At 39.0% G+C, this 121896-nt stretch overlaps 3 protein-coding genes across 10 annotated transcripts; 2 read left to right on the top strand and 1 right to left on the bottom strand.

Moving 5' to 3' along the window:
- The first annotated feature begins 1215 nt into the window (after nt 1–1215).
- TIAM2 (TIAM Rac1 associated GEF 2) lies at nt 1216–89981 on the top strand. 5 transcript variants are annotated; one of them, XM_054514355.1, is made up of 26 exons: nt 1216–1303; nt 2345–3547; nt 9286–9721; nt 13577–13749; nt 14770–14994; nt 24396–24581; nt 25542–25688; nt 29151–29213; nt 33453–33620; nt 36336–36446; nt 36859–36937; nt 37890–37982; nt 39022–39282; nt 58442–58545; nt 76533–76712; nt 78162–78230; nt 78606–78731; nt 79916–80024; nt 80628–80807; nt 82205–82323; nt 83460–83568; nt 84582–84640; nt 85475–85580; nt 86350–86437; nt 87061–87215; nt 88068–89981. In XM_054514355.1, exons 2-26 carry the CDS (start codon nt 2351–2353, stop codon nt 88709–88711), a joined length of 5187 nt encoding a protein of 1728 aa, XP_054370330.1. In that variant the 5' UTR covers nt 1216–1303; nt 2345–2350; the 3' UTR covers nt 88712–89981. The 5 variants fall into 5 exon arrangements, with proteins under 5 accessions (XP_054370330.1, XP_036236321.1, XP_036236320.1 ...); XM_036380428.2 differs by lacking the exons at nt 1216–1303; nt 2345–3547; nt 9286–9721; ... (8 more) ...; nt 37890–37982; nt 39022–39282 and adding an exon at nt 52856–52920 and having other exon boundaries at nt 88068–89307; XM_036380427.2 differs by lacking the exons at nt 1216–1303; nt 2345–3547; nt 9286–9721; ... (8 more) ...; nt 37890–37982; nt 39022–39282 and adding an exon at nt 58119–58368 and having other exon boundaries at nt 88068–89307.
- TFB1M (transcription factor B1, mitochondrial) lies at nt 89236–115836 on the bottom strand. Of its 4 annotated transcripts, none has more exons than XM_036380434.1 (8): nt 115745–115836; nt 115120–115277; nt 113650–113801; nt 109975–110083; nt 108071–108222; nt 103770–103889; nt 92823–92950; nt 89236–90169 (listed from the first exon to the last, which is right to left on the bottom strand). In XM_036380434.1, the coding sequence occupies exons 2-8, from the start codon at nt 115250–115252 to the stop codon at nt 89908–89910; spliced, it is 1056 nt and encodes a 351-aa protein (XP_036236327.1). In that variant the 5' UTR covers nt 115253–115277; nt 115745–115836; the 3' UTR covers nt 89236–89907. The 4 variants fall into 4 exon arrangements, with proteins under 4 accessions (XP_036236327.1, XP_036236330.1, XP_036236331.1 ...); XM_036380437.2 differs by lacking the exon at nt 115745–115836 and adding an exon at nt 115571–115658; XM_036380438.2 differs by lacking the exon at nt 115745–115836 and adding an exon at nt 115544–115560.
- On the top strand, nt 99041–102069 carry CLDN20 (claudin 20). The gene has a single exon (XM_036380439.2). The coding sequence runs from the start codon at nt 99048–99050 to the stop codon at nt 99705–99707; it is 660 nt and encodes a 219-aa protein (XP_036236332.1). The 5' UTR covers nt 99041–99047; the 3' UTR covers nt 99708–102069.
- Nucleotides 115837–121896: the final 6060 nt, after the last annotated feature.

Genomic DNA, 121896 nt, shown 5'->3' with positions numbered 1-121896 from the left:
CAAATTGTTAGAGAGAGTAAGAAAATTACAGATTTTTTTTTTCTTTTTTGAGTATAAGATGAAATTTCTGTGGCTTATCTGTTTTATCAGATATCTTTGTGATAAGAGGCATTAATTCATGTTTATAGGTCTGGAGCATCTCTATCATGATCTGTCTCTTCCAAGTGATTTATTTGCTAACATTTTTCTAGGCTTGCTGTTAAGACTGTTTCTAGTTCTAGTTGGCAACATTTACCTTTGTTTTTGGTAATGTTAGCTACATACCAATGAATTAATGTAAACTCTTTCAAGGTTCTTATACAGTAAATAGCCACAAAAAGAGTCAATGAGAACAAAATCCAGCATGTTCAAATCAAGTAGCTATTCAATTGAAAATTATGAACAGTAGCAATGGAATTTAGGCAGAAAGGAAAAGTTTTGGTGGTGTTAAAAATGGTTTGTAACTTAACTGTGTATTCCAAAACTTAGTCTAACATTTTGTACTACTTCTTTTATATAAAGTGTTTCAATTCCTAAGCTGCTGGTGTGATCTATGAGATCCAGATTTGGTCCTTTAGCTTTGAGTTGTAGTCTTTGTGTGCTAAGTGAAAAGCCAATACTTTCAGAGGGTTAGGAAGAGTTTGGGTCTTGTTACCTTGGGGTCTGTGCAATGCTTGGTGCAGCCTTTTACTTATTTACTGGCAGATTAACTTAAAATCAGAACAAACCTAAAGAGGGAGGTTACTCAGTAGCTGCTGGAGTGAATTTCATGGTGGCCTTTCACTGCAAAGGTCATGGTCGGAATCTAGGCATGGGGAGAGATAAACAGATGCTGTGGGACATTGCTCTGATCAGTCTGGTCCACATTGTAATGGACCATTGCACAATACTGTGAACTGTAATTGGTCTCCCAAAAGGAAAACTGGAGAGGGATGAAAGTTTGTCCTGACTTGTCAGTGAGAGGAGAGAAAGACAAACAAAGAGGAGAGAAAATGAAACATTTACTCGATGACTTATTTCGACTAATTCAATATCAATTGTTAAAGAATGCGTGTAAAAATACATCTAAATTCCAGGAATCCCCTTCATAGAATTTCTCTTAATTTGTAACTTTTGATTTTTTTTCTTTTTTATTCATTTTACCTACAGTTGGAGTAAAGTGTAAGTTGTATTTGACTGAAAGCCCTTTTTTGTCATTTTGGTGTTTTCTAGGAAGGCTGTGTGCAGCTCCATTCTGGTTTTGGCAAGCATAGTGGCTGGCCACGAAGACAATGCAGAACATACTGACTGCTAACCGTGCCCGTGTTTGAGAGTGTTCCTACAGGTTTGCTCTTTCTTTCTGTGCTTTTAATCAAAAAGTGCTAAGGGCTTGAAGTAGGGATGTTAAAACATAGAAACTCCAGAAGATAAGATTATGCTTTTGCTGTGGCTTGCTTTGACAATTTTTTTAATGAGGCAGCAGTGTATCCTCCTCCGGGTGATAGTCTGAGATTCCACATGTAAAGAAGCATAGTCCTGATGGAAAAAGCATTTTGGTGTTGTTTCTGTACGTTACAAACACTGGAGATTCATTTTCTGAGTTACAAAAAGAACAGAACTGTCTTTTTTACTTTGGGGTACACTTTATGTAGGTTTGGAATCTTCAGTCACCTCAGTGGGGCAATTTAACTGCTCCAATGTGTGCTGTTCACTGCAGACACTGTGAAAAACTGAAGAGCATTTCACCAAGCAAACTATCAAACTGTGCTGAATGAACATAATGCAGTTTCATGCTGTAGTGGAAGATAAGGCTGTTTGCTAACCAAATTATTTTTTGTCTGATTTTTGGCATGCTTTTTTTTTTTTTCCTTTCTCCTAGATTAGCTTCATTTAAACACATAGCTGGGGTTTACTGAACATTTTATTGAGGCAACACTTGGTTGCACAGAAATCAGTCAAGCTGAAACTGCAGTGGGCTTGTCTGCTGCCAGAAGGGATTTCTCTGAAAGTACAGTTCACTTTACATCTAAGTTATGATTATCTTGCTGTCTCCCTTTCATTATGCCATTGTTCTTGGGAGCCAGAGATTTTGTAAGTTATAAGAAAAGGATGTTGCCAAGGGTGTGGGTAGAGGAAGGTGTTGACATGATTTCAATGGAGTTAGATTCCAGCTTTATAACAGAAGGGTAATGAACCACAGAGAAAATAGGCTTTTCTAGCTTGCCCCTAAAATAAGTTCAGTTATGAATTTAATATTGTACATGGCTATTTAATGGCTTTTTTGAAACAATTGTTTCATATAATTTTTAAATAGGCATTTTCCTGTGTAGAGGAAAACTTTTTGCTCTTTTAGCCATTGTTTCTAATGAAACTCTTCTTAATTTAGTGGAAAATGGGGAATTCAGAAAGCCAATACAGTCTTCAGGGATCAAAAAATCATGCTGCTACTACAGCTGGTGCCAAGCAAAAGCCTTGCTCTCTGAAAATTCGCAGCATTCATGCTAAAGATGAAAAGTCTTGCTCTATGCATGGATGGGGACATACCAGCAGCGGCTCAAACTACAAATCAAGGTCTCTTGCCAGAAGCTGCCTTTCACAGTTCAAGAGTAGTCAGCCTTACTCCTCTAGACTTGGTGACACTGTGATGAAGGTCTCCAAAAGCAATGTCCATGCCAAACACAGGACAAATGCCTCAGGGGACTACTGCCAAGGGAATAACGTGATGTTTTTGCCAGAGAATGGTTTCCACTATATTGGCCTCCAAGCTGGAAGTAATCATGCTGCCTCTCGAGAATGCAATGGACACATTTTAAATTGCTATGGAAAGAATGAGAGTCTTGCATCAACCTCTCCATCAGAGGACAGGAGGAGTCCTAAAGTTCTCATTAAAACTCTGGGGAAGCTGGACGGTTGCTTGAGGGTAGAGTTCCACAACAGCAACAACAGCAAGGTACCAACCGAGGAGTCCAGTGGGCCAGTGCAGTTGCTGAGGTATTCCCCTGCCTTGGAATCTAAGCCAAATAACCTGCTTGATGTCAGGAGGAACTCCAGTGCAGACTGTTCTTCAAGCCATCGTCTGTCACCTACTGACTCAAGGCTTCGGTCTAGTAAAGGGAGCTCCCTGAGCTCTGAGTCTTCATGGTATGACTCTCTCTGGGGAAATGCTGGGGATATCAATGAGCTGGATGGCTCATATTTGACCAGGAGCACTCCAGATACAAGCATTCATGCCAGTTTCCCAGCAAGCGACAACAAGAAGTCCTTCAACCAAAGTTCATCTCTTTCCTCACTCCGAGATCTCTATAAGGATACAGATTTGGAAAGCACTCCTCCACCTGGGATCAGGCTGTCTGATGAGTATATTGACACTCCTGGTAGCCTAAGCAACCGTGTCTCCTTTGCCTCAGACATTGATGTTCCCTCCAGGGTAGAGCAGGGAAGTCCTGCACATTACAGCTCCTACACCCTCCCGTGCAGAAAGTCTAAGCCCCTCGGTGAGGATGCATCCAAGAAGGATACATTAAAGAACCGAATGCGGCGCATCAGTGACTGGACAGGAAGTCTTTCAAGGAAGAAAAGGAAGCTGCAGGTATGTACAAACCAGCCTAAGTGCGTGAAAGTTGGTTTTTATAGTCCTCTTATAAGCATAGTGATTGCATGATGTTTGTGTTTTTTGCAGGTTAATTATGTGCCTTTCTCATTTAGTAATTTGTGGAATTTTGAGAAGTATTGCATCCCTGGTGCTGTCTGAAATGTCAGCAGCAAAAAAAGATACACATTATTTTGTGCAAATTTTCCCTTTCTATTTTCATATTTTGTCACCTCCTAAGTTAACTCCAGTCTTTGAAGCTTAATATCTCTGTGAATTTGCTTTTGAAATTGTTGCTTTACTTAAAAGGTGACTTGGGGTTTAAACCTTCTTTTTATTTCAAGTATGGAAATACAACCTCTCTCTATATATGTGCTATGGATTAGCATACATTATCACAAGAGTGTGGAAGGAGCAGTAGAAGGAGGACATTGTATCCATCTTTTCAGATGCTCCCTATCTGTCTTACTGGCTTCACCACTCAGTTTTTGCTTGTTGGTCCATTTCTAGTAAGGCAAGCAACAGTATTGACCAGAGGTGCTGGTTCTGCCTCCACATGCTCTGAAGGCATTACACGGAGCAAACTCCTCCTTCCTGTGTGTCAGCTTAGTTCACCAGATGGAAAAACTTGAGTTGCCATCTGGCTCACTGGGAGATGGTGGTGTGAAGGAGATGGGAGGGGAGAGCAAGAGGGAGGGAAAGGATGTTTCTTTAGAAGAATTCAAGACTAAACCCATTAATAGGAATTTAGGATGCCTGTGGTCAGGAATGAAATTCTCATCTCTAGCTGCAGGCCTCAGAATTGGCTCTTTAAATACCAGACTGTGCCTGGTCTCTGTGTCTGAGTTTGCAAGCTGAGATGAGACCGTTTTTGGATTTGGTTTGGATTTTTGGTTTTTTCCCTTCCTTTTTTCCTCTGAATCTTCCCTGGTGTTTTTCTTAGAGGAACAGTCACTGTGCTTCTCTAAATGAAGGATGCTCTCTTTCAGCAACATTGATGTGCTGGCCACTTCAGAAGTTTCTTGTCTCCTGTGCTGGAAATTCAGACAGGTCTTGTGCTTAACTATGTATATCTGTCAATGTAATGTAAAACTCTGACAGACCCTTAGGCTCAGAAATGAGCTCAGCGTAAGTTTTGCTGGTGTGCGTCCTGGCTGGGGGCTACAGAACTGGGAAATGAAAATGAAAGCTGTTTATTTGCATCACTTCTTTTGTGAGTTGGTGCTCATGTACTTTATCAGATACTGTCTTTTCACCTTCTTACTCAGCTGTGAAAGAGAGGGCAAAAAACCTGGAATCACTGAGGAGCCTCAGTGCTGTGTTCTGGGATTCTTCACTGATTTCAACATCTGTAGCTGCTCTGGATTTTACTGCCAGGCTTTACATATGATTTCTGCATCCCAGACCTTTAGTATGTATTACTTAGTTATGACATTTTCAGAATGGCATTTGTGGTGTGCAGTTCATAGCTATTTTGAATTCACTGTGCAGTGCACTGACTTCAGACGCAGCAAGGAAATTTGGCTGGTGAGATTGCATCAAGCTTGAATCAGATTGTGGTAGAAGGAAAACAGCCCTAACTCCAAAAACGGTGGTTTCTTAGAAAAAGGCATAGGAAATGGTTAGTCACTGATTTTAATCAGACAAATATCCAGCAACAGGAAGGGTTAGAGGGAGGTAGTGAATGCTTTGTAGTTTTGCAGTTCCTTGTGTAGCTTTATTGGTTCATTTCCATCTTTCACTTTGAGTAACCTGCCATCTCTTCTGGGGGTTGCTGGGTTGTAGTTTGGTAGTGCTTATACTCTTAACAGGTCCTTTAGCATAAAAAGACAGAAGTGTTGTGCATGGTTCTGAACTGTCACGTGGTTGGTCCCTGTTTGTGCGACTTCATCTCGTCATGGCAGCATCTGTGCTCTGCTCTGAACAACGCGTCCCTTCCTCCGTACATTAGTAATGACTGGCTGTGAGTCACTGGGGCTGAACGTAGGTGAAAGCTGGAATATTTCCCTGTAAGTGGGCCTAAATGCCAGTGGTGGCTGGGTAGTCCCTCCAGCTCCCCAGTGGAAGCAAACCAACCAAGCCCCCTGCTTCATGGGAGCACAGGCCTAGGAGACACAGGCTTGGGATATTGAGGCCAGACTCCTGACACTAGAGAGGCAGTGGAGTTTAATCCCCTTTGTGAACAAATTGCAGCTTAAACACAGGTAGGATTTTCTCCATCTTAAAGGCTCCTTCCAGACCGTTTTATTCATGATTGCTAATAGGCAGAGTAAATGTAGTTCCAGACAGTTTGTTCTGATGTCAGTATTGCCTTCTACATTAGTTATTCTTTCCTATTTTTTAATCTGTTATGATTTATTTAAAGGGAGAAGTGGTGTCTTTTCTTGGCCTGCATTTGTGGGGCTATACAGACTTTCCTTGGTCTCCTGTGTTAAGATTGGAAATCTATTTCCTTTTCATTCTGGCACCCCTCCTCCTCATCTGTTTTAAATCATCCACAAACACATTTGCATATGGGATATTCCAGAGGATTTGTTGGTTATGCCCTGTCCAGTTACTTGGATGTTTCCTTATGTCTGCTTGATCTGATGTATCCTGGAATTGAATTTACCTTTCTAATTAAGATCTTGCATCAAGACTTGCAATAATCTTTTCCAAGACCTAGTTTTCCTTGCATGAGGGTGTGCTGAAGTGTTCCCTCAATGCATCACTGGTACTGTACTGCAGCACACATCTTCATTTAGTTTAATCTGTGCTGAAATGGCATTGGGGTGATGCTGAGTTGCAATTCAATGTGTGTGAGCTGAAAGGTGTGTGTGATGTAGGTGAGACCTGTGGACAGAATTTAGGCAGACTTGCTGCACAGCCAGATATGGCTAAAGATGGTGGTGTAAACTCTGTGCAGCTCTTTAACATGGAGAACATTGGCAATTTCTGTGTAAAATGAAAATCCATCCACCAGAAACAGCTCCTGAAGAAAGGTTCTTGAATTAAATAAAATAGCCTCACTTCAGGAATCGTATCTGAAATTTTATGGATTTATAAGCCAGAGCCCTGATGTGGGCTGTAAAGAGAATTTAAAAGAAAAGTATGTTGAATGAACATTTTTATTTGACTTGAAGACTGGTATTAGATTCTTCTTTTAGCATGGCTCCTAATGAATGCAGCAGGCTGCATTTTTCCTGTGCTGTTCTTTGGACCTAATTATTACGTGTGTCACTTTGTCTAATTGGTATCTTAGCCACTTTATCTTTTGCCTTGTTTTTAGCTATTCCAGAGTATATCTCAAACATTGAGAGATCTCCTTGAAGGCAGCTGAGCAGAAACAGAGATCTATCATCACTAGATTCAACAGAGCAAAAACCAGCAAAAGCCAGCCTGGCAGGGAAGCCACCTGGCCAACTTAGGTCAAACCTTTTCAGTAGTGGCAGATATTGCTACAATGACAGCCTTCTCAAGGACCAACAGACACTGGCAGACTCTGACAATTCAGTTCTTTAGGAAAAGAAAAATACAATTGATGGTGTCCTGGTGAAGTGTATATATTCATTTTGGATTCATTATCCATTTTCTCTATTCTGGTACTTCCTCATTCCTACCCTTTCTATGTGTGAGGAGAAAACATAGGATTTGGTTAGTGGCTGATCATTGACAAGTTGCATCCCACACTTTTCCTTAATGTTTGCTGTTCCAGTGGTGGGTTTTCACAACAGACCCCTTCTATGTATTTGCCTTGTGTTGTGTCTCTTATTAGCGCTTTGGGACTAAAAGAAATACATATTATTAATGTTTTCCAGTGGACACTAGCAATTCCTGGAGAATAGTCAAACAATTAAAATCCTGGATTTTGGCACACAAGTACAGTGGCAGTAATTAAAACAAGGGTGGAGAAAACTTTCAGTTTCCCCCTGAAATAGAGATCGCCAGCACAGTTGTACAATCCATGTTCTGCAGTTGCTTTGTGGCATAACTGCATTACATGTGGGATTTTATCCTGGCTTGCCACCCCATATGCCTTTTACCATATAAAAACCAGTTAAGCTGTTGATGTTTAGGGAGTTACTCTTGGGCAACACTGATTAACACTTTGCAACAAGATTTGAGGAAGGTGCTCCTTTACCATGAGAATTGGATCACCAGACAGTGATCTGAAAAGCCAGACTTGAAGTTCAATGTACTATAGGAGAGTGTGGGTCTCAGGTCAAACTGGCTTTTGTGAGGCCACAAGCAGCAGTGTCCTGCTGCTAGAAAAGTGGTTTGTCTGGCATTGCCTGGGAGGGTGTACAATCCCAGTCTTGGCTGCACACCGGAGGTCCTGATGCTACCAAAACATAGCACAGCTTTTCTACTGCAGTTTTGAAGAGCATCAAGTAAGAAGCAAAGAAAAAGTAGCTGTTTTCAAAGCTGCTGGGGAGAACAGCTCCCAGGAGACCAATGTTTATTTACTTTGTTCTTAGTACAGTAGTCTGTGAGAAAATAAATGCTTTTAGAGAGGCAGTCTAAACCTGAAAGTATAATGGCTTTATTATTACCGAGGGTAATAGCTTCACTTCTCAAATAGTTTATTGCAATATCTTTTTTTTCTTCCCTTGCACTTTTACTGCAAAAGGCAACATGTCTTTTGTGTTTTAGGTTCTTAAACCTTGGTTGCTTTTAAATAGCACTGACAATGCTTGAGTTCGGAAGACAATAAATGTCTTCTGAGGATGGATGGTGTGGTTCTCAGCAGTGAAGTTAGTCCAAGGAGCTCTCTTTTGGGTAGTAGGAAAATCCCTGTCCATCCCTGGAGCTTGGGAGAGTTGGGATCAGAGAGCATATTACTTGGAAAGGCTTAAAAGAGAAAAGGTCCAAACTGCCAACAAAGTCCCACGTTGACAAGCAGTGGCAAGAAATAGGCCTACTCTAGCATCCATATCAAAGGCAAAGTTGAAGTCATACCATCAGGCCTGATTATTTCAAATAAAATTAGCCAGCCCTCTCAATCCAAGGGATGAAGTTGCACAGTGCAATTAGGAGAAAGGCCTGCCAGTGCTTGATGGGATGATCAAACTCTCAGGGTGTTCCCAGCAGCTCAGAAAATACACAGCTCTGCAGTCTGGAGACTGGATTTAAGCCAGTCAGCAAGCATGTCTTTCTTTTTTTAAATTCCATATTGTTTTAGATTAGATTTTAGTCAACTGATCAGTTCTAACAAGCTTAAAATATTCTTTACTTTTGACCATTTTTTTGTTGGTTAAGCACCATTTGTACGGCAAATAGAAACTGGAGGTTAAAATCAGCCTTGTTGTGTTGAAGCTAAACCTGGCCACCTTGCACCAATGTGATAGCACCAAAGTATCGAAAACCCTGTAATAATAAAAAAAACCTGTTGTGACACTATTCCTGCTTGCACTCAGACAGATGCCAAACATGGTGCCTGCATTTCAGATGGAGGATGTAGTTGTCTCTTGGAGTACTTCAGGTTTCAGACAGTAGTTTCTAGTGAAATTTGAGATTACTCAAAGCATGCTGGAATTACCAAAGTGCTCACATTAGTAGATAGGGTTTAATGGGGTTCTGCTGAAAAAACTGAATGGTAACAGTGGTGGTGTGAGTGGCTGAGGCAAAGGCTGTGATATAAGGGTGAAAAGATGAAGGTACTGGAAGTGGCTAAACATGAAACAAATTTAATTGAATGAGGTGTGTCTTTTGATCATAGCTCTGGTGACTGATGGCAGATAAATTCCTTTTATGCTCAGGAGCCAAAGTGTAAAGATGGGAGTGACTACTTTGACAGCAGAATGGACAACTTCACTACAGACACACTGGCACCATCACAGCTCTCCACTTTACTGTGGTCTCCTGGCTCCAGCCATGCCCTGTCCCAGAGAAGCGAGTCCACCAATGCTGTCAGCAGTGATGCCTTGAGGCAGAACATTTATGAGAACTTCATGCGGGAGCTGGAGATGAGCAGGATGAACTTGGAGAACACGGAGACCTCGTCGGAAACAGAAGACTCCAGTGGCGAGTCCCTTAGCTCCCTGGAGCAGCTGGATTTGTTGTATGAGAAAGAGCAAGGAGTGGTGCGCAAGGCAGGGTGGCTGTTCTTCAAACCCTTGGTGACCCTGCAGAAGGAGAAGAAGCTGGAGCTGGTCACACGACGGAAGTGGAAGCAGTACTGGGTTACACTCAAAGGTAAAACCACCACGCTGATCCTTCATCTTGGCAGCAGCAGTTCTTTCTGTTGTGTCTCAGCAGCATTTCATGCATGCTGGCTTCTGTTAGCAGATTTAGGGGGATCACAAAATCACACCTAACTTTGCAAGGCCTACCCACCAGCTAAAGCGGAGCTTGTGCCTAGGCAGCCCACTGAACTGAGGTGCTGCTCAATGTCTTTGGGATTGTGTGCAGCCTTGTGTGTCATATCATAGTGGGAATTGTTTTATCTGACTTCCTAATTTGTGTGTTCACATCAGACTGGGGAGTTAGAAGATGCTTTTGGATGTTTGGAGATCAAAGACCAAACTGAACCAAAATGTAAGGGTCAGGAGAAGTTGCTGGTGCCCAATTCCTTGTTAGAGACACACAGTTCCTTAGGCTCTGCTATGAAATTTACTGAAGGATGGGGTAGTTTATTGTAAAAATGTTTTGTTCATTTCTAGCACATTAGGTGGCAGTATAATGGGAGAGGTGAACTCCCAGTGCCAGAGCCTTTACACAGAGAAGTGTGTGTGGTTCAGAGCAGGGGAAGTTGAAGTGGTGCCCAAGGCAACTATTCCCAGGAGTTGAAGGTCTCCCTCCTTTTCCCTGTGAAAGCAGGTCTTTCACATTCTCCACTCCCAGCAATACCAACCCTTTCTGGCTTTTGGCATGCCCAGCTTCCCATTTCCTGCAGCTGCTCCTGTTGTGAAAACAGCCCCATGGGAGGGGAATCCACTCAAGGGGGCTGCTGCAGGTGTGATTGTTGTGCTCCATTTGTGCTCAGAGGGTGCTGTGAGAAATGTACAGGTGTCAGGAAGTGTGAGAAGGAAAATAATATCTATTGTGGGGAGGAAGGGAAATTTAATGGGTAAGTTAATATGCCTTTTTTAAATCTTGAATTGCACCCAAAGGATTTGTCTTTCAGTAAATATGATACTAAGTTAATGAGCAAGGAAATGATCAAGCTTGATGATTTCCTATCATATCTGGGACTAGAGAAGAGAAAATGGCAACTTTCCCACAGGTTGCCCTTTTAAAAATTGTGCATGGGTGTAGACCTGAAGAAAAATGAACAGCAAGTCCTGGTAATGTTCTGCTTGATAGTGCTGATTGAAAAGAAGCAAACCTACTAGAATGAGGCAATTCTGCCTAAAAATTCAGAGACTTGTTATCAAGTGATCAAAATGTAGGCAGGCTTAGCAGTTGAAATCACTTGTCCTGATAGCATCATCAGATAGCATGATTCATGCTTACAAGCAGTGTATACAAAGGGAAAAACAGTCCCTGAATTCCACCCTCTTATTGTGTGTGTTTGTGCTATGGAGTGTGAATATAGTTTAATCTGCTTCTTCTAAAATACACTTTCTAAACAATTCTATCAAATTGTTATTTCTAAACTGAAATATCTTATATACTAGTAGTTTGTGCATTTCTGGGATAATGAAGCTCTGGCAAGCAATATAGGTGCTTCCTGTTCATTTTCTTGGCTATAAAATTGGCTTATTGGTGACCTTGAAAAAATTCTGTCTCTTCTTACTACCTGAATTTCTACAGCTACAAAAAAAGGAACAATAAAGTTCTTTGTAAAAAGCTTTAACTTCTAACATTATAACTGTTAGATACAATGCTTTTTACTTCAGTGGTTGATCTGGCTGCATTCATGGTACAGAGTCTTTTGCACTTTGCTAGCTGTTTTAAATATACATTCCTAATTTCCTTGATCTCTTACCTTTATTGTCCTGTGGAGACTTCTGATTCCAAAATAAACTTGCCTGTCTGGATATCAAGGCATAACTCTGTTTTCATAATCGCTATATCAAGATCAAGGCACTTGCTTTAGTTCTCTTTATACAGCTTTTTGAATGAATCAATGTTTACTTTGTTCTTGAAGTTTAAATATCCAAGGTATTTTAAAGCATTAATCTAAATATGTAAATGGAGAACAGCATGTTTATTTGCACTCTGTTGAGATGTGTTTAATTATAAGTATGCAGAAGGCTTATAACCATCTAGTTACCTGCCAGACTTAAAAGTATACATGTCCTGAGGCCTCTGCTCCACTTTCAGGGCCACCAAGACCTAAGCCTGAATAGTAACTGTGTACCAAGAGAAACTCTCTTTTCCATCTGTCTTGTCCAATTAGTTTCCTTTAACGAGGGAAATTGCTTTCCCTTTGCTCTCTCTCTTCAGCTCAAGTTTTAATTAAAGTATTTGGACAATAATCAGTCCCTGTGGGTCTGACAGAGCTTATGAAACTAGCTGCTTCCAGGGATCACTGGACTTGACCTAAAGATATACCTGGGGTTCCATACACCCAAGCATACATACATGCCCTTCAAAATTTTTAATTTGTGTACATATAAACTCTCAGGATAAAATATGACTTATCTTGAGTTAAAGCAAATAGGGGAAATACGGGAATATGGAAATATTTTAAAATAAATCTTAAAAACTTTAAACTTCTGCACTTTCCTAAAATGCAGAATATAAGAGAAGACTTGGTTTTGTTTGTTTAGTTTGCCCTGTTATGTTCAAATGACATTTCTGATATGCAGAGTGTTATAAACCATGTCCTTTTCTCCAACTGCAGAGATCTCCCAAGTGTTTCAGTGGCATAAAGAAGATAAAGTGAGGGCTGCCCAATGGAATAGATAGGACCAACTCTGTAGGATTTGTTCTTACCCAAAATATTCTGCCAGTCACTTTGACATTAACAGGAAAAGGTGCAGTTATGTAGTATAGAGGTATTTCTATGTATTAGATTCCTTACTCTAGAAACTTTTCAGTTAACAGATGATTTGATCAGAAATCTCTGATATGGGTTTCCCTTTGTAATGGTATTTTAGAAGTGCACTTCAGTCCATGACCCCTTGAACAGGCAGATTGGTGCGTCTCGGAGGACAGTGGCTTATACTGAGGCAGGAAGGAAAGGCTGTCAGGGATGGAGGGCACAGGCCCTTCTTGAGCCAGCATCGCTGCCAAAGGCAACATGGCACTGTAGTCATACTGCTGTGGGCTAGGATCAAGTGTCCTCTGCTGGGATCAAGTCTCCTCCACTCTCCTCCAGAAGTAATTCCACTTGTTATACTCGGGATTGCCGTCATCAAGGATGAAGTTTGTTTTCTGGATGCAAGCTTCATACCTTAGATATTACGCTATTTACAAGACTGAACATGCTCAAACTCAGCCCTTTTAAACTGTTTTAAATTACTCAGAATTGTCTGAGTCTCCAATTTTCAGCTAGATTCAAGGAAATCTGGTTTAAATTTGAGAAGTTTATTCACTAAGCATGTTGTATGAAGACAAAGGGTTCTGCAAATCTTTTCAACAAATACGAAGATTTCTTAAGTGGCTGTTATGAGAGAGTTGGTTCAATTTAATAAAGAAACACAAAAGCTGATTTAACTAAGCAGGAGTTAATCTCTTCTACATGCCTTAACATTTTAATAGACTGAGTTTATTGATAGAATATTGTGGCTTAGAAGGGACCTTTAGTCCAGCTCCCCTGCCATTGGCATGGACATCTTTCACTACAGCAGATTGCTCAAACCCCATCCGACCCTAACCCTTGGATGCTTCCATATTGAGGTGTCCTGATTTATTTATTAAGTCCATAAATGTTTGTTGTGGCCCTATTAGATGTTTATTTCAACTTTTCATTGGCAAATTGATCATTAACTGTTTTTCTGTGTAGAAGATCTTCCTTTTTTATCTGTTTCGAAAGAGGAGTGGAACTGATGTTCTCTGTCTCTGAAGGGTATCTTAATTCACAAAAACATCATATAATGTTGGGAGATCCGTGACTTATTTTCTCCTTATGTCTCATGTTTTTTTGTCCCTCTGCAAAAGGTTGTACTCTACTGTTTTATGAGACCTATGGGAGGAACTCAATGGAGCAGAGCAGTTTGCCTCGATATGCGCTGTTTGCAGAAGACAGTATAGTTCAGTCTGTTCCAGAACATCCCAAGAAAGAAAATGTATTCTGTCTCAGCAATTCTTTTGGAGATGTCTACCTATTTCAGGTAACAGGATGCATGCATAACTTGGTGGCTGTTCCCATTTTAGGATGTGTTTGTGAGTCTACACATGTATCTATATGATGGTATGTACACGTGCACACACACATCATGTTTCTGCCTTTATTTTTATTTTAAAAATAAAAGCACGACTGCACTGTTGCATTACACTATTATAATATTAAATATATGATATGACTGCAGATATTACACCAGTTGGCTCAGTCAAATATGGTTCAGAAACAAAAAGAACAAGGACCACAAATCTGCAAGAAGCTCTGGGTACCTGGTTGATCACAAGCTTCTAAAAAATCAACTTTTTATCAAATTTTTTCACATCTATTAGCATTCCGCCCTTACAGAATGGTGTGCTCAACCCTGAATTTGCTGGCCACAGAGAGTTTGCTTGAGCAAGATACTCAAGAAAGAGAGCTAAAAATAATCAAAATACCTGGGTTGCTCAAGGGCACCACTGGAAATGTCAATAAAGAGCAGGGTTATGTGGAACTGCCTGCATAGAAACATGTTGATTCATAGGCACACTTGTACATATCTCCAGAGATACTTCATGCAGATTGCATTCTTTTTACCTTGATGTTGCATCTCCACTAACTTGGCACTTTTTAAGTAAGCAAATACCTTACATATAAAATCTTCTCTGTTATCACAGCAGTGAAGAAGGTTTGTCTTTGATATCTGGTAGGGTTTACTTTAGTTATCTGGAGGGATGAAAGATGCCAGTCACATCTTTCCCACAGCTTATGTGGCTCTTGTCCTTCTGGGGCTTTTAGACTTTGCAGGTCTAAGAAGCAGAAGCTGGAGTTTGGAGACAAGTCAGGATAGTGTAGGAAAATCTCAGACTACCATTATTTGCTCAGTTCTAAAGAAAACTTTATTTCACTTGATTAAGATAAAGTGCCTAAGGCAACAGTGAGCCCATTAAACACTTCATGCCCTAGAGCTGTTGATTTTATTTAATTTTTCTCTTATCTGCTCATAACATTGCACCATTGATTGGTTTCACAGGCAACAAGTCAGACGGATCTGGAAAACTGGGTTACTGCCATACATTCAGCCTGTGCTTCCCTCTTTGCAAAGAAGCTTGGTAAAGAGGACACTGTCAGGCTGCTGAAAAATCAGATCAAGAGTCTCTTCCAGAAGATTGACATGGATGGCAAAATGAAAAAGATGGCAGAGTTGCAGCTCTCAATTGTTAACGATCCAAAAAACAGAAAGGCCATAGAAAATCAGGTACTGGAAATAATTTTTTTATGAGAGCATATTTATCATAATTATTGCTTTGGTCTCTATTTGTGATTTCTAGGCCTGAGAGTAATTGTCTTAGCATAGCTGGACAGTGGTTATAATTATTGCCAGGTTTCTACAGCAATCCAGAGCAGTGCAGGAGGCAAGTTCCTGAAGCTCCACATCAGACTGTTCTGTTTCAAGAGCACAAAGCTTTTTCTTGTCTCTTCTGTGAAAATGTAATTAATTTTTACTGTTTTATGTTAATAAGACCTAGCTGTTACATCACATATCACAGAATATACAGTATATTCTGTGAATAATTTATTATTATATTGCAAAAGAGATTGAAGAGTAGGTGCTTGGCAGTATTGTTCTGCACCTTAAGACAGCACATGAGGAATACTTAGTCCTTCCTCCGACTTTATTTGTGTAGTGGCAGACAGAACCATGTGCTTCCAGTTGAAATTTAGCCACGACTAATGATCACCTGATTGTCTGTGTGGTGGTGAACAAACATGAAGCCTTACTCTGCTCTCAGTTCTAGCATGCAAACCAGGAATGACTCCAGGGATACCTTATGGAAGTACATCGTGCAGTGTTGATGTCTTGCCCATGCCCCCAGTTTTGCAGATAGTAACAGGCAAAAAGATGCTTTAATTATTTAGACAGATTAATGTTCAGTCAATGAGCTTGCTACGCACGGCTTCTTCTGCACTAAACTTGTCTAGTAGTTTAGCCTACATAAGTCTGAGGACTGAGGCTGCTGTATCTTTGGTTTTATTAGGCCATTTACAGAAGACTTCTAATAATTTGAACTGATTGACTGGTCTTTGAGAGCCTTTCCAGTCAAAAAAACTATTCCTCTGTCAATACATGCTGCATATTATGGCCCCTTGAGTAGCGAATGAGGTTTACTTCCTTCAAACCAATACAGCATAATTATTTTTCTTTTGTTAACGAAACAGTTGTAGTTTCAGCGATTTGATGCTTATAATATTTAAAATTCTTACTTTACTGGCCTGGACTTGATGAAGAGCAGACTGAGTAGTACTGACGTCACTGCCAAGCTCTTGTGGCACACTTGAGTCTGAAGCTCTATGAGCAGAGTTCAAATAACATGCAGGTTTGTGTATGGATTTGCAGTGCAGATGTTCATAAGCCCTTTGAGCGCTCAGATGTTTTATAATTTATTTCCAGGTCACTTTATTTCATGGTCCAGAGCTGAGTGAGGTGAATGGAGGAGGAAAAATGTTAAGCATCCTTTTATTGCAGTAGGCTTTGAGACCTAGGAGGATATACAGACCTCTATAGATGTCTAGTGCTTGTAACATGTGATGCACTGAGGAAAAATCCTGATGTATATTAAGTTAATTTATCCCTCCCTCATCAGATAGTCCTGTCAGTAGTTAATTTAGAGTCAGCTGAAGAGTATTAATGATCTATATTAATATCTGCTAATTAAGTGTTCTATCCTTGAAGAACTAGTCATTGTTTTCCAGCTCTGTTAGAAGTTGGCTTCATCTGTAGAACTGAAATCCATCTTCTGGGCTGCAGATTTATTCCTGTTAATTTTCTGTCTATGTGTGTCTCAGAACATTGAATGGGGGTAGACCATTGGCACAAAGAATGAAATGGATCACTGCAAGCATCCGGTAGTTGGCAAAGAATAAATTTATAGCAAGAATTTTCTCCATTCTTGATACCTTTGATCTCTTTAAAATCTCTCCTTACAATTGCCTAAGGTTTGCTGGCGAAGTCACTTCAGAGAAAAATCGATAGATAACTCAGTTGCCTAATCTTCTAATTTGTTGCATCAGATTGGCTTTTGCAAAGAAAAAAGAAAATCTTGATGCAATTAGTTACTGAGAATTCTTAATATACTTAGTAAGGTAATGATTTTGAGAAAATGTTATTCCTGAGGGAATAGTTTGCATATATGTAGCTATAGTTGTTTAGTAACTGTGGGTGTTTTGTTGTCTTTTGCCTATTTTGAGAAACAAGAAAATATAAATTCTGGTTTTGGTTTTGTGTAAATTTGATGATGTGTCAATCATGGGGCAGATATTATTCCTCCATGCTGAATTACATAGTATTGCCAATACTGTATTTCTTAAGAATGCATTCTGTGCTGGAAATCGTCACTGGTGATTTATTTTGGGAAGCCAGCGGAAACAGTGTGATTGACTTCAGAAGGACTGTGGTGGTTTTTTTACATAAAAACAATTTATTTTCACTGGGGAATTATCTTGGAAACTCTGATTTCTATAGCCTTTCTCCTTTTCCTTCCTCAGAAAACTAACCACCAAATGTCAACTTACTCTTTCGCTTCTGTATTGACTTAACATCCATACTTCTATGCTGAAGACTTAATAATTCTCAGGGGTTTAAAAGCAAGCAAAACCTTTTTTTATTTCACAATTTCTACCACCTGAAAGACAGTTGTACTAACGAAACTTGCACTTCTAAAGTTGCTATGGGTATTTTGATTTACTTTGACACGCTTTTTTTTGGTATCCAGCAATTAGACTAGAGAAGCTCATCCAGTACTCTCTGGTAACTTTTGTGAATTTGAAGGCAATCAATTGATAAAACCAGTGCTAAACAGAAGTGCAAACAAACAAACAACAACAAAGACAAAGAAAACATTGTTTTTCTAGAGAAATTGTTGTTTTACATGCTATCAAATCTGTTTTATATGGTATCAAATGTTGTTTATATGCTATCGAACTGGTTGGGAAATGTTTTCAGTCTTGTGGCTTACATGAGGGGTTCTCTCTAGCTGGGTTTACTGGCATAATAATAATAATAATAACAATAATAATAATAATAATAGACTTTTTAAGTGTTTAAGAGAAAATTGTAGCCCTTCACAAAGCTATTGGTAATGCTGGTCAGTTTAGACGAGATCAGTGAAGCATCTACAAGATGGCAATGTGGCTGGAAATCTGGAGTCTGCACATGCTACCTACAGCCACGTATGTTTATTATTACTATGTGAAATAAATAGGTTGTGTGTGATGGTCTTCTCCCAACATGTAACTTCTCCCCTCAAGTGAAGGCCATTAGGGCAAAAGGTGGCAAGTTTGAAAATCTCCTGGTGCCGAGATGAATTTCAAAGCCTTTCTTTAAAAATTTTTTAGTTTTCCTAGATATTTAACCTGCTAGAGAAACCACAGTGTTTGCTGTGAATATGGAGCCCTGTTACTGAAAGGGATTATTAGCATTTATTTAGATAATAATCTCTCTCTTAGCAAAGAGAGCTCTTTTAACAAAATATTGCACATTAAAGTCAGAAGTGAAGCTGCCTCTGCCTGCAGAACTGGTTTTAATGGGGTGGAAAATCTGTCTTGCAAGAGAGACCACTGCAGCTCTTGTGTAATTGTTTATGTACTTGGTACATAAGTCTATCCTGATGTCTCATTTTAGAACAATAGCATGATTAATAGTTGCTTGAAAGCATTACGGAGTTTTGTCTTCAAATTTTAATATGTTGGCATAATCATGTTTTCCAAGCTATTCAGAGGTTTCTGATGTAATTCATATTTTCTCTGCATATACTTCTTAACTTTTCAGAGGGTTAGGAACATGTGTATTTACTTGCAGGCACTGAAATGGTGAAGCATTATTGAGAAGAACAGAACATGCTTTTTTTGGAGATAGTTTTTTTTGTAAGTTTTCATATGTGTCCTCCACCTAAAAGTAGTTTGTCTGTTGCCATAAAAAAAAAAAAAAAAAAAGATCAGTAGGATGATGATCTGCTTATTCTGGGTAGTCATTTAATCCATTAGTACCTTTCTTTCTTTCTTCCTTTCCCTGTAGTGGTCTCCAGCTTTTTACAAAGAGCATAACTTCACTGCTTTGTTTTTAAAATTTACTTGACTCTTTCTCTTTTCTCTCACATTTGAAGAAGGATGATTGGAATAGATCTGAAAATTTATTCTTCAGCCTTCCCAAAGCTCAAATTTCCTATCTTAACTTTCTATAAAACATCTGATGAAATATTTTCTGACATTGAGGTCCAAATTCTCAACAACACTCAAAGACAGTCTTTTCAGGGAACTTCGCTAACACATGCCATCATTGCTGCAGACAAATTCAGCTGGAATCTCAGTACATAGTAACTTTTCATTCTTCCATATCCTCTTAAACTAAAAAAAAAAAATAAATTAAATGTCCAAGCTTGTTAGAACAGACCTGCAGTTTGTGTGGTCTTTGAACTGGCTAAAGCAGATCTCTGCTTCCTGAGAGGTTGGTTCAATATCTTTCCAGATGTTACTCTTCAGTAACATTTTACTTCATCATACCTTCCCTGCATTATTAGCAAAGTACTTCTCTTTAGCAGTAGTAGACTGGAAGTGAAGTGAGTAGGCAGACAGAAGGTTAGGGAAGTTCATCTCCATTCTCTCTGCACTGTTGTTGCTGTTTTACAGATTAATGATCTTCCCTCTTTTGCAAAGATTTAGCAAGAGGTAATGAAAAATGAGTGTGGAGTTGCATTGCACTATCTCATACAATGGAGCTGGTGGGGCAGCCTGTTCAGGAAGGGATGGTGATCTGGATTTTGGAGAGGGCAGCTGGATAATAAAATTCAGTGGCTTCATTACTTACATCTCTAGCTGTAGACCTATATATGGTACCACCAATTTCCATTGGATTTTCAACAAGATGTAACACACGTGTCCACTTTCGTACTGTCAGTGGTATTGGGAATAAGACTAGCTCTGTCTGTTTTGGTTAAAAATTATGAAAAATTCTGTTCTTCCAATGCATCCAAAAAGATGACATTTACTGAAAAAAACCCCTCCATTGTCTTGTTATTTCAGGAAGATTTCTTAACCTTTTTAAAGTCACCATGCAGATGAAGAATAAAGTGTTGCTAATTTCATGAGTGTTGTTGTACTCTGTTACAATGCCTTCTTTATTTCTTTAAACTAAAAGTTAGGATAGCATCTCAGTAGTGTTTTTTAAAGTAATGGAATTTCTGGAAGAGTGATGGTTTTGCTTCTTCGAGTTCTCTTTAGGAAGTAATGACAATAAAAATCTGTTCCCTGTCCCCAGAAACGAAGTGACTCATTTTTCCAGATGGATACAATATGAATTTTGTCTGAGAACCAGGGACTGGAATGCAAAGAGTTTGGTGTTGTTTGTAATGTGGTTGAAAAGCTGTACATATAAAACAGCAGCAGAAGTTTCCTCTCAGTCCACAGAGTTCCCTACATCAGCCTGCAGAGACACTTTCCATCTGGAAATAAGATATTGTGTAGGGAAGAATTGAGAATTTTTATTGCTATAGATAGTGAATTGTGTCAGCAAGGCCCTCATGCTTCTGTATGGTATAAGAACTACTACTCAGTAAAATCAATTTTGAAGGCTGAAGTACTGAGAGAAGGCCGTCCTTCCTGTGCATCTTTTCTTTCGTGCTCCTTTGAATAGGTGCCAGGTGAAAAGCTGGTGTTATCAGGTGAGCTGTCCAGGAAGTTTTTTCCATCCTCCTTCTAGGTCCTTGAGGTATTGTTACATTGAATTGATATGGAGTAATTTCTGGCCCAGCTTTACACCATTCACAGGCTGGTTTGGGTTTTATTATACTGAAGTCTTTTTACTTCGTACCAAACACGTGCTTGCAAATGAGACAGTTCTTCCTCAGCCCCCCAAAAGATACTGTTTGCACTGTAGTGTATGAAGGATGAGGGGCCAGGGGCCATCCCTGAGCCACCCTGCCTTCGCTGGGACTCTTTCCCAGCCTGCAAACCTAAACCTGTTCCAGCTGAGGTGCTGGTGCCACTGCAAATGTCACCTGCAGAGAGCTGTAGAGCATGTTGGAACTATGGATCCTCAAATCACATGCCGGAAACTATTAGCATGTATATATTTACCCCTTGTTTTCCCAAGCTCCCACTTTAAAGTTTAGCTATAGAGAACTTAGCAGGTTTATTAGTCTGAGAGAGACCTGTTTTCAAACAACTTGCTTTAGCTCCTGTTTGTCTGACTTAAAATGTAACTAATTTGCAATTTTTTCTTAGTGTCTGAACTAATTTTTCACTAACCTGGAGGAGATTTGACTATTTATGTTCTGAAAGTGATCATTACTGCTGAAGTACTGCCAAAAGTACCATGCTGATCTTCCTTTGTGTGTTAACTCTTAATAACTCATTCCTGCTCTAAGTCTTTGATGCAAAAACTTATCCCTCACATAATTACTGTCTTGTCCTTGCACCAGGCTTCCTTGCATGAGTTCTCTTGGTGGCCCAGGCTAAATAATTCTCAAGGCTTTCCACATATTTACTCCTTTTTATCTGTCTACGTTGGAAGGAAGCTTCCTTTTCCACCCTATCTTATAGGATCCTACTAGGTTCAATACATGTATTTGAGTGGCCCTTTTTTGCCTTTCTTCCAAGCACTTTCATGCTGCCATTAAACCGAGAAATCCTTGCTTAAAATTTCCCTGGACTGACAATTACATCCTCCTTTCTTCTGGAAAAACCCTTTAATGCTTTCATGTTTCATGTGTGCTCACTTGTCTTGGTATGCCTCATTTCTGGCTGTATCTCTTATCTCTTTTTGGACTCACTTCATGCTGGTGTTAGCCTTTGTTGCCCATTCCTGCTTTCACAGCTGTCTGCTGCATCCATGTTTTCCTGTTTGCTTTCGAGCAGATTTCAAAGGGCTGTCTTTTCTGTGCATGATGAAGTTAAATCCTTGAGCCTTTTTTCGGGTAGTCCTCCCACGTGGGCCAGAGATTTGCCTCACACAATAGCAGAATAGGGATTGCAGCAGCGAGTCTGCAGGCCGTAAATTAACTTCATGGACCAGGTCATACTGTGCTTTGAAGTTGTTGCTTTATTACTTGTGTGCTTCTCCCGTTTATTCTTCAAGAATATAAATCTCTAGGAAGAATTATCATAGTTTAAAAGCCCTAGACAAATAGCAGCTGGTATTGGTTCATGGTCTGCAATTGGTTCCAGACATCCCTGGTTTTGATAAGACTACAAGACAATCCCAGAAATTCCTTGCCTACAGCTTTTGCTAATGCCATTAAATGTAACATTGTGATTACCAATGCTTTTGGAGCTGATTAGCCAGTATCCTGTGTGACTGATAAACACTGTAATTTAATTATTTCTTCAGAATGCCCCCATGTCGTATCCCACTTCCCCTTCTTAGATTTTTTAATTTTAAAATACAACTTCATACAAATGTTTAATGGGGATTTTGAAGAAGGCCTAAGACACACAAGGGTGCTTGTTCTCAGCCTGTGTTCAGTGAGGACAGGATGCTCCACTCCAGCAGTGCCCAGAACAAAGCTTGCTCTGTTCTTGAGCTATTAAAAGTTGACTTGGCTCTGTACCCACAGAGGTGTCATCTCGAAGGGAAAGACATTACCTGAGCTTGTAGCTTTTGGCTTTGTGAAGAGCTGACAACCATGTTTTCATTCTAGTTGGATGTTGACACAGAGAAAGAGCCCATCTCGCAATCTCCTTTTGGAGTCGTCCCATGGGTAAAGTACTGGAAGCAGAAAAAGGCTCTGAGAAGCACCTGAGAGCACAAAGAAAGCAAAAGAAAAATAAAAGGGAAATTATCAAATAAACCCAGGGAAAAGAAAGATTATTCTTTCTGGAGTGCAGAGGATGCGTGTTTCAAATGTTTGTGATGAGAGATTAGACAAGGCATCTTTGTCATGTGTATGTCTCTGTCCATTTTCACTAGACTTCTGAGAATTGATCTCATTATAAGCTTTTGTAAATTCTCTCTTTTGCTTTTTTTAGCCATTCTTTGAAAGATTTTTCAAGTGTAATGTGAATTACAATTTTGCATTCATACCTGTACAAAATGGTATATTGTCTTCTATTTCTCACCCTACTCACCAAATAAGATTTACCTCTTACTTCCAAAAGTAACTGATGCAACAATTTGTGAGCACACGTGTAAGGAAGGTGGACTGAGTGGGATCTCTATCAGTTGTAGCACAAACCTTAGCACCAGGTTGTTAACAGGCCCTATTTTGCCATTTCTCTGCTTACATCTTAATACTTGAAAGTAAAGTGGCAAAATACTTGTTTAATTCTTGAAATATTTGGCAGCATTATAAGGAAAGTGAACTGATTTTGCTTCTAAACAAGCCTAAAGGACATAGTCCACCTGAGGTTTTTATATTTGTCAGCTTGTTTCCTGAGCTGCAAAGGTGCTTGTCCCAGCCTTGGCTAATCCCAGTGTGAGGTGATAATGTCCAGTGCACGTGGGGACAGGCAGGTGTGCCAGGAAAAGGTATGAAGCCAAGGCTTATTAGAGAAAACGTGATGAACTTTCTCCACAGACCTAAACACCTGTTGAACAGGCAGCCTGCAGTGATTGGAGCTGACATTGGAAGCTCAGTGTTGTCAGGGGCTCAATAGTCGTCAGTACCCAATCTCAGTGTTCCTTGCCTTTTCTACCTTCTCATTTATCAGTGTGCTTGCTGCCTTTTTTATTTGCACTACCTATAGGTATTACTGTGTGATGTACATTAGTTGTACAATCTCCAGGGCAGATTTTTTGCTGCTACTACCAGTATGTAAGTTGGGGAAATGAAGAGCAAAATTTGACTTCGGTGCAGTGCATAAGAATATGTGTTTAAATAAGTGTGTATGTTTTAAATGCATGTGAATACGTTTCAATGAGTGTGTATTAACACAAATACTTAAAGTCTGTAATCTAAACCTTGATTCAGAGCTATCAGTCTAGTAAATATTTGAGTCTTCACTTTCCAATTTTACATTGAAACTGGGTTAAATTGTTACATCTTCATGTACCTGTGCTAGATATATTGTAAGAATTGCATATTTACATTCCTTCTTTGGGTACAGTGGTTTGTATTGGGTCTATAAAGCTGATTTTTTGCAGTTTGCAGTATTGTCTCCTGTTTACTACCATAGGATGGTAGTAAAGAATGAAGAGAACCTACCACTGTAGCTACTTTGCTTTTCACAGTGTGTTAGAGTATCTGTTTTCTACTTTGCTTTCAGCCAGCCAGCTACACAATCTAAGCTAAAAAAAAACCAAAACTAATTTCCAAAAAGAAGGGGGTGGTGGGAGGGAAGGGGAAAAAAAAAAAGCAAGCTTTTGTGAACCACAGGGTTGTGTTTTTATGTAACTGTTTTTGTGGCTATCAAACTACCCAAAGTTCATGTTATGTTCATCTTGTCAGTATGTGTTTAAGACCACCAGCTTTGTTTTATTTCAAGTCGTCTTTTGGGTTGATGTAACACAATATGACTGAATGTGTTTTGGCAGGGAATAACTAATCTAATCCATATACTACCAGATGAAAGCAATTTACTCAGGGTTTGGGGAAGCGCTCGAATTTTCAGTGCAGCCCACAAAGGCATTTTCCCCCCATTTAATTGTCCCTTTTTATATCCAAACAGATCCAGCAATGGGAACAAAACCTGGAAAAATTTAACATGGACCTTTTCCGAATGCGATGTTACCTATCCAGTTTGCAGGGTGGGGAGCTCCCAAACCCCAAGAGCCTTTTGGCTGCTGCCAGTCGTCCTTCAAAATTGGCACTGGGGAGGCTCGGCATTTTCTCTGTCTCATCCTTCCATGCACTGGTAAGTCCAAATGCACTTCCATGGGTGTGTTACACAAAAAAAACCCCATGTGCTTAGACGTGGAATTGTGCTGGGATAATGCATGGCTGCACCCACATGCATTGCTCAGGCAGCCCTGTACACTTCTCACCCTCTCTGCCTGCTCCTTGTGACTGTAAATACATTTTCTTCTACAGGATATGGCCATGGCTTTTTTTTTTTTTGCCCCAGAGTACTCCAGACTTGGAGTCCCTCCTAAAAAGGAAGTATTCTTAGAACAGGCTAAAGCTAGAAACAATTCAAAATTAAATGTCACTTTTTTTGAAAACTGTGGGGTGTGTTTCTAAAGAAGAATGAGTGAGATCCTTAGCTGTAACCTGTTGCCACCCTGTCAGCTTCAAGGGAAGTACAACAGTAGCAGGTTTGCCTCTGCTCTTCAACCTTGGCAGGGCTGAAAGGCTGATCTTGGCAGAGAGGGCTGGACCACATTTGCTGCATGAAAAGTCTGAAGAGTAGTACCGAAAGAAAGACCTATCAGGGAATGTGTTCCTCTCCACCACTGTTTTTATCTGTGTGCTTTGTGCCATTCCTTGTTAATAACTCAAAGCCATAGCATTTATCTCCTATGTTTGGCAATTTGGAGAGTCTGTCTTCCTCTAGAAATTTCATATCTGAATGATAGGTTATCATTCTTATTCAGAGCCTTTTCATTAGCTTTTGTTTTACAGAGCAATAATTTCTCAGATTTGCCCTTCCTATGACTTCTAATTTTGCCCCATGACAAAAAAGTTATGCTGCCATGCCACTGGAATACTGAAACAAGCATCACTGCCGAAAGCTTAAAACATCGTCCTTGCACTTTGTCATGTTACACTGAGATGAACTGAAGTAACCCCCATTTGATGCCTCAGGTTGAAATAACTGTCAATATTTTGCTGTTATGAAAGTGATACAAGAGGGTCTGTCTCTGTGTTTAAATAGATCTGCTCCAGGGATGAAGCTGCTCTCAGGAAACGTACCCTGTCTCTGTCCCAAAGGGTTCGAAATAAGAAGGGTTTATTTTCTTCTCTAAAAGGACTGGACACATTGGCAAGAAAAGGAAAAGAAAAGCGACCTTCCATAACTCAGGTAGATCTTACTTGCTGGGAATGGCATAGAATGGTTTGTTTCTCCTGGAGTTCATCCTGCAAGGTGCTGTTGGTGCACAGGGTAGAAGACATTTGTCCATCAAACCTACATCCAAGGTTTCAGTAGGTTTAGCAAACTTGCAATGGGATCATCACCTGTGAAGAGTATATGTCTAATTTGGGGGTTTTTTTGTGATGAATAAGATTGGTGAATGACAGGTTTTGACCCAGTAATTTAATTATTGTCAGCATAAGAACATCAGGCTGGAATTTGTAACAAAACTTCTCCTCTGGCACATTGCAAACTGTTTGGATGTAGGGTTTCTTTCAATATAGCCTCTCTGCACAGTCCTTAATACAGTGTGTGCTTGTTTGTGACTGGGACTCTGAAGCACTGTTGCAATTCAATATAGTGACATAGGTGAGTCTTCAAGGGAAAAAGAGTCTGTGCAAAGACAGACATCTTTGGCATGGCCTGTTAAAGCAACACACACTGCCTGGAAGTACATTTTAGCCACCAGGAGAAGACTGCTGTCATGCAGGTAGTCAGCTCTCAGTACAGACAGCTGACAAATAATGCCAAACCAGTTTACTGAAGACTTGGCACAGGTTTGGTGTGCAGGGTCAGGCTGGCTCTAGGGAGAGGGACTATGCTGATGTGTGCCCCCACTGAAGGGCTGCACTGCTGGTGAAACCACAGTATCTTTTTCTCTTTCTGGAACTAATGGCCCATGCTTACATTTAGTGCAAGCTCCACACTTCAGGAGTCTGTGTTTTCTCAATAAAAGCTCAGTTATATGCAAAACAAAAGTTTGCTGCCTTTCCCCTGAAAAAAAAGGTAAATAAGAGCAGAGACGCTTCTTGACAGTGAGGCTGAAGTTACAGATGTGCATTCTGACTCAGAACACTACTGTTTTCACTAGCCTCTGCCACGTCTTTGTGTTGCTCCTGCAAAGCAGTATTTTGTGCATTGTTCATTAGGTAATTTTGCTCCTGGCCCTTGATTTTATTAGTCACAAAATCTCTGATCAGCACTTGAAAATTGGCTGTTCTTGCACGTGTGGTAGTGTGTTGCGGAATATTTAAACAAGCCTATCTGTACATGTCCTGCTCGAGATACAGAGCTGATTCAACAGATTTAATGTTGCAAAATAACACATCAGGATTTTCTGGTCTAGTGGTTTGTATTTTTAATAGGTAAATATCTGTGTATTACCCTGGCATTAAACTTCTGCCTGTTACACATTTTAGCATATCGATCGAGGTGTGTTAGCATGGTGAAATTGATTAATGAAACTCTGCCTTACAATAGAAAGAACCAAAGGAGAAATTTTCCCTAGGTCATCCATTTCACATAACTTCCCCCTGTGTTCCCCAGCAGCAGAGTCTGGTCTGGGAGTCCTGCACCTCTATTTCTTTATTACTATGAGCACCGAGGGAAGGAATGTTATACCCTTTAGTTCTGTTCCCAGCAGAGCTGATACCTTGCCCTGTTTTTAACTGGGTAATATGTCTTCTCTTATGCTTTATAGCCCATGAAGGGGATTCTGTGGAGCTCAGGGACAGGGAATATTATAGCTCTGGCAAGGAGAGGAGGCTTCTGCTACCCTCCCAGTGCTTTCCTGAGCAAAGAGAAGGGAGGCCTGTCACAGGCAGAGGTGCCCCCAGTGGGTGTTTGCCCTTGTTATTACAAACCTCGCAACCAGCTGGTCCAAAAATATTTTCATTTTCATAGACAAGCTGGAGTTCTTGATTTTTTTTTCTTTTTGTAATTAAACATCCTGCAATATAAGTAAGGAAATTTAAATGCTGAGTGTTGCCTATAAAAGTGAGGAATTTTTATGGGCATGGCTTGAAAACTGACCCAAGAACCTAGAAGATGGCTGAATAGAGAGCCACATCCTTGCTCAGACTTGTGTATATGCACATAATTCTGTATCAAAATCAGAATAGGCCTGAGGATAACTTTCTTGTCTCTTTCAGCCAACTGGGTTAAGCAGAGAAGTCGAGGTTCCTTCTCTGCTCATTCTGTTGAGGTGTTTCTGTCAAACAATAGATTAAAAAAAGTCTTGCTTTCTTAGATTTAAGTTCATTTGACTGTAGCTGGTATCTTTTAATCTTCAGTACCCTAGCTTCAAAATCCAATGGTATATTCTTGAAGATCATTGTGTCAAGGAAGCTTTTAATTTTATCTTGTTTATTTTTATGACATTAATAAAACTGTTCAGAGTTTCTGTGCTGGGAAGCTTTCGTAAACATTAATGAAGTGGCTAAGTCTTCTACAAATCAGTTAATAAAACTGCACTGTAGCAGATGGGGGATGTCTAGGCTCACATTATCCTCAGTTTCTTAAATGCTTATCTGCTTTCTTATGTCTAAATGGTGAACTGTTTTGACAAATCATAAGCAATAAAATACTTTGATTATATCTGTGGGTGAGACAAGGAAGTTCAGAAGTGGTACCTTTTATTTGCATTGACAGAAACAGGATTTTGTATGAAATCTAGAGAGTTTGTTGTCTTGGATTATCTGAAAGGCTTTTGCTAATACCAGAACCCCCCAAAAGTTCATCTGTAAGTCTGATATTGTCCTAATTTGTTGACTGCAGAAGGAGTTGGAAAATGGTTTTTAAATTTGCAGTTTAGGAGGGCAATGTTATTACTTGAAAATCTCAATGTCATTTATAAAGTATATAGGTCTATCCTTGTGTTTGCACCAGCCTTATCACTGAAATATTCGTATCCATAGCCATATACTTTGTTTAAAAATAAATAAAAATCTTAGCAACTTTGTGAGATACCAGTAGTTAAATTTCCAGAGCATGTGGGCAATGTACATCTGAGGTCCTGCCTTCATCACTTCCAAAGCAGACACAGTAGTCAGCTACTTTTGTTGCTTAATAGTGTGGGGTTTTGGTCAACTATGCCTTTAAAGCTAAGCTAAAAGTTTTGATTAATAGTGCCAAGAAAATTGGTTAAAAAGATGCAAAACTGTAGGGTAGGAGATTTAGAGACACCAGCAACAATGATTTGAAATAGTCCCTTGAAGTCATGATGAGATTTGTAGCTCTCCCAAACAGTATCCTGAAGGGTGAAATTTATAATTCCAGTATAGTGTATGGTTTTGAAGGTAAATGACTTTAATCTTATTACTTTAATCTTAAATAGTGGATAGGAATAAACAAGAACATATTTTATACGTATTTGAATCTGAGTGTGCATGTAGCTTAAAAGAGAAAATCAGCTTAAATTTTCTTTGTATGGAGAGAGTTGTATTTCTTTATGACTTCCAGTCAGAATAAAGCAATAAAAGGTACAAAAGATCCCTGGTGCTTAGCAGGTTGATATATATTCCTTAATTTAGTTTTATTTTTTGTTTTTTTCAATGGATTTACCCAACACATGTCAGAAGCAAAGGTGTTTATTTGTTCAACCTACTTATTTATCTGTGATGTTTTCAATAGGTTTTTGATTCAGCAGGAGGACAGGGATTTGGTGGCGTGCAGAATTCAGCCAACTCTGCTGAGGTATGATATGCCTGTTCTCATTCTGCATCATCATGTTTTTGAATTCCTGAATGCATTTCTCTATGGCAGGGCTGGTTCAGAGACCCTAAAGAGGTTCATAAAATGTATTTATTGTCAGATGAGAGGATTATAACTCTGCTAATGAAACCACTTCAACATAAGTTTCTGAGCATTCATGGTAAGCTTTAAAAAACCAAACCAAACCGCTAGAAGCTTCTTCACACACTAATGCATACAGTCTGAACACTGTGAGAGAGACTTGGGGCCATGCTTGTTTGAAAGCATCTTTCACAGTACGGCAAATCATAGGATGGGTTGGACTGGAAGAGCCCTTTATAGGTCATCCAGTCCAACCCCCTGCAATAAACATGAAAATCTTCAACTAGATCAGGCTGCTCAGAATCCCATCCAATCTGACCTTAATGGTTTCCAGGGATGAGATGAAACCCAGGATATATTTTTCCCCTTTGTCTGTTTCAACAGAAGCTTTGTATTTTGAGTTTTAAGGCAATAAAATCTGTGTAAAGTCTATGGACCATCCCATCAGAGAAGTGAGATTTAATATAAAGCTGGAGATTGCCCAAATAAAGGAGAATAATAGAGCATCCCTCAGCTGCATTACCCAGTAAATAGCTGTGATCTTCTCTGATACCCAGGAGGAGGAGATGTGCTGCTTTTGCCTGCCTGGCCTCAGTCATGATCCTTCTCCATTCCTTCAGCCTCCCTGGGGCACAGTGTTGCCATCCCCTAGTCTGGAAGGACATCTCCCACTGACAGCAGCTATCCTGTAATCCTGTAGCACTGTTTTGCCTTCTGAAAGTATCTTCACATTTTGTCTGTTTTTTGAAAAAATGGATTGAAATACCAGAATTCCCTTTATTACTTGGCCACTTGCCTGTTATTTCCTGGAGTGGAAAAGTATTTAAACCAAATCACTCCTCTGTTTTCAAAATAAATTGTAATTATGGGGTTGAAATCAAGTCCTGTAGAGAACACTTAAAAATTTCCTCCAGAATGTCCCATTGTGTGTGGTGTGAGATGGCATCCATCTCCCATCTCAGAGACAGCAAGCACAATTCATTCCTGTTCAAACATGCTGAAACGTGGAGAAGTTTGCCACATGAGAAGTGACCAAATCTCTTGGGCACAGCCCCTGAAGGTTTCTCCTGAAGGGCTGTGACTCCAGTCCCTTGGTTGGATGCCAGCCCCCTCGGGGCTGGGAGGCTGATGCAGCTGCCTTATACAACAGGGTCTGCCATGGTTCTCCCATCCTCTGGCTAACAGGAGCATTTACTCCTCTGAACCTTCCTGAGGAGGCAGAGGAATGTTTTGAACTCGGGAGCAGGCAGAATGAAATGCTCTCCCTTTGGTGAAGTGTCAGCAAAGGGACAAGGTCTGTCTTCTTGTCCCAGCTCTAGGTAAAGCAGCCTTCTCCAAATTCAGGTAGGGGTGCACAGCCCTGTTTCCCAGGTACAGGAGGACCATCAGAGGTCAATATGGCTGCAGGTTTTGGGCCAGGATTTAAAAATTTAGCAGGGTTGTTCAAGACTAGAAAAACACACACAATTTAGGGTGCTGAGCAGACCTCTGGAGCTAGAAAAACATTTTTTTTTCCTTATTATTTCAACCCTATTTCTGAAACCTTTTTTCAATGGGTATTAAATACAGCGTGGGCATTTTTAAGATCCTGACATTTTGGTGAATCATACAACAACTCAGAAATGATTCATCATAACTTTGAAAACCGTTACTCTGGCATCAGCCTGGTTTCACTGATTTAAAATGAAAAAAAAAAACCCAAAAACAGCATCAAAACTTTTATAAAATGCTGCCTGGGTATGACAAATAGCGAAGTCTGCCAGGGAAGCTGTATTTTCCCTGAAAAGGATGATAAAACTAGAGGCAAATAGTGGGAGGAAATTATGAAGTAACCTATTGGTCCTGCAGCAGCCCTGTGGCACAACATGTGACAGTCCTGGCGCCTCTTTCTGGAAAATTGGATGGGTTGTTATAACTTCATGTGGCAATGAATGAATGAACTATTGTGGAATTGGTCACTGCAGGCATAACAGGAAAAAAAAACCCTTTTCATGTCAGATTTTCTGAGACGGAAAATGTGGATGAAGCAACGGTTCCTTGACTGCAGTTAAGGAACAGTCATGTTTAATAACAGAGGGAAGTTTATCTCAAATTGTATGCTTGAGCATCAGTGTACATGGCAAGGAAAGGACGTAGTTCACATTGGCTGCAAAGCTTTCTGTCCCGTTATAAAAGCTTACATCAAAATGTGGCTTTGGACCTATTCCTCATCACCTTAATCCTCTATGATATTTGGTGATGGGGTTTTTTTTTTCTTTGTTAATAGTGAGATTTATTCCAGTTGCACAGATTTGGAGTGCTAGTGTTGCAGGGCAATAAACCGTTGTAGTAGTTGCAAACCTCCCTTGCTGAGGCAGGCATAGCATTGGTTTTCCCCAGAGAAAGCCACCAGGGAAATTCAGCCTGACTCATGTGTGCTAATCTCTCACAGCCTCCCTGCCTTGCCCCCTTTCTCCTTACTGTTATTTACACTGTGGAGGTAGGTCAGGCTTCATTCTCAGGCAGTTGATTTAGTGCTGAGAGGACTAGAGTTCCACAGGAATCATCTTCTTCAACATCACCAGCATTACGAGCAGGCTGCACCTACAGCCGCCAAGGTCAAACTTCTCCTGGTGTGGATTTCAACACTGTGTTAATTGCAGTAGCAGAACATGACTCCTGTTATGTATAAATTGATGGATTTCAGTAGGATTTCCATCACCTGTGTTAATTGAAATTTCATGTTCAACTAGTTAAAAGGGATGGTTGAGCAAGACAGACAAGATTAATGAAAAGACTTAGTTCATTAATATTATTTCACCAAACCACTATTCTGGCATCACATTATTATTGTGCCACAATCTCGTTTGTCTGTAACCTGAATTTCTGCATTGTTTGGTAATTACCTGGAAAGGATTGCTTGCTTCACTGTTTTTACAGCCATAGTTGTTATTTGCAAAAAGAAAAGAATATTGTCTCTCTGTTGCTACTGACAGATTGTTGTCAATAACTTTGCTGCCTGCAGCAAGGAAAAGAGGCTCTGTGCAGCTTTTACAGCAGCTTTTAATTGTGGTGAACCCTTGGGCTTGTGTCCCGGTTGAGAGGGGGCAGAACTGTGTAATCAAGGGTCTTTATGTAGGCAGCAAAGTCCCCCAGCACAAAAAACAAGCAAAAAATACTAACAAAAAGCACAAAGGAAGTAGGGATGCCTGGGAACAGCTCAGGATATCTTAAGATATGCCTTGGGTGGAAGTCTTGCCACTCTATTGAGTTATTGTCCATTTTCAGTGGCTGCATGGGGAATCAAGGGACCCATCTGCATAAACTTAAATGCCTTGATATAGGTAATTAAGTGGTGTGCTGAATGGGCTGACCCAAATAATATGTGAGACTCCGAATTCTGAACAGCTCTTGGTGTTTGTCTTCTCCCGTGTGGCTTCCTTTGAACCATGCAGCCTGAAGTGCAGTACAGGAGAAAGCGTGAAAGTGAAGAGTGAGAAAGTGACAGGGAATTTATTTAGGACTGATGTTATTTGATCAAGCAGAGTGGCATTGGAAAGAGGGAGAATGTGGAGCAAAATGGTAAACAGGCAAAATACCCTCTGCTGTCAATGAAACACAGTGTTCTCAAACTGTAAATAAAATAGGAGCACTTTATTCCTACTTTAAGCCTTTATTTTTTTATGGCTAGCCTTGCTCCACAGTGCTCTCTGCTGGAATTTTGTTGTCATTGTCTGTCAAAATGACACCAATTCAATTTATTTATTTATCTATTTATTTACTGAGTTATTTTACATGTATTGGTTAGGTAAAGTTGTAGTTGCAGTTCTTCTTAAAAATTTATTTCCACTGTGATATAAAACCAGGTAGATACATATTTCCACAGTCAGTTAAATCAATGATTAGTATGAGACAAAGGCATGAAACTCCATCATGGGAAAGCACAGCAAGTTCAATCTGAGCTCTAGAAAATCAGGCCTTCAGTAGTGAATGAGAGCAGGTAACAGAACTCTGCCTGGATTGCCATGGGGAAATACACAGCACTGTTTTTGAATCATAGCCAAATCAGCAAACTGCTAATGTAATTGAAATGCTTTGTTTTGGTTTTTTTTGTTTTGTTTTTTAACATTCATATATGTTGTACTTTTGTCTCGTTTCCAGCAGCAAGTTGATGATTTTTTGAATGTCTACAGCTCAGTGCCAGAGAGCATCCAGAAGGAGAATGCTTGGGAAACACAGACATACGTTCATTTCTGTGATGGCCAAGCTGTGGCGCTGACACTCAAGCCAGAGCACAGGGTGGAGGATGTTTTGTCTTTGGCATGCAAGGTACTTATTTTTCATGCTCAATTGCTCCATGTAAATAGCTGTGGACTTGAGAAAGAACATAGTATATCAGTGGATGCATGAATAGGGAAAACTGTGGTAAGATTATCATTATATATAATAATACAGTAATGAGATAATATATAATACTAATAATGCATAATGAGACAGCAACAGGGAGATGCTTAAGGCACATTGCTCTCTTTCCTCAGTTGTGGTTTTTATATGCTGTAGCTAAGGCAGCAGGGTTGTGGCAAGGTTTTCAAGATCGTTGCTGGAGATAGCACACAGGGAGTGCTTCAAGAGCAGTGACAGTGCACCAGGCAGCCAGCCCTGGGCAGTCTCAGCACGTGTCCACTCTGTGTTGTCCTTGCAGCAAACCCAGTTGTTCTGTGCAAATTAATCACAGAGGAGCAACAGGGACTGGTTGAGCTAGAGTAGGAGATTAAGACATTCAAGACTGCTGTGACAAAGGCTATCATATAGGTTTGCTTCTGAAATGACCTTTATAAGCTTTTAATGAAATACAAGCTCTATTTGTGAATTTCAAAGAGTGAGTTTGCTTGTGAAAGTCAGTGCTGGCAAATTGAGAGGGATTGCTGTAGACCAGGAACAGAAAACTGAGTCACAGGTTGAAGGTAAAATAGAAATACCAGTTTTAGCTACAGGCAAAACACTAGCACCTCTGGAACGTTGTAATATACCTAGCATTTCTGCCTCCATATGTGTCAGTGCTTGAACTCTATAACTTCATGTTTCAAGACACTTAAATGATGCTAAACAGCTTTTTGGAAAAAATTACCCCTTTACCCCCAAGTTCTCTTTTCTGGCCAACTGGTAAATATATTTTATTTACTTCACAAGGGGAAAAACAGGGAAAAAAGAAGTCCTGTGCCGGACAAGATCCAGCTGTAGCTTTTGGCATACGTTACGGTGAATTTCCATGTTAACTCATTGAACTGCCTTGACGTTAATGAAGTTTGAGGCTTTAATGGAGGAAAGGACCCAATTTAATGGCTCTTTTCACGTGCTAATATTGAGTGAGGAAAAAAAAGAGAAAAGCTTTTAACAATCCAGAGTAAACTATAGTTTTAAAAATCAAAATAAATCAAAATAAGCGCTCTGATTTAGGCAAGTCCCAATGCATCTCCAGGGCATCATTAAGAAGAAATTATCTTCTTGTTGCTTCTCCTGGTGGAGACTGAATCCTTGAGAAAATGTTTAAGATTAGGCTTTACTTTTAAAAACTTGTCTGTGCCCGGTCAGGCTGAAGGGATTGTGTGATACACGGGTTGGCCACCAGGTGGCACGGGAGAGCCAGAACATTCTGAAGTCCTTGGGGCACCATGCGAGACCCCTAAAGGAGGAAATAAAATTTATAAAAGTAAAATTAAGTTGGAAAAGGAAATTCCTTACCTCTCTTATTCTATAATTCCAAAATATTTGTAATTGTAAAGCTGACTTTTAATTGTCATTGTCTGTATCTCATGAAAATTTAGTTTTAAATTCCTTGATTTTTTTTCTTAAATGTTTTTCTGTTTTATTTTGTCTTTCTATTCTGTGTGTAAAGCTTTTCATAAGCATTCTCTAATGCTGAATACTTTCTGCTCATCTGTCCTGGTTCTTTTCCTTCTTACATTTTCATTCTGCTCTGGTGAGTGTAAGGAATCTTTCTTCTTAACAGAAAATGTTTGAATGCTATGTGGATAAGGCTAAAGTTCAGAAGAGTTGTTAGGGTTTTATTTTACCCCTTCATCAGTGCTTTATGAGGTTTATACTTTTCTCATTTCTGTTTTCCATCTGAGGTTTTTGGATAGCACGTATAAAACAACTTGTGCATTTGAATTCAATTTTTCAGGATTCAGAACACAAGTAACTTGTAAACTGCTTAAGTTAATTACCAGTTACTCAGTAGAGTTAGATTTGTAAGCTGCTGAGTTGCATTAAAGGGGTTAAATAACCCTCAGGGAGGGTGTCAGTCCTCTTCTTTTGGAAATGTTGCTTCCTCCTGTTTTAGAACTGTTGGTCTATTAATATGCTAAAATGAAGTGTTTTGTGCCTTGGTCTCACCCGTATCTTGATTTTTTCAGAGCCTCCCATCAGGGGCTCAGCACTTTCAGGCTAATATCCTTTGGGAATATCCCTATTTCCCTTTGGCTTCCTGTTGAGACAGGATCTTTGCTTTGACCTCATGTGGTAAAAAAAAAATAGGGGAAACTCTCTGATCATAGATGAAATCCAGCAATAAAAATAGAATCTAATAAAGGCAAACCCTTAGGGAACCTGCTTGCCATCCCATCTCCTCTCCTAACTGCCCATACATGCACACACATTTTCTACATCAGAAGCAAAAGCTGCTAAGCAGAACTAAATCATCAGAAGTAGTCATAGAAAAAGGTGCTTGTGAGTGCTAAGTTCAAAAGGACAGAAGACTGTTGAGATATCTTTGGAAACATATATTAGTGCTCAGTTAACCTAATAGCCAAGACAGAGTGTTCATTAAAGGATTTGGGAGGATCATAAGGCAAAATGGAAATAGCACTGTAATCTTATATTTTAAGCATCTAGTTTTGTTTATACTACAAAAATAGGCAGAAAATTACTTTTTGAGATTGCTTTTGCGTGATTTTAGAAGCTTGTTGTGTGTGTCATTTCTCTGTCTTCTAGGATTCGGGAAATAAATAATGAATTCCAAACTCCATTCTTTTTCTTCTTTAGATGAAACAGCTGGAGCCAAGACACTATGGCCTACAACTCAGAAGACTGGTTGATGAAAATACTGAGTATTGTGCTCCTGAGCCATATGAATACATAGTAGACCAGGAAAGTGTAACTCCTTTTAGATAAAGTTTTGTGATGTTGGTTGAGCTGCAGTTGAGTTATCACCTACAAATATGTGAAATTTAGGTGTAAAATGAGGTTTTAAAGCTGTTCTGGGACTGCATTTTAGTTCACAGTTTTGAGTAGCTAGGCACTGCAAGCACTTTCTTCAAGAAATGTTTGAAGATTTGAATGAGGCTTTTAGTACAAAAGTAAAGTGTCAGCTTGTACTGCAGAGTGGGTTTTTGGTCTTTAACTTTAGTCCCACTAATAGCAGTGATGCTTACAAAGTAACACAGTTCTCTATGTAAAGACAGCAAGTCTTGATGCAAAGAATTTTGTACTTGTTTCTCATGCTGTATCTGGGGTTTGACTTTCATTTTCATTTTTGATGACTTCTGCTACTGTTCTTTTCTAACAGGTGTATGATGAAATAGAAATTTGTCCATTAAATGTTTATCATGTTCATCTGACAAAAACTGAAAACATAAGTGATTATGGTAAGCTCCCAGGAATTCTTCTTTTTATTCTTCTCATTGCTTACTTTCTCTCTTTGGGACTTTTGAGTTTCTGAAAGCAGACAGAGCCATCCTTGATAGCTCAAAGTATGAGTCTGCAAAAAACTCAAGGCATTATAACAAAGACCCAAACTGATTGTTTTACTGGCAAGTGCATTTTTTATGTTTTGGAAGGGTCCACTTTCTAATTTTCCTACAGTGGCTAAATAATTGAAGCATGGGCTTGTCAGAAATATGAATGTCCTTTACCAGGACTAATATGAGTGCTCTCAGTCAGACACTGGTCAAGGTCTGCTATTTTTTTTTTTTTTTTCTAGTGAGATCCTCTGTTGGCACAGTATCAAAAATATCCTTTGGAACTAATTCTGACAGGCTTTTTGTCTAGGGGAGGTAGTTATGCATATAGGAATAATTGCATATCTTGCAAAGGAATAATTGCATATCTTGCAAAGATACCTTTGTAAGGCAGCTTTATGCTGTGCTTTAGCTGCAAGTCAGTTTTAAGTTATTATTTTCTGGCCTTTCCCACTAATTAGTCTAGTATAGTTTATTGCTTTATAGTTTGGGGGGTTTCCACTTTTTGGAGTTGTTTATGCACCTCTGTGTCTGATGGAGACTCTATAGAGTTCTTACTGTAAAGATGGACTGTGCTGTGTTATGGAAATGTCATGGAGCTGAGGTAGAAAATACTTTTTTTGAAACCTTTTTTTTTTTTTTTTTGCATCAGATCGTGGCATTTTCTGGGAGTTGAAAAGTCTTACTAATTTTAACAGGTTTTACAATGACTGGGTCACCATGTGATAATTTCTATATGCTCTGTGGGTGTGTTCTCATGAGAAGTATCTTCCTTCTCATGTAAAGTCTGCTAAATACAGGAAATAAAAGGGAAATGTTCCCAAGAAAGTTTATTTGATTTAAACCTCTTTTACTTCAGGCTTTGCTGTCACAGCCCAAGTTGCTGAGAATGAACATCTCACCCATATCTTTGTAAGTGATGTTCTCCCTGATGGATTGGCATACAAGGAAGGTATTGTATCCTGTTTGTGTTTAAAACTATTCATTATCTTTTTTGAGTCCGAAAACTTGAAGGAGCTTTAGTAACGCTGTCTCAAATATTTCTCAGCTTTTACTATTCACAGTTTTCTTTCCTGAAGACCGTGGAAAGTATGTAATAGAAGGAAAAACAGTGTCTACAGAGTAACTGAATTATCCTTTCAGTGTAGTGGGGACAGTTCTTATTCACCCTTGGAGACAGTCTGTGTTCAGCCATCCAACTGAGTGCTTTTGCACAGAGGAACAGACTGGAGAAAGAGTTCATCTCACACCAGGGAACTTCATGGGCTTGATCAGTTTCTATGAGCCATTGCTTCCACTTTTGCTGGCAAAAAGCCTTCCTCCCCAGAGCAGTTTTCTGCATACATTTCTGTGAGCACCTTCCCACTGCACTGCTCAGAAAATGTGCCTCTCTTCATTGGCACGTGTGAGCATCATGTAGGTTCTGCTAGCTGAAAAATAGCCCCAGAGAAATGGAGATAGATCTGAATTTGCTACCTGATGGTAATATCTCCTTGGTTTTGCTGACTTAGAAAGACAGCACTTGCTACTGTTTAGATTTATATAAAAGCTGATAAAAACCTCCATCTTTAGTTGTTGCAGCTTTGCATGAATAATTTGATCTCTGTGACTAGTGCCTTGTTCTTCACAGCTGATGAAATATGTGTTATGGTGCTGTATAGTGATGGTATCTGGTTGTGAGAGGTGCCTCTATTCTAATCTTCTTGAAAGCTGTGCTGCTCTCCCACCCACCCAATTCTGAAGCATCTTTAAACAAAACCAACTTGATTGCTGTACTGTGGGTAGCACCTATCAAAGTAAGCAAGCATGAGGTCAATCTGTATAATTATAGCACAAATAAAGCTCCCATTGGTTTAATGGACTTGTGGTAGGATTTGGGTATTTGAATTCAAACAAAAAAGATAAAAAGCAAGTCAGCACAAGGTTTGAGTTGTTACCCTTTTTATATTATCTTACCTTTTTTTTTTTCCTTTGCTTTCACATGCTGCCAGGGCTCCGAGTAGGCAATGAAATCCTGAGCATAAATGGAGAGGCTGTGTCTGATCTTGATCTCAGGCAGATGGAGTTACTGTTTTCAGACAGAAGTGTAATGCTTACAGTGAGAACGAGCCATTGTGGTACCCAGCAACCCTTATGTGTGTCCTGGTCAGATGGTGACATTTCCAGAGACCCAAAGAGTTTGTTGCCCCCTCCAAACCAGTCACAGCTCCTGGAAGAGTTTCTAGATAACTTCAAAAAGAACACAGCAAATGGTAAGAAATTGACAATAATTCTATTACTTCCAACTCACTTCAAATATAACTGTTTTTTAAAACTCAGTCATGATCAAAAGTGTGTGCTTGCCTTAAAAACACAAGTACAAACTGTTTAAGTTCCATTTGTGCTCAATATCTGTCTGTTATTAATTTTTTAGGGAGTAGAAATGGAACAGAATATGATTATGTCTGCAGGGAAATGATAATATTTTAATCTGTTTGTCTTTACCATCCAGTATTATCAAGTGTTCTCTTAACTGTTCTGTGTCATCTCGAGTATCTCCAGCACATCCATTTCCCAGGCATCAATGGTTGAACTGATGTGATGGCTTTCAGAAGCAGAGTATTGTTCTGTGTTTGCCGTGCTTTCTGTGTGGCAAAGTACCACTTACATTCAGGGTTTCTTCAATGCAGTAGTCATCATCACCTCAGAAAGGAGTCATTGAGCTCTGCTCCCATCCGGTGACATGGTGTTCCTGTTGGGTACAGAGGCCATTGTGTAGAATAAAGCCTATGGAAAGAGCTTTTGTGGGGATTGTTCTGCTTCTGCCTGCTCACATTCCTTACCACTATTTTAAGCACTGGGTGGAGGATGTATCCTAACAGTGCTTATGTCAGGGTGAGATCCTGGTGGGATGTGAGGAGCACCAGGCAGAGAAGGAGCCTATGTGGTAAGGAGTGCTCCTGGATGACATGACAGCCCCCCAGCTCCAAGGAGGTGCCAATGCCCACTGCTGGGTTGCCTTTTCAGCTGGAAATAGGAGGTGCACATAGAGGGGCTCTGCCCCTGGGGGTGGAGGCAAGCCATGGACTCCCTTCCCTTCCTTTATCTGATGTTACGTCACTGGAGAACCACATCTTGTCATACCAGAACACTTGTGAATGTCTGTCTGAAATAGAAAGTACGTGGGGCTTTGCTCGCCTTTCGTCCCACACCTTGACTATTTTTCAAACAAGGCAGAAGGAAATGTAACGAGATTTTCAGGGTAGAAGGTGCAGTTTCGTCACTATGACTCTGGAGGGTGCTAGTAAAATTCTGCAGGAAAGCTAGCCAGGATGCAGTGCTGTGTGAAGGGAGCAGCAAGAGATACAAAAAGAGATCGCTGATTTTTGCATATAATTACGATGGCGAGTGTTTTCTGATTGGAATTCTTTTCGTAATTAAAAATGGGAGAAGAGAAAGAATCACATAGGAGAAGTTAGAGTGGATTTAATTATAAAGCAATTTTATTAGGTCATCTTTTGAAATTAAAAGAAATCTGAATACAAGATTTGTGATTCAGTAAGTAGCATCTCTCTCAGGGGCCTTATTTCAATTTAAAATGCCATTAAATTGACTAGTGGCACATAAAAGTTAGTGTCATAAACCAAAAATTATGATAGAGCTAATTAATTACATAATTATATCAGGGCTATCATCAAGCTTGTTGGCTTGATATTATAGGCCAGCATTACCTCGAGTATTCAGTGTAATAAATGTATGTGTCCATTCACTAGATTCCTCATTCCTCAGGGATAAATTTGCAACCTGTGCAAATATTCCATTATAATAGGAAATTACTGTAGTATGTATTATACTTTAAGCACTAGTGGATAAAGGGACATAGTGTATTTGCTTTTCTGCTTAAAAGCAGTTAAGGAAGATTTATTTTATTCTGAAAGGGAACAAATAGTTCTAAATTAAGCTTCGTGAGAAGAACTTTTATGTTAATTGAATTCAGTGCTTAGTGTCTGATTACCTGATCAGTTCAAATGGAAACAGAAGAAAATGGCATTACTTTGAATTAATAGATAATCATAAAGGGTTTAACTGTTCTGTGTCCTGTTACTCAGGAATTGAATAAGATTTTAGATTAATGGAGGGGATATTTAACGATCCAAGCAGGGATTTGGAGGTCAAGGACTCTTAAATTCATACCCAATCTTTAGGAAATTCATAGAATCATTAAGGTTGAAAACAACTTAAAAGTCATTGAGTCCAATGTTTGACCAAATGCTGCCATGTCAACCAAACCACAGCACTCAGTGCCACATCCAGCTGCTCGTTGAACACTACTGGGAAAGGTGACTCCACCACATCCATGTGCATCCCGTTCCGATGCTTAACCTTTCCAGTGGAGAAATACTTCCTGATGTCTGACCTCAACATTCCCTCATGCAGCTTGAGGCCATTTCCTCTTGTCCTGTTACTAGCTCTCTGGGACAAGAGGACAACCCCCACCTGGCTACACCCTCCTTTCAGGGAGTTGTAGAGAATAACAAAGTCTCCTCTGGGCCTTCTTTTCTCCAGGCTAAACACCCTCAGCTCCCTCAGCCATTCCTCATATGACTCACTCTCCAGACCCTTCCCCAGCTCTGTTGCCCTTTCCTGGACACACTCCAGCACCTCAGAGTCCTCTCTGCAGTGATGGGCCCAGAACTGATCACAGGATTTGAGGTGAGGCCTCACCAGTGCTGAGTACAGGGGGACAATCCCTGCCCTGCTCCTGCTGGCCACACCATTGCTGAGCCAGGCCAGGATGCCATCGGCCTTCTTGGCCACCTGGGCACAGCTGGGTCATGCTCAGCTGTTTTCTTTAGCACCCCCAGGTCCTTTTTCCCTGGGCCACTTTCCAGCCACTCTTCCCCAGCCTGTAGCCCTGCCTGTGGCTGTTGTGACCCAAGGGCAGGACCTGGCCCTTGGCCTTACTGAACCTTGTACCACTGGCCTCAGCCCACGGGTCCAGAGATGTCCCTGCAGAGCCTTCCTGCCCTCCAGCAGATCAACACTCCCACCCAGCTTGGTGTCACCTAAAAACTGACTGAGGGGGCATTTCATCCCTTGTGCAGATCATTGATAATACATTAAACAGGACTGAGCCCAGAGTAGCACCACCCATGACTGGCCTACAACTGGGTGTAACTCCACTCACCACCCCTCTCTGGACCCAGCCATCCAGCCAGTTTTTAACCCAGTGAAGAGTGCACTTGTCCAAGCTATGGGCTGGCAGTTCCTCCAGGAGAATTCTGTGGGAGGCCGAATCAAAGGCTTTACTGAAAGCCAGGTTGGCTGTGTCCACAGCCTTTCCCTCATCCATTGGTTGGGTCACCTTGTCATTAAAGGAGGTCAGGTTGTTCAAGCAGGACATAGCTTTCCTAAACATGTGTTAGCTTTCCTAAACCATGCTTTTCCTAAACCTGTCCCCTGGTTGTCCTGTTTAATACTGTTCTGCTTGAGTAGAGTTGAGTGAGTCACTGTTAAGACTACAGTTTTCAAAAATAATTTCTAACATTTGCTTGTCCATATTGAGTCTGTTCTTCTGAAGCACCACCTTGAAAGTCAGTGCTGGAAGAGGGGACCTTTTTAAAAAATCAAGCTCAATTCGGCTGAAGGTACATAGCAGGAGTTAAAAAAACTTCAATGCTCCTGCTGTTGCTTCCCTGTTTTTAGAAATTAACCCTGTCTTTCTAGAGTGCTATGAGATTAATGAGCTAAAATTAACAAAGTGCTTAGAAAATGGAAATTTTTAGCACTGAGTCATACAGTAATGCCCTGCCTAGTGGTTGGTGATGACCACCATGTGAAAGCAAAACAGAACTTACTTAAAAGTAAGTTATGAATGACTGGCTTCATATAACTTGGACAGTAATAGTTTGTGCACATTTGTTTACAGTTTTGTAATTGTTTGTAGTAACTTTGATGAATGCCTTTTCCTACGTATTCTGCTGTGTTGAGGATACCCAATTATACCTCGTGGCAAACCATGGCAGCTTTTACTGTATGGAAGGGAAGTGATTGACTTTCTCCAAAGCCACTAATTCTGCCACTCCTGAAAATTATTCCCAGGGAATTTTTGGTGAGAGTGATTCATTTTCTCTAAGAGGTTGTTATACCCTTGTAGCTGTATTTTGGACCTGCTGTGGTTGTATCATTTGATCTCCCACGTGGCACCACTATGTTCCTGCTGCTTAGCTGCTTGGTGAGTAATAAGCTTATCCTGGAAAAGAAATGAGATGAAATGCTTTTAAAAAATGCACTCATAAATGTGGAGCAACTAAATTTTTTCCAAGCCCCAGTGCCAAGAAACTTAAAGAAATATTTATGTAGAATTAAAAAATGAGGAAATTGCAATGAAGTTCTTATAGCTGTGGAGCAAAAAAAAAAAAAGAGGAAAAAGTGCCTCATTTTAGGATGGCATGGATATTTGAGGAAAAACAACAGAGGAGGCACAAAAATTGAAAGCTATATTTAGGGCAATGCTGTGTGGGTTTATGGTATATCTATAGATATACCATATCTATGGTATGAGGCAGGAGGTAGAAGCATTAGTAGGTGTGAAAATTGGTTGCAGAATGTTAGTTACTGTCAGAGTTGAGCAGAATTTTCTTTTTCCTCAGAAAGTGTGGTTTTGCCAAAAAAAGCTGTTGTTTTTGGTTAGCTGACACTGTTAAAATCAACACTCATTTGTAAATAGAATTCTGTGATTAAAAAGAAAAAAAAAAGTGGGGATGGAAGGTTGGAAATGCTTTAACGAGTTTCCTTGATGAAACACTTTCATCTCTGAGGGCTAGAAAGTTAAATGGGAGCTAAGTGGGAAAGAAACCACTTAAAAAAAAAGGAAAGAAGAAAATTCAAAAGTAAAAAATAAATGGTCATATTGTTCCTGTGCTCCGTGTTGTACTCCTCACCTGGGGGGTGGGGTGCTTACCTTCTGAGCAGGGTCTGGGTTCCTGTCTGGCCCTTCTTTCTGGAGGCACAGTCCCAGGAGCAGTGAAGAAGCCCTGGGTGCTGCTGTCAAGGAGGAGGTTTGCTCCTCCTCCTCTTCCTCTAGCCCCATAGCACTCCTCCCACCCCTGTGCTGGCAGCAGCACTTGCTGCAGCCCCTGCAGCTAATCAAGGAGAAATCTTCCTCCCCTGCCCCCACACTCAGGCAGTTGAACTGATGGGTGCAGAGTTCTGACAAGGGCCAGAGCCAGGTAAGGAGGAGGAGCGGGGAGCAGGCAGGAGCCAGGGGAGAGCTGGTTGCAAAGAGTGCTACTCTCAGAGGCAGCAAGTTCTCTTTCAGTTGAGCTGCACACAGAACACTGCTCTAGCTACTTTGGAGCAAGGGTTTTGCCCTCTGCTTTCCCTCCTCTTGCACTAATGTCTGGCCAGCAGTGTAGTCTGGGACGTGCTGGTTTGAGTCACTCATGTTGAAGCTATTTTGTGCTGTAAAAGGCATGGCTGGAGTCAGGGAGGGAGAGAGAGTCAGGCTTCATGCTTTTTGACAAGTGGCTGGGCTGTGTGCTGGAGAGGAGCAATTACATTTTAGTTCCTGATCTGCTAAACATTGAGATATTTTTGCAAAGTGTCAGTGCTTCAGGAGGAGGATCAGTGGTTTGAATCCTCACATGGAAAGTGGCTCTTCTGTTCACCAAGACATGTGCAGCATCTGATTTTAATCTTAGTAAGCACCCACAAAAGCAAAGCACATCAGTCGGCCACAAGTTTAATTTTTATATGACTAGATTATTAAAAAAATTACTTTAATAATAACAACTGATTTGGATTCAATTCCAAGGTACTTCCTGTTTCAAATGCACTTTGCTAGGTGTTCTAGATGCCTCTGTAAAGTGTGATTACAACTCACTGCTTCTCCAGAAAACTTTGCTCCATTCAGCTTTGTCAGATACCGCTGATTTGAGGGAGGAAAAGGAAGGCAGATGTTGGTTCTGTTGCCAGCTGTCTCTCTGCATGTTGCTGTGCACACCTTTCCACACAGCACCCTGTACATCCTTTTTCAGCCCCAACCTACCCTGAATATCAGAAAGACCTGTGTGTCCTTCTTAACAGAAGAGATAAAGTTAGGAAGATGTTGACACTAAGGTGGCCTCTAGCTCCGACAGCTGGGGGCTGTGCCTGGACCACTGGCTCAGAACACTCTGCTTCTTGCTGTCTGCCCATAGCTTTTTGTAAATGTCTTTAATGTATTGCTGAAAGCATTTTGTAAACTAAAGTAGAACTAAAACTTAACTGAAAAACATTCCTAAAATGACTTCTACTCTTAGTTCTGCCTAAATCAGGTCCTGTTTGTTTGCCTAGATGCTGTTTCAACATATAAATTCTCTATGTTGTGCTGTAGGGCATCTCCTTCCTTGTGCTTTGTGTGTGAGATCTCAAAGAAATCTGGTTTTATTCTTTCACAGAAAATTCCTTGAGCTCAGAAGAGCTGAATATTGCTTCTTAGCTTCTCAAGTCCCAAGGACACCCACAGTCCTGTTAGATAATGGGCCCTGATATCTGTTAGTTGTGCAGATTTGCACACGTTGCTCCCTCTTGCCTAGTGGATCTAATATCAGGTATTAAATGGTTTTGTGTGGTGTAGGGCAACATACTGGGAAAGCCTCTCTGTAACACAGACATGTATCTGTCTGTGCAGCATGATTGCTTATCTGCCTGAAGATAGATGACTCTTCTGGGCTTTCTTTTCCTTACTTGTTACCCAATTCAGTGGGAAACCACAAAGATGTGAGAGGACATGCTCGTCAGAGCAAGTGCAAGGGGCGGGCTGTGTGTTGACAGTAGTCTTGGACAGCTGTGGAAGGTTGGCTCCTGCTCCAAGCTGTTTGTGCACTGGGGACACCAGTGTCTTTGTCCTGCACTCTTGTGAATCGCTGGGAAAAGACTATGTCTGACCTGTGACAATTCCTGGGACTGTAGCAGTGTAGGGATCAATTCAGAGAAAGCATTTTTCTCTTCAGAAGATGGATCCATTGGAGCACTTGTTGCCCTACTGTGTATTTTGCAATCCAAGTGTTTCCCAAGAGTGGCAGTTTAATGAGCTCTTGCTGACACTTGACAAACTGTCCTGTTGGCTTTCTGCTAGATGTGTGTGCACCAAATTAAAAAATTGCTTATGCTATAAAATGCTCTTCGTTGTGCTTTCTTACTGGAAGAGCATTCTGTTCTGCTTTGCTAAATGCTGCTATGATTTAATCCCTGTGAAGTCAGTGGGCCAAATTGTTGGGTTATTTTTTTTCCTGGTGTAAAATTCATTAAACCCTGTATAGCTGCACCTTCTGGCTCAGTGATATGTAGGCATAAATCATCATATTGCCCTTCCTACTAAATTCTGTAGAGTGACAATATGGATAGCAAGGAGGTTTATTAATTATGATAAAGTTAGAGACATCCACATATAGACTAGTGTCATAGGCATGATTTAAAACACATCAAACAGCAGATGTTCTGTGTTTCACAGAGGTAAGGTAGGTTGAGTAATCATAAAAACTGTCTAAGCTAGCCACAAACTCTTGCTAAACTATTAAGTAGGTAACTTTTCCTCTCCTTTTTTCTTTCTGTTTTCATTACTTTTGTGCTTATAAATCTGAGATGGAGAAGAAAATGTGCCGCTGAGGTGATATACTTAAAACCTGGGCAGGGCTAGCTCCATTTGCTTTCCAGCTCTCCCCAGTGCAAGTGACCTCTGAGGGCAGCCAAAGATTCCCATGTGAGCAATCCTGCAGAAGCAGCAAAAACAAGGAGAGGGAACCCCAACAGCACCCCTGCATGTCCAGCAGCTGTAGCCTGGAAGACCTAATGGCAGCAGTGGGTTGCAACCTTTGCAGCCTTAGAGAGGACGGTGGCATTGAGGAGCCAGTTTGGGCTCTGCTGCGTCTTCCTCCTCCGTGCTGCAGGCACACATCTCCAGCTGTTGAACTGGAATTGCAGGGTGATGCATTAGCTGGCCTCCAGTGAGAGTGTATGGAAGGAGGCATTTGTTACACACTTAGGAAACAAAAGCATTTAGATAATAGTCTGAGAAGCTGGTGTGAATTGTTAAACTTCAAACTGAAAAGGCTGAACAGCTGCCCAACCATAGAAAGTTTAGAATGTTAAATAACCGTATAGAAACAAACCACTGAGATGCAGGGGCTAATCAGGCATTGCTACAGAAGTGCAGGCAGCTATTTCCTATTGTGTCGCTAATTTGTATCTCCTATTGATGGTTGAATTAGCTAATGAGTCAAATGACTTAGCCTCACCGTGAGCTGTTAATGGACAAAGGAATCTAAAGGACTCTGCTCCAGCATCAAAATGGATGTTGCTGTAGATATTTAGGAAAAAAAAAAAGAATTATAAGAGCATAAAGCAGCCTATAGAGAAGTCAAACTTGTACAAGTAGGTGGTTGATTGCAGTGAAGCCACTGTTCAGCATGTCGCCCAAAATGTCTTAAGAAAGCTGTATGATACAAGAATATTTGTGTGAACATACTGCCTTTTTCTATACTTGAAAATGTGGAATGTTTAAAGGAGAAGTGTCACTTTCTCACTGAAGGGTGAGAACAAAGGAGAAAGACTTGTCCAGCTTGATCATTTCAGATCATAGCCAGAAGTAGGAATTTCTCTTTGTCTAGGCAGTATCACATATGCAAATAGAAGCAGCTGGGTTGCATTGTACATTGGGAAGCATGTAGAGCACCTTCTGATGTTTCATAGTTTGCTCCCTGAAGCCAAAACATATGGGTGAAAGGGGCCATGAAGGGAATCTTCTTGGCTGGTCTGTAATTGCATGTCTTGTTTGGTAACAATTACTCTAGTTAGTGACAGGTCTCTAGTAATTCCGTATTTAAGAATCCTGTCTAGGAAGTCTGATGTTATGACAGCTGTATGCTAATTTTCTTTCCAGATTTTAACATATGGAAAGGATTCCTGAATGAGTTTCCAGCTACGCCAAGGAGTCATTTGTTACAGCCTAACCTGAGAGTATACCTTCTCGCCAGTCTCAAAATAGGTTACAAAATATCCAGACCACCAAAAAGTGATAAAAGCCAAAATATCTTACAGAGACTTAATAATTTCTGAATTACTAAATTCAGTTAATTTTATTTGTGTTTTTCTAACATTCAGTTTTCTAGAGACTGAAGTTACTAGTGGTAGTAGATTCAGGTCATGATAATATAGCAATAAGAACTTGAGCTAATTGTTGTTATCTGAAGTTAGTTCAAAGGCTTTCAGAAGAACTTGAAAATTTCCTAGGCAAAAAGAGGAAGGTGGTTTTGAATTGATAATAAATTTAGTGTTTCAGTGTCTTTTAAACTTTTGGTTAAAGCAGCATGAAAGCTGTACAGTTAGTAACCAGAATTACTGCCTGCAAATACATTTGGGCTTACTCCAGCATTAGAGTGAACACTGTGAGTACCAGCTGTGGGGAAAAAAATGGACTGGCACTGTGTAATAGTTAAAAACGTACACAGATTCCATTAATTGAGCTAACATGAACACTCAATTAATCGGAGGTGAATAAGAATCTGCACTTGGGGTCCATCGTACCTCAGTCTCTTGCCCAAATCCATAGAGAACCTCAATGAAGATAAAAAAGTGAACCAAATTTCTGTGGCTTTCAGCTTGAAGTGGTAGAGAGACTATGGTGGGTTTCAATGGGCATTCTCATCTGTGGCTGCAATCTACCCACCTTCCCTTAAAAATCTGTTTTCTTAATGCAGAAGTTACCTAGAGACAGTTTTCAGCCTAGAAATCAAATGTGACCATAAAAACTCCTCATGAATAAGCTCAGTGTATAGCAGCCATTTTTCATATATTGAGGTTTGTACTAGTAGGATGTAAGAATGCAAAAAACTGATTTGTTTATTTATTTGCTACAATGACATGCAGAGGATATAGATGAATAATGAAGTAAAGTAGGACCTTTCAGTCCACTTTTCCTAGGTGGAAATTAGATCTCCACTTGTTACTTGAGCTGGACAATTCTTGTGTCATGGTCTTTGAATTTTTCTTCAGCTGACTTATCAGCAAATTTCTGATAATCTTTCTCTGGCCAAAGATTGTTTAGAGTAAAAAAACTGCTTTTATTTGAATGTCTCCAAACACCTCTTGATGTTTACCCAGACATGGACCTTCATGACAGAAACCCTGGAGCAGAAACTCCCATGTCCTCTTGTACCACAACTTCACTAAACTAGGTGTATCCCCAAAACTTCATCTTCTAGACCCTCCTCGCTTTTACTTGCAATTTTTCCTATGCAAATGGCCATTGTGGGACAGTTAATGAATCTTCCATGGAGTCTTCTATTGCTTTTCTTTGTTCAGAGCATAGTTATTGTGTTCTTTGCAACCTAGAGAAAAATCTAAAGGGCTGTAGAGATTGTGTGGGCTCTGTCATGTATACTAACTGGTGGGTGCCCCTTCCATGCTGATCCCAGGGGATAACATGAGCCAAAGAACTGAAAAGACTTTTTCTCTCATAAGAAGACATATGAGTTATTCATAGCTGAACTAGTGAACCCAGAACCCTTCATCTCTCTGGTGAAACTTGGATGTCTTCTCTAACAGAGACTGTGAGAATGTCTTTTGAAAGCCATTCAATAAATTCTTTTGGATCAACTGTTACTTTTTGAAAGATATTTCTTGAAGTTTTTCAGAAAGGAAAAGGATACAGAAGGAATGCTTACAGACCTATTTTTCAACTTCATTACAAAGGAGTAAATATACTGTTGAAAACCTGAAATGTATTAGGTTGTATAAAACCAAAAGAAATAAGCACGTGCATGCTACCTGCCAGGCTGAACTGTTTAACTGAAGTTATGAGTGGTGGTCTCTGAGGGAGCATTTTTAGAGCTCATTATGCTGATATTTATCTTCTCCAGGCTCTGCTGGAATCGTTCACCTACCACTCCCTGTTTTTCAGTAAGTCTGAAGGCATGAAGACCACCAAAACTTTGTTCCTTTCTGAGAGTTGGCTCAGACTTTGGTATTATTTGCACCAGGGATTTTGGAAATATTTGTTATCTTCTCTTGGAAGTTTACTTTTCTCTTGATAGTAACATTGGCTAGAAAATGATAACTGTAAGCTTATCATAATTAACTGCTCAGTCTGGGGAATTTGCAGAACAATGAAAAATGCAGCTTTCCATACACTTGGCTTAAATTTATTACCCAAATGTAATATCTCATTTCCAGATAAACCATACAGGGGATTATGGAAACTCTCTGTAACAGGGAGTGGAATATCCTACATGCTGAAGATCAGCTGAGTTGTGTTTTATTGGTGGTTTCTAGAACATTTGGGAATTACTGAAAATATTGAATACATTCTTTCCTAGTGGACATTCTGGACCTCCTGCAATCTTTTACAGTTGTGGATCCTATTTTTCTTTCAAGCTAAAATTCATATTACTATTCTCAGAAATAAGTTGATGCCCACTTTATTGCTGTTTTGCATAATCTGTCTGAAATCACTGGACAATACTAGTGTTTAAAAAAGGCTGTCAGTTGCTCTGATCTGATGTCAGGATATCAGTCTTTTACAGACTAGGCCAAGCCCATCATAACTGTTTGAATGCCACTGTATCTACAGCATCTATCTACTGCAGATTAAAAACTGCAGCAGAGAGGACAGGAAGTGAGAATCCTCTTTCCCTTTCAAGTGCCAGAGAACTACAAACAATAATATTATCATTTTGTTGCAGTGGAGTTGTTAATGAATATCAGAGCTGGAGTGAGCAAGAAACTGGGGTAGGACAACTGTCAGGGCTCATAACCCACATGCACTTGTGAAATAAATGTTCTCTTAGTCCTAAACATTCTTTGCCAGTATCTTTAAGCACCAGTATTAATGAAACTTAAAGTATTTCTTGTGCTCTACTGAAGAGACAGAGGCTTCTGGCTATTTTAACCTGTGTAGCTAAATTATGTATGTATGTATTTGTGTAATATTTGTACTATGCTGGTGATAGATAAACGCAGGATGGGAAGGAATTTCCAGACTCAGCATGCCCAATCCAAGCTTGTTATGGCTTTGGACAACCCTATTGATACATTTATCCTATTCCATTTTAAAATAGATTGTTTGTAATCTTTGTGCCTAGGTAAGTCTGTTGTAGAAATTTATTTGTGTGATGGTTGAAACCAGTCTTCTAATTGCCAGCATAGACAGATTCCTGGCCAGTGGAATGACTGGTCAGTATCTGCTGGCCTTTGCCATTGCTTAAGTAGCTCTAGCTCACAACTACATGTTGTCAAGCCCTTCTCCACACTTCCACATTTTTCTTTCATGTTTCCAACTCAGGAGTCCCAGCTTATAGAAGCAATGGTTCTTACAGGTCCCTGAAACTGTCTTCCATGTGATTTCATTCTACGACTGTGCCTTCATCTTCAAGGTTATCCACATCTCGTTTATGCATCTCCAGCTGTGCTCCTAATTAATGCTCTGTAGTAACTTTGAATGATTTGAGTATTTAATTGGAGTACTTACTATTGTACTTTCTTTGCTGAGACAAATAATGAAAATATCAAATAAAATTAGTCCCCCAAACCCACCTTGAACAAAATCTACGATCTAGCCTTTCCTAGGCCTAGGAGTTAATTCAGACAAATCTATTCTCATCTTACCTGCTAGCCAGTTCTGTCTTGTTTTAATTCCTGTCCTTTTCATTTTGGCTAAAAATTTCCCCAGGGATATTATAAAAGTTTCCTATTTCTTTTTTTTCTTTTTAAACTAAGTTTCCAAAAGGTTATTTTTATCCTTTATTTTTGTCTTTAAAAAAATACCTTATTGAAGGTGGATGTCAGATTAGTTTGACACCATCTGCTTACCCATAATGTATATATGTTATAGTCCATTTATCTTCACATTTCTGATTTTTCTTTCCTTGAATTTATTGTGAAAGCCTAAGGTTACTACATAGGTATTTTCCAAAATTAGATTACCCCAGAATTCTTGTTCTTTCTTTAAGCATAGCTATTGGATGTTATTCACCAGCTGTATAGCCTCATCCTCTTTTCCCCATCATCTGTTGAATAATTCATTGATATCTTTGCTCCTGAGTTTCAATTTCATATGGCAGGTTTTATATGTTGAGAGCTAAAGTTTAGTCCTCTGCTCAGCTGCTTGAGTGCAGCCTGGCTCACACCCACCTCAGACATGGCCATTTTCTGATCATTAATTCCTGTCCTGCCTTACTCATCCCTGTTGATTACAGACATATTTCAGCCTGGTTCAGCCAAGCCCTGTGGGACTGGTTTTACCATGGCCTTTAGAGTCAGACTCTGTTTTAGTGAATGTTTGGTGATGTGGCAAGTGGATCAGGTGAAGTCAGGGGTACCAGGAAAGACTCACAGCTTCTAACTGTTAATGAAGTATCTCCACTCACCTGGGTGCAGTTCCCTTGCCTGATTCTGACAAAACATGAGACTTTATCTCTCTTGCCCTCTCTCTCCTACAGCTGAGGATAGTTATCAAGTAGTGCCTAGAGCTGCTGCTCCTCACAGATCTGAAAATGATGCCCTGCAGTGGTCTTAGTTTGTCTTGGAGTGAGAGACTGAGTACATTTAATTTATCTGTGTTGTCTTCTCATGTAGATGTAGAGGAATTTTTATTCAATTTATCATTGTCTTTGGAGTGGCAGGTGGAAACACTCCTCCTTGCCATAGTTTGAAAAAAGAGGTGGTTACACCACCTACACAGTGCTTGACATTTGATAACAGTTGACGTGTTTGTGATGGTTATTTGGCATTTTTTAAAATCAGTGAGAGCAGTCTGAAATGGAACAAGTTCTGATGCATTATGAAAAGAGAACTATGAATAAAGAAACAGGATCCTCAGTTCCTACTCTCTCCTCATGATGATTGTGGCTTTGCAGTGAGCAGCTGAACTGGTAAGAACATCTATGACTTGAAAGTAATTAAGGCTTCTTTGTTAATTAAACAGAAGAAGAAAGATAAATGACATTTGCAATTGCTGATGGCTTCTTTATGGTGAATGAATTGCCGGATGGTCGGTGTTGATGTTTTCCAGTTGATTTCCTTTGGATTCTTGGCTGGGATTGCAGCAGAGATTATTATTGTCTCACACATCTGCTAGACGATGAGTTTCCATTGTACCTCACTGCTCACAAACACATGAATAACTTCCACATTCACCACTTGTACGTGTATCACTGCATCAACATGGGAAGAAACATTCCCGTAGGCATAGAGCTCTTGGATATGCTGCATGTGTTTGTTTTTCAAACCAACTGTCCCATCTGTGTGCTCTGTGCCTGTTTTTAATTGAATGTTGAGAAGTGAGGAACATTACTTAAGAAGTATGTTTTCTCTCCATCTTTAGTGCTTAGACTGTAACTTCTCTTGAATGATTGAGTCACTTACCTGCCTGCCAGCAAGACATAACATTGCAGGAGTAATGGCATTCTTTGGTGATGCTGTTGGTAACTAAAGGTGCTGAGTGTGTTCTTAGTACTTGGTGGTTCTTTGCTAGACACCAAGAAAAATGTTTAGTATGCATTTCATGTGATGTAGTTTAAGCTTGTCACATAGAGGCACTCTTTTCCCCCCTGTGCTTTTCTGGGAATCCTAGCATTTATCTGCTGTTGCTACTCTTGTTTGCTACAAGCTGATTGTATTGGGTTTGTGTTGCAAAGTCTTCGTAGCAGGGGCCTACAGGGGTGGCTTCTGTGAGAAGATTTTAGATGCTTCCCAGTGCCAGTTAGCTCCAGTATGGACTCACCACTGGCCAAGGCTGAGCCCACAGCAGTGGTGGTAGCTCGTCTGGGATAAGTTATTTAAGAAGGGATAAGTTAGTTAAGAAGGGGGAAAAAAACCTGCATGATCACAGCTGGAGGGAGGACTGAGAATATCTGAGAAAAACAGACACCAAGGTCAGTGAAGAACTTACTGGGATGTGAATTACTGGGATGTGCTCTGGGTGCTGGAGCAGACCTTGCAGCCCTTGGTGCAGACCATGGTGAGGCGGCTGTTCCACTGCAGCCCACAGAGAGAGATCCACCTGCAGCCTGTGGAAAACCCACACCAGAGCAGATGGATGCAGGAAAGAGGCTGTGACCCCATGGGAAGCCCATGTTGGAGCAGGTTTGCTGGCCAGATTTTTGACCCTGTGGGCGATCCACGCTGGAACAGTTTGTGAAGAACTGCAGCCCATGGGATGGAGTCATGCTGGAGAAGTTCAAGCAGGACTGTCTTCCATGGGAGGGTCTCCATGCTGGAGCAGAGGAAGAGTGTGAGGAGTCCTCCCCATGAGGAGGAAAGAGCAGCAGAGCCAATGTGTGGTGAACTGACCACAACCCCCCATTCCCTGATGCCCTGTGCTGCTCAGGGGAAGGAGGGAGAGAAAATCAGGAATAAAGTTAAGTCTGGGAAGAAGAGAGGGATGGGGAGAAGGTGTTTTTAAGATTTGGGTTTATTTCTCATTATCCTACTCTGATTTGATTAGTAATAAATTAAACTAATTTTTCCAATTTGCCTTGGTTTTGCCTGTGACTGGTGAATCATCTCTCCCTGTGCTTATCTCAACCCATGACCCTTTCATAACATTTCTCTCCCCTGCTCAGCTGAGGAGGGCAGTGATGGAGCTGCTTTGGTGAACATTTGGGGTCCAGCTAGGGTCAATCTACCACACTGACTTAGTATTTTCTTTTCTGGAAACACTCCTGTTTACTAGACTGGAAAAAAGTATCTGCTTCAGAGGTTCCTGTATCCCAGCTGAAAGTGATAAACATTTCAGCTCAGCAAGCGTGAGTGCATGTGTAAACAGGACAGAGGTGTACTGCAGCAGAGAAAAATTATGTTAAAAGATTTAAACCATATTTTGTTTAACTCATTATTATCAGTCCCATTTTTCTTCCAGACAGCTTTATAACAAGTAAGTCAGTAGAATAAATCAAATGTACTACTGTAATGGAGCTGTAGGGGCAGATTTAGCCATGATACACTCACCATTTACTATGCTGGAAAGCCTCTCAAGCAATGTTTTCAGTGAAGTATTCCATGTTTTCTTTAAGTAGAGAGCAACATAATCCTAGTAACATCAGAGTTTTGGTTTGTTTTTTTTTTTTTTTAAATAATGATTAAAAAAAGCCTGGAAGTGCTGGTTTGACCTTGAATTTCAATGATTTTTAGGAACATATATCTCCCTGCATACTTTTCCATCCTCCTGGCCAGCAAAGAACCAGAATAATATATACTGGAACAAATTTGTACTTGTACAGTGATAGCATCTTTCTTGATCTTGTGCAAATTCTATACAGTTTTGTTGCTAGTTTTACCTGAAAGAATAGTGGTTAAACAGCCTGTAAGAGAACACTTTCACATTATTATTGGTGAACATCTTTGATAATGTGAATTCTGTTGTAGAGCTAAATCCAAATTTTAATGTTTAAATAAAATACATTTTGTGCGGTTTGGCTTTCCTAGGCCCCTTGCACTTATCACTGGAAGTAGAAGGAATTTCAGTGTTGAACTTTTTGCTGTGTTTATGTCCTTAAGCTTTGCATTTGTAATTACCCATTCTCTAATACTACCTCTTTTTTTTTTGGGGGGGGGGGCGGGGGGTTGAGCTATGCAGCTGATATTGGTGCTTCTGTGCTTTTTGGGAATAATCTGTAGGAGCAGATCCAAAGGAAGTCCCCTTCCACAGCAAAAGAAGGAAGGGGAGACAGGATATGGAACGCTAAACTGATCAACAACCCATACATCCTTCCTTCCTTTCTTACTTCCCTCCCCATGTTAGTTCTGCATACAATGTGAGATGCAGTAGGATGTCTTTTTTCACCTTGGATTCTTTCCGTGTAACTTTTTTTAGGTTTTGCTATTTAAAATAACATTTACTGCTGCTTCTCCATCGTCAGCAACTCATTCTGCCAACAGCAAATGCTATAAAAATGGGCAAGGCTATATAGCCCTAGCTCTGACAGTCCTGTACACTACAAAGGAAAAACAAAATGAGGGTAAAGGCAGAAAAAGATGGGTCATCTGGAAAAAGCAATACAATATTCTATTTGCCTGCTTTGGGTGTTGTTATCCTGATTGCTTCTGTTAATGTTGTTTGCTGATTCTTTTACCCTATTTTCCTCTTCCTACATTTATGCTCTCTCTTCATTGCTTGTGTAAGTTAGTTTTACTGCTTCATGAAGGACAAATATGTTTAATGATCACTTGTAAAATGATTTGTAAAATCAGGGAAATAGGTTTTTTTTTTTTTTTTTCTCTTTAGCTAACTACCTAAGATCCAACTCTACATCCTTTATGCCATTGCAAAATATAGCTCAGGTACATGCTTTTTGGAGGGGAGAAGGGCATTAAAACCCAGAGGGCAAGTAAAAAGATCTCATCTGGGAAGCAATAGGAAATAATATCTTTGGCATCACCTTACCCTAAAGAAAATGTTGTTTAAAAGTCAATTTAAGTTTTAGGGCTTGGCTTATGCAGGAGTTGACAATGGTGGAAGTCAATAGGCATTCATGTGTACTCACAGACAGAAGAGAGCCTCAAAATTACTTTAAAAGTCCAGAGGGAAGGAGAAAATTATTCAGGCTTGGTGGAAGAAGAGAGGTAAAAGCATAATAAAGTAAATAGACAAGACAGACTCTTTCTTAAGGTCTTAAAGATGATGGATGGCTTGAGTGGAGTTATATAAAATGTGTTTTTTCTGCAAAAGTGATAACTCTTGGGGTATTGCATGTTACACAGGCTCTTATATATCAGGAGGTGCACCTGACTGGGAGCAGAAGGTAAAAAAGCCTGAGGGGAGAAAAATGATGAGACCTTGTTTCTGTAAGGATAGGGAAATGAGAAAGTGGTCAAGTATTTGGCATGTGGGTGGAAAATGTCAGCCTCGATGCTAAGCTTGACCTGAGCACCTTAATAACAGATAGAAAAACCCAAGTTGATATTGTGCTGAATTATTTGCATGCCTTTCTCTGAATTGCCTTTGGAGTCTGTCAGCCATATTTTGTCTTACCAGGAAGGCTCTTTGTGGGTTGCAAGGTGGTCTTTTGGGCCTAAAATTCCCATTTTCCTCTCTGCTTCAATCCATGTTGTTCAATTCTCTCTGAGAGGAACTGGTCCTGCTCTGCATTGACAGGAGAACAGCAACACCCAGGCAGCTAAATTCTGTTGTCCTTCCCAATTTCTTTATTGCAAGCTGTCATGATATTACTGCAAGATGGGTGGTATTTGTTTTAATTACCATTTCAGTTGCTGGTGTTAGCGATTAAATAAGACTCTTACCTTTCACTTAAAAATAAATCTTTAGAATTTGTAGGTGTTGAGAAAGAGTTTGAAAATGTGGTAATGTGGTGTGAATTATACTCTGGAGGTTTAAAGGCTAGGAAACAAAGCAGCAAACTTTACCCTCCCCTTTATTTTATTGCTGTTTTAGCATCTGAGGTTGCTGAAAATCCTTTTTCCTTTATCTTTTCTGTTCTTTTTTTTTTTTAATTTGTTGGTTGCTTTATAATTTTCAGCTACATGGATTGATAATACTGCAGATAAAAAATCACTTCTTCACTTCTAGAATTTTTAATTAGAATTTCCACGTGAACATCTCTGCAGATTTTCAGCAGCCAGTTGAGGAAATATAAAGAGAAAGAACATGATTTTTAAATGAATGCTCAGCATTGTTGGATAGCTCTTGAGTTTAAATGTAAATGTTACCGAAAGCTACAGTCTATCAGTAAGTGGAGCAGGGCAATGCTCTGGTTTTTGCATTGTGCCAGCTACTATGTAGATGGACTCCAAACTTGAGAAAATTGGTAAAGTATTTGCAAGAAGAAGGGATTGTGTCTGTATTATGAATTATGGTGTTTGTTCCAGGGCAAAATTCTCTTTTCTTCTTAAATCTTTAAAGGATTTAGGACTAAGTCATGTTGAACAATGGTGTGTTCATCCAAGGAGAACTGCTGAGTGCATTTAATAATCTTCACTGGTTGTCTCAGCACAGAATGTGCTGATTATAGATAGTGCTGCCTTCAAAAGCATGCTGCTAGCAAGAGCCTTACGTTTATTTTGGTAGATCAGATATGCACATTGCTTCAGACACTCTCCCATGTCCAGCTGCTGTTTGGAAAGCAGAGTTTCAAGGCATCGTTGCTCCTTGCTTTAAATCTCCCATTGTTTTTTGAGGGGTGAAGATGATTGCAAATTTTGTATTTTTTCTGGATATGGCACTTAGTGTCCTCGTCTAGTTGACATGGTGGTGTTAGGTCATAGGTTGGACTCAATGGTCTCAGAGGTTTTTTCCAGCCTAATTGATTCTGTGATCCTCTCCTGCTGTTGTAATTGTACTAGACACTGAACGTGTTCACCAGGTAAGAGCAAATACTTTTCCTTTTTCTGTCCTATAACCGTCTAATTTGTTTATGTGTTTTATTTCAAATGCAGACTTTAGTAACGTGCCTGACATCACATCCAGTTTGAAAAGGAGCAGTACTGATGGCACTCTGGACCAAGTGCCACACAGGAAGAAGACTGATCCACCCTTCAGGGTAAGAAAATGCTCGACACAACGATCCTTATGAACCAAAAGGCAATGTTGTGGCGTTAATGCTCTGCATTTTGCTGGAAAGAATTTACCATATGGCATTAGCGTGAAAAAAATTGTATGCATATTAGCTGTACTTGGTGTTTTATTATCTTGAGGTCACCCTGACAGCATCTACAGCACAGCTGCTGCATCTGCAGGAGCAGTGTGATGGGGGCAAATGGCAAGCAGGTGGAGACTTGTCAAATTCATTCTTCTGTGTGGCTTGAACCCAGTTCCTGCATAGAACAGTAAAGCTGCTACATCTTTCTAATTGATTCAGTTTGTTTCGTCTTTTCTTTTGGCTGATCTTTCCAGGGCTTACTGATAATATTGCAGTGACCATAGCAATACTATGTCAGTTGTTTTAAACTGGGCTACAGGCTTGGAGAGGTGCAGTGTTCAAGAGACAGTCTTTGCCACCCACTAATTTGGAGACCCTTTATGTGCCTGCAGTTTCTATCTGACATGGCTGGACTAATGGTTTTCCTTCCCTCAGCAAGGACTTTGGGGGCTGAGGCAGGAATGCCCAGAATTAGTGCCCACCTTCATGCAATGGTCTCCAAAGAGCAGCTTTTTGTCCATTTTGCCCTGAATCAGGCAAATTGCAACCTGTGTCCAATTGAAGTGCATATTGTTTTGAACCTCCCAACTGCAGGTGTGGGTAGTGTTTTTGAGTTGGTGGCCATGATTTTACCTGGCATTGCCATTCTGACAACAGAAGTGTGTTTTTAAATTCTGTTGATGAGTTGGTTGTATCTTCAAGCAAATTTGGGAGAACACTTGTGTTAGCACTCTTGCATAACAGGAATGACGTTAGAGTTTTTGTGGTTCTGGAATACATTACTGTCTTGTGCTGGGTTGTATGAAAAATTGGTAGAGATCAGACAGAATGTTAAAACTCAGAAGACTGGAATAGGAAGATACATTGTGCCTTTAACCATACTTACTAAGAGGAGCTGTTAATCTTATTTTATTAGTTACTTCATAACCCACTTCAGTCTTGTACAGGTGAATTTATGCCCTTTCCCTAGAGAATAAGGAGAAACCTGGTGATTGTGGGTCCTCAGCCCATCTCCTGCTGCACAAGGGGATTCCCACGGAGATGGGAAGGAGATTCTGGGGCATCAGCTTTGCTCTAGCAGAAGAACAAAGCCAGTCCTGATTGCCTGTGTCAAATACACCAGGTGCCAGAAAATTAGGGAGAGTTCTGCGGATTTAAATACACAGAGAACAATTGATGTACACTAGTTGCTGCTTTTAATGCACTAAATTTGCTCCAATGCTCTAAATTGCATGCTGCAATTAAAGCTCAAAAAAAGAGGGGAAAATGGACAGGTCTGCTCCCTGTCCTCCCTCCAGCCTCAAATTTGTCAGATTCAGCAGTTATTAGGGCTTTTGCATGATTTGCTGAAGTAATTGCCTATTCTGTATTGCAGTGCACTTCTTGAGCTGACATGCAGGTCTGCTAGTGTAATTTTAAAAATTATCTGAGGTTGTCCTGGTTTTGTAGGTACAAGGGTGGAAAACAGCCTGGCAATCAGAGGCAGTCAGACTGCAGCTGTAAACGAGTCTGTGACAGGTCTATAATTTCTGCAAATGGTTTGTAATTGATTGCTGTCTTTCTGTTGGAGGGTGCCTATTACCGTCAGAGCTTTTTGTCTGACCCTTTTGATATCCCCAATAGATGTAGAAGTAAAGAAAACCCAAACCTAACAGTTAAGTTCAGGTGGTGTACATTCTATGTGCTTTTGTGGTTATGTATGACAGGAATTGAAATTATTTCTGTTTTTATATCTGTGATTTGGGACTGCTCACAAGATGAACAATAACTATTGCTAATAAAAGCTAGTTTGAGGAAATTGTGCAGCCTTGAAAAGTGTAGCATCTGGATTTGGGGTTGTAGATTTTTTTTTTCCTCTGCCTTCTGTTTCCTGCATGTGCTGACTTGACCTCCCACGCCTGTGGACACCATTAGTGCAGTAGGCAAGTAGGCGATGCTGCAGAAGTATGGGGGAGAGGAACTCTGTAAGCACAGCTCTGTGGAGGAGAGGCTGGTGGTGCTGAGAGGTTCTGAGCACAGCCTGGAACAACAGGCAGTTTGGGATTATTTCAGAGGAGACACAGCTAGAGATGCTCACTTTCCAGTTGACAGCAACTGTAGATGTGATTGTTTGGCTCTGAGGGAGCAGGCTCCTTTGAAGTTTGGTTGATTTTTGTCCCGTAACATGTAAGTAAATAAAAAAACAGTCTTAAAGCTTTGGATTTAATAGCTGCATGTCTGATTTCTGGGCTTTATGTATCTTGTTTTGAGCATTTTCATTTGTCTGTTTTTCACTATTTTCTTGATCTCATACCAAGCTAAGTTTAGGCATCATCTTAACTGAAAGTACAGTGAGGCATTATAAGTCTTTATAAGTCTTTTATTGCATGTGTACTACATTCAAACATGCCTTCATTTAGTCAGTCATTCTTGGATTTTTTTTTTTGGTAGACTGGGAAGTGAATGCATTTAGGAGGGCAAGAGAGGCTAGTATCGTTCTGGAAATGGAAGCTGTTCCTTAAATTATAAAATATTATTAAAAATACATGGATATCAAGAACCATCCATTCCAGATGCACATTTGTTCTGACAACTCTCTATTATCTGGGATACCCCATTTGTACTTTAATAGCTTTAACCTTATCTTCAATTTTATTTATCAGGGGTAGATATTATGCTTGTAACACATTGTGCCGCAGTACATTTCCAAACTCTGTTAAAATACTTTTATGTGGCAACAGCATGTTGTTCTTGCTCTTGTTTCTGGAGCATATAGATGTTCTGTTGACAGAAGAATATGTGACCTCAGAAAATCTGTGAATTGAGCATGCCTGTCAATGTAATTAAGTTTAGTTATGTTTAATCATTTTGAGAAGTAATTGTCTGTGCTCCTGGTGCTCATTAAATCCTGGTATGTTGGCAGTTGCCAAGAATCAAGCTCTCTTTACATCGAAGTAGCATGAAGTCGAATGAACAAAAATTGCAACTCTTCCTTTAGCTAGTTGTGATTTCTAATTACAAACTATATTGGCTAGAAATGTTTTCTCTAGCCCACTGTTTAAGATTAGGTTTAGTAGTCTTTTACTAACTCACTTATCTTTACTTTGTATTTTCAGTGTATTAAAAATAACCTTTTATGAAACATAGTTAGAAGGGGAAATTTTACCATATAATTACCTATTATTTTCAGGTCCCTAAAAAGAAACCTGCTGTGATCTGACTCTTGGTTGTTCTGAATCTTTTGAGTGTCATCAGAGAGACACATTTCTGAAATCATATTAAATCTAACAGACATAAAAAAGTAACTTCATATAAATGCATGTCTGAGAAGGGGAAGATGTATTTTCACTTTAAGTATTTTGCAGATCATAAGAAAAAACCTTAGGGTATACTCTCTGCAAATATTTCACATAACTTCATTATATCCTCAGCTGTATCTTAGAAGTCTTTAAGAAACTCAAGAAACCCAGTAAAAATAGCTAGTGTGATGGCTTTTAATCATTAAAGAAACAGTCAATGAATACTGAATGGTTTTATGGTGGCATCTTCAAAAATTAACATTGCAGGTGCAGAAATGAAAGCTGCTGTGTGAGAAACTTTGAATGTTAACAAGAATTGGCTTTTTAAAGAATGGCCAACTGGTTTCACTTTGTAAGGCTTTGAAATGCTTCCATATTTCTTTCAAACAATGAAGGAAAATTGGTCCTGGGAATAAGTTGAATATAGAAACTTGGGGAAATTACCTTTGCTGTTGCCTCTTGAAATAGTCACTTTACTCTCAGCACGGGTTATTGATCATACATGAATGTGTGTATATGAGGACAAATCTATCCCCATCATCTCTTATTAAAAAAGAAATCTATACACTGCAGAGACAAACTCCATTTTTTTCCCTTGAGAATACCATTCTTAATGCAATGAACAGAAGTTACAGTTAAAAATCCTAGAACACCTTTCCCAAGCTTGAGCCTATTTAGATTATCTCAACTAATTAATCTTTCCCTCCTGTTGATGACCATGTTCCCTTTTCCTTCATCTGATAAGGAAATGATGGCAAGTCTGATCAGCGGAGTTCATGACACTTTTGGCAAACGCAAACTTGCATCTCCTACAGGATGGAGCATTTTCATCCAATGGTTTCAGATTTTCATGGGGATGAGGTCTAGGTCAATATGATGGCCCTACTTGAAATGCCCATTTTTACAGATATAGCGAACAAAAAGGAGGTACAAAAATATGTCCTTGTGTGTTTCAGAAGTCTTGTTCTTGGATGCTTGAGTTTCCTATGTAATATCAAATCATCCTTGCAGTGTTTTTGAAGCTTGTGTGTTCTGTTTATTGTGATGCCAATTGTGGCCCGTAAAGTGAGAAGTACATTTCCAGGAAGTCGGCATGTCTGGGACCATGGTGCGAATTCTGGTTTTTGGTTTCCCTGCATGCAGCGCCGCTTTTTGTGTTCGAGGAGCCAACGTGCACACATGCCTGACTTGGGCAACTGTTCAGATTTTTTTGTAGCCCTTCCAATCAAAGGTATATGTGCAATTGAGCAGCTCATTTGCTCTCATATCTGATGGTGGCCAGGAGGTGTGAAAGCAGAGAGAGACTGGGTAAGAAAGCAAACTCATCTTCCAAGTTCTACATCATGCAGCTACCTTAGGAAGATTCCCAAAACAGTGCTTTGAACAGATGCAAAATACATGTGTTGGGATTTCAAAAAGGAAATCACTCTGTTATCTATTAGCTGATTTCACACAGCTATTTTTGTAATGAAAATCAGTGAGCATTGTAAAGATCTTGCTGCTTTTTGCAATTTTTGCCTCTTGTACATATGTATGTATACAACATAGCCACCACTGGAAGGGTGGTTTTCATAAGCTGAAGAAATTAGCATTTTGTCTTCAAAATCTCTAAAGCTGATTTCAAAACCCCTCCATTAGTAGTATGACCACAGTCATCAACTTCTGATGCAGAATAATTCAAGGATAAAAATCCCCTAGGTACAATATATATTGAGGCCTAAGTTCAAACCAGGATGAGAGAAAATGTATCCGATTGCTTGTCTCCCCAAATGCTCAGTTTTTAAAGAAAAAAAGCATGGTTTGATTTTTGGGGAGAGGAAGGGGGCAACTGTGGCAGTTGCCATGGAATGGCAGGAGTGGAAGGTAGTTGGTAATCATTACTCATACTTTCAGTCCAATCCCAACAGAAAATTCATGCAATTGTTCAATGTTTGTGGAAGATTTGAATGGTATTTTTTCTTCCAGAAGAATGCAAGTGGATGCTAGTAATCATGTATTCCTATGATTTATCACCTAGAAAACATTGTACATTGTGATCTCTAGCAGATGGGCTTTGGAGTAGTTCAGGGCACTGTTATTCAAAACACACTCAACTCAAAGCAACAACTGCTTCTTACTGCTGCTGTCAGTAAATGTAATCCTATTTTTTATATGGAATATATGTATTATATATATGACGTGGTTCATTTATTTATTTTGATCTGGTGATGACATTCATCACTCTCAGAGATGAGTATGGGATCACCAGTCTGACTGTGTGTATATAAGCAGCGTATGCGAAATAATTTTGTTAAGCAGCCTGTAAAAATTAAAAATCTTGGAAAGGGAATGTTAGTATTAACCAAGTTGTTGAGCTCCACTGAAAGAAAACCAAGCAGAAATGACCAGAAGCTCAACAGAGCCCCATACCCACTTCTTGCATGGAGGCAATTCCAGCTGAATGTCGTGATAGCTTCTCATTAGCTCTGATTTGCATTGCCCAGGCAGTTCCCACTTGCACAGCATGTCATTAATTGCAGGAGAGCTGCCTGCCTCAAGGTTTACTCAGCATCCATAGGACATGAAGGATTTTTCCTTTATTTTAATCATGAAAACTTCTTTTTAGCAGTTGATGATATCCAAAAGCCTGGGGAGTAGTCTACAATTAACATCTTTTTTTTTTTTTTTTTTTTTTTTTTTTTACTTTGTAGGAGGGGGATTAAAAACACGGTACTCTCAAAATCATGTATAGCCTCTGCAGTCCAAGTGTCATTTTCTTCCAGATGTGACATGCATTTAGGGAATCTCAGAGCTGACATGGGAAAATAGCATGTTTCTCAGCAGTGATTTCCTTGATTCATTTGTGCCTGGAGGGGACTGTTCTGCATTGAAAGCATGACAAGCCTGTGGGGAGTTCTGCTAATTATTGTGCTTCCCTTGCAGATAGCCCAGCCTATGGTGACCCTACCAGAGCTGGTGGCTCCAGCAGTGTGGACCTGTTTCTGGACCCCTGCTCTCTTCCTGTGCCTTTTGAGAAGGGTATCAGTGAAACTGTAGCCCTTCAGAAGTTCATAAGAATTTTGCAAATTAATCTAATTAATTAGATTAATTATTCAGTGTATTAATCTATCACTCAGAGAAGGCACCAGAACTGGTAGACTACAGGTTACAGAAAGCCTAAACCTACCAGTGAGCGCTACTGCCCAGTCCTGGATTTCACTTTATTGTGTTGATTCTGGAGTTCTGCATCCCCTATGGATGGCCCAAAATTCAAGTGTAAGAGCTGTGAGTCTTGGCTAACACAGCAAAGGAGCTGCAAAACCACAAGGCTTAAAGCATGTAAAGTGCTGAACCTAGTATGAACCTGTAACCAGGTCAGGCTGTGGATGGAGACCTGCTTGCATAGTTACTGGTAGGGAGGCACAAGAAAGGAGGAAAGACCAAAGGGTCTGCACAGTATGTGCAGTTCCTGCATGCAGAGGTGTGACCTTGTGCAGCTTTGTTTTGTGCTATTACACTGAGGCCCTGGGGCTTAGGGGGAGGGGGTATTTGTTGTCTTTCCTCCAACTGAAGGAAACATCCTCTCAAAAGTACTGAGACAGCTTTTGGTGTAAAACATACAGATGGTTTTGATCAGGAAAAGAAATTGTGTTGTGTTGATGCTTGCAAATGAAGGAAGCCAGTGGGAGAGGACTTACAACACAATTTTCTTTGTAGTCATCTGGGAAAAATCTATAAGGCTTACCTGCAGATGAAAAGGGAAGCATATGACAAGGGCCCTGAATATTTGCAACAGGATATGGTTAGCAGTGTCTCTGGAGACAACTGTGACTTCACTGATGAAGGGCAGGAAGCTGCCTCAAGCCCACCACCCTGTGCCTCCAGAAGCAACCCCGGTCACCTGCAGTGCAGGATATGACGCCAGTGTTTCACTTTGCAATGAAAGGCAGAGATATCTAATCACACTTCTGATAGACACAGGGAACTGTGTCTCTGCCAGCTGCAGAGTATTTGGTGGGTTTTTTTTTTTAAAAATTAAAGTACTGTTCAGTTGCAGTAACGTGTTTTTTCCTTGTGATGCAAAAGCATCTAAACCCAATTTTAGTCTGTGCCAAGGTATGTGATGTGCCCAGCTGTCACCCATAGCACACAAAGTCACTTTAAATTTGCACAAAGTTTCAGTATAGGATTTCAGATAAATACTGCATCCTGGATACCATCATAACTTCAATAAAGCTTTGATTCCTATTTTGCTCTGTCAGGAACATGTAATAACAAAGGTAGACCTGAAATACCAAAACTGAAAAATATCTGCTACCTGCAGCAAATTCTGCAAAATAAAAGGTAACAAAAAGGTACATGAAAGAATGAAAGAGGCAGAGGAATTAAAAAAAAAAAAAAGGTAAGGGGTCAGTTGAGTCAGATGCATAGGGAAGTTCCACCAGACTTTCATGTTTTGTTACCTGTTGTCTCTTGTTAACATATTGTGAGCAGATAAAGACATCCTCTCACATGGTGATTATTTCCTTCTGGGACAGAGGAATTCTCCTGTAGTTCCTAAACAAAGCCTTGCCAAAACCAGGGGAGAGGTTGGTGTAGAGTTCAGAGAATCTATATTTGTCTTTACAGGGGAGTTACTGCATCTTTTAACATTTGGAGTGCAAAATGCTGGCTACTAACAAGAACAGATAGGCGTTGCCTTCTCTGCCTCCAAAGGTGTCACACTGCAAAACTATGTTGTGAAACATGAGTGCAACTGCAAAGATAATGTCTCAGTGGTTGCTACAGTTTCTAATGCAATACTTGAGAAAAGTTTTTGCATTCAGCAGAAAACACTTTGAGTGAGAATGTTACAAATGATATTTAAGATGCTTGAAATTAAAAATAAAACAAGAATTCACTTTAAACATTTGGAATGCTAACTGATTTTTTAATCACTGGAATTAAAGCAAGTGTCTTCACTGTGGTCAATTGTGCTTTGAAAATACATTTTGACGGCATTTAAAAACCATGTTATTAGTATAATAAGCATGACAGGAAAATATGCAGAAAAATGATCCACCCACAGTTATAAAAAGTAAAAAAACAGACTCCCTCTACATCAGTGCAGAGGTTTGGAGACAAGCTGCATTAATCCTGAGCTTATAATGCTTAGAGACCACTAACATTGCAGAGCTCCTGTTAGTGCAGGGTATGTAAGTACATGTATATTTTAAAATATATGTGTCTGTGTGTTTGTGTGTCTACATATGTATGTTGTGTATAAGAATTCTGCTTCTGTGTCACCAGGGGTCCAGACTGATGTTACAAAGTAGCCCACAAGTGCTTGGGATTGTCCTGCAGGCAAGCCACTGTTTCCTTTCATTCAAAGTATACACTGATGGAGCAAAATTAGCCTTTTACCTTGATGCATTAAGGGCAAAAGCAGGATGGGAAATGAACTGGAGGCAGATAAGCACACCTACACATATGGGGACAATAGAGGGAAGCACATATTATGAAGGATGTCACTGTTATGGTAACTATCAAGGCTGGTGCCACTGAAATGGAAAGATGAAAACCAGATGTTGGTAAAGGGAATGTGCGTTATTCAAAGTACACAGGAACAAACAACAGGGCTGTGTCATTTTTCCAGTGATCTTAAAAATATTTCACAGTGATGGATTATTTCACTTGTTTTTGAAAAGTGCTTCAGTACTGCTTGTGTGCTTCTAGAGAAAAAAGAAAGGCCAAATGAAAAGCATTCATTCATTTGCTTTGCTTTAGTTTGTGTTGTTCCCCTTTTTGATTTGTCCAAGTCCCTCAATAGGAGATGGAAAGATTACTGAAACATAATTGTCTTTTTTCTAATGAATACACATTAAAAAAAAAGCTGTTAATTGGTAACATCTTTTAGCTGGCATATGGCTAGCTAATAATGCAGGCTTAATTAGCAAATCTGGGGAAGAATAACTTCCTAATATGGAATTAAAAAGGCCTGTCATTGTTTTTCATCAAGATTGACGATATTGCTTGGACCTGAAATTTAGCAACCTTCTTTTTTTTTTCCCAGTCCCAGTGGATGAGCTGTGTTTTTAGATGTATTTATTAGAAAAAAATTGAGCTTGAAAGTGCCACAACTAATGCAGATAGAAAACAAAGAAACAGTAGCTCTCTAGAAAGTGTAGTTATACTCTTAATACACTGTATTAATCTTAATCTGGTGACCTGGCCTGTGTTATTTTAAAAATGCTATATGCAGCACTTGAAACTTTTAATTTCCACAAACTACTTATTTGTTTCTTATCTTCAGACTTGCTCTGTGGATCCCTACAATCTGTGGACTACTGCAGAGGCACCCACTAATGGTGGATAAGAACAGTAGCCAAGTACATGCTGCACAGCAATCTATGAATTTGGGTTTTTAAACCAGACTGTACATCCACTGATAAATGGAATGTTTAGGGAGCAGGCAAAACCTCTCTTGCTCCTTCAAGACCATTCCCTCAATTTTCTGTTTAGTTTTCTCCCCCAGTGACCCTGATATGTCTCCAAGAGGAAGAAAGGGCACAGTCCATCCGCTAAGCAAGAGGTTCCTGCTGCTGTGATGTGTTCTGTATGTCTTATCAGCAGCATGTTATTTCAGGGCTCCAGCATCATTTTTCCTCTGATAGGCAGCCTCTCAGTGACTGAGCTGTACAGTTTGGCAAATGCTGAGCTGTCAAGTTGTGCTAATGATTTGGAAAGAGATGGATGTAAGTTTAATTGCAGTAATTAAAGGAGAAAGCTGTGTTATTCCCTTGCTTGTATGAAGGTGATCATCCTTGAAACCTTGGAAGTAGCGCACTCATAACCAAGGATATAGATACCCAGGCTTGTGTACCATTGGGGTTCAAGAAGAGGGTTTCCTAGGGAGCAGTAGGTGCTGCCAAGGGCAGTGTTGAATGAAGCCTTACAGCTCAACTTCATTGCTCTCTAGGAGTGCTGTGATAGGGGCAACATGAGAGTTGCTGAGTTTTATTATGCCACTGGTGTAGTTCTCCTTTTATTAATGAATTGCTTGTCAGTCTTTTATCTCTTCAGTTCAGTGTTGTCATGTCCTATAATGTTTTATTTAAAGCTGCATTGTTCTTAGAGTAATCTATCTGTAGACCCAAATAGTTTTGTATAAATATGTCATCATCAGAACTCTTACTTTCAAGCCTGAGTTTATTACTGAGCTCATTTTAAATTTCTTTTTATTGATGTAATTATGGCTAAAAAGTTCAAACAAAGGACAAGCATGATTATATAAAGAAATCATCCAGAGAGCTGCCTATTTGTTTTTCATTTTATCATTGTAAGAGCATTTGTATGCCTCAACATTTAGCAGCATATACCCTTGACAGAACATCAGTGCTATTGACAAATTATGCTGACCTTCAGGGCAGTCAGCACCCTCTAGATATTTTTAGGTATTTGGCTAACTTTCTCAAAGCACCTGATGTTTTGTTTATGCAGTAAATTTCACAGGCAGGGAGGCAGGTATATTTCTGGGAAGATCAAACCCATTTTCCCTTGTCATAACTGAACTCCTGCACTCACCACATCAAGCTATTTATAAAAAAAACCTTCTCATCTAGCATGTTTTTCCTTCATTTGTAGCAATAAAGGGAGGCATGGCAGGTCTGTCTGTACTCTCATACGCTGCTTAGCCTCCTCGCACTGGGATGTTGTCAGCATCTCTGATTTTTGGGTAATTGGCACAAAAGAGAAACTTGTGCAGCTGAGCTCAGAGGGAAGGTGTGTTTGTGGGGGATCACAACATCCGCGGCTTCCTTCCGAGGGCTCTTTCCTTTGGCAAAGTTTGCACTCACGAGCCGCAATGCCCGCCTTCAGGAGGAGTAAAGCCAGAGCTAAGAGTTTAGCGCTGGCTCGCAAGACCCAGCAGCAGGCAGCAGCAGCTTACGGCTCCCTGCACAGGATGCTCTCTGTGGTGAGTTCTGCAGCTTCTGCCGTGGCTTCAGCCGGGGGTGCTGCCTAATTAGGCTGGGGTTGGGGTTAGGATGGGGCTGCAGGAGCATCCAAGCTGCCTGTACCTAATAAATAATGACTGTCCCAGCATTAGTCATCAAATAATGGATTCTCACAGTGTGTAGTTGGGGGCTGAGTTTGTACCAGTGCTCTGCATGGGAAAAGGTTTGGGGTTTCTGAAGTTTGGGGGAGGGAAGGGTGGGTTGGTTGCCTGCACTGTTTGCTGCTGGGCTCGAGCAAATTGTTATTTCTTGCATCTCTCAGAGAAAGGACTAAGATCCATATTTTGACAAGAAGTGGGAAGGTTTTAAAAAGATTCCTCATGGAAATTTGGAAATAACTACAGCATGAATATTTTAACTGTTTCTCTGTTTTTTCACAATTGAGTTAGTATTGTGGAAATAAGGAGGGGAAAAATATTATTTATAATCAAGGTAAAGCTGGCAAAATATATGTATTACACAGATGGCTGTATATATGTGTATATATAATATATACACATGGATGTATGTATATATGTGTTACACAGGTTGCAGAAAAATAGCATGAGCCTCCTGCATTAAAATTGACAACATCAGGATAAGGACCTGGGGTAGGAAGAACTGACAGCTTTTTACAAAACCAGGGTTTGGGAAAATTTTTATTGTGTGCTTTGATGTTGCCTCATAAGACTCTCCTTTTTGTGACCTGGGCTGTCAGGGTTCCTCTTTTTGTTTTCTTGATGCTCTCATCTTTACATTTTGTACAGTCAGGATTTAGTGTCCTGTGATGGAAATCACTTCTGCTTTGCTTTTGACTTTGGTATGAGTTGGGTCAGATGACTTTGGAGACGGATTCTAGAGAAGCTGAGCACTGCATCCATGAACTCCGTGGTTGCTGCTTGTCTTGGGGACAGGGTCAATGCAGGCTCTTGGGCCCAGATCCCTACTGCATGACTTGGTTTGTATCTAACAAGAGTTTTAGTTAAGTACCTCAGTCACCACTGATGGTTCTTCTGTGCTCAAAGAGAAAGATGGGCATCTCTCTGCGTGGCAGGTGAAAGGGAAGATTTGCCTCCATGCAAATATCAATATCTCAGGTACCACATAGGAGGGTTACATCTTGGCTGTTTCACACAGCTGTATGTTCAGCCTTCTTTCAGGCCTTACCCTGTGCTCTTTGGAAAGACTTACTGGGTCAGCAGCCCCTCCCTCCTCTTACAGTATTTGTGATAATTCTAAATGAGGTTGGTGACATCCAATTCTGTTAACAGGGTGATTTGCTAATGTTAATCTCTCTAAAATTGGGAAATTCTAACTCAAGGACAAAAGTTCCTTGTTAATGAACCTTTTGTATCATCTAGTAGTGTCTAGCAGGGCACCTTCTCATCCTGTGGTGCAGAGGATTTGCTTTTCCCTCCTTAAAACATAACTCCAACTATGATTTACGTATTTCTATGAAGCAACTGAGTAGACACCAAAAAATTGCCCTTCTTTTAGCAAAGTTTTAAATATTTTCATTAAAAGACATGCAAGAGACAGAGTGAAACAAAGCAGACCCCTATAATTTTATTGTCAGTCAGGAACAAGTTCATACTGAGTGGCCTTGGAGTTGGGAAAAGAAGGAGAAGAAGCAGAAGATAACTAATGGCTGAGGCTACTGCTTTGGTTTAACTTCTATTGCTGAAAGCTGAGCAGCACTTTTGCCCAGACTTTTGTGGTGAAAATGCCACAAAGTATTTTTCAGTAAAGATCTGCTGTCATTTTTTCAGTTTCAATGAACAAATTACAGGAGTGAGGTACTATATTGATCTCTAACATAAAGCAACTTTTTTTCTGTGGTCTTTAAGGAAGCTAGAGCCTTCAACTTTCTAGCCTTTTATATTGCTTGGTTACAAAGTACTTCCCAGTCTGAAGAGATGCCAGAGATGCCCACAGAGTTATGCACACAAAGTAAAAGGGATGGACATCTCCAAGAGCTTTCCTTTTGCACAGAGAGAGGGATGGAAAGGTGTCTCAGACTAGTTGATCGTTGCTCAAAATTCCATGTAATTGTACTTCTTCTGCTGACTGGTGCATTCAGTCTTCCTGGAAATACAGCCATCAGACAGAGCTGATGTGTTAGCTGTTCATTTTTGGAGGGCACAAGTCTAATCTATTTCTGCAGGATGTTTCTGAGCATGTTTCCTTTTAGGGTAGAGAGTTCAAAGGATTGGTGATCCAGCCCATAGTGTGTGTCCTGCACAAGGATACTGAATCCTGAATGCTTTTCAAAGGACAGGCATAGCTTTCACTTCACCAAGGAGTCTTTCTTAAGTTGTGTAGAGTTTTCTAAGTCTACTAAAATATTCCTTTCCATCACTGTTTCAAACAAACCCTGACAGACTGGGGTAAATGAGGGTAAAGTAAACAGCAGCATGCAGAGACCCTGTAACACTAATTGACCTTGTGCAGCATTTATGCTCAATCAGTATAATTCAGTAGAAAGTCACAGGATAACCATGAAATCATTGTGCTAGTTCTTAACCACTGCTGATTAATGTCTTCTGCTCTCTCACTGATTAATTTTATGGGGTTTTGTTACTCTGGTGGGGATAGCACAACCTCAAATGATGACATGCTTGTCTGCAAGGAGCAAAGAAAATCTGTAAGACATCCTTGTAAGAGTATCTTTTTGCTCACTTTAGGGGAATAATCTGTAATATTTCTTATTGCAACTATTATTGAAAATGGAATGTGCTGCATCTCCATCTGAGCACCTCTGTGGTTGCTGGCTGCCGTGGGTCAAGGTGACATCTCTGTGGGCTGGAAATTTCCATTCAAAGGTTACTTTGAGCAGTTCACATTCACAGAGATTACTCCTTGCAGAAGGACATGGAGCCTTAAGTCTGAGTCTCAAACATGCAGGGAAGAAAGAAATGTTTCTCTAGACTACTTATATACATCCTTCTGTTTTCTAAGAGGCCAGGAGATGTTGGTCAGGAGGTTGCTTCCCCTGACTGGTAGATCTGTAAAACAGTTTATACAACTTTGTTGGAAAATCTTGAATATGGCAAATAAACCATAAGGTTTATTAAGCACAGTGCTCCTTAGCTTCCTTCTCCTTGAAATATATGTGGGGTTTTTTTTCCATTTAAGCCCTGCATAAACTCCATTTTTCTTTCCCACCTCTAGCACTGTTAGTCTAAATTTCTTGATATTTAGCCTTATCTGTCTGCTGTTCAGTGCCAAAGGTAAGCTGACACTGCTTGTAGTCCCCTGTACATGTTGCTGAAAGTGGCATACATAAGCTCAAGTAATGGATTTTGGAGGAAGTTTGCTGCTTCTATTGTAGTTTCTCCTCAGCTTTTATCTGTTCCCAGCTATGCTGCAGCCTTGTCTGCAGTCACTTATCTGGACTTTTCTTTTTTACTGATTTAACTGTTTTTATTCTGATAAGCTGCACACTATAAAGGTTGGCATAAATATTTTTCTTACCATTTACAAAGTACAAACAGTCTTGGTCCTGCGCAAATAAAATCAGCTCTGTGCTTGAGGAATTGATGAGTTTTATCTGAGAGTCATAGCTGCCTGGTATTAACCATTGCAATGTCAAGGGTTAATTCCCTCAGAGCAAATTCAGGGTTAATTCCTTCCTTAATTCAAGATAGATGTGGATGTGTGTAGTATCAAGAGGGAGTTCCTTTTGAGATTTCTGGGCTTAAGGGTGCTGGACTACCAAGTTTTGATTTGACATCCAGAACGTCCAGATGGCTTTGAAATCCCAGCTGCAGGGCAATCCCAGATCAAGGACAGAGGCTGAGCCTCTCCTGCCCACAGCAGATGTAAGAGCTGGTCCTAGGGGCTGTCACTTGAGACTTTCTGGAGAGGATCTGTTTTAAACAGTTTAAAAGAGCAGGAAATTGTTTCATGTCAAAGGCAGAAAGTAGCATCCAGAACACTTGGGAAAAAGGGTAGAGATCCTGACCTGGGTGGTAAGAAAGTTTTGGGAAGAAACATGGAGGAAGAATTGTTTTATGCTTCTCTACTTATTTGTTGCTATGTTCTCATTTATACTAGGCTCCTTGTCAAGAACCAGTGGTTCCACTGGCAAAATGGGTTCCTTCATCTTCCATGGTCTATGCAATGCATATGAGTGAATGTGAATCACTTTTGTCCTGTGATCAAGTAGCATTTCATGCTTGCTTTGACCCACGTGTAAATACCACAGTGGGTACAAAGAGTGAGGTCTGGATATTGCGTGGTCTGAAGACTCTTCCCTCTTGTAAAGGGAAGGACACAGAGCAGCAAGACTTAAGGAAAAGACAAGATCCTGTGAGCAGGGAGGTCAAGGACAATATTTTTAATGCCAAATTTGCAAACATATCCAGGAATGTATTAAAGTTTATAAGAATCAGTGCTTGTCGGCAGTACAGAGAGGTAATCCTTGGGCTTAGGCCAGCTATGCAGAACAATTTCTGACAGCAAAATTATATTGCTTAGGTGATCAAAAAGTATTTATATGGAGGAGTATAATCTATTTCCATATGCTTTCCCATACAGTGATTCTCGGTGACAGATGCAGCACTGACCCCAGAACTTAAGGGGATGTAGAAATAGCACATTCCCCAATGTCTGCCTGCTCTATATGCAAAGGTGGTTGAGGAGGAATAGAGGACTTCTAACTCTTCCTTGTAAAACTGTGTCTGATGATGATGCTTGTGACTTGGTTTAAACAGGCTGCCTTGCATCCTTGATCCCTGTGTCCTTGATCAGTCATCAGGCTGATGTAAATCAAGCTGCCCATGTGCCTCTTGAGCTGTAGAGAGTGTAAAATCTGAAACATTCTGATATAAATACAAACCTTTCTGACATCAGAAACAAAGAAAACAAAGTGAAGTGCTTTGGCATTCAGTTGTTTAGAAACTGCTTTAAAATAACCCACATACACACAAACACCCACACACCACTTCCTAAAGGATTTGTTTGCAAGCCACTAATTAATTTCAGTGTCACAAACTGACTACAATTTTTAAATTTATTCCATCAGTGTAGAGCTGTAATTCTAACAAACACCATTCAATTCATATAGCAAGTTTTGGGGTCCTAATAAGTGTTGGAAATACTAAATGTATCTAAATTTCATAGTTCTGCAAACTGTCATTATACTGGATTATGAAGAGGGTTCCACATATCAGTGAGGGAAGTAACTTCATTTTTTTTAGAGTGGTGGCATTTTTCAAAACTGGGAGCTGGGAAGCTACTGAGTAATATGGACTACATGGCAAATATCTGACATTTTAACATTTATTTTCATCATATAGGTGTTTAGTTACAGGAATGGTTGAGATTAAATATTGCTAGTCCATTTAGCCTCCAATTTACTGAAAGACTTTGTATAGCTCAGTTCATTTTCAGATTAACTTTTGCATTTGTTCATTTGATGGCCTAATATGTTGGTGAACCAAGCTACACAGGTAATCAGTGGTGAATCAGGACACCCAAAAAGGATGACTTGAAACAGCTTGTGGAATAAATAAAGTACAAATTAAGACAACTCTGAAATGCACTCATGTTCTGATATCACTATAAAAGGACTTACATGTGAAATAAGGCAGCCTTCATGTAGTCCTCATTTGAATGCACTTGCTAAATACAAGGTGATAAATGTCACAGCTTATGCAACTGTCCAGTTTGTGCAAGTGTCTGAATGACAGAAGGACTGACGAATTGTAAAGATGTGGATACTCAATGCTGTTAACATAGAATTGGGTAATGGTAGTGATGTTTTATCTTCCAGGGAAACACTATTTAAGAAAGAGACCAGTGCAATAATTTCAAATTGAGCATTCAAGATTACAGCCTGCAAAAGTTGCTCTTGGATATTAGTTGTGGTCATCTGAGAGCAAATGACATAACTATTTCATAGTGTCAGAAATATCTCCTTGTCTTCCATCTTTGCATCACAAGATTAACTGTTGTCATTGTATATTCAGTTCCTATCTTGTTTGAAAATTTTCTCAGTTTTATTTATTCTGTTTTTAATAATTCTTCTAAAGAATATAAAATATTTAGTTTTCCAGTTACCTTTTTTTAAAGCAAAAGATGTATGTTTTTAAAACAAAAGATATGTAGTTGTATCCTTGGAAAGAAAACATCTGACCATCTTTTGACATCCCCAGAAATTGGAATCTGAACCCTCAGCTTCATGTCTCATTGTTTAGAAAGCAACAAGACAACACACAATGCAATATATGTTGCAGATGAAATACAAAAGAATTATTCTGGATGCTTATAAGATATTTATCTGTTAATTCCTTGAATTTTGATGCAGTGAGTGTTGCAAAGTAAGAGAGGTGGAAAACAGTGTCATCAGAATCAAAGTATGTGATATATCTGAGTGCTCTGTCATCTTTTGCACTCTATGAACTTGTATCTGAAGACTGAAAATAATTTGTGCTGGAAATCCCTAGCAATTTTAAATTCCTTTTACTGCTCTGATCTGGTTTTGCTAGAAATTAAAGCTGTTCAAAGCTGTCAAGATACACCTCTGACAAAAATCGATGGCATGCTCTGGCCCCTGAATTTGAAACAGGAGCAAAATTGGGGGAATTTAGAAATAATTGTGGTACAACTTGTATTCTAAAACATCATCTCTTGTCTGTTTCTTCTCACTCAACAGAGTGCAGAGCAGATCAGTGCATTGTGCCGAAACTTCCAAGAAGTCCAAGCAAGCAATATGGAAGGACAGAAGGACAACCAGGATCCACCTCCACGACCACTGGCTCGCCACCTTTCTGATGCAGATAGACTGAGGAAAGTCATCCAAGAACTTATGGACACTGAGAAATCTTATGTCAAGGTACAAAAAACAAACCATGGCTTACTTGTTTTTGAGGCTGGACAGTGTTAACATATTTTGATCTTATCTTTACACAACCAGCCTTCCACAAGGGCCATAACCTACAAAGTCTCCTTATCTAATTGTTCCTGTTGCTTCTGGCAGACTTGCTCCTGCAGCTGAGGCTGTAGGATCTGACGTAGTAGCATTAATTGCAGTCGATTTGTAGTTGTATTGGAGAGCAGCCTTCTGTGGGGAGAAGATACCTGCAAACAAAAAGGGTTTCTCCAGGGGATGTCTCCCCAGTTTTCAAGATGAAGATAAATCTGGTTGAAGAACAGAATAGTCTCATACAAATGAGTATGTGGAAAAGAGTGCATGATTATTTTTGAACCAAGAAAGCTAAAAGGCACAATTCCAGTGGGTTGTAGCATGACAGGGAAGTTATTCTGACTGATAAACCTGCAAATTGTTTGATGTTCTTCTTTTTATGAACTCTAAAATCACGTGACTGGCTGCCAAAGGAAACATAAAAACATGGATTTCATTGACCTCCAGCAAGAAGGCATCATCTCCTTTTCTGTATCTCAAAACCTGTATTTACACATGTCAGTACTTGCTGCAGTAATGTTTGTGGAAGAGAAAACACTTCATCCACTTCATCCACTGATATAGCCATATGCTGGACCCTCATTTATGCCCACCTGATATATCTTTTAGAGGAATCACTTGAACAAAGCATGACCATGGAGGCCACTGATATATATGAAATTTTGCATCAGGAAAAAATCGTGGCACGTTGCAATACTTGTTATGGCATTTTCAGGGAGCTGCTCGTTATTCCTTCTACATAGAATTTCTGGTGTGTCTCTTCCCAGGGTTGGAGAGCCCTATAGTGGGCCCCAGCCCTGCTGTCATGCTTTGGTGTGGGACAGTAAGTCTTCAAAAATGGCATTAGTTTTTTTTGAGAAGTGACCGACAAAGCCCTTGATCATACCTACCCGACAAAATAACTGAACAATTTAATAACTTGTAGGGTTAATTAGGTAATTTAATAACTTGTAGGGTTTTAAAATGCTACGTGTCCTTCTGAATATTACTACAGATGTTTAAATAAGTAGCTATTTATATAGTTTATGTAACATAAATAATTAAAACATTTATGCTGTTCATATGGATGGACTAGTTCAAAAATAACCATTTGTAACAATTCTTTCTCATGCTAAGCTAAAATATAATTTGTTATAATCAAGTTGTAAAGCCTTAAGGATGAAAAATAACATTACGCTGAAATCACTTTGCCTCTAATTTAGCAGTAACTTCAGTGGTAACAGTATGTAGGCTATTTTGTTACTGAAAAGGAATTGTATCTTTAGTTCATTCCCCAAACTTACCCCTATCTCAGGGTTGCCACATAAAGAACAGTTTCCAAATGGTACAGAAAAAGTGAACAAATATTCTTTTTTGCAGGACTTGAGCTGCCTCTTCGAGCTATACTTGGAGCCCCTTCAAAAAGAAACCTTCCTTACTCAGGATGAGGTGAGGGAATATCTGAAAAAGGTCCTAGTCATTCTTTTATGGGCTAAGACCTTGACACTTGGATTTTTTATGGCTGAGAGTGGTTCAGAAAAAGCAAACAACAAAGATGTCAACAGGAATGACACCTGTCAGTGCCTTTCTTTCTGGTGTGCGCATCACTTCTTTTTTTTAAAGAGTAATTGTTTTTCTGAATTAACTGTTGAGAAACCTCAATTTTTTGCATGGATTTTTAATAAAACCTATTTGAAAAGTATTAACAATGACATTACTAGCCTTTGCAATCTCTTTGTGTGTTACATCTCCTTAGTCCACTGTTTTCAAAAGACCTTTTAGGTCCATGGAGTGCTGTACTTCATGGCCTGATGTTTTCCACAGATGGAGTCCTTGTTTGGCAGCCTGCCAGAAATGCTGGATTTCCAGAAGGTGTTTTTGGAGACCCTTGAAGATGGAATATCTTCTTCCTCAGATTTTAATACATTGGAAACACCATCTCAGTTCCGGGTAAATATTTCATCATTTCGTACTTTGTAGTGTGCCTGCAAATGTTTGTGAAAATCTGGCTTTAAGAAGTTTCTGGCTCTTAGAAGTTTTGTAGGGTTGCTTTGAAGTTTTACTTTGGATTACAGAGTTCTGTTCAGCAATGAAAGGTTAGTGCTATTTTTCATGGTCTTATCTTCCTCCCCATGGCAAAATTTGCAACATGGGAAAAGACAGAGTAGAGTTGGAGTATACGATGTTTGGCAATGTTTGTGAGGCAGAACTCCTTTGTAGAGAGTTTATTGTCACTGCACTGAATTCTGCCCTGCCTGTGCTTTTCTGTGTTGTGCCCAACTAACCCCCAAGAGACTGGGAGCTTTTCTTGTTTAATGCCACATGAGTTTCCTATGTTGTGAGGTCCAAGGAGCAGGAAGTGAATTGTAAATGGCTGCAGCACTACCCAGTACCTGCCCTGACTGGAAGAAGTGGATTCCCTGGCAATGGAGTCACTGGCTCAGGACTGAGCTGGCAGGCCTCCTGAACACTTGCTGCATTTTGTGGAGCAAACATTGATTGAAAGAGGGGAGAGGGCTGCTTTCCTCCTCCCTCACTACTCCTCTTTCTTATATTTGCTTTGGGAGGCATTTTTCTAAAAACCTCTTTTGTGATTCAGTCCCTCCCACATCTTCCAAACCTCCTCTTCATGCAAGAACATCAGAGGTGTCCTGTAATTACCACCTGCCTGAAAAAAGGAAAACAGCTGGAAAGCAATCCTGTATTTGTTTTACTCTGTCCCTTTTGGCTTTGGCACTTTTATGCCTTGCTTCCTATGGCTCCCATTTTTTTCCCAGAACAACATAGTTATGTCTGCTGATTTTTGTTCCTGTGCTGCCTGAAATATAAAGTAAAACAGAATACCTGCTCAGGAAGAAAGGAGAAAATTGCAGGCTGACCTCTACACTCAGCAAAATACAAAAATATTATCAAGTTACTACCAGTAAAAATCATCAAAAATCTACACTCAGCGAAATACAAAAAAATCATCAAGTTACTACCAGTAGTATATTCATGTTATATATATATGTGTATATGTATGTATATGTATAGAAAGATAGCCAATAATTCACCATTGAGTCTGTTTGTTGTATGCCTGAATATATATTTAGGATTCTAGTAGTGAACTAATATTTTGATTGTGTTGATTTCAGAAACTGCTGTTTTCCCTTGGTGGCTCCTTTCTGTATTATGCTGACCACTTCAAACTGTACAGTGGCTTCTGTGCAAACCACATCAAAGTTCAGAAAGTTCTTGAGAGAGGTAATTTATTGTCTTCATTATTGTAATTTACTTGCATGAATTCAAACCACAGTGAGCTACTGTTACAAATCTTGTCAACTTGCAGAGAATATTGGATAAAATCAAGGAATAAATATTGGTATCAAACAAGGACTAATCAGGTATCTTTCAATAGGAAGATCTAAGATCACAGGTTCTGCTGAAGTATAGTATAGACCTGAAGAGGAAGATTCCTTTTATAACCTCCAGGCAGTAGCCTGGAGAGCTGTAGAAACACCTTCCACAACTTTGTGCTGTCTGCAGGCCCAGTCTCCAGAAAAGCAGCAGCAAATGGTAGAATAAATCAGGAATTACTTCCTCTGCCATTCACTGCAAGGCAATGGAAAAATTAGAGGAATAATCTCACCTTCATAAACTTGCTCTCTCAGCCCTTTTGAATGTTATTGGATGCAGGAAATTATAATGAAATTGACAGTATATTCTACTCTGTAAATCATCCATTGAAGAGGGCAAGAGTTTTGGTGCTGGGTTCAAATTGCCATTCCATATTTTTCAATGATTGTAGCTTCCATGACTTTCATATTCAACTGACAAAATTTTTTTTTAAATTTTTTTTTAATCTAGCCAAAACAGATAGTGCCTTTAAGACCTTTCTGGATGCTCGAAATCCCACAAAGCAACATTCTTCTACACTGGAGTCATATCTCATAAAGCCTGTTCAGAGAGTGCTGAAATATCCTCTGCTTTTAAAAGAGCTGGTGTCTCTGACAGACAATGAGAGTGAGGAGCATTATCATTTGACAGGTAACTTCTTTTCTTCTACAGGAATGAATGAGTTAAGTTTTATTTCCTGCCCTTTCTGAAGATACAGGTAGGCATTCTGGTAGATAGCACAGAACTTGTCAAAACCTAGAGAGAATTCCCTCACTCTCCTTAAAAGTATTAAGTAATTTTTTTTTGTTCCTTTAGCTAAAAGTCATACTTGGTATGTCCAAGTCCCTTGGAGAAGTAGGTAGGCCAGGATTTGCCACGGCAAGTAGGACTGGGATCTTTATCCTCATGCACAGGAGCAAGTCAGGTCACAGTGTTGCTTTTTTTTTTTTTTTTTAATCCACTTGAGAAATACTGACCAAGGCTCCATCTTGTGGTTATTATTTAGTTCTTGAAATATGTCAAAAAGTTTAAGAGTACCACAGAAGGAAATATTTGTTGTTTGAGGTCCTTCTGTGACTCTTGTTTGTGTAGAAGAGATCTTTGTCAAATGTTTGCACTGTCTCCCATGTGGAGAGACTTATCTGACATGCATTAGAGTTGATTGCTTTTCTAGGCTCACATGCCTGGGACTTCACCCTGGCAAATTCCAGTTCAGGTCTGTCAGCACCTGGTGGATGAAAATCAAGAGATGTATTTTATGGATTGACTGTCATTTTCACAAAATGGATGTAGACAAAATACACTGTCAGTAAAACTCATGAGGATCTTACTGACTTCAAAAGGAGCTTCCAATATTGTTCCCTTTCCCAAACAAGCTGGGGCTGGGGACTTATTTGCAGGTCAGGATAGATGCCACACTGCTAAAATTAACAATTGATGAAACAACTGTGCCATTAAGAATTGATGAAACAAAGGATCCCTGTCCAATTCCATTCTGAATTAATACAAAAATCTAATGGAAACTAGTGACATTCTTGTTTGGAAAACATAATTTAAACAAAACCTGGCCACCAGCATTTAATATGTACAGCCTGTGAGGAACTTGTACAGCCTAACGCTGTATTTCTTTGTCCATTCTGGGATGAGACAAATGCAATTTGTTTCTCCTGAAGATCATTAGATAACTTATTCTAGGATGAGTGTAGATTACTCCAGAGGACTTAGTGGCCCTATTCTACAAGATGCAAAATTTAACCATGGTACTATCAAACACCCCCCCAACTTTGGGGTCTTGTCACTGGAATGCTTATTGCAGCCTTTTCAGCCACTTAAGACACTACATGAGCATTTTTCACTTACTCTGACCAGGAAGTTTTTCTTCTACTGTTGCTATGAGAAAGTATTGATACAGAGCTAGAATTCAGTTCGCCAAACTTTCGGAAGGCAACATCATTTTACATGCCTCAAGGGGAATTGAATTTAAAATTACCATGTTTAGAAATAAAAATTAATTACATAGCTGTGTATGAAATTTTTACACCTTACAGAAGCACTGAAGGCAATGGAAAAAGTAGCAAGTCACATAAATGAGATGCAGAAGATATATGAAGATTATGGCACTGTATTTGACCAATTGGTTGCAGAACAAAGTGGAACCGAGAAAGAGGTAAGAGAAGAAACAACATGTCACATTGACTCTTAAAGCATTATCCAGCTTGCCCTAGGGGCTTCCTCTCTTCCTGAGGTAATTTGGGGAACTTACTTCCACTGGGCTTGCTCCATTCTCCTTTAATATTTTCACTTCTGTTTTGCATCTGCCTGTCAAATTTCTTTCTGTCAGTAGGTTATGGTAAAGTTTGCAGACAGCTGCCAGAGCTGCATTCTGGACTGACAGGAATTGCAAGCAGGAGTAGATATAGTTCTCAGTAGGAAAAACCCTCTTGTCAAAACATTGCAGAGATTATCCATGCCCCAAGGCATTCAGATTTTATGCTATTGAGTTCTTAACATATTTTTTTCACCCGTATAAATGAAAATGGCAATTTGAAGGATTTCACATTAAGGTCTGTTATTCTCATTCTCTGCACTTCCAGTGCTGAGGCATGCATGGGTACTTGTCAGAGCAAAACCCATTAGTTATACAGACTGTGTGCAGTCATCTCCCAGAACTGGGGCAGCAAGGCCTCAACTCAGCCATTTACATCAAACAATTACTAAGCAGAACAAATCTGTAAAGTTGGATATCAGATATGAGAGATGTCATCTCAGTTGTTTCATTTCCTGCTAGTAAAAAGTCAAATTGTCCCTGTTGACTACCTGGTTTCTCATCATTTATGAGGAAACAAAACTTGACAGCCTTTGATATTCTTCAGCATTATGTTGTGTCCCACAGAAGAAAGGAGCCTCAGAGCACAAGACCTCCATTAATTCTGCCATTGGTAGTGTCATTAATACTAATTACTCTATAGAAATTAAAGATATTTACAGCTAATAATCAGGCAGTTCATAACTGACTATACAGAAGTGTAAGATAATCAGATCAGCTTAGTATTCTTCTAAGTTATTAATAGTAAGAACTACCCAGCTTTTGTAACTTAGGGGCTATTACTTTGTATATTTGTAACCTGTTTTAAAAAAAGGGATTACTCACACTTTTCCTGCTGTAGTGAAGATCTCTTTCTATACATAGAGTAAATACAGAAAACATAGATTCTTAAAGTTATCAATGTATACTAAAATGCAGCACTGATGTAGATATTTATACTGTTTATTTATTTTACTTACTATTATAATTTAATCCAGGTGACAGAGCTTTCAATGGGAGAACTTCTGATGCACTCTACAGTTACCTGGCTGAATCCTTTCCCATCGCTGGGCAAAGCAAGGAAAGACCTTGAACTTACAGTGTTTGGTAAGTGTCTTCCTTAAGGACTCAGTGCTTTCAAATCTGAAAATGGCCACATTAGATCTCCTCCCAGGATAAAAGCCCCAAACTCCATTCCCTGCAGTCACGTGATATGTAGGGTGGATTTATATGTGAAAAAATGCATAGTTGTGTTTTCCTAACATGAAAAAACTTTCTGTTTATTTGCTTGCTTGTACAGTTTGCTCTGTGAGCCACCCTCAGCTGCTGTCTTGCCTATATTTAAAGTATGGAAGATTTTCAAGAGGCAATATTAGAGTCTTTAGAACAATCTGTTAAATGAGGCTTTCAAAGGAGGCTTGTGGGAAAATCACGATTTATTCCACTCTTGTGAATTCAGACTAACTTCTGCTTTACAGCTACAGCACTGACATCCCCATCCAGATTATTTTAACCTGAAACTTGATGTGGAAATGAGAGCATACAAATAAGAGTCCATTTCTTAAAAAAAAAAGATTATTTTAATACTTCAGTGGATAAACACCTTCAGAAGAACTCCAGGTTAATGTCAGACAGGTTTCTCTTTCTCAGGGTACTCCTTTTCTGGGAAGCATGGTTAGGGAAGGGGATGCTCCAAACAGAAGAACAACCTGTTGAACTGCATGAAGAACAGACTGTGTCCTCTCCTGCTACAGGCCCTTCGCTCCACTTGAAAATGTCCACTGTCTACAGAAAGAATATTTTTACATCTAACCTACATCTTCTGTATTTGTTTATGTGAGGAGTTACACAGATAGGTGGTTACTATCTAAATGTACAGAATGGCTTCATCCTAGACATTCAGAACAAAATCCGAGGGAAAAATACTGCCATTGCATGAAAGTGCAGAATGAAAAACCCAATTGTCATCTCAGCACATGGCAAATGCTTTTCCATGCTTGCTTATCTCATCCTTCACATTCCCATGACTATACTTCTCCAAGACAGTATTTTCACTGAATATTGTAATATTATGCCTATAATCAACAGTTTTCCTTTTATTTTCTTCTTTCTCTTTCCAGTTTTTAAGAGGGCTGTAATACTGGTCTATAAGGAGAACTACAAACTGAAAAAGAAAATGGTAAGTCTGGTATCAGTGGAGATGGTGGATGTTCAGGATATTAATGCAATGTGAGATGGACTATAACAGTGTTAGAGGGGGAGTGACTGACGCGAAACACCACTTTCACTTGCTAGGCTGGAGTTCTGGCTATCCTGCTAAAACAAATGCTCAGTATCTGTGTAGCAATAAGTACTTTTTGTTATTTAGTAAGCAGCACCATCATCTTCTGTGTGAGCCCTGTGTTAATTTTATCAAGTGGAAAATGAAACATTGCTATGCAGAAATAACTAATTCTTCCTGATAGCATTTATGACAGCCTACCTTACCACAGGGTGCAGGTGAAAGACCTTTCTTTTATGGACCCTTGATAATCCTGGAAGGAAAGGAAAAGGGCATTATAGACGTAACCTTCTCTGCACCCACTTACAGACCTGAAATGTGGAAGCCAGGTAGCAAATTGTATGTTCCAAGAAGTACCAGTGGTGATATACTGCACCATGCTCATTGTAACAGATGGAGGAGCTCTAAAAGTAGCAGCAGCAGCTACATGATTAATGTATTCTGCTAATCGACAGTCTGTATGTTCTTTCGCAGGAAACTTCTTCCCTGGTAGTACTTATAGGCAAAGTTTTATTTTTATCAGTTAAAATCAAATGGCTTTAAAAGTTGAAGCAATTATGAATTCCAAAGGTTGTGTCTATTACCATTTCAACTGCATTTACAAGTTCATTTTAAGGTAGTGAAGGAAAGTTCAATCAATTTAGTTTTTCTTCAAAGGTAGATCTTTAAGAGTAGTACAAAACACCACCACTTCTCTACTTCTTAGAAATATCCTTTGTTTTCTTTTTACAGCCTACTAATGTTCGTGCTGCACATAATTATGGTGACTTGGATCCATTTAAATTTCGTTGGCTGATTCCTTTATCTGCTCTTCAAGTTCGACTAGGGAACACAGCAGGTAACTCTCTTGCAGTAAATACTTTAGGACTGAATGCTTTCCTGGAATTTTGTAATACTGCTTCTTCCAGATGTCTTTCTGAGCCTCTGGAAGCAAGCAGGTGTAGAGAAAGTATTATCTGTCCACTGTTGTCTCTGCACTCAGGGGGTACAGGCTTGATACATTTACAGACTTCTTCATTTGGTATGCTGACTTCTGTGCATTAAGGGAGATGTAACATGATGTGAAGGAATGACAGAATGGAAATTCCCAATAAAAGGCAGGTGGTTTACTGTAGTTGACATCCTGATGACATGCTGGTGCTGTGTGTGTGCTGATCCTCATGTTTTTTTCAAAGAGCAGAAAGGTGACTGTAATTTATGGTAGTAAAGGGCCGCCGTGGGTTTATTTTCAAGCTGATCTTTATAGTCCTATCCACTTCTGTATGTTCTGTAAAGTGTCACAAGGTTTTTAGAGCACACCTGGGTGAAGGCCTGTTAAGGCTGGAAAACATAGAGAAGCAGCAAGAATGGGGGTAAGCAACTCTCCTAGAGAAAAGTTATCAAAGACAGTGCTGGGCTGCTGCAGCAAGAGAGCTCAGGGGAGCTCTCTTGGGTTCCTTGGCTTCCCAAGCTTTCTCTTGGGTTCCACCTTGGGTGAGATCTTCTGTAGTTCCACGCTTGGCTGAGTTAACACTGCCTTCTGGAGAGTCAGGAACTCTACCCTGGTCTTTCTAATGCCAAAGGTTTTGGGAAGTGTATGCAAAAGTAATGTTTCCTTCCATGCACAGGAACAGAGAACAGCTGTATCTGGGAACTGATTCACACCAAGTCAGAACTAGAAGGCAGGCCAGAAACAGTTTTTCAGTTGTGCAGCAGGTAAGCTTTACATGGAGGTTGTATTTTACAAATCACATTCATGGCATTTAAAATAAAAAGAAAATATTTTCTCTCCTGTGACCTTTACATCAGCAGTTTCAAAGTGGGACTCTTTACTTCAAGCTAGGAACTATGCCAATCTTTAACTGCATAAAGTATAACAAATTCAAATGGGTGAATTAAGTGTAGTGATCCAATGTCAGAAATCTGCAGCTATATGAACATAAGCTCCAGTATGGGCAAAGTAACTGATTTTATCACTCTCAGCTGGTTAACAGAGAAAAGACCACTTAAGGTTGTGATTCCCTCATACAGAAGCTACCTTTCAAGTAATTTTCTAAGAGGAAGCAACTAAGATCTCAAAACACAAGGTGTGTGAAATGTCTAGCACTGTTAAGATGTCCCTGCCCATGGTGCAGGGGTTGGAACTTGATGATCTTTAATGTCCCTTCCCACCCAGAACATTCTATGAGTTTATGATAGCTGTAAACCCACTACTAAAGCAAGCTTTTGAAATAAAACACTGCACTAAAGCCCATCAGCAGAAAGGCAGTGGGAACATTTTATCCTAGTGTCTTACTTCAGCGAGGAAAATTAAGTGTTGTGTTTTCTTAAACTTGCAGTGATTCTGAGAACAAGACTAACATTGTGAAGATCATCCGTTCTATTCTGCGGGAGAATTTCAGACGTCACATAAAATGTGAGCTACCACTGGAGAAAAAATGTAAAGATCGCCTCGTTCCACTTAAGAATCGTGTACCTGCAACGGCCAAACTGGGTAAGAAACACCTGCTCAAGTGAAAACTAAAGCATCCAGACTCTGGTGCTGGTAGGGCATTCACAATTATTACCATAGAGTGATCATAGGAGTGACATGTGTCAGACCCACAAATCCCATTTCTTCTTTTTTTGGACTGGAGCAGTAGTTTCTCTACCACTCAGTATGTGACAAGGGCTACAGGAGATAAGCAGACTTCCCCACACTGCAATGTGTCATTAGCTGTCTTCAGAGAAGACTTAATAAGGCTCAAATTAATTTTGCTGGGAAGGAATAGGCACCCTTTGCCACACAATATTAGCATTCTTTCCTCTCGGCTCCCTTTAGTAACTCAGCCCTAATAGCATTTATAGCTGGAACAACAGGGAAAAGGCAGGGGGTCTTGGTTCTTTCAATGCACTAAATCTGCATCCCAGCTGATAGTGTAATTAAGTACAGGACTCAGACATTTTAGTTTAATGAGTAGTTACTAGTATTTCTAAGTTCTCTATCAGATCAGTCCTCTGTAAAATCCCCTTAATGTCAGAGGATCTGGAAGAGTTCAGCTGCTGCCTACACCTGGGCCCTTCAGTGTTTGATGTGCCCAAGTCAATCTTTCTTTATGCGAAAGTGTGTGTATGACTACACTTTTTTGGAGGATTTGATATATATTACACATGAAGGAAAGCACAGAACCCTAGGATAGGTGTAATGAAAACTGTGACATGAGGAACACACTGTCGGTATCAGAGTGCTGACACATTTGACTTGGAATGACTATATCCACCATAATTGTAAGTGGGATATTAAGATAAAAGGTATAACCAATTTTTTTTTCTGAAAAAAATAAACCTGCGTTTTTACTCTGCACAGCTTCCACAAGATCCTTGAAGTTACTGAAGAAGTCATCCAGCAGTGAGTGGAACGGTGACCAGGGGAAAGGCAACTTCCAGGACTCTGATGAGTGCAGCCTAAGCAGCAGCACTCAGAGCAGCAGCTGCCACACTTCTGAGAGCATCCAGGAGCCCAAAAATTCATCTCCCGATAAACATGCAGAGAGCACTGCATCTGACTTTTCTAATGCTCTTGTCAAAGAATCTGACATTCTCAGTGATGATGATGATGATGAGGACTATCAGAGCCTAAAGAAAGGCAGCCCTACAAAAGACATTGAAATACAGTTCCAGCGGCTGAAGATTTCAGAGGAACCCAGTGCAGACTCTGAACAGGATCAGGCTGCTGAAAATGAGGCAGAAGATGGCTTTCAGATAGCAGAGCATCCAAAGCTCGTGCGGGGCCATTTCTGCCCAGTGAAGAGAAAAGTAAACAGCACAAAGCGTAGCAGAGGAACTCTAATGGCAATGCAAGAACGTCACCAATCCCTTGACAGTCACTCTGATGCTGCAAACCTGGATCTGAACTCTATTTTAGAGAGAGAATTTAGTGTCCAGAGTTTAACATCTGTAGTTAATGAGGACTGTTTTTATGAAGCTGTGGAGAGGCATGGAAAATCCTAGCTTAATATTAAAACATTCATTTGAAGTCCACATAAAATTCAACAAACATTTTGCTTTAAAACTAATAATTCATGGAAGCTGCAGGAAAACTACTATCTGATTTTGTGCACTAATACATTTTTGCTCAAAAACAGCTGTAAAGGATTCTTAACTTATTTTAATTTATTGTGGATTAAAAATAGATTAAGTTGGCCCCGGGTTGTAAATTAGTTCATCCCTTTCAAGCATTTATTAAGACAATGTAGTGTTCTTGGGGATGGCCTCATTAATATATTAAATAAGGTGGAAAAGGTGCTAGTGAGTGGCAGAAGGGTTTACAATGGAAAGTAGCATGCCAAATTGAAATTTTTAGTACCTTGGGCATTTTATTTCTTTGGTTTTCATGTTTGCTTTATTTAAAGCACAATTAAGTTATTTTAATGTGTTTTAGTGCACAACAGTGCAGAAGTTTCATTTTTGTATGTTTCAATGCTGTTTATACTTTATACATATGTGTAAATACAAAAACAAAGCTTGGCCTGTAATCTTTTATTTGACTGTATTTTTTATTTTCTCTATGAGCCTGTACAGTAAAAGACAAACAAGTATTGTACTTAGCCATGTTTTCTACTTTTTATTGTGCTGCTTTTCTGTAGTTGGAGCTTTAAATCCCAAATTCTTTGCTTCTGCATAAATGAGAGGAGTATTAGCAGACCTTGAGGCAATTGGTGCACTTTATCCTCCCGTAAGCCAGTCACTTGAGCCTATTTATAAGAGTCTTGGCTTCTGTTTTTTAAATTCCTCTGCACAGGAGGATGTTCCAGGATAAAAAAGCACAAAAACCCAAACACCATCTTATGTGGTGATGTCTGAAAAATATTTTTCTTCAATATTCATTCATACAAAATTCAATTATATTTTGATTGCAATTATAAATTGCAATTATAAATTGCAGCTTAATTACCTTTCTCGCAACGTACCTTGTTTCTTCGTATGTGTTCTAGCCACTCCCCTGAAGTAAAAAGGACCTGGATTGCCTTTTCCCTTTTGTCTGCTGCTGTTTGGAACAGAGAGATGCCCTCTCTCTCTACCACTTTCTCAAAAGTAGGTCTTTCATATCTGCATAGATGTAGGACCATCTAGACTTTCGTTTACTGAGTTTACACCTGTAGATCAAGGAGCTAAAACTAATAAAAAAAAAAATCAGACTTGTGCTGTTACAGCTGATTTTCCTCTTCAGTCTGTTCAGGTTGACCAGTGCTTCCAAGTAAACTTCTTGTCTTCTTCTTTTGCCGTAGTTCTTCTCTGTAGTTGAACACAAAAAGGCTTGGGTCTTCATCACACATTTTCCTGTATACATTGCACAAGTTTCTAAACTGTGACATAGAGAGCTGAAAAGGACGCAGAGTTGGATCAACATCTGCTGTCATCATCAACTGTTCTGTTCTTTTCAAGCGCCCATTTTCAGGAAACAAGGTCCTAAAAGATATGGGGTGAAGAAAAATTTCAGCAGTTCAGACAGACAATTACATTTCTCTTAAGAGTAAAGTGGAATTTAATAATAAACCTACATTAATTATGTCACTATTTTAGCTCTGGCACTCTTAACACATCTCACAATCTGAGCAATGGAAACAATATAAAGGGCCTTTTTCTGCTTATGAAACCATAGAAAAGCACATACATACATTATAGACTAAACACATGTGTGTATGTTCATGTTCGTTAACATGAAATAGAGCTTTGGGTATGGATACAAGCACAAAGCCTTCTTAGAATTAGCCTCATATTTAGAAAGCAACAACAGATTAAACTGCACAACACAGATCAGATTCAAAAAATATGACATTTTTCAGACTGTTTCATTCCATTAGGAAAGACAGTTATCACTTGTCATTAATACCCCAATTCTAATATCAGAAAAAAAAGTCAAGAAAGAGGAAAGGAGCATTTAATTGTCATTCACTTTTTAATATTCAGAATGTGGGAGAATGTGGCAGGAGTCCTTGATTTTGTTTACAGCTTTGTCATTGTTCACAGATAGGCGTAGCAGTACATTTACTCTAGGGCTAGATGCATTAGCACCTTCCTCTCAGAGGTTGCCCAAATTTGAATGAGGAGTACTAGGTAAGTGATTTTTAATGTTACACAGAAAAATACATACTCCACAGTGCGAACTATTGAAAGGATCAGCTCTTAATGCCAGTACTTCTCAGTCTAAAATAAGCCAGAAATGCAAAAAAGCTGCACATGACTCATGGGCACCTCTCAATTTTCTAGTTCTATCTGTGTTATATACATAATACCTAAAAAATATTGTGCATCTAATACAATAACACATGCCTTCCACCCCCCTACCCAGATGTGTCTGGCAGTTTGGCTGGATAAACTACTCAAAAGGCTTTGTAGAAGAAATGATAGTTGGTTCCTGGTAGGTACATAGAACACGAAGTTAAGAAGGGGTTTAAAATCATAAGTGAAAAATGAAACTTCTGGGAAACCTGTTTGTAGTATATGTTACTTCAGGCCTTTGTCAAAAGTTCCCATTAGTTCAGCATCTAGGTCAGCAATGGGTTATTTCAATAACTCTCTTTCCTTTGATTCTGTAGTTAAAAAACATATCTGGAGCAAAGTCTACCTAGTCTTTTTTTACAGACTATGAACCATCATATAAATGTTGTGAATCAGAACTCAAACTACAATATGGACTTCATAGTGCACTCTTATATTTCACATCTCAAGGACCAGAATCCATCCACAAATTTGAAGTGATTCTATTGCCTTGTTTTTATATAGTCTGTGTGATAGAGAGCCTTATAACAGCTTTTTTATACACCAGAATTCGCTATTTTTTTCAGGTCAGCTAAAGAATAAGAGGATTGTGTTTTTTAGCTGCACATTAGGGCTAAGGTATGATAAGCTGCTAGGGGAATATGTGATGTCCAAAAGTTCAGTTTCCCCCTCCTTGCCTCAAAAGAATGTAAAGCAGTTATTAGCAATTTGAGATTACACAGAAGCTGGGAGGGTTTTTTGAAACTTTGGTAACAATATTGTACACAACACAGATATGCTGACTGCGTGTGCCTTTTGCTTACATTGTCAAGAGAAACCATTCTTTCACAGTAGAAAAAAAGGAAAAATAAAAAAAAGAAAAGCACCACCACCCTGTGTAAGTCAAAAACAAACCAGTCTAGAGTTTGGACACCTCATTTTCTAAACACTTTGAAATGCATACTCTAACACAAAGAAATCTGTACTCATTTTAGATCCAATGTCTGCACCCCACATATCAATGGCATTTACGGCCTCAAGGAAAGAGAACCCAACAACCCAAAACTAGATGCAAAATTCTTTGTTCACCTTTAAAACAGTGACATAGAAGGCTTGAAGTACAGTAGGTAGCCACCCTAATTCTAGACTGCATCAGGGCCAAAACTATGCCCAGCAACATTCAGGGAGCCCAGGCTGCATGAGATGCCTCTAGTCATAACAGCATTTCTGTCACACATTCTACAGTGCTGAATGCTGGGGGTTGCCCACAGTAAGTCAGACACATGGCAGTGCTGGAGTTTAAACAGGATCCTTGGCAAACAGACTGCAGGTTTCTCACATCAGAGTACCTAATAAATTCCCTCAGTAAGATACTGAGATTTTTAAAAAGCCAGTAAGAGCTCCATAAAAGGGCAAGCACAGAAACAAAAATTTAACCTTTTGACACTATCCCCAAATAAGTAAAATTTCCAACAGATGATGCTCTCCTCACACTGCCATCTTTGGTTCTGGATTTTGATACTTTCATTTTTTAACTCAATCATTCTGTAGTTTTTGTGGTTGGGCTGGGATTTTTTCATTTCTGAGACAGACAAACTATTGAAAAGATGACCACTTTATCCTAGGGATTTTTAACAACTTCAACTGCACCAACAAAAATGCACAAGTAATTATTACATAATTACTTTAGATATTAGTCTCATACTTTCGTGTCCAGAAATCACCACTCTGAAATAGAAAGATCTGATGAACTATGATGACAAATTTAAAATTGGAAGAATAAAATCAAATGCATAGCTGATTTAGTAGCTGGTGCATTTACAAAAACATTACCTGATAAGTTTTCATTAAAAATACTTACTCAATTCCACGGAAGCAATATTTTCTTCTAAACTGAAAAACACTTTGAACCACCTTTTCTACCAGCTCAAATGGCTGCTGTATCTTTGGTTGCACCAATGGAGTGAAATGCACCACAGCCACGTCCACCTATATGGAAAGGAAGAAAAATTCGAGTAGACATCTTCCTCTGAGACACATTACTTCTAAGTTACCTGGCTAGACATCAGCAAACAGGCACACTATAGGAAGGCATTCTTGCAGCAGATAAGCCAGCTGTGCAGTGACTAATGGCATGGTATGGAATAGAAAGATTTGCCTTAGCTTTCAAGACCCTACAGAATTTTAGTCTTCGTTATCTGCATATTTCCAATTAGTTCACATGCCATCAGTACTTAGTACTTTTTACCCCCATGGCACTTCGTCCATTTAGAGGAACTTTCACATAATCTGTAAAGTAATTAGCACTTCTGTCTTCAGATCCTTCCACAAGATAATTCTGACATAATACACAAATTAGATAATATTTGATATATAGGCTGAAGGGCAGCTGGCGAAAATTGGTATTATAATTAGAAATCAAACTCATTCCCTATATGTTTTCTGTTGCTCCAGGGCTTTTCTAAAATGTAAGCTAAGGAATTGCTTTTTAATGTATTAAGATTGCTAGTCTATTTAAAGGAATGGTAGATAGAAATAAGTGCACTCAGTTTAAGTGACCACACAACTCTGTATTTACACTGTGTATCACAGTTCATCCAAAATTATGTTTGAACAGTTCCACGAAGATAAGTTTGTACATATTCTTTTGTAGTTCTCAAATCAGACTGGTTCCCAGCGTAGTCACTTGCCCTGTGTCTGAGAACAGAATGAAATAACATGTACACACTTTATGTTTTTTATATGTGTATGTGTATATATATGTGTATGTCAAGCAATTATAGAGACACTGTATTATACAGAAACTTTCTGAATTCAGACTTCTGTACTAAAAATTAGGAGCTGGAATAAAACTCCAGTTCTGCACAACAATGAATAATGCAGATCATCTTCCAAACTAGATATTAACAACAATAAAAAGGAAAAATTTCTGTGTAGGAGCACATTGAAAATTTGTAAAATGTGTACAAGTACTGTACAAATTTTTAAGTGCCAGATTTTAAAAAGTATTTAGTCTCATTAAAAAGTCTGCTAAAATGATGCGCAATCACTGAATTTTTTAAAACAATCTGACAGTCAATACTGGTACTCACAGAACATGAATTTATGATTACATGTGCTAGTTCTGACAGAAAAGAGAGGCACAATCAGACCAAAGACCAGCTGCTGCTTGAACCACAGTCTCAGTGTACCAATTGTTCAAGATAACCCAGAGCACAAGAGTACTTCAAAAAAGAAAGTGTTCCTCCCACTGCTTCAACCAAAACTGCTCATAGGCAACCTCTGATGTGACATCATCTTACACAAAGGTACCATCCATCCATTTTGTTCTTTCTGTGAGAACAGCTCAGCTGTTAAGTACATCTATCCAGTACAAATGCTTCTACAACACAAATTTCAAAGGAATTGTAAAATCCAAACAATATGAGTTTTTCATGCAGACAGAACTTACAAAGCTGAGCAAAAATACTGGCTAGAGAAAGGAAAGAAAATACCAATGAATGGTGCTGATGAAGAAAAAACCCACAGCAAGTTTCCATTGTTAGCACTGCTGATCCCAAGTATATACTACTGGAATATTTTTCTTTAGTTGTCCACCTTCTCTGAAAGCTAGAGTTAAAAATACAACAGAAAAAATGCTTAAAATTACTGAAATGTGAAGCACAAGAACTTATTTAAAAATCAGGTGACAAAAAACTTGACATATGGAATCTGCTGGGAAACACACATAAATTATTTCCCAAAGCAGATTTTAAATTTTTCAAGTGTTCAGAGCATCTGCCTTTGCCATGGGTTGCTCCTATCAGGAAGATCACAGGGATATAGAAAAAAAACTCGTGTTCACATTGAGTAGAAGAAAAGTTAATTTTTTGAACAGAGCAAATACATAGTTCACATGTTCAATCAGCTCCTTGAACAGAAATACTAACGGCACATGCATATGTTTATCTACATTTTGGCCAGGAAATATAACAAGGTATTACCCCCACAAAATTAGGGGTAAGAAAACAACCATGTGGCATCACTTAGTCACCTCAATTCTGCAGAAATGCTCATAAGTAAGAAATGAGGGCTCTTTGGGAGTTAGAGCCACATCTTGAACAAAAATTTATGAAGGAAAAAAGCACATAATCTAGATACGGTGTACAGCTTCAGAGCCAAACAGCTCAATTTGCAATCTCAAGGCCAGTAGGCAATAATTTCTGCTTCTGAAACAAAACACAGCACTTCTCAGTTCCATTATAGACACTGTTTTCTTTGGACCCCAGGAAAGCTGCTTGGTTACTATAGCAACAGATACAGGGGAAAGCTTTTCATTTGTAAATGGCCACTCCTTTAAAATCACACATGCTATTTTCCCCATACCTTTTAATATGCATCAAATAGAGAGTAGAATTATGAAAGCCAATAGAGTACATAAGAGCACTTAAAATATACATGTTATTTGATAATTTTACTAGTAACACTTTTCACCCAACCAAGTATTTTAGAAATATTTACAAAATAACACTCAAGTCTTACAAAATAATGAATACCAAAATCATTGAACTGATACATCCCAAATTGTCAATAGTACAGCAATTACTCACCCCTTACTGTTTTAGTGTAACTGTATAATGAAGGTTTATGTCCTGGTAGGGCAGGAGGAACACATAACAGAGTACAATTTAATTCACACAAGTCTGCTGCCTTGCTAATGAAATCAACACACTAAATCAGAATAAGCTTAAATGAGACAATTTTTACTAATTGTTGACAACAAAGGTCTCATAATGGGCAATACATGTACCTTGCAACAGGGCTGTATTAAAAGCAAACCCACACAACCTTTCCTCAAGATGTAATTTGCTCATAGGGAACTAAAACCAAAGCAGAATATATTACAATTTCATTAAAACAGACTGCTTGAGATCCTACTGAGATAGTTCTAAGCAGCACTTTCACAATCCAAGTATTCAGATAAAATATCTGTCTACTACAAACAAATGTTAGGTCTAACACCAAATATGCGGAACCCATAGTGCAGTCTTGTTCTGAGAAGAGTACTTTTGGCTCGCTTCCAGCAGAAAGCAACTATGCCCCTACACTAATAGAAATTATTTCTGTGTAAGAAGAGCTCTGCAGTAACTCCATTCACACCAGGCTCACAAACAGAATCACAAGACACCCAAAGTTAGGTACAGAACCTGTGAGTACATCGCTGCTGCAATGAGCAAAATCTTTCTCCCAACTGCTAGATTTCTCAGACCAGCTTGTTAAGGCCACTTCTCTGATGTGCTGCACTTATCATGGAAGCCTTACCAGCAGCTTTATCCCCTTATTCTTTTATACAGCCTTATACAAAGATAACAAGTTAGAAGATAACCTATGACAGGCTAAAGCTATCAGGAACAGACAAGCAAAGCCTGCAGTTGAATAGAAGTGTCCTGCTGTTCCAATTACAAATTAAAATAAATTGCACAGTTCTTTTCTAGGAAATTTAAACTCTTAATAAGATTATCTGTGATAAAAAAACAACAACTGACAAATAAGAAAACTCTCTGGCTCTCAGTACAACTTGAATGATTCTCCCCCCAGTCTGTAAGTCTACAGTTTCTGGATTCACAAGATTTTACTCAATTTAATCACTGCTCACACTTTCCATCACAGAACCTGGACATCATTATGTATTTAGGACTAAGGGCCGCCGTCTGTTTTATTCCATAATCTCTTTGCTTTCCCTTACTGAGTGTTTTTCAAACAAAACTCATTAAACAAAGTACTCCTTTATTCTCGGGTAGATGGAACTAAGAGAGGGAACAAACAGCAGTAATGCACTTGCTGTGGAGAACAGAAAAAAAACAACATTCCAAGAAATTTTGTTAATACATGCCAATGCAGTTTTATATGAGAAGGGATAGCTGCATTCAAGAGAAACTGCATTTACCAGGACATCTACAGTGAAGAAAACATCTCAGACCTCACGATCAGCAGTAAGTCTTACACAAACAGACAGAAACATAACTGCATGTTTAATTACAACTGTAGTGCTTATACTTGAATTTATCATGCCTTTAACTTGGTTCACCCCATTAAATGTAATGTATGGCTACCATTTGCAGTGTTTTGTGTTTATGCTTGCGTGTTTTTATATACTGATTTTAAAAAAGGAAGCAATGAAAAAGGTTGATTCAGAGTACTAATTATCTTTTTTCAGAATATGAATGAGAATATGAATGAGTTTTTGAATGAGTTTTGAGCTACCCAGACCTGTCAGTTCCTTCTGTAAAAGGAAGTTAAGCCATCTTTCCCATGGGCCTGTACAGCAAGTGATATGTATTTGCCAGAACAGCTCTTCCCAGCCTGAACAAACTGAAGGGATTTGGAAATAGGCAGGTCTTTGAAACAAGGTTTTAACAATGAATAGCTGTTAATATTTGCACCTTAAATTTAAGCATTTTAATATATATATGCTGGATAGAGTTAGCACATCCTTGAACAATTACCTGAAATAAATATAATATAAAAAGATTAGAGTATAAATATATAAATTATATATAGAGAGAGAGAATATAGAGAATTATACTATAGATTATAATAGAGGATAACAGTATTATACTTATAAAGGATATACTTATACTTATAAAGGATATACTTATAATATTAATTAGTTCAGAAATGCCATTAAAGACTGATAGAATACATACTGATGTCTTATGTATAATGAACTGAAACAAGAGTACAATGCCACAGATATTTTGTATTCCCCCTATTTTAATTTTATCCCTTACGGCTTTTCAAAAAAGTTCTAATGCTGCAGACCAATTTTAATATCATGGTACATATTTAGATAAAAAACCTGGATCATGCTTTCTAAGACAGAAGCCTGTCCTTTGTCTACCACTGATAAAAGGCAAAACCTGCCAATTATACAGCTCCATGCAAAAGGCAAAGCAGGGTACCACCTTCTAATCCTCCTCTCAGAGGTTTCAATCCACTGTTCTGCATCTGCAATCCCAACAGTCCAGCTGAGGTGACAGCAACAGTTCTGTCTTCCCAGCTGCACAGTTATCATTCTGCCCAAAATGTTCTCATCTGTCAAATGAAATTGGACACTGCATAAAAGAATAGCAAGGAGCTTATTCAATGGATTTTTTAAAACTACCACTTCATGGCAGATTTGCAAATTATTTCAGACAGGTGACTGACTCAAAAAAAGGCACTTCCACAAATGAGCTGTTTCATACGAGCATTAAAAACATTTTAGAAGCAGAAGAAGATCACATTCACTCTTATGACTTCCAAAGTACTACTTCTCTAAGTCAAGGAACGGAAATAACTGAAAATAAAAAACTGGTAAGTTTAAATAAAAAGAAATAAAATAAAATATTGATTTAGAAAAGTCATGTGACTAATTGTGAAAATGCAAAAACTAAATTCCATTTCATTCTCCTCCAAAGCCAAGATATTTGTAGCACTTATTAAAAAGATTAACAAGTAATATTTAAGAAATAAGGGGTTACCTTTAATCATAATTTAAGTAAGAGTTAGTAGAACAGTGCTGATTATTATAAAAAAGTCAACAGGAGCTGACTACAGCTATCAACACACTTAAAGAAGGTACCTGAAGAGTACAGTATCTTTTCTACCAGTGTGTTTTCCTACCACAATGGCTTCTAATCTGCAAGTTTCTAGTGCTCCATTTACAATGTGTATTGTAGTAGTAAGCCTGCAATTTGTATGCTATTACCAAAACCAACTGGAGTAAATAAGTTTTGCTTGATGGCTTGCAATCCTGTATGAAAGGGCAGCAGCTCCTTTTTACAAGCAATTCTAAAGCACTGTCCATTTGCCATCATCTCTGTTCAAGTACCTTGTGTACAGCAGCTCTGCTGCTGCAGGGTCATATTCAGATATTCATTCAGATAGCTCTAATTTTAAATGCAAGCTTTTTTTGTTTGCTGATTTCTTTTCCTTTCCCCCTCGAACTTCTCCTCCCTCCCCTTTCCTCCCTGTTGCACAGACGGCCACAGCTTGGCTACGAAGCTCCCAGTTACTCATTTCCACGAGAGAAAAAGCAGACAAAAGGTGACAGAAGAGAACCATCATGGTATCAGCAAGCCTGCAGTTCTTTGCTTTTATTCTGGCTTTGTCTGGCGTTTTTGGAGATATCGCAGCCACCTTGCTACCAAACTGGAAGGTAAATGCAGACGTTGGCTCAAACATCATAACAGCTATAACACAGATGCAAGGACTTTGGATGGACTGCACATGGTACAGCACTGGGATGTTCAGCTGTACCCTGAAATACTCCATTCTCTCCCTCCCTGTCTACATCCAGGCTGCACGGAGCACCATGGTACTGTCGTGTATCCTGTCAGCCTTTGGGATCTGCATCACTACAGTCGGAATGAAATGCACAAGGCTGGGAGGGGACACTGACAGCAAAAACAACGCTTGTTTTGCTGGAGGAATCTGCTTCATTCTCGCAGGAATCTTTGGATTAGTACCAACGTGCTGGTACACGAGAGAAATTATTTCAAATTTCCTGGACCAGACCATTCCAGAGAGTAGTAAACATGAACCTGGAGGAGCAGTTTATACTGGATTCATATCAGCAGGGTTTCTGCTTATCGCAGGTGCGATCTTCTGCTCTTCCTGTTTTAAAAGGCAGCAAGGAGCATGGATTTACCCTCCAAAGCAGCACCATTTCCCATCCACAGAGCAGGAGAGCAATGCAGGTTACAGCCTGAAGGACTACGTATAAATAGTTATTTCTATCCATTGAAGTATTTCTATTCATTCAAGGGGGTTTTTTTTGTGTGTTAAGTGTAGTTTGGTTATTTCAACGAATGCGTAACATAGCACTTAATCTTTCCTGTATCTGGGTTGCAGTTATGCTTATGCAAGGTATTTAATTTACAGGGGCATCCACAAAAAGAAAAGATTAGAAAAAGATACTTGTCTGCTACAAGGGTACTTTATTTTGTTGATTTTTCAAACCCTTCTTTCTGACTTCACAAGTTACACTTATTGAAGAACAAGGAACTATTTTAAAAACATAATTGACTGTACAATTTATGCATCAATATCTTGTTACAGCAAAGATGATTAAAAACTAAATGCTTTCTGCTTAGTCAATCAGACTTTCAATAACATATGACATTTTTTAGTGTATTTTACATTTTTATCTTGATTTTATTTATGATGCAAGGAAAAAACCCAGAAACTATTTATCCAAGAAGCCAAATTCAAAGGTTTTAAAAAATGGAAACATTTGCCTTTCATTTTCAATTCTAAATTGCCTTGGTAACCAGATTTTGTTAAAAAAAATAAAAAATACAAAAAAATCAACCAACCAAAACAAATCCACAACAAAAGCTCAAGGCTCCAAACTTAGCTGCACTGTATACTCTGCATATCAGGCTGAAGGATCAGCAGTACCATTCAGCTCTTGCCAAACCCAGCTCTCCTGCCCCAAACTGCCACCTGCTGTGGGTTTCATTTATTATTGTTAAAGGAAAGTATGTGGACAGTTACCAACTGCTACTAATCTATCACTACACAGTGAATGTTAGAGATGAGGAGCAATACAACATGAAAAATGTAACCATAACTGTGAAAACACCTGCAAACTGTAATGAACAGGATAGAAACCTATTCTATGTTCAAGAAACCTTATCTATGTTCAAGAAACATCTGTAAACATTCTGGCTTACACTTGCTAAAGGCAGTTATTAACAGCTCAAATAACACAGTAACCACTTACTGCCTTCTACATTTCTGACCTTCTGAAAGAACCTTCTAAGAAATTTTAATTATTCCTGTAGGATCTGTTCCAGGTCCACTCCGAGGTATTCTATTGCTGTAAAATGCATTATACAACAGTGATCAAGAGACAGCTTCTTTATTTTTTTAACTGCCTTATTTTGAATAATTACCTTAAATCCTTTAACTTTTTCTTTTACCACACAGATTTTGTTTCATATTGGTCATTGGCAAAGTATGTTCTACCTAAATACTTCCATAAGTGAGAACCAAATCAAGAATGAAAACAGGTATGACACAGGCCTTTAAATTTAGGAAGACTATGATGCTGGATGAGTCTCTCAATAAAAACAACTGCTATTTATTCTGAGTATTTATACACAACTTTCATTTCCTGCAGTACTAGTCTGAAATTTGCTAAAAGACTGTGAAGGAGACTAAACATAAAATGTTTGGTATGTTGGAAAAAGATGTTTTACTACAGCATTTGGTAAAGTGGACTGTTTTACGGACTTAGTATGTAAGTAGTCTTTATTTATAGAGAGTCTTCATTTTTCACACACAGAATGGCATTACATCTTGTTTTTATTCTACTGTTACATACCTATTTTGAGTCTCCTATGTTTTAATCAAGGAGCTTGATTTGTCCTATGTCTAATGCAACTATCAGCAGTTATTATGTATTGCAGAGACTTCATTGTAACCAAAAAGTCAATTTCTTTTTACCTAGACACAATGTTGTGCAGCACCACTCCATTAACCAAGAATCTTTTATGTCTCAACACTCATAGAAATGTTGAAATAATATTCATGCATTGAGCAAATGAGGTAAACAACTCCTTCTCATAAACAAGCATCTCCACCTTTAGAAAGGGGTTTGACATGACTCTCAGCTGTGATCACTACCATGTAAATCTGTTTGCAAAAAATTATAATCAAGAGGCATTTTTACAGGAGGGTGTAAGAAAAAGGTAATAATGGCATACCATGAACACAAAAAGTTCACTGGTTACACATACTGCAAATTTTTCTTCCTGAAACTTTATATGAAGTAGCTGTACTTCATATAGCTATGAAACAAAAATCAAGGACGGAGCCATTTCATTCACACTATGCTGCAAGAGCTTTCCAATAAAACAGATTCTATGAGAAAAGGTAACATCTAAAACCATGTCAGTCTACAGCTAATAGAACAAGGACAAAACACAGGATCAGTCTACAACAGGTGTGTGAAGCAACAAAAATAATAGTGAAAACAGGTGCCAGTTCTGTCTGAAAGAATTCTACTTTCTGCTTTCGCAATATAAGCAATACTTGTTTTAACTCAAAAAATACATTAAATAAAAATATGTCTGCCTTTAGTTGTACTGCCTTTTTTATTCAACAGAACATCAACTGACTCTAAGATGTGTTTATACTAAGATATTTGTCATAACTCTGTGTGTTACCTCTCTTGGTCAACTACAGCCTTTTCAGTACAGGAAAATGGAAATAACAGTTACAGCTTCCCAATTCTGCGACACAGTCTGCACAAGACTTCACTACATTAGCTTTATTACTATTCAAGTTGTACCCACCACTGAAAAATCCCCACCATAAAACTTGAATTTTAGCCTTACTCAAAACTATTTCACATATTTTACAGTGAGAGGGCATCCTGAAATTATTTTCCATTCAGCTAGGAAACAGGGGAAAAAAAACCTAAGCCAAAACCTCAAAGCAAAAAATAAGATCTCTTAAGCACATTTTCTTTCACAACAGATTTCTGTAATTTAACATGTCTGAACAGTTATTTGCTCAAAAAATGCTAACAGAATTTTAAGAATTTTAACAGAATTATACCCAGATAGAGGCCTTAAAATTCATTGTGATAAACGAGAAAATAACCTTCCAAAGGTTCTCAAGAGATATGCCAGAAAAGTAAAAAGGACCAAGAGAGACTGATAAAGGGGAAGGGAGATGTATTGAAGAGCTGAACCAACCAATTTAAAAGGAGCTTTCAGAAGCTGCAAGTTCACTTCTGAAACAGAACAACAGTTTGATAGGACAAGTAGTAATGGTTTTAAACTCCCAGAGGGTTGATTTAAATTAGATATAAGGAAGAAGCTTTTTACAATGAGGCTGGTAAAACATGGACACGTTGCCCAGAGAGATGGTGGATGCCCCATCCCTGGAAACATTCAAGATCACATTGGACAGAGCTCTAAGCAATCTCATGTAGATGTTCCTGCTCATTGCATGGGAATAGTACTAAATGACCATATTTCCAACCCAAATACTTCTATAAGCCTATGATTTCCACATGCATTCAGGAACACAGATATCACTTGAAGTCAGGCACAAATTTTTACCAAAAAATCCAAGCCAAACCAAAACAAGCTTCTTGTCCAAAATACTGAATTATTTCTTAATTTTTGATTCCTGGACAGACCTGGATTCTGTCATAATGGCTATTAATAAAAACTAGTGGCAGTAGATAAGAGGACAACAAAGAGATTGTTTTTTACTCACTCAAGAATACATAAGAGGGAGAAAAGATTGTTACTTTTTTAAACAATCAGTGGGATACAGCTGACAAAGTGCTGTAGCAAATAGGAGAGAATAAAATATGCTAAAGATGACTGGGGTGAAACAAAGATTATAGACATGATAAAATTAGAGATGTTTGACAAAGTTGACTAAAGAAAATCTTTTCTTATCACACTCTTTCAAAAGACCTATCAAATTCTCAAGGCACAATTCCCAAACTGTTTATAAATGCATATGGTAAAATATCAGGCTTTTGAAAAATACTCCAATCCTAGCAGACTATCCTGACATTAAATCCTAATCTCAAGTATGCTGACCTTGCAGATAGGTTTGAAGGTCAAAGCCAAGTTCTGAGGAACAAAAAAAAAAAAAAAAAAAAGCATGCTTTTCATTTACAGGAATTTCACATCATTCCACTTCGTAATATGGAGATGTTCAAATAGAGCAGTCAGCAATGTTCCTTGGTGAAAATAAGATACATTGCTTGACTGACATATTAACAAAAACTACAAATAAATACAGGAAAACCTACCTCTGGCTTTGGAACAAAGGCTTGACCTGGAATTATGAAACAGTTTTCCACCGTGCAGAGATGCTGAGCCATGATGGACAGTCTGCTGCGTTGGTTACTTCCTGGATTAGCTGTGAGTCTCTAGGGGAAAATCAAAACATGTACATCAGTGATATTGAACTGGCCAAGTGACCAGTTGTATTAAAGCTTGATTTTCAGTATAATCAAATTTAAGAAAAACACACCAGTTAATCATTAGAAACTTGTATCAAATCATATGCCCAGTTAATCTAAAATTTTCTTCTCCAATATAGCAGCATTTCACTAAGATACTACGCTGATTTACAGCCTCAGTCCTGCAATCACATGCACATGAAAAGGAACTCCTAGAAATTCTGCAGATCTAAATGAATATCAAAAGAATTTTGTATGGATACAAGAGAAAACTAAAACTATTCTGACTGCAGGATTCAAATCAAACCTTACACCAGCTGACAGTACTCTCACAATTCTTTCCTTCCACTGTTTCTGTATAAAATATTACTAGTTATTTTCTTCTTCAAGATGAAACAAAACTCCAAAAACTCAAGATTGGCTAGAAACCAAAAGTTCTTTGTAATTAACTGATCTACTCTTACAATATTTGTCAGGAAGCTGGGTCTACTTTACATAAAGTTAGAATGCCTAACAGTGAGAGCATTTAATACTTAAAACTCAATTTAAGTATCCTCTGATTTTCCCATTATTTTTTTTACAAAATAGTAGCCTGGACACAGGTTTCCCATGCTTTTACGACCTGGCAAGAAACACATTTTATTGTGTTTTGCTTGCACAAACATAATTGAAACATATAAAGCATCTAGTAAAACAAGTCTCAAATTACAAAAGTAATTTCATTAACACACACAAAAACAGAATCATGATGATTCATGTTCTTATTTACCACCACCTCAACAAAAAATAAATACTGAACCCCAATTAGCATATCTGGTAATATTGTACAGCATGTAGCTCCATATGAAAATCCTACTCATAAAATGCTGCCATGCTTTTAAATTTATGCCTGAAAACTAAAAGTGAAACCAGTTGCTGAAGTTTCACATTTTTTCAAACAACTCTTCCTAAAGGCAGTTCAGCATGGAGCAAATAAAACACTTTTCAATGACTTTTTGGAAAGAATGGTCAGAGATCCTTTTTGCCTATGCCAGCATTTGAAGCTACCTTCATTGTTGTGTCAGAGGAAATTATTATTCTCTAAAAAAAACCTAGACTGCAAAGTCTAACAATGCAATCTGACACGCACTTCCTTAACCTCTGCAGTGGAAACGAAACTGACCTAATGGCAACACTTGTAGCGATACTTCCAGTGCCAATTCACACAAACATATCTTCACTTCTCCCAGAAACCAACTAGCAAGTCTCAGGCAGTAAGCTCCTGCTTCTCAATTACAGAAGGGATAACTGAACATCTGGATAGTAACATCTTAAACCACTTCAACCACAGCAGCAGGAGCATACTTGTGTACAGCAGCCATGCACGTATCAGCCACACAAACCCCCAGCCACGGGCAGGGACATGCACAGCTAGGTCAGCTTGCTCAGAGACCTGCCCTGCCTGACCTTGAAGGTTTTCAGGGATAGGGCATCTACCCCATCTCTTGGCAGCCTGCTGTAGTGTTTCACTACCCACACTGTAAAAAATTCCTTCCTTGTATCTAAATCTCCCTACTTTAGGTTTAAAACCATTACTCCTCGCTCTATAGCAACAGGCTCTGTTAGAGGATCAATTTTAGAGTAAGTGGGCTGGAAGAACCTGGCCTAGAGTGACAGATTTGAGATGAAGCACTAAAGAATTTAGGACAAAGCAAAAGTTCTTACCCACAAAGTGAACAGCAATTTTACAAAGTTAAACTACAAAGTTAAAAAAATATCTGCTTGACACTCAGAAGTGCTATTTTTACTGATGTGGGTATTTGGCCTTATCCTCCTCAACAGGCCTCAGATTCAGCATATAACTGCTGGCTCTCATCAGCTTTAATCAATTTATTTATATCAGAACACAGTGGGCTGCAGTTGTAGGTGTCTAGTGACATAACTCACACCAACATTGCTGTGCTACAAGGAAACAGAAAAGCAAGAATATATAACCAGCAAGAAAGGCAAAAGTATCTACTTCTCTATTATACTGCAAAACAAAGTCTGACCATAAATAAAAGAGCACATTGCTTCACTTTCCTACCGTTAACATCAAGTTATCCTAACTAATTATAAAGCACATCACTCCATTCCATGATACATCTTATGCTTTTGCTGAGCTTATGACATACACATAGACTTTGATATTCAGGCTCTTAGCTTAGAAATATCCAGGGATGACATCAAATTCCCCTATCAAGACTATAAATCCAGGGATACACAAAATATCAGCAGCAACTCACTATGATCTGCATTGCACTGTTCTCTCTTTCCTGATAACTGACTATGCCTGTACACACCAATTTTCAGTGGTTACCTTAAGCAACTCCAGACGGTCAGGAGAAGAGACCCAGAGCCTAATTATTGCTCTTTCCCCTAATCATAAAATAAAATCGTATCTTTAAAGCAATTTCTTTTCATGGTATCAAACCAATAATGGAAATGCAAACCAAAAACCATGAACAATTCTGTCTTTGAGGAAGACCCGTGTTGAAAAAGAATCAAGAGTTCTCAGAATGTAAACTCAACAATTAACACTGCTTCACTGCATGACCTTGAACAACATACTCCATTTCCTAGTGTTTCTAATTCCTCAGTGTTTTAAGTACAAGAGCTTAAGTGTGCATGCTATTTTGCACCTAATTGAGCTCTACTGGGTGCAAAAGAACTGTAATCTGCATGTCACCACTGGCATATGCAGCTGGGCACAGCAATGTAAAGGACACAGTGCTCTCACACAGTCTTAGGTGAATTTCTGCTGTCACAAAACTATGCATCTTACCTATCACCACTCTGTATTTTACATCACAGTCCATTAGCCTTATTTTGCAGCAAGGCCTAATCTCACCTGACATGAAGTCTTTCTGGGAAACAGACCTGGATTCTGTAATGCCTGAAACCAAATGAGCCCAGAACTGAATTAAGAAATCTGGTTTATTTCATACCAAATGTTTGTCCCTAGTGTTCTCTAGAGCCACCTACTGGAAATACTTCTTCAATCTTGATTGCAAGGCTAGGGCAATGATGGCACAATATGGTTTTCTTTGACCCAAAAAATGACAGCAGACATTCCACTCATATAATTGTTACTAATTTTCACAGAGGAAAAAAAAAAACCTTCCTATTTGAACTTTTGACTTTTTTAATCCTTTAAAGGATTAAAATTAAAACAACATACACATTGAGGCTGCACAGACAAAACACAGTCTGGGGTAATAAGATGGAAATTCAGTTTTCAGGCTGATGTCCAACTCCTTTTTTCACTCTAAATTCAAGTGACTGCTTCCATAACTGCAAAGCAAAAACGCTTTCCATTCTCTATGTTTTATATGTTTCATGCAATGTCAATAGAAATAAACTGTAAAGTCAGAAAGCACTGTGGAGTAAGCCAACCTAATATCAACTGATCTGACATTAACACTACTACACTGCAGATCAGTCTGGCTTCCTTGAGAAACTAACTATTAATACAAAGTAAAATATCAGTTTGTTCTTGGACTTGTGGTGACAGAAGTAAATTAAGGCCTTTTTACACACACAAGAATGGCAGAATACATTAATAATTCTGATATCAAGTCTCATTCAAGAAAGCCAATGCCAATTTCCATGGTCTTGACAAACACCCCCTGCATTTTAAGTGCTTAATCAGAAGTAGAAATAATGCTAACCTTCCATTTTTCCTTATTTTAAGGAAGGTGTTTCTCAAAAAATTATCTCAATAAAGAGGACAAAGAAAAATATAAGTGTATTTCTTGAGATGAACGAAAGGTAAGGAAAAACAGATTGATGACAAGCTGCACAAATGATTGTGAGAGAATAAACATATTTGAAAACAGAAGAGTGCTGTGCAATCTATTCATGTTAAAGAAATCAGACTACAAAAAAGAACAGAAAGAGTACCTTAATGGAATATAACCCTGCATAAGACATTAAAAAAAATTATATTCTTGTGAAAGGATCAGAGTAGATAATTAACACACCAAAATTCATAATTTATAACCACATAAACTAAAAACTGAACTAACCTTTCCCTCTCTTTTCAAAGTCAACTATGACAGGGTTTGTAGTTTTAAACAAAAGATTGCATATTAACAATATGCAAAATTGAAAAAACGCCAAAATTTTACCTCCCCAACTTCCTTTTGAAAAGTCAGTGTCATCTGTGTCCTGCCGTAAATAAAAGGTCCATCCCTTTTCGAAACATTCTCAAGCCACTTGATGATGAGAGGAGTTGAAACACTGAAGGGCAGATTCCCAATGATATGTATATCTGGTGGTTCTGTTGACATTTGACAGAAGAAAAACAGCTGTGAAAAAGTTTTGGGTGAGATTTTGCCAAGAAATAAAACACAAGAAAGATACATGCCTATCAACCTAGACTAAAAATATGGAAACAATTTTTTATCATGCCACACCAAAATGATGCCTGTCCATTTATACTCATCTTACACTGACAAAACTATGTTACTCTTCTCAGTATTTCCTTGGAAAAAAGTGGTTAGGTCTGGTTCTCATTTACATTTGAATAAATCAGTCAGTAGCTTTCAGATGATTTTCAGCTGATGAGTAAATTCTGAGCTACTCTAGAATGGCAAAACCACAACAGTGTTCCTGTGGTTTCAAACTATGGCAATTAGGTACAGAGTAAATACCCATACTCATACTTCTGCTCAACACATCCTCCCAGAGGCATTTAACTGAGTCCTAACAGTCCTCAAATCAACCACCTAACTCACGCTGGACAAGAGCTCTCCTTCTGTATAGAGCCCTCTGAAATCAAAAGGTGTTAAAGTACAAGACTTAGCAATAAAAAGTGGCACCTGTTTTTCAGTTATGCATCATATCAGTATCTGTGTGTGCTGTACAACACAACACAGGGATTTCAGCAGCAGGGACCCTTATGTCTAAGCAGGAGTGCAACAGAAGTGGGCAAAACCCAAAAGCCAGTGTGCTGTTTCTCAGATATGATGATGTTTAATAACATAAGAGATGACAATATCAAATTCAAGCTGCTTTTCTGGCACACTTCACTTATTAGCACTTTTTAGGCTGTGATATTTCTAGACTATCTGTGGTATTACACATTTATCAGAGATGGTGGCTTTTGAAACCCATCAGCTTTTGAGATTTTCATATGGCAATAATACACAAGAAATGTATCTTGCCTCTAATTGGTCAGCTCAAAACCTAATAGTGACTCTATGTTCAAGAAAGGTAAATTTAAAAACTGCACTACACTCTCACATGTCCATTTTATCATAGTTTGTTCAGTGAAGCACTTATCTTTTGCAATGAGGCAAATACAACATACAATTTTTCTAGGTGAACATGATGTGCCATGGTCTTTTCTGTCCTAAGTCAGAAAGCACTTTACTGTTCTTCAGACATTGCAAAGAATGACTTTACCTTATACTAATAAATTTGGAAAAGGGGACTGGGAGGTTATATCTGATTTATCTAACAGTATTACATGTTTTGAAATGGAAGTGAAATAGTGCTCTATTGCAACCTCAGGTTAAATAAAAAAAGGCAAAAATACCACAATCCTGATGAGATGCTACTTTTGCCAAAGATATCCACCTGAAACCAAAGCAATGAAAAAACTAAATTTTTGAAGGTAAGTTTTCCAAAAGTTTCAAAGCAAGTTACAGAAATTTCTTCAGTGGAACAGCAACAGTGGTGATTTCTGACTTCTTCAAAAACAGGAAGAAGCCAGGAAGTGCACCATTTGATCTCCTTTTATGCTTTCCAGAAGTCATTCCTGTACAGTCAAGACACTCTAAGGTTAATAACTGCAAAGCTCCTCAGTTTAAACTAAGGTCAATGTCACACAAATTCCACTGTTTTGTATTAGAAAAGGAAGAAAGTTCTCTGCTTTCTCTAGGGAAAAAAAACCCAAACAGTTGTCTCTTTATCTTCAACATGTACCAGAAGAGAGTAACACTGGCACTGAGTAAACTTCAACTTTATCACTACTTAAGACAAACTCAAAAGCCCTAAAAAATGAAGTAAACCAAATGCAAATACTAACCATCCTCCCAGTTCTTTTTTAAGTGCTTTGGAAACGCCTTCTCCATCTTATAGGTCAGGATATCGCCATGAACAATGCGCACTTTTCCTGGAGCTGCTTCAGATAGCATCTGTTTGTAAACAAGCAAGCAGTGAGTGTTAACCACACTGATTTCCAGTTTCAGCCACTGCAGGAATCAAACCATTGCTATATATTTATCTTCAATGTACAACAAAGCACAGTAGGAGGTAAAACTGAGAACACTCTTAGTAAGTACTTACTTTTAAAAAGCAAACACTGGATATGGATTAATGTGTGATTCTGTAAACATTTAACTATTCACAGATGTAGAATTCTTGATAGAGAATTCAAACTTGAAAAGATGGCTAATACTCTCTTCAACAAGAGTATTATCAACAACAAGTAACAAGTCCCAGGTCACTAGCAGGACCTCACCTGATTCAAGTAATTATGCAAGCAAGAGGTTTTAAAAGTTTTTTAGACCAATTACCTATGAAAACAAGGGCTCATGTTGTTTATTCTGTTTCCCCCACAGCTTTAGGGCCTATTATCCAATTTCAGCCATATGTGATACAAGGCTGCAGAAATACTAATTTTTCCTTTTACATGAAAAATGTGGAAGAGATTCTCTTAATATTCCCAGTAGTAGTCTACACTTGTACCATTAAAAAACAAGGAATCAACTTAAAAGATGGAATGAGTATCTAGCAGGAGGGAAGATCTCAACAATTTCTATCTTCCTAGACATTATTACAAAATCACCTCCATTGTCAGTTTCTGCAGCCCACTTGCACAACTTATCTAGTATTTAATAAAGGCTGATATGCAAACTCAGCATTGGCTGTAGTCTGACAACCAATTCTTTAATTACTGGTGTCAGTTCCCATAATCAAAATTAGTTAAGCTTTACTAATGTTGTACTAATCTTTTCTCTTACACTATGAAACTATGCACAAACAGCACAATTCAAAAGCAGTGCAGACTTTTTCAAGATGACATTTGGAGATATTTATTGATCCTACAAGACAATAATGAGAAATGGATTAAAGAACAACTTTGATTTTGCACAGAAATCCAAATTCATAAACAGTTAAGTGCCAGTGGCCTAACTGCCAAAATAAACTGCTCATCATTGTTAGTCCCATTTTCAGTCTGAACGATGTTTATATGCTCAGGAGCACAAAGAGCTTTCACAATTCTCTGAGCCAAAGGAAAATACTGCTTTCTCCTACTGTTCACATAATGTTGTCATGAAATTTTTTTGAGTAAAAGTTTAGGGTTTTTAATTATCAAAAAAGCTAAGTTTTATGTAGAGCAATAAAAGCTTAACAAAAAAAACCCAAAAACCTAAGTGTTCCTACATGTTTTAAGTGCAATTATTTCCAAACAGAAAAAATAAAACTAATCTCAACTCCAACCCACTTAATGGACTTTTCAGCATTACACTAGTGATTATATGACATACAAGTTCACTAATCTGCCATGGTTTGTCAAACCTTTCTTTGAAGCTGTTATAAATGCTCTAGCAGGATTATACTGAAAGATAATGTAAGATTAATAAAGTTAGAAAATAGTGTCATTTGCTAATAACAGTTTTCTTATCAAGATTGAGTTTAGGGGCTGCTGAGTAACACACTTTACATAACTGAGAATTGCATTTAATTTGTGACCAGAAAATCATTGTCTTATATTTCTAATTTGAAATAAAGACTTGGAAACCCAGTGAAGCTTTTTTATTTGAAGTGAAAATGTGTGCAGCTAACACAGCTCCAGGAGCTGCTGTGCATCAAGGACACCAGCCAAGAGTATTCCATCATACACATTCTCTCATTCTTCACACACAAAAGGGCACAAAGGAAGGATAAGGGGCATAGTTCAAAACATGAAATACTGTTTCTGGAATAATTTTATATTCAGTACACTCTCTTGCTCCCTTTCTCTCTTTATCAATCTTTCCAGCCTAAAAACTATTAGGGCGTATGGCATAGAGAGGTTGGGATTCTTTAAGACTGAGACAGAACTGACAGATGCTCAGCTGATGTAAACTTTAACTCAGTACACATATGTTCTTCACTGTATTTCAGTTCTGCAGTAAAGAATATCCCCGCTTCAGTTTTGTGAGAGACCACAGCTTGAAAAATAGTTAATGAAAAATGCTGTATGCTTTAGATCAGCGATTTTAAAAGTATCTAAGAGACATGTTAAAGTAATAGTCCCCAGTTGTTATTTTCATCTCTGACATTTCCCCTTACTCAAATCTCAACCATTTTATGAGCATGAGTTTTGACAGTTTGCCTGGGAAACCAGAAAAATTATTACAACCCATATTATTAGAAAAAGAAAGATTCACTGTTATATATCTTATTTGTATGGAAAAAAAAGCAATACCAAATTGAACACTAATGACTGCAACACATTTCTTGCTCATTCACATCCGCTGTTACTGAGTTAAACCACCTCTATGTTCAGTAACCTCATTCAGACATTCACTTCTACTCTGAGGAGACTGGCAATTAAAAATAATGACTAACATTATGTCACTTGAACAGTAAAGATAATTACATACCAAAAGCTCATTTTATATGCCAAGAAGTATACTTTTATTCAGATAAAACTGTTGCAGAGGATGCATTTTGGAAGATCAGAAAAAAAGCATCCAAGTACTTAAAAAGCTCTCTTAACTAAAACAAGTGTCATTTAACCTCAAATTCTCTCTGGTCCCAAACCAGTCCTCAAAATCTAAAACAAAAATACTGATTGCCCCCACTCAAGTATAAACATGGTTTCACATTTCATAGGATGCATATGGCATATTGTATGTTATTAATGGCTAACCTCACAAAGACATAACTACATGAACATTCAAGTTTCAGGGTATAAGCAGTTTCATTCATACCTTACATTATTTTTACCATATAAAGAGACAGTAGCAGTTCTCAAGTGAACTACTTATTTATTTTCACTGCTGATTTACTGAAAAACACAGTGCAATTTAAGAAAAGTCCTTTGAATTGCTTTGAGATTGTAGAGACATAAGAAAACAACCAAATTTTAAGATTTTTGGATTCCATTTTTCTTGCTGGATTTATACAGCCAAATTCCATAAACATCCAGCAATGCAAGTAGATAGTGTTTGAAAATGGCACAATGACTTGTGAACTTATACCAACTTTAAAAGAAAGGAAGAAAAGCTTAAGAGGGTTTTTTTTGAAAATGTAAAAGAAATGCTTGCTTTATTCTTCTCTACCTGGATGTTAACCCACATTGACTGAATTAACTGGAGCCTTCTCAATTTTATAAAGCATAATTATTAGGATTAAAATGAAATATAAGACCCTACATAAGGACATTACATTCAGCCTTCAAATTATGATTTCACCAGCATGATGAAATGCACCTGAAACGTCTCAGCCTGAAAAAAACCCACAAAACCAACAAGCCTTGGCAGTAACTTAGTTGCAAGATAAGGTCCTAAAGGGCCTATCAGAAAGCGGGAACAATGAATTGGCATACTGTGTATCTTCAAGCAAATTATAGCTCTGGTTTCTGCCATAGAACCAAACCTATTTTCAGTGCTGAGATTCCATCAAGACAGCTGGAATCTCTCTAAGTTCTCAGAATGTTCTTAACTCAATGCTGTGGTTATATGTACACAAATTATTCTCCAGTTGGTACCTGCAATCCTGGAATAAATCGAGCATCTTTTTCAATTAAAAGGAGTTGTTCAACACCAGCACTGAGAATGGATCTGGTAATTCCTCCTGGCCCAGGGCCCACCTCGCAAACATGGGCATTCTTCAGCTCACCAGCCTGTTTCACTATCTTGTCTGCAAGACACAAAGAACATACTAAGCCTTTATTTTCCAGGAGATTCAGCTCACCAAGATAACCTCATTGTTTACTGTTAAAAGCACAAGCATGCTTATCTCAGAACAGACATAAACGGTGACACATTCCAGTTAAATCATCATGCACCCGCCAGACTGCACAGAATTCAGACTTGTTCCATACTACAAGATATACTGAGCTATTTAAAAAAAGCTATTTTTAGTTTTATGCCTTTAGTAGTTGCTGTGCTCATTACAGAATCAAATAAAAAGAATATTTCAAGGCAATTTAAGAAGTAAGAAAAATAAAGTAAAGTTCTTTGAAGATTATATTATGTACAGGGCAATTTTATGAGGGAGAAACTGGACTAAATGAAGAGCTGGAACACAGGCAACTTGTAGCCATAGAAAACAGGGCAGTTGGAAGGTGAGGAAGGAATACCCACATGTAAGTGAAATGATGCAACATTAGGAAGTGTTATAGACACTAAAGACAGATTAAGGACTAGAAAATTTAGCTAATGAAATGAAGGGATCCTTGGGAAGCATGGAGAGAAGATATTGACAGAAACTTTGCTGCTCACTCCATTATCTCTTACGTTTGCAATAAAAAATATACGAAGACCTGTCTGCTTGTAAAGTTTTACTAACAGGATGCAGACATCTTTATTCCAGGGTAAGAGCCTGGTTGCTCAGGAAGTAGAACTGAGTTTCATGGTCTGAATTTTTACCAGTCTGAATTGTCAAACAAAATCAAATCATTAGCTACATGAAACTGCACTGCATTTCTAAATGCAAAATCTAGCCACCATTGTGCCAGTGAAGACACCCACCCCTGACTGACAGACTAGTGCCAGCTTTGTCACCCACTGCTGACACAAAGCTGAAAAAAATGAATTGCTCAGAACAATGCAACTGGTTCAAAAAAGCTACACATCTGATAAACTGAGACAAATGACTCTCCTATCTACAGCACACAGCAAACTCTAAACTGCCAAATATGTCACATACTTTCTACGATACAGAATAATCTGAAAAAAATGCTAACTTTTAAGTCAAAAGTATAAACCAAAATAGTACTCAAATGATACAAGCACTACTATAGTTTTGATTTTTTGCATTTCAGTCAATAACCCATATTTAATTTAGGAATACAGTTTTAGAAGAGGTCTTTATTATAAAGGTTTACCATTAAGCTGCCATTACTCTGACAAATGCTGTTATGCAAACATCATGTCCTTAGCTGTACTCTGTATTCTGACAAAAACTGTGATACATATTCAATGTTAACTAAAACTATTAGAATAAAATATGTAACCTGTCAATCGCAAATCCAGTAGAAAGTTCTGGGAAAGCTGTTTCAGTGCTTTAAGGCGAAAGAGTTTAATAATCTCTCCAATAGTTGGCAGGGGAGGCAGACGGAAAGCTGCCACCTTTCCTGGAGCAGCCATAAGACAAAACTCTCATTCCTTCCTCCTAGGGAGACACCGAAAAGATTATTCTATTACAGAAAACGAATTAAAATTCTTATTAAATACAGTACTAAGCTTACAAACCAAGGCGTGATTTACAAACCACTATAGGAGGACTAAACTCCAAACATCACGGCTTTGATTTCTGGGTGCAGTGTTTATGCTAGGCACGAATTCAGGGTATTTGGGCAAGTCCCAATTTGCAAATCTGCCAAAGCCTCGGGTAAAACCAAGCCCTCTAACAAGTACTCGATGTCAATCTTTCATTACTTTAGAGCAGTCAGTAAGCAGAACAACCTCACGGCACCATGTAAACACAGAACGTGTTTAATTCACGTGTCCCTAAGAAAAGCCGGAACAGCTCCGCCCGCCGTCTGCGCCTGCTCCTGGCGGCACCACCCGACTGCGCAGGCGCACACGCCGTCAGCGCGGCTGGGGAGGGGCCGCGCGTGCTGCTCCCGCCGCACGCACCGGGCTGGGAGCGCCGCGCCGCCACCGCCGCCGCCGCACGGGCTCTCTCTCTCTCCCCCGCTCTCGCTGCGGAAAGGGACGCTCGGAGCGGTGTCCCGGCACCGTCGCGGCTCCTTACGGGGCGCAGCGGGCGCCAACCCGGAAGAGAAAGGGCCGCGGCGCTGCGCATGCGGCTGTCCCTGGCTTACATGGCCTTACCTGGCTGTGCGCGGGCGGGGTGAGGCCCTGCGCACCGCCCTCCTGCGCATGCGCGGTGGAGCTGGGGGCGGGGTCGCCGCTTTTGGGGAGTAGGAAGTTAGCAATGGAGAAGCGCGTTTAATAATAGTGTTCGTATGCGTAATTACCTTATGTAAGTGCGTGCGCTTACATATATTTGCAGATGTATTTATATCTAGGGATGTTTTCTTCAGGCGTTTTCTTGTTTTGTTCGTCCTGAGATACACTGGTCCCACCAAAAGCCATTTTGGCAGAGCATTTCTGCAATATCTTCTGTCACAGTGGATTAAGGAAGTTCTCTCCACAGCACTTCTAAACAAGTATTTTATTTTAAGGTTCTTTTTCAAATTTGCCTGTAATGATCCGTGTTATTATGACTCCAACAATGTTAAGAAAATATTTCCTGGAAGCTAGATTACTAAAAAGGCAGAGGTAACAAAGGATATTACTAGCTAGATGCAAAGAAATAAGACGTCAAAGGATTTGCAAAACATAATTTCTCACTCAGGAGATATAATGGGAGTAATTCTCAATGGTTTTCTACAGTAGGCGTAGCTTCTACCACCAATGGCCTACTCCGTTTAAGTAATAACAGCAGATGCTGTAGTGCATATTAGTGTTGTCCTGTGAAGAAGTAAATGGAAGGAGGCTGAGACACAGTATTTGCATCAATAACTCTTTACAGCTGTGGGTTCAATTCTGAGATCAATAAAGTTTATTACATTTGAAACCTATGTGTGTGAGATAAACAATCTGTGTATGAAGAACTGGGAAAAGGTGATGTTGATAGGAGAGAGAAGATAAAAGGAGGAACCACATTTATAGAAAAGTGAAAATGGATCTAATTACTCAGTCATTAAAAATATAGGGAACTTTGCAACTGGTGTCAGTAAGAAGAAGACCTGGCCTAGGGTTTATTTGCATACAGTGGAATATTGGTATAAACTCTCATGGTTTTACTCTTATCTGAAACACTGAAGTTTTGAGTCTGTGAGGTATAAAGTATCATTTTTAATATATATTATTTGAAGTCATTATAAATTGAATATAAAATGTAAGCTCCACCTGTTGGTGAAAATGTGGGATTTCAAATTGTACCTGCTACTAGCCCTATGATAGTAGCTCAGTTCCAAAAGGGCTTTACAACAAATTAATACAATGGTGATTTTTCTGCTTAAAATCTGAAGAAATTTGAAGGAATATGGGCTGCATCTCAGGATAAGCAAGTATGAAAATGGCATGGGATCAATCAGCTTTAAGACCAGCTAAGGCATCCAGGCTGTTTTAGGTCTCAAGCAAAAAAAGATTCCAATTTAAGTTTTTCTCTATGTAAAAAAGTCATGTCAGAACAATTTTTTAATAATGCATTTTGTACTTGATTGTCACCAAGGCTGAACTTTTTCTCAATCTCAAATCTCCTCAGTCTTTGTATACAAGTATGATTCTGACATAGTTAAAAGTAAACACTTTTTCTTGATTAGATGCACTTGCATTAAAGTTTCTAGGTTATTTCATTTGGTCATAACTCTTACTGTAATAACAAACGATAATAGATGTAAATTAAATAGTTGAATGAAATCCAGTAATCTTTGCTAATACTTTCACCTGTGGAAACTTTTTGGTAGAAAAATTGTTTGCTAAAATAACAATTGCAGTTTACAGGCTGAAATTCTTTCAGACCACGTAGCTGACCATCGTAACATTGGATCAGTCAGACTTCTGCAAGGAATTTTTTGTGTGCAATCATCCTTTTTTATACACTGTTGTTATTAGTATTACTGCTGTTATGATTTGTTTTCCGTATTTAATTGCTGTTTTTCCAGTAAATTATTATCTCAAATAATAATCTCTGCCTTTTGTCTCTTTTTCATCGGGGGAGGGTGGGGGCAGTGGAAATGGCTGATTGGAGCTTAGTTTCCAGCCAGTTTTAAACCACAACAACTGGTCATTTCTAGAAGGTGTCTCCAACGAAGTCTTGCATACTCTGCAAGAGGAAAAGTGAGCCTTCCAAGCTTTCATCTGTTTATCCTGCTCATTCTAGCCCTTTCGTGCAAGTTAGGTAAAGCCTGCAGGAAGAGAACTTCCTTCTTGTGGTCCTAACAAAGTTCACAAAAAAGATGTGAGAGAAGGCAGCTGGAAGGAATTTTTCCATTCCTGTGAATGCCTGCCACCCACCCTGGGACTCTCCAGTCTCTTTGTCCTTTGATGTGTTGGAATTGTCCCTGGAAGATATTTACCACAAAGGTACTTGCGTAACAGCAAGGGATTATGAGCACCACAATCAACTCAGTCCTTAAGCATGCAGAAAGAGGATGGAATATGGAGAGCACTTGTATAAATAGCAATAATAAAACCTTAATGTTCTCCCAGACTTTGGACAACTCCATTTTTATACTGGAACCTGGCCCAAGAATCTACTAGAGAAGTTCCTTATCTATTTTCTTTCGTTCCTCCAGGGTTAAAGCAGTTGGAAAAAATCATAAACAAAATAATGCAGAATTTTGGAGTGCTGGAAAAAATGTTTTCTTTTGGGAATGGCAGGACTCCACCATCTGCTTATTTCATCATTTGATTGTGTGTTAACCTTACATGCAGAGCCTGCTAATTTTGAAGACAATGAAACATTCAGCACATATTCCACAGATCAGGTGGATGCCAGAGAAAGCAAAACTGAGCATCTGACGAAGCTCAGGATTGGGTTCTGAGATCAGTTTTGCAGAGACACCAACATGGGATCAGTTGGAGTTCTTCTCTTGGCTACAGCTTCAGTTCAGGTTCACCTGCCAGCATTGCAAGAGTTGAAACCAAAGTTGTGTCTACAATGATGAAAAAGCATGATCACCAGTGCCAGGAAGTTAATTTTACAGACTTGCTGAGCTCATTCGTAGATACTCAATATTTTCTGGTCCAATGTTCAGGTTTTTACAGTTTTAAAATAACTCCCTCTAAAAGGAAGTACAGTCTTACAGAGCTAAATGTTTTGTTACTTGGGAATATTGTTACTAGTTTTACATTATGGCATCTTATTGGGAAAAACAGGATCCACACCATGCTCTTGAAATGCCACACTCCACTCAATTCTGAGACAGAAAAATGTATTTGACAGTTGTTTTACATCAAGTTAAGGTAAATAAGAGAACAAGTTGTAAATGCCCAGATTATATTGTAAATTGATAAGGAAATGTAACACCCAAAAGGGGTTAGAGACAGAAAATCTTGTATTTTTCACCCTGCTGGAAGTATTTTCATACCACAAGGCCTCTATTCTTCAGCTTGCTCTCAAAGACACTATTTTCTATTGTATGTTAAAATAAAATGTTTATTTTTTCTGTTACACTACCTCATAAGAATCCTAAATAGATGATAGGAGCCCATTGCACCAGGCACTGTACAAACAAGCACAGTGACTGCACTCTCTCAGAAAGACTTTTGTGACCAAATAAAATATTGAAGAAAATAAATTAGCAAATGGGAAGATGTTTAGGGAACATAACAGCAGAGAGGTGTACATTTGTGTAGTCATAATAATTTTAGAAGCCATAAGCTGCAAAAAGAGTACAAAACTATTATGAAACCTCTTCAGTATTAACTCTGTACAGGCTCTGTAATATGTTTTCTTGCCCTTTGACAGTGGAGGTGATACATTTTAGAGACCCTGGTTTGAGCTAAATGTTTTGCTCACTTCAGTATTTATACTCAATGTGAAATAAACCTGAGTATTACTTCAGCTATTTTTTCTGGTAGAGCCAAGTAATTCTGTTGTGGGGGAAATTTTCTGACTTGTGTCAGTCTACCACTGTGGGTTTGTCAGGCCGCATTTTGACCAAGAACAGTGTTTTTCTTGTTACCATTTCAATAATGTTGTGTAGCAAAAACTAAACACTCAAAGAAAAAACACTTCAAGTTAACAAAAAATCTGGCAGAAATTTCTGTCCAGACTGCTGGGTTCTTTCCTAACATAACTCAGGAAGTACAAAGATCCATGGCTTTCGGTAATGTCATAGCAGATGGCTAAAAATCATTATATTTATTTTGAAGTATTAGATTTTCTTTTACTGCTCAATTCTTCTGATGTGCCTTTTTATTTGTGAGCCACTTAATCAATTCAGGTCACATTGTAAGGCTCTAGCTGTAGCCATCCACACTAGAAAGTTTATTTTTACTTGACAATTTTGACTTTCACTTCATCATGCCATTTTAGGTGCTAAGGCATTTGTAAGAAATACAAGTTAATGCAAAATTTAGGTTAAAATTTGAGGAATGTCAGGAATGATGAGAATCAAGACTGCTCTCATTTACGTTATCTGCTGGCTTCTGTAGAAATGGGGTTTTTCACACTTGCAAGTAGGACTTAAAAACAAAACCACAGACTCAGTACTACCAGCAGTTGCACTTTTCATCCATTTATCACTGAGAATTTTAAAGCATTGTGAAACATTGGTATTTCAGTGAGCTTGGTCTTGTTCATCCAACATCCAAGTTGTCTGTATTGGAGAATGTTCTGTTGAGGATAACAGTTGTTTCAATCCTAATTAGGCACTCTGATGTTCCAGTTTTAAGCATTAAGTATCCCCAGGTTAAAAATATGGAAAGCTTTGTCACTTGCAACACCTCCCACAAATATATTAATTAAAAATAAAACATACCACATCAATTGGAACCCAGATTTTTGCACTCTGATCATAAAAAATAAGTACAAAATTAGCTAAATCTTTGAGGAGCACACAGGTAACTGTTCATCGCCACGCCACATTTGCCAGCTGTGCCTCCTTTGCAATAGTTAATTTATGGTCTTAAACCCCACCATGGACTAGGAGTGGCACAGAGCATTGTATGTACCCCACGAGGGGAGATCACAAAATGGGCAATGTCCCTGCATTTTCCTTTCCTGCTGCCACACAGGTGTTTTGCAGGACAGTTTAAAAACATATGTTTACCTCATCTGGACCACTGAACAAGGTGTTAGAATTAGATGAGGTCCTTGAACTCCTCGTCTTCCTTGCTTGTGTCAGGCAAGTCAGTTGCTGCCTGATCCCTCAGAAGTAAGCAATACCCTTTATAGGGGCCTCATAGCTCTGGTAGATTGTTTATGGACACAGAAAATGTGACATGAAAAAAGATGGCAGAGAGGAAACCTTTCAGCTTCGCTTCTCTAGTTTCTGTCTTTTAAGTCCAGAGGTGGGATTTGGGTCGGGGAGCTCGAGCATGAAAGGATTTCTGTCTTCAGTATGTGGGAAGAGGATTTATAAAATGCAGAAGGCAGCAATTTCGGGATATGAATGTTGGGCCAAGCTCTGTGACCACTGGGTGCCACTCTTGTTCCACGGCGAGTGAGCTGCTGTGTCTTTAGCATGGACCAAAAAGTTTACTGACTCGACTGAATGTCCTTATGTTGAGTCAGGCTGCCAGAATACGAATGCCATATATTCTGCCTAGAGGAAATAAAAAGCAGAAGGTCAATGATAGACACTTACAGTAAGCAAGAAAGGAAGATTCAGTAAGCAAAATCCAAGCAGTAAAACCTGGAAGTTCAGGTCTGCTGAATATACCACGTATAAGGGTGGGTTGTTAATCATGGTTGCGAGCTCCTAAGAAGTCAATGTCAGAATTTGTATATTTCTAAGAAAAGGGTGAAGAAACTGATTAAAAAAATCTGGTTTTAAAATAAGACAATCAACAGATTTTAAGTCAGCTTTTTGCATCTAACGCAGCTGGCAAAATAAAACATGGTGCCTCTGTTTGAGCCATAACCTATTTCTATCATTAGGGTGCTGTAACAACCACAGCATTCTGATCAGGTATTTCTAAGGGGACAGAAAACCACTACTGCTGTAGTACTGAGTATGGGAGATTAAAGCTAGCTGCAATGATTCTGTCCAGACTAAGAAAAGTGCTAAACAGAAATAAAAAAATCATTGGCAAGACATTGCTCCCCT

Source organism: Molothrus ater, chromosome 3 (assembly GCF_012460135.2).
Source record: "Molothrus ater isolate BHLD 08-10-18 breed brown headed cowbird chromosome 3, BPBGC_Mater_1.1, whole genome shotgun sequence".
In the NCBI taxonomy this organism is placed as follows: domain Eukaryota; kingdom Metazoa; phylum Chordata; class Aves; order Passeriformes; family Icteridae; genus Molothrus; species Molothrus ater.
This window is presented reverse-complemented; position numbering and strand designations above follow the sequence as displayed.

What these genes read in the sequence shown, in the direction of transcription:
- TIAM2 (XM_054514355.1), top strand. Translation starts at nt 2,351, where the DNA reads ATGGGGAATTCAGAAAGCCAATACAGTCTTCAGGGATCAAAAAATCAT. An exon ending in GGAGCATTATCATTTGACAG is followed by an intron (nt 80,808 to 82,204) that starts GTAACTTCTTTT and finishes TACACCTTACAG; the next exon opens with AAGCACTGAAGGCAATGGAA. An exon ending in GTTTTTCAGTTGTGCAGCAG is followed by an intron (nt 86,438 to 87,060) that starts GTAAGCTTTACA and finishes TTAAACTTGCAG; the next exon opens with TGATTCTGAGAACAAGACTA.
- CLDN20 (XM_036380439.2), top strand. Translation starts at nt 99,048, where the DNA reads ATGGTATCAGCAAGCCTGCAGTTCTTTGCTTTTATTCTGGCTTTGTCT.
- TFB1M (XM_036380434.1), bottom strand. Translation starts at nt 115,252, where the DNA reads ATGGCTGCTCCAGGAAAGGTGGCAGCTTTCCGTCTGCCTCCCCTGCCA. An exon ending in ACTGGATTTGCGATTGACAG is followed by an intron (nt 113,802 to 115,119) that starts GTTACATATTTT and finishes TGTGTCTTGCAG; the next exon opens with ACAAGATAGTGAAACAGGCT. An exon ending in TTCAAAAGGAAGTTGGGGAG is followed by an intron (nt 103,890 to 108,070) that starts GTAAAATTTTGG and finishes ATTTTCCCCTAG; the next exon opens with AGACTCACAGCTAATCCAGG.